Source organism: Oncorhynchus gorbuscha, linkage group LG24 (assembly GCF_021184085.1).
Source record: "Oncorhynchus gorbuscha isolate QuinsamMale2020 ecotype Even-year linkage group LG24, OgorEven_v1.0, whole genome shotgun sequence".
Taxonomy (NCBI): Eukaryota; Metazoa; Chordata; class Actinopteri; order Salmoniformes; family Salmonidae; genus Oncorhynchus; species Oncorhynchus gorbuscha.
The window spans coordinates 18915526-19059704 of record NC_060196.1 but is presented as its reverse complement, the minus strand read 5'-3'; the positions used below and the strand labels follow the sequence as shown (position 1 = coordinate 19059704).

Here is a 144179-nt window from a genome sequence, read left to right as displayed (position 1 = left end):
CCTGCTCCGCATCGCAACCATCTCCCTCCTCTGGCTTTGAGACTGAGCCCATGCAGCTGGGAGGGATTCGCATCTCGACTAAGGAGAGGGAACGGAGGATCACCAACCGCCTGTGCCTCTATTGCGGAGTTGCTGGACATTTTGTTAATTCATGTCCAGTAAAAGCCAGAGCTCATCTGTAAGCGGAGGGCTACAGGTGAGCGCAACTACTCAAGTCTCTCCATCAAAATCCTGTACTACTTTGTCGGTCCATCTACGCTGGACCGGTTCGGGTGCTACATGTAGTGCCTTGATAGACTCTGGGGCTGAGGGTTGTTTCATGGACGAAGCATGGGTTCGGAAACATGACATTCCTTTCAGAGAGTTAGAGAAGCCTACGCCCATGTTCGCCTTAGATGGTAGTCATCTTCCCAGTATCAGATTTGAGACACTACCTTTAACCCTCACAGTATCTGGTAACCACAGTGAGACTATTTCTTTTTTGATTTTCCGTTCACCGTTTACACCTGTTGTTTTGGGTCATCCCTGGCTAGTATGTCATAATCCTTCTATTAATTGGTCTAGTAATTCTATCCTATCCTGGAACGTTTCGTGTCATGTGAAGTGTTTAATGTCTGCCATCCCTCCCGTTTCTTCTGTCCCTACTTCTCAGGAGGAACCTGGCGATTTGACAGGAGTGCCGGAGGAATATCATGATCTGCGCACGGTCTTCAGTCGGTCCCGAGCCAACTCCCTTCCTCCTCACCGGTCGTATGATTGTAGTATTGATCTCCTTCCGGGGACCACTCCTCCTCGAGGTAGACTATACTCTCTGTCGGCTCCCGAACGTAAGGCTCTCGAGGATTATTTGTCTGTGTCTCTTGACGCCGGTACCATAGTGCCTTCTTCCTCTCCGGCCGGGGCGGGGTTCTTTTTGTTAAGAAGAAGGACGGTACTCTGCGCCCTGCGTGGATTATCGAGGGCTGAATGACATAACGGTTAAGAATCGTTATCCGCTTCCCCTTATGTCATCAGCCTTCGAGATTCTGCAGGGAGCCAGGTGCTTTACTAAGTTGGACCTTCGTAACGCTTACCATCTCGTGCGCATCAGAGAGGGGGACGAGTGGAAAACGGCGTTTAACACTCCGTTAGGGCATTTTGAGTACCGGGTTCTGCCGTTCGGTCTCGCCAATGCGCCAGCTGTTTTTCAGGCATTAGTTAATGATGTTCTGAGAGACATGCTGAACATCTTTGTTTTTGTCTATCTTGACGATATCCTGATTTTTTCTCCGTCACTCGAGATTCATGTTCAGCACGTTCGACGTGTTCTACAGCGCCTTTTAGAGAATTGTCTCTACGTAAAGGCTGAGAAGTGCTCTTTTCATGTCTCCTCCGTTACTTTTCTCGGTTCCGTTATTTCCGCTGAAGGCATTCAGATGGATTCCGCTAAGGTCCAAGCTGTCAGTGATTGGCCCGTTCCAAGGTCACGTGTCGAGTTGCAGCGCTTTTTAGGTTTCGCTAATTTCTATCGGCGTTTCATTCGTAATTTCGGTCAAGTTGCTGCCCCTCTCACAGCTCTTACTTCTGTCAAGACGTGTTTTAAGTGGTCCGGTTCCGCCCAGGGAGCTTTTGATCTTCTAAAAGAACGTTTTACGTCCGCTCCTATCCTCGTTACTCCTGACGTCACTAGACAATTCATTGTCGAGGTTGACGCTTCAGAGGTAGGCGTGGGAGCCATTCTATCCCAGCGCTTCCAGTCTGACGATAAGGTTCATCCTTGCGCTTATTTTTCTCATCGCCTGTCGCCATCTGAGCGCAACTATGATGTGGGTAACCGTGAACTGCTCGCCATCCGCTTAGCCCTAGGCGAATGGCGACAGTGGTTGGAGGGGGCGACCGTTCCTTTTGTCGTTTGGACAGACCATAAGAACCTTGAGTACATCCGTTCTGCCAAACGACTTAATGCCCGTCAAGCTCGTTGGGCGTTGTTTTTCGCTCGTTTCGAGTTTGTGATTTCTTACCGTCCGGGTAGCAAGAACACCAAGCCTGATGCCTTATCCCGTCTGTTTAGTTCTTCTGTGGCTTCTACTGATCCCGAGGGGATTCTTCCTTATGGGCGTGTTGTCGGGTTAACAGTCTGGGGAATTGAAAGACAGGTTAAGCAAGCACTCACGCACACTGCGTCGCCGCTCGCTTGTCCTAGTAACCTCCTTTTCGTTCCTGTTTCCACTCGTCTGGCTGTTCTTCAGTGGGCTCACTCTGCCAAGTTAGCTGGTCATCCCGGTGTTCGAGGCACTCTTGCGTCTATTCGCCAGCGCTTTTGGTGGCCGACTCAGGAGCGTGACACGCGCCGTTTCGTGGCTGCTTGTTCGGACTACGCGCAGACTAAGTCGGGTAACTCTCCTCCTGCCGGTCGTCTCAGACCGCTCCCCATTCCTTCTCGACCATGGTCTCACATCGCCTTAGACTTCATTACCGGTCTGCCTTTGTCTGCGGGGAAGACTGTGATTCTTACGGTTGTCGATAGGTTCTCTAAGGCGGCACATTTCATTCCCCTCGCTAAACTTCCTTCCGCTAAGGAGACGGCACAAATCATTATTGAGAATGTATTCAGAATTCATGGCCTCCCGTTAGACGCCGTTTCAGACAGAGGCCCGCAATTCACGTCACAGTTTTGGAGGGAGTTCTGTCGTTTGATTGGTGCGTCCGTCAGTCTCTCTTCCGGGTTTCATCCCCAGTCTAACGGTCAAGCAGAGAGGGCCAATCAGACGATTGGTCGCATACTACGCAGCCTTTCTTTCAGAAACCCTGCGTCTTGGGCAGAACAGCTCCCCTGGGCAGAATACGCTCACAATTCGCTTCCTTCGTCTGCTACCGGGTTATCTCCGTTTCAGAGTAGTCTGGGTTACCAGCCTCCTCTGTTCTCATCCCAGCTTGCCGAGTCCAGCGTTCCCTCCGCTCAAGCGTTTGTCCAACGTTGTGAGCGCACCTGGAGGAGGGTGAGGTCTGCACTTTGCCGTTACAGGGCACAGACGGTGAGAGCCGCCAATAAACGCAGGATTAAGAGTCCAAGGTATTGTTGCGGCCAGAGAGTGTGGCTTTCCACTCGCAACCTTCCTCTTACGACAGCTTCTCGTAAGTTGACTCCGCGGTTCATTGGTCCGTTCCGTGTCTCCCAGGTCGTCAATCCTGTCGCTGTGCGACTGCTTCTTCCGCGACATCTTCGTCGCGTCCATCCTGTCTTCCATGTCTCCTGTGTTAAGCCCTTTCTTCGCACCCCCGTTCGGCTTCCCTCCCCCTCCCGTCCTTGTCGAGCGCACCTATTTACAAGGTACATAAGATCATGGACATGCGTTCTCGGGGACGGGGTCACCAATACTTAGTGGATTGGGAGGGTTACGGTCCTGAGGAGAGGAGTTGGGTTCCGTCTCGGGACGTGCTGGACCGTTCACTCATCGATGATTTCCTCCGTTGCCGCCAGGATTCCTCCTCGAGTGCGCCAGGAGGCGCTCGGTGAGTGGGGGGTACTGTCATGTTTGTCATTTATTATCATGTCTTGTCCCTGTGCTCCCCATTCTATTCGTTTCCCTCTGCTGGTCTTATTAGGTTCTTTCCCTCTTTCTATCCCTCTCTCTCCCCTCCCTCTCTCACTCTCTCGCTCTCTCTTCTCTCTATCGTTCCGTTCCTGCTCCCAGCTGTTCCTATTCCCCTAATCATCATTTAGTCTTCCCACACCTGTTCCCGATCCTTTCCCCTGATTGGAGTCCCTATTTATTCCTTTGTGTTCCGTTCCTGGCCCGTCGGTTCCTTGTTTAGTATTCACCATGCTGTGATTGCGTATCGCCCTGTCCTGTCGTGTTTTTGCTGTGATTGTGTATCGCCCTGTCCTGTCGTGTTTTTTGCCTTCATCAGATGCTGCGTGTGAGCAGGTGTCTCTGTCGACTACGGCCTGCGCCTACCCGAAGCGACCTGCAGTCTGTGGCCGCTTCTCCTGTTATTCCCCTCTACAGACTAGAGGATTTCTGTTATTCCCTGTTTGGACTTGAATAAACTCTGTTTCTGTTAAGTCGCTTTTGGGTCCTCTTTCACCTGCATGACACTGGGATGCTTCCGATGGCATTGAAGAGTACACTACATCAGTCACTGGCTTTATCAATAAGAGCATGGAGGATGTCGCCCCCACATTGACTGTACGTACATACCCCAACCAGAAGCCATTGTTTACTGGCAACATTAACACTGAGCTAAAGGGTAGAGCTGCCACTTTCAAGGAGAGGGACTCTAACCTGGAAGCTTATAAGAAACCCTGCTATGCCGTCTGATGAACCATCAAACAGGCAAAGCATCAATACAGGACTAAGATCGAATCGTACTACACTGGCTCCATCGCTCGTCGGATGTGGCAGGGCGTGCCAACTATTAGAGACTACAAAGGGAAGCACAGCCAAGGGCTGCCCAGTGACACAAGGCTACCAGATGAGCTAAATTACTTCTATGCTCACTTCGAGGCAAATAACACTGAAACATGCATGAGAGCATCAGCTGTTCTGGACGACTGCGTGATCACGTTCTCCGCAGTCGATGTGAGTAAGACCTTTAAACAGGTCATTATTCACAAAGACGCAGGGCCAGACGGATAATCAGGATGTGTACTCTGAGCATGCGCTGACCAACTGGCAAGATTCTTCACTGACATTTTCATCCTTTCCCTGTCTGCGTCTGTAATACCAACATGGTTCAAGCAGACCACCATAGTTCCTGTGCCCAAGAACACTAAGGTAACCTGCCTAAATGACTACCGACCCGTAGCACTCATGTCTGTAGCCATGAAATGCTTTGAAAGGCTGGTTAAGGCTCACATCAACATCATTATCCCAGAAATCCTAGACCCACTCCAATTTGCAAACTGCAACAACAGATCCACAGATGATGCAATCTCTATTGCACTCCACACTGCCCTTCACACTTGGACAAAAGGAACACCTATGTGAGAATGATATTCATTGACTAAAGCTCAGCGTTCAACACCATAGTGCCCTCAAAGCTCATCACTAAGCTAAGGACCCTGGGACTAAACACCTCCCTCTGCAACTCGATCCTGGACTTCCTGACGGGCTACCCCCAGGTAGTGAGGGTAGGTAACAACACATCCACCATGCTGATCCTCAACACGGGGGCCCCTAAGGGGTGCGTGCTCAGTCCCCTCCTGTATTCCTTGTTCACTCATGACTACACGACTTCAACACCATCATTAAGTTTGTTGATGACACAACAGTGTCAACAGCCTGATCACTGACAATGATGAGACAGTCTATAGGGAGGTCAGAGACCTGGCCATGTGGTGCAAGGACAACAACCTCTCCTCAACGTGATCAAGACAAAGAAGATGATTGTGGAGTACAGGAAAAGGAGGACAGAGCACGCCCCCATTCTCATCGACGAGGCTGTAGTGGAGCAGGTTGAGAGCTTCAAGTTCCTTGGCGTCCACATCAACAACAAACTAACATGGACCAAGCACACCACGACAGTCGTGAAACCTATTCCCCCTCAGTAGACTGAAAACATTTGGCATGGGTCCTCAGATCCTCAAAAGGTTTTACAGCTTCACCATCGATAGTATCCTGAGTGTTTACATCACTGCTTGGTATGGCAACTGCTCGGCCTCCGACAGCAAGGCACTACAGAGGGTAGTGCGTACGGCCCAGTGCATCACAGGTACCAAGCTTCCTGCCAACCAGGACCTCTATACTAGCCGGTGTCAGAGGAAGGCCCTAAAAATGGTCAAAGACTCCAGTCACCCTAGTCATAGACTGTTCTCTCTGCTACCACACAGCAAGCGGTACCGGAGCACCAGGTCAGGGTCCAAGAGGCTCCTAAATAGCTTCTACCCCCAAGCCATAAGACTCCTGAACAGCTAATCAAATGGCTACCCAGACTATATGCACCCCCCCCCCTCTCCACCTTAAGTATTTTAATAATTCTGCATTGTTGTTTAAGGGATTGTAAGTAAGCATTTCACTGTAAGGTCTACTACACCTGTTGTATTCGGCACATGTTACAAATAAAATTTGATTTGATTTGATTGAACTGAAATTGCAACCAGCATTCTATGGCTTGTTTTAAAAATAGGGATATTTTGGGGATTATTTAATTTACAAAAACCAAAAGCGAGGGGTTCTAATCTGAATGAATGACTAGTCTGCTCGAGAACCAGCTCGGATTTACATATAGTTTTTGTATGACTAAAGCCTTAAGGGACAGGTATAAAGTTTTAATATTTAATCATTTCTGCCCTCTGAATTCATATGAATGATATAAATAGGCCCATTTAATTTTGTCTGGCTTGCCGTTCCAAATTAAGTGGAATATTTTTTTGTCATTAGGGGTAGGCAGGGCCATAAGTAAATAGGTAAACTGGGATATGACTAAAGAATGAATTAATGGGATTTCTACACAAAAAACAAGACCTTATCTAATTTGGCTAACTTTCTATTAAAATGTATTGCAGTGAGATGATTCATTTATTTTGGGACATGAATACAGAGCATGTCCACTTCACCATCAGACCACTGTATTGGTAAACTAAACGGTAATGTAAAAGTTGTATTTTGGCATCAAAACACTGAAGTGTAAGTGGTCTCCAGTTTTTTAGGTGGACTGGATCTTTATATTTACCACCTGGGTCCTGCTTCAATAATAGTGAAACCAGACCTTCTTGCTGATTACCTGATAATTTACATTTTTTTATAGGAAAGGTTAAAACATGTTTATAATGGACCTTTGAGTACATTGAAAATTGCCATCCAGACCTGGAGTTTTCCTGGACTTTAATTGCATCTAGAAGTTCCTCCTCTGTAATTATTTGTTATTATCTGCAAAGCTATTACAATCATAACTAGGTATACCTATTTCTCCACTTACCTTAATGAGATACACATTTTGATTATAGTTACTATAATATATGTTTGTAAATTTAAAACCTAAAACCTCCCCCCATTCCATGTTGGGTTGCTGTCCCCGTGACTGGCTGACCACCCCTGTACACATGGATCCTAGGACCTTTGAGAGATAGGAGCCCACATCCTTTAAAAAGAGCACATGGTGCCACCTACAGTACAGAACCAGTTTTGCAGCCAAAAGCATTTATAATACATTCACCGAGGTTGTACTGCACCTAATTATTAAAAACATCTTGCATATTTTCATATATTCCAACAATTGACGAATAATATGCATAATAATACAAGCACTTCTACAAAGGATTGTTAACTATAAGAATGACTGGCAGTAGAAAATCTACATTGTTGTCTATTCAACCTCAGGAGGCTGAAGAAATTCGGCTTGTCACCAAAAGCACTAACAAACTTTTACAGATGCACAATCGAGAGCATCCTGGCGGGCTGTATCACCGCCTGGTACGGCAACTGCTCCGCCCTCAACCGTAAGGCTCTCCAGAGGGTAGTGAGGACTGCACAACGCATCACCGGGGGCATCAACCACCCGAACCACTGCCTGTTCACCCCGCTATCATCCAGAAGGCGAGGTCAGTACAGGTGCATCAAAGCTGGGACCGAGAGACTGAAAAACAGCTTCTATCTCAAGCCCATCAGACTGTTAAACAGCCACCACTAACATTGAGTGGCTGCTGCCAACACACTGTCATTGACACTGACCCAACTCCAGCCATTTTAATAATGGGAATTGATGGGAAATGATGTAAATATATCACTAGCCACTTTAAACAATGCTACCTTATATAATGTTACTTACCCTACATTATTCATCTCATATGTATATGTATATACTGTACTCTACATCATCGACTGCATCCTTATGTAACACATGTATCACTAGCCACTTTAACTATGCCACTTTGTTTACTTTGTCTACACACTCATCTCATATGTATATACTGTACTCGATACCATCTACTGTATGCTGCTCTGTACCATCACTCATTCATATATCCTTATGTACATGTTCCTTATCCCCTTACACTGTGTATAAGACAGTAGTTTTGGAATTGTTAGTTAGATTACTTGTTGGTTATCACTGCATTGTCGGAACTAGAAGCACAAGCATTTCGCTACACTCGCATTTAACATCTGCTAACCATGTGTATGTGACAAATAAAATTGGATTTGATTTGATTTGGAAACATAAACTCACTCACCCCAGTACTCCCACGCACATGCACTCTCACACAACCAGAAACTCAAATGTTCAACAGTTGTCCATCCCCAAGCCCAATTCAAGAGAAGACTTGATGTGTGAACGTCAATCAAGTTTGGCTGTTTAAGAAGACATGCCAAACTGAGCAGGAATGGGAAGATTTGATTAACCAATATCTTGTCCGAGTTGATGGAGCTCGAATACCTCCCTTTCCCCCAGCACACACACACTTGTCTCCCGTTGTAACCCATCTTCCGAAGCACCTCTGTGCAGTCAAACCTGTTGATTATTCTGTGTTGCCAGGGCCACAATAATATGCCCTCTCTGTATGGCTAGTGTGACTCCCACCCCATGTGTTACTGCAGCCAGTGTTGACAACATTGCCACTACCTGGGTGGTGGTGCTCCAATGGAATTCCCATCAGCTAGGTACGAGGTTATCAAGGTTCTCATTAGTAGCTTTGAGAAAATACTTGTATATTATGCTCACCCATCCGGGGATTTGGCTTTTGGACCAACCCTGCCAGGCAGGCACAGACTCTTGAGGCATTGCTGCATTAGTGGGTCTCTGACCGCGTTCACCTTTCTGTCTTGTCTGCTTAGGCTACTTGCATGGTTCTTATCTGCAGTATGAATTGGGTGATGGTCAGTTGTGAGGCTGTCCAAGAATTCAATCCAGTCCTCTTAGAATACAGAAAGTTGTGCCGTGTCACTATAGGCTACACCCACTTAGCTTTGTTAAGTTTTTGGAAGCGGTGAGCTGAATAATTATAGATGGCTAATTAGCATGAATATCCGAAAAGGGCTGGGCACTGCCAAGAGCAAAACAAATAAATGGTGTTGGCACTGAAACATGGATTAACATTTGAGACATACAGTGCATTTGGAAAGTATTCAGACCTCTTGACATTTTACACATTTCGTTACCTTACAGCATTATTCTAAAATGGATTCAATTGATATTTTTCCTCATTAATCTACACACAATTCCCCATAATGACAAAGCAAAACCTTTTTTTTAAATACATTTTAGCAAATGTATAAAAAAACTGGAAATATCACAATTACATAAGTATTCAGACCCTTTACTAAGTACTTTGTTGATGCACCTTTGGCAGTGATTACAGGCACGACACTTCTTGGGTATGACGCTATAAGCTTGGCACACCTGTATTTGGGGAGTTTCTCTCATTCTTCCCTGCAGATCATCTCAAGCTCTGTTAGGTTGGATAGGGAGAGTCGCTGCAAGGCTATTTTCAGGTCTCCCCGGAGACGTTCGATCAGTCCTGGCTCTGGCTGGGCCACCAAAGGACAATCACAGACTTGTCCCAAAGCCATTCCTGCCTTGTCTTGGATGTGTGCTTAGGGCTGTTGTCCTGTTGGAAGGTGAACCTTCACCCCAGTCTGAGCGCTCTGGAGCAGTTTTCCTCAAGGATCTCTCTGTACTTTGCTGCGTTCATCTTTCCCACGATCCTGACTAGTCTCCCAGTCCCTGGTGCTGAAAAACAAGCTGCCACCATCATGCTTCACCTATAGGGATGGCGTCACGTTTCCTCCATAATTTGTAAATAAATTCATAAAAAATCCTACAATGTGATTTTCTGGATTTTTTTTCTCATTTTGTCTGTCATAGTTGAAGTGTACCTATCATGAAAATTACAGGCCTCTCATCTTTTTAAGTGGGAGAACTTGCACAATTGGTGGCTGACTAAATACTTTTTTGCCCCACTGTAGCTTTGCGTTATTTTTGGGGACAATGACCAATGCAGGCTATTGGTTGTGCTCTGAGGCAACGCTGAAATTGGCAGTGCTGAAAGTATGCAAACTTTCACTTTGTAATCATTCATTTGCATTACACAGTCATTGTGTGACAGGCTACAATAAATGTGATGTCAATCCTAAACGACACACAGACTACTTTTTCGCCCCCTCCCTGTTCTCTTGCTATAGTGTGTATACGTGTGCTGCTCTCGGAAAGGGCATTTTCTCTTATTCATGGCAGATTCAAATTAGCTACTGATATTTAGGACATTTCACATCAACTATGACTATAGAATATGCACTCAGTTTGATTTAGTTTGCTTTTCTGAAGCTCTCCCACACAGAAAATATTGAACACCTGGAGAAGTGCCGCAGCCTCTGCTAAGACACGGGGTGGGGGCCTACGCATTTATGTAAACAACAGCTGGTGCACGAAATCTAAGGAAGTCTTGAGGTTTTGCTCGCCTGAGTTAGAGTAGCCTGAGGTATGGTATCTCATGATAAGTTGTAGACCACACTATCTACCTAGAGATAATTTCTATCAGCATGTTAAATGTGCAACCAGAGGGGAAAACATTCTACAACACCTTTACTCCACACACAGAGAGGCATACAAATGCTCCCTCGCACTCCATTTGACAAATCTGACCATAATTCTATCCTCCTAATTCCTGCTTACAAGCAAAAAATTCAAGCAGGAAGCATCAGTGACTCGGTCTATAAAGAAGTGGTCAGATGAAGCAGATGCTGAACTACTGTTTCGCTAGCACAGACTGGAATATGTTCTGGGATGCTTCCGATGGCATTGAAGAGTACACTACATCAGTCACTGGCTTTATCAATAAGAGCATGGAGGATGTCGCCCCCACATTGACTGTACGTACATACCCCAACCAGAAGCCATTGTTTACTGGCAACATTAACACTGAGCTAAAGGGTAGAGCTGCCACTTTCAAGGAGAGGGACTCTAACCTGGAAGCTTATAAGAAACCCTGCTATGCCGTCTGATGAACCATCAAACAGGCAAAGCATCAATACAGGACTAAGATCGAATCGTACTACACTGGCTCCATCGCTCGTCGGATGTGGCAGGGCGTGCCAACTATTAGAGACTACAAAGGGAAGCACAGCCAAGGGCTGCCCAGTGACACAAGGCTACCAGATGACTATGCTCACTTCGAGGCAAATAACACTGAAACATGCATGAGAGCATCAGCTGTTCTGGACGACTGCGTGATCACGTTCTCCGCAGTCGATGTGAGTAAGACCTTTAAACAGGTCATTATTCACAAAGACGCAGGGCCAGACGGATAATCAGGATGTGTACTCTGAGCATGCGCTGACCAACTGGCAAGATTCTTCACTGACATTTTCATCCTTTCCCTGTCTGCGTCTGTAATACCAACATGGTTCAAGCAGACCACCATAGTTCCTGTGCCCAAGAACACTAAGGTAACCTGCCTAAATGACTACCGACCCGTAGCACTCATGTCTGTAGCCATGAAATGCTTTGAAAGGCTGGTTAAGGCTCACATCAACATCATTATCCCAGAAATCCTAGACCCACTCCAATTTGCAAACTGCAACAACAGATCCACAGATGATGCAATCTCTATTGCACTCCACACTGCCCTTCACACTTGGACAAAAGGAACACCTATGTGAGAATGATATTCATTGACTAAAGCTCAGCGTTCAACACCATAGTGCCCTCAAAGCTCATCACTAAGCTAAGGACCCTGGGACTAAACACCTCCCTCTGCAACTCGATCCTGGACTTCCTGACGGGCTACCCCCAGGTAGTGAGGGTAGGTAACAACACATCCACCATGCTGATCCTCAACACGGGGGCCCCTAAGGGGTGCGTGCTCAGTCCCCTCCTGTATTCCTTGTTCACTCATGACTACACGACTTCAACACCATCATTAAGTTTGTTGATGACACAACAGTGTCAACAGCCTGATCACTGACAATGATGAGACAGTCTATAGGGAGGTCAGAGACCTGGCCATGTGGTGCAAGGACAACAACCTCTCCCTCAACGTGATCAAGACAAAGAAGATGATTGTGGAGTACAGGAAAAGGAGGACTGAGCACGCCCCCATTCTCATCGACGAGGCTGTAGTGGAGCAGGTTGAGAGCTTCAAGTTCCTTGGCGTCCACATCAACAACAAACTAACATGGACCAAGCACACCACGACAGTCGTGAAACCTATTCCCCCTCAGTAGACTGAAAACATTTGGCATGGGTCCTCAGATCCTCAAAAGGTTTTACAGCTTCACCATCGATAGTATCCTGAGTGTTTACATCACTGCTTGGTATGGCAACTGCTCGGCCTCCGACAGCAAGGCACTACAGAGGGTAGTGCGTACGGCCCAGTGCATCACAGGTACCAAGCTTCCTGCCAACCAGGACCTCTATACTAGCCGGTGTCAGTGTCATGTTTTGTCATTTATTATCTTGTCTTGTCCCTGTGCTTCCCATTCTATTCGTTTCCCTCTGCTGGTCTTATTAGGTTCTTTCCCTCTTTCTATCCCTCTCTCTCCCCCTCCCTCTCTCACTCTCTCGCTCTCTCTTCTCTCTATCGTTCCGTTCCTGCTCCCAGCTGTTCCTATTCCCCTAATCAATCATTTAGTCTTCCCACACCTGTTCCCGATCCTTTCCCCTGATTAGAGTCCCTATTTCTTCCTTTGTGTTCCGTTCCTGTCCTGTCGGTTCCTTGTCTAGAATTCACCGTGCTGTGTTTGTGTATCGCCCTGTCGTGTCGTGTTTTCCTCAGATGCTGCGTGGTGAGCAGGTGTCTGAGTCTGTCTGGTTCAAGTGCCTTCCCGAGGCAACCTGCTGTTCACCTGCTGTTCAAGATCTAGTCTCCAGTTTGTCCTCGTCATTTCGAGTGAAAGTTGTGTTTTTTGTTTGTATTTACTTTACTGGATTAAAGACTCTGTTTTCGCCAAGTCGCTTTTGGGTCCTCTTTCACCTGCATGACAGAAGGAACCGACCAAGGAATGGACCCAGCGACTTCAGACGCTCGTTACACTGCCGTCGAGATCCAAGGAGCCATGCTCGGCAGACACGAGCAGGAATTGTCTGCTGCTCGCCATGCCGTGGAGAACCTGGCCGCTCAGGTTTCCGACCTCTCTGGACAGTTCCAGAGTCTACGTCTCGTGCCACCTGTTACTTCCTGGCCTGCCGAGCCTCCAGAACCTAGGGTTAATAACCCACCTTGCTACTCCGGGCAGCCCACTGAGTGCCGCTCCTTTCTCACGCAGTGTGAGATTGTGTTCTCTCTCCAACCCAACACATACTCTAGAGAGAGAGCTCGGGTTGCTTACGTCATTTCACTCCTTACTGGCCGGGCTCGAGAATGGGGCACAGCTATCTGGGAGGCAAGGGCTGATTGCTCTAACAAGTTCCAGAACTTTAAAGAGGAGATGATTCGGGTTTTTGACCGTTCAGTTTTTGGTAGGGAGGCTTCTAGGGCCCTGGCTTCCTTATGCCAAGGTGAACGGTCCATAACGGATTATTCTATTGAGTTTCGCACTCTTGCTGCCTCTAGTGAGTGGAACGAGCCGGCGCTGCTCGCTCGTTTTCTGGAAGGACTCCACGCAGTGGTTAAGGATGAGATTCTCTCCCGGGAGGTTCCTTCAGATGTGGACTCTTTGATTGCTCTCACCATCCGCATAGAACGACGGGTAGATCTTCGTCACCGGGCTCGTGGAAGAGAGCTCGCATCAACGGTGTTTCCCTGCTCCGCATCGCAACCATCTCCCTCCTCTGGCTCAGAGTCTGAGCCCATGCAGCTGGGAGGGATTCGCATCTCGACTAAGGAGAGGGAACGGAGGATCACCAACCGCCTGTGCCTCTATTGCGGAGTTGCTGGACATTTTGTTAATTCATGTCCAGTAAAAGCCAGAGCTCATCTGTAAGCGGAGGGCTACAGGTGAGCGCAACTACTCAAGTCTCTCCATCAAGATCCTGTACTACTTTGTCGGTCCATCTACGCTGGACCGGTTCGGGTGCTACATGTAGTGCCTTGATAGACTCTGGGGCTGAGGGTTGTTTCATGGACGAAGCATGGGTTCGGAAACATGACATTCCTTTCAGAGAGTTAGAGAAGCCTACGCCCATGTTCGCCTTAGATGGTAGTCATCTTCCCAGTATCAGATTTGAGACACTACCTTTAACCCTCACAGTATCTGGTAACCACAGTGAGACTATTTCTTTTTTGATTTTTCGTTCACCGTTTACACCTGTTGTTTTGGGTCATCCCTGGCTAGTATGTCATAATCCTTCTATTAATTGGTCTAGTAATTCTATCCTATCCTGGAACGTTTCTTGTCATGTGAAGTGTTTAATGTCTGCCATCCCTCCCGTTTCTTCTGTCCCTACTTCTCAGGAGGAACCTGGCGATTTGACAGGAGTGCCGGAGGAATATCATGATCTGCGCACGGTCTTCAGTCGGTCCCGAGCCAACTCCCTTCCTCCTCACCGGTCGTATGATTGTAGTATTGATCTCCTTCCGGGGACCACTCCTCCTCGGGGTAGACTATACTCTCTGTCGGCTCCCGAACGTAAGGCTCTCGAGGATTATTTGTCTGTGTCTCTTGACGCCGGTACCATAGTGCCTTCTTCCTCTCCGGCCGGGGCGGGGTTCTTTTTGTTAAGAAGAAGGACGGTACTCTGCGCCCCTGCGTGGATTATCGAGGGCTGAATGACATAACGGTTAAGAATCGTTATCCGCTTCCCCTTATGTCATCAGCCTTCGAGATTCTGCAGGGAGCCAGGTGCTTTACTAAGTTGGACCTTCGTAACGCTTACCATCTCGTGCGCATCAGAGAGGGGGACGAGTGGAAAACGGCGTTTAACACTCCGTTAGGGCATTTTGAGTACCGGGTTCTGCCGTTTGGTCTCGCCAATGCGCCAGCTGTTTTTCAGGCATTAGTTAATGATGTTCTGAGAGACATGCTGAACATCTTTGTTTTTGTCTATCTTGACGATATCCTGATTTTTTCTCCGTCACTCGAGATTCATGTTCAGCACGTTCGACGTGTTCTACAGCGCCTTTTAGAGAATTGTCTCTACGTAAAGTCTGAGAAGTGCTCTTTTCATGTCTCCTCCGTTACTTTTCTCGGTTCCGTTATTTCCGCTGAAGGCATTCAGATGGATTCCGCTAAGGTCCAAGCTGTCAGTGATTGGCCCGTTCCAAGGTCACGTGTCGAGTTGCAGCGCTTTTTAGGTTTCGCTAATTTCTATCGGCGTTTCATTCGTAATTTCGGTCAAGTTGCTGCCCCTCTCACAGCTCTTACTTCTGTCAAGACGTGTTTTAAGTGGTCCGGTTCCGCCCAGGGAGCTTTTGATCTTCTAAAAGAACGTTTTACGTCCGCTCCTATCCTCGTTACTCCTGACGTCACTAGACAATTCATTGTCGAGGTTGACGCTTCAGAGGTAGGCGTGGGAGCCATTCTATCCCAGCGCTTCCAGTCTGACGATAAGGTTCATCCTTGCGCTTATTTTTCTCATCGCCTGTCGCCATCTGAGCGCAACTATGATGTGGGTAACCGTGAACTGCTCGCCATCCGCTTAGCCCTAGGCGAATGGCGACAGTGGTTGGAGGGGGCGACCGTTCCTTTTGTCGTTTGGACAGACCATAAGAACCTTGAGTACATCCGTTCTGCCAAACGACTTAATGCCCGTCAAGCTCGTTGGGCGTTGTTTTTCGCTCGTTTCGAGTTTGTGATTTCTTACCGTCCGGGTAGCAAGAACACCAAGCCTGATGCCTTATCCCGTCTGTTTAGTTCTTCTGTGGCTTCTACTGATCCCGAGGGGATTCTTCCTTATGGGCGTGTTGTCGGGTTAACAGTCTGGGGAATTGAAAGACAGGTTAAGCAAGCACTCACGCACACTGCGTCGCCGCGCGCTTGTCCTAGTAACCTCCTTTTCGTTCCTGTTTCCACTCGTCTGGCTGTTCTTCAGTGGGCTCACTCTGCCAAGTTAGCTGGTCATCCCGGTGTTCGAGGCACTCTTGCGTCTATTCGCCAGCGCTTTTGGTGGCCGACTCAGGAGCGTGACACGCGCCGTTTCGTGGCTGCTTGTTCGGACTGCGCGCAGACTAAGTCGGGTAACTCTCCTCCTGCCGGTCGTCTCAGACCGCTCCCCATTCCTTCTCGACCATGGTCTCACATCGCCCTAGACTTCATTACCGGTCTGCCTTTGTCTGCGGGGAAGACTGTGATTCTTACGGTTGTCGATAGGTTCTCTAAGGCGGCACATTTCATTCCCCTCGCTAAACTTCCTTCCGCTAAGGAGACGGCACAAATCATTATCGAGAATGTATTCAGAATTCATGGCCTCCCGTTAGACGCCGTTTCAGACAGAGGCCCGCAATTCACGTCACAGTTTTGGAGGGAGTTCTGTCGTTTGATTGGTGCGTCCGTCAGTCTCTCTTCCGGGTTTCATCCCCAGTCTAACGGTCAAGCAGAGAGGGCCAATCAGACGATTGGTCGCATACTACGCAGCCTTTCTTTCAGAAACCCTGCGTCTTGGGCAGAACAGCTCCCCTGGGCAGAATACGCTCACAATTCGCTTCCTTCGTCTGCTACCGGGTTATCTCCGTTTCAGAGTAGTCTGGGTTACCAGCCTCCTCTGTTCTCATCCCAGCTTGCCGAGTCCAGCGTTCCCTCCGCTCAAGCGTTTGTCCAACGTTGTGAGCGCACCTGGAGGAGGGTGAGGTCTGCACTTTGCCGTTACAGGGCACAGACTGTGAGAGCCGCCAATAAACGCAGGATTAAGAGTCCAAGGTATTGTTGCGGCCAGAGAGTGTGGCTTTCCACTCGCAACCTTCCTCTTACGACAGCTTCTCGTAAGTTGACTCCGCGGTTCATTGGTCCGTTCCGTGTCTCCCAGGTCGTCAATCCTGTCGCTGTGCGACTGCTTCTTCCGCGACATCTTCGTCGCGTCCATCCTGTCTTCCATGTCTCCTGTGTTAAGCCCTTTCTTCGCACCCCCGTTCGTCTTCCCTCCCCCCTCCCGTCCTTGTCGAGAGCGCACCTATTTACAAGGTACATAAGATCATGGACATGCGTTCTCGGGGACGGGGTCACCAATACTTAGTGGATTGGGAGGGTTACGGTCCTGAGGAGAGGAGTTGGGTTCCGTCTCGGGACGTGCTGGACCGTTCACTCATTGATGATTTCCTCCGTTGCCGCCAGGATTCCTCCTCGAGTGCGCCAGGAGGCGCTCGGTGAGTGGGGGTACTGTCATGTTTTGTCATTTATTATCTTGTCTTGTCCCTGTGCTTCCCATTCTATTCGTTTCCCTCTGCTGGTCTTATTAGGTTCTTTCCCTCTTTCTATCCCTCTCTCTCCCCTCCCTCTCTCACTCTCTCGCTCTCTCTTCTCTCTATCGTTCCGTTCCTGCTCCCAGCTGTTCCTATTCCCCTAATCAATCATTTAGTCTTCCCACACCTGTTCCCGATCCTTTCCCCTGATTAGAGTCCCTATTTCTTCCTTTGTGTTCCGTTCCTGTCCTGTCGGTTCCTTGTCTAGAATTCACCGTGCTGTGTTTGTGTATCGCCCTGTCGTGTCGTGTTTTCCTCAGATGCTGCGTGGTGAGCAGGTGTCTGAGTCTGTCTGGTTCAAGTGCCTTCCCGAGGCAACCTGCTGTTCACCTGCTGTTCAAGATCGAGTCTCCAGTTTGTCCTCGTCATTTCGAGTGAAAGTTGTGTTTTTTGTTTGTATTTACTTTACTGGATTAAAGACTCTGTTTTCGCCAAGTCGCTTTTGGGTCCTCTTTCACCTGCATGACAGTCAGAGGAAGGCCCTAAAAATGGTCAAAGACTCCAGTCACCCTAGTCATAGACTGTTCTCTCTGCTACCACACAGCAAGCGGTACCGGAGCACCAGGTCAGGGTCCAAGAGGCTCCTAAATAGCTTCTACCCCCAAGCCATAAGACTCCTGAACAGCTAATCAAATGGCTACCCAGACTATTTGCACCCCCCCCCCCTCTCCACCTTAAGTATTTTAATAATTCTGCATTGTTGTTTAAGGGATTGTAAGTAAGCATTTCACTGTAAGGTCTACTACACCTGTTGTATTCGGCACATGTTACAAATAAAGTTTGATTTGATTTGATTGAACTGAAATTGCAACCAGCATTCTATGGCTTGTTTTAAAAATAGGGATATTTTGGGGATTATTTCATTTACAAAAACCAAAAGTGAGGGGTTCTAATCTGAATGAATGACTAGTCTGCTCGAGAACCAGCTCGGATTTACATATAGTTTTTGTATGACTAAAGTCTTAAGGGACAGGTATAAAGTTTTAATATTTAATCATTTCTGCCCTCCGAATTCATATGAATTATATAAATAGGCCCATTTAATTTTGTCTGGCTTGCCGTTCCAAATTAGGTGGAATATTTTTTTGTCATTAGGGGTAGGCAGGGCCATAAGTAAATAGGTAAACTGGGATATGACTAAAGAATGAATTAATGGGATTTCTACACAAAAAACAAGACCTTATCTAATTTGGCTAACTTTCTATTAAAATGTATTGCAGTGAGATGATTCATTTATTTTGGGACATGAATACAGAGCATGTCCACTTCACCATCAGACCACTGTATTGGTAAACTAAACGGTAATGTAAAAGTTGTATTTTGGCATCAAAACACTGAAGTGTAAGTGGTCTCCAGTTTTTTAGGTGGACTGGATCTTTATATTTACCACCTGGGTCCTGCTTCAATAATAGTGAAAGCAGACCTTCTTGCTGATTACCTGATAATTTACATTTTTTTATAAGAAAGGTTAAAACATGTTTATAATGGACCTTTGAGTACATTGAAAATTGCCATCCAGACCTGGAGTTTTCCTGGACTTTAATTGCATCTAGAAGTTCCTCCTCTGTAATTATTTGTTATTATCTGCAAAGCTATTACAATCATAACTAGGTATACCTATTTCTCCACTTACCTTAATGAGATACACATTTTGATTATAGTTACTATAATATATGTTTGTAAATTTAAAACCTAAAACCTCCCCCCATTCCATGTTGGGTTGCTGTCCCCGTGACTGGCTGACCACCCCTGTACACATGGATCCTAGGACCTTTGAGAGATAGGAGCCCACATCCTTTAAAAAGAGCACATGGTGCCACCTACAGTACAGAACCAGTTTTGCAGCCAAAAGCATTTATAATACATTCACCGAGGTTGTACTGCACCTAATTATTAAAAACATCTTGCATATTTTCATATATTCCAACAATTGACGAATAATATGCATAATAATACAAGCACTTCTACAAAGGATTGTTAACTATAAGAATGACTGGCAGTAGAAAATCTACATTGTTGTCTATTCAACCTCAGGAGGCTGAAGAAATTCGGCTTGTCACCAAAAGCACTAACAAACTTTTACAGATGCACAATCGAGAGCATCCTGGCGGGCTGTATCACCGCCTGGTACGGCAACTGCTCCGCCCTCAACCGTAAGGCTCTCCAGAGGGTAGTGAGGACTGCACAACGCATCACCGGGGGCATCAACCACCCGAACCACTGCCTGTTCACCCCGCTATCATCCAGAAGGCGAGGTCAGTACAGGTGCATCAAAGCTGGGACCGAGAGACTGAAAAACAGCTTCTATCTCAAGCCCATCAGACTGTTAAACAGCCACCACTAACATTGAGTGGCTGCTGCCAACACACTGTCATTGACACTGACCCAACTCCAGCCATTTTAATAATGGGAATTGATGGGAAATTATGTAAATATATCACTAGCCACTTTAAACAATGCTACCTTATATAATGTTACTTACCCTACATTATTCATCTCATATGCATATGTATATACTGTACTCTACATCATCGACTGCATCCTTATGTAACACATGTATCACTAGCCACTTTAACTATGCCACTTTGTTTACTTTGTCTACACACTCATCTCATATGTATATACTGTACTCGATACCATCTACTGTATGCTGCTCTGTACCATCACTCATTCATATATCCTTATGTACATGTTCCTTATCCCCTTACACTGTGTATAAGACAGTAGTTTTGGAATTGTTAGTTAGATTACTTGTTGGTTATCACTGCATTGTCGGAACTAGAAGCACAAGCATTTCGCTACACTCGCATTTAACATCTGCTAACCATGTGTATGTGACAAATAAAATTGGATTTGATTTGATTTGGAAACATAAACTCACTCACCCCAGTACTCCCACGCACATGCACTCTCACACAACCAGAAACTCAAATGTTCAACAGTTGTCCATCCCCAAGCCCAATTCAAGAGAAGACTTGATGTGTGAACGTCAATCAAGTTTGGCTGTTTAAGAAGACATGCCAAACTGAGCAGGAATGGGAAGATTTGATTAACCAATATCTTGTCCGAGTTGATGGAGCTCGAATACCTCCCTTTCCCCCAGCACACACACACTTGTCTCCCGTTGTAACCCATCTTCCGAAGCACCTCTGTGCAGTCAAACCTGTTGATTATTCTGTGTCGCCAGGGCCACAATAATATGCCCTCTCTCTGTATGGCTAGTGTGACTCCCACCCCATGTGTTACTGCAGCCAGTGTTGACAACATTGCCACTACCTGGGTGGTGGTGCTCCAATGGAATTCCCATCAGCTAGGTACGAGGTTATCAAGGTTCTCATTAGTAGCTTTGAGAAAATACTTGTATATTATGCTCACCCATCCGGGGGATTTGGCTTTTGGACCAACCCTGCCAGGCAGGCACAGACTCTTGAGGCATTGCTGCATTAGTGGGTCTCTGACCGCGTTCACCTTTCTGTCTTGTCTGCTTAGGCTACTTGCATGGTTCTTATCTGCAGTATGAATTGGGTGATGGTCAGTTGTGAGGCTGTCCAAGAATTCAATCCAGTCCTCTTAGAATACAGAAAGTTGTGCCGTGTCACTATAGGCTACACCCACTTAGCTTTGTTAAGTTTTTGGAAGCGGTGAGCTGAATAATTATAGATGGCTAATTAGCATGAATATCCGAAAAGGGCTGGGCACTGCCAAGAGCAAAACAAATAAATGGTGTTGGCACTGAAACATGGATTAACATTTGAGACATACAGTGCATTTGAAAAGTATTCAGACCTCTTGACATTTTACACATTTCGTTACCTTACAGCATTATTCTAAAATGGATTCAATTGATATTTTTCCTCATTAATCTACACACAATTCCCCATAATGACAAAGCAAAACCTTTTTTTTAAATACATTTTAGCAAATGTATAAAAAAACTGGAAATATCACAATTACATAAGTATTCAGACCCTTTACTAAGTACTTTGTTGATGCACCTTTGGCAGTGATTACAGGCACGACACTTCTTGGGTATGACGCTATAAGCTTGGCACACCTGTATTTGGGGAGTTTCTCTCATTCTTCCCTGCAGATCATCTCAAGCTCTGTTAGGTTGGATAGGGAGAGTCGCTGCAAGGCTATTTTCAGGTCTCCCCGGAGACGTTCGATCAGTCCTGGCTCTGGCTGGGCCACCAAAGGACAATCACAGACTTGTCCCAAAGCCATTCCTGCCTTGTCTTGGATGTGTGCTTAGGGCTGTTGTCCTGTTGGAAGGTGAACCTTCACCCCAGTCTGAGCGCTCTGGAGCAGTTTTCCTCAAGGATCTCTCTGTACTTTGCTGCGTTCATCTTTCCCACGATCCTGACTAGTCTCCCAGTCCCTGGTGCTGAAAAACAAGCTGCCACCATCATGCTTCACCTATAGGGATGGCGTCACGTTTCCTCCATAATTTGTAAATAAATTCATAAAAAATCCTACAATGTGATTTTCTGGATTTTTTTCTCATTTTGTCTGTCATAGTTGAAGTGTACCTATCATGAAAATTACAGGCCTCTCATCTTTTTAAGTGGGAGAACTTGCACAATTGGTGGCTGACTAAATACTTTTTGCCCCACTGTAGCTTTGCGTTATTTTTGGGGACAATGACCAATGCAGGCTATTGGTTGTGCTCTGAGGAAACGCTGAAATTGGCAGTGCTGAAAGTATGCAAACTTTCACTTTGTAATCATTCATTTGCATTACACAGTCATTGTGTGACAGGCTACAATAAATGTGATGTCAATCCTAAACGACACACAGACTACTTTTTCGCCCCCTCCCTGTTCTCTTGCTATAGTGTGTATACGTGTGCTGCTCTCGGAAAGGGCATTTTCTCTTATTCATGGCAGATTCAAATTAGCTACTGATATTTAGGACATTTCACATCAACTATGACTATAGAATATGCACTCAGTTTGATTTAGTTTGCTTTTCTGAAGCTCTCCCACACAGAAAATATTGAACACCTGGAGAAGTGCCGCAGCCTCTGCTAAGACACGGGGTGGGGGCCTACGCATTTATGTAAACAACAGCTGGTGCACGAAATCTAAGGAAGTCTTGAGGTTTTGCTCGCCTGAGTTAGAGTAGCCTGAGGTATGGTATCTCATGATAAGTTGTAGACCACACTATCTACCTAGAGATAATTTCTATCAGCATGTTAAATGTGCAACCAGAGGGGAAAACATTCTACAACACCTTTACTCCACACACAGAGAGGCATACAAATGCTCCCTCGCACTCCATTTGACAAATCTGACCATAATTCTATCCTCCTAATTCCTGCTTACAAGCAAAAAATTCAAGCAGGAAGCATCAGTGACTCGGTCTATAAAGAAGTGGTCAGATGAAGCAGATGCTGAACTACTGTTTCGCTAGCACAGACTGGAATATGTTCTGGGATGCTTCCGATGGCATTGAAGAGTACACTACATCAGTCACTGGCTTTATCAATAAGAGCATGGAGGATGTCGCCCCACATTGACTGTACGTACATACCCCAACCAGAAGCCATTGTTTACTGGCAACATTAACACTGAGCTAAAGGGTAGAGCTGCCACTTTCAAGGAGAGGGACTCTAACCTGGAAGCTTATAAGAAACCCTGCTATGCCGTCTGATGAACCATCAAACAGGCAAAGCATCAATACAGGACTAAGATCGAATCGTACTACACTGGCTCCATCGCTCGTCGGATGTGGCAGGGCCTGCCAACTATTAGAGACTACAAAGGGAAGCACAGCCAAGGGCTGCCCAGTGACACAAGGCTACCAGATGAGCTAAATTACTTCTATGCTCACTTCGAGGCAAATAACACTGAAACATGCATGAGAGCATCAGCTGTTCTGGACGACTGCGTGATCACGTTCTCCGCAGTCGATGTGAGTAAGACCTTTAAACAGGTCATTATTCACAAAGCCGCAGGGCCAGACGGATAATCAGGATGTGTACTCTGAGCATGCGCTGACCAACTGGCAAGATTCTTCACTGACATTTTCATCCTTTCCCTGTCTGCGTCTGTAATACCAACATGTTTCAAGCAGACCACCATAGTTCCTGTGCCCAAGAACACTAAGGTAACCTGCCTAAATGACTACCGACCCGTAGCACTCATGTCTGTAGCCATGAAATGCTTTGAAAGGCTGGTTAAGGCTCACATCAACATCATTATCCCAGAAATCCTAGACCCACTCCAATTTGCAAACTGCAACAACAGATCCACAGATGATGCAATCTCTATTGCACTCCACACTGCCCTTCACACTTGGACAAAAGGAACACCTATGTGAGAATGATATTCATTGACTAAAGCTCAGCGTTCAACACCATAGTGCCCTCAAAGCTCATCACTAAGCTAAGGACCCTGGGACTAAACACCTCCCTCTGCAACTCGATCCTGGACTTCCTGACGGGCTACCCCCAGGTAGTGAGGGTAGGTAACAACACATCCACCATGCTGATCCTCAACACGGGGCCCCTAAGGGGTGCGTGCTCAGTCCCCTCCTGTATTCCTTGTTCACTCATGACTACACGACTTCAACACCATCATTAAGTTTGTTGATGACACAACAGTGTCAACAGCCTGATCACTGACAATGATGAGACAGTCTATAGGGAGGTCAGAGACCTGGCCATGTGGTGCAAGGACAACAACCTCTCCCTCAACGTGATCAAGACAAAGAAGATGATTGTGGAGTACAGGAAAAGGAGGACTGAGCACGCCCCCATTCTCATCGACGAGGCTGTAGTGGAGCAGGTTGAGAGCTTCAAGTTCCTTGGCGTCCACATCAACAACAAACTAACATGGACCAAGCACACCACGACAGTCGTGAAACCTATTCCCCCTCAGTAGACTGAAAACATTTGGCATGGGTCCTCAGATCCTCAAAAGGTTTTACAGCTTCACCATCGATAGTATCCTGAGTGTTTACATCACTGCTTGGTATGGCAACTGCTCGGCCTCCGACAGCAAGGCACTACAGAGGGTAGTGCGTACGGCCCAGTGCATCACAGGTACCAAGCTTCCTGCCAACCAGGACCTCTATACTAGCCGGTGTCAGAGGAAGGCCCTAAAAATGGTCAAAGACTCCAGTCACCCTAGTCATAGACTGTTCTCTCTGCTACCACACAGCAAGCGGTACCGGAGCACCAGGTCAGGGTCCAAGAGGCTCCTAAATAGCTTCTACCCCCAAGCCATAAGACTCCTGAACAGCTAATCAAATGGCTACCCAGACTATATGCACCCCCCCCCCTCTCCACCTTAAGTATTTGAATAATTCTGCATTGTTGTTTAAGGGATTGTAAGTAAGCATTTCACTGTAAGGTCTACTACACCTGTTGTATTCGGCACATGTTACAAATAAAGTTTGATTTGATTTGATTGAACTGAAATTGCAACCAGCATTCTATGGCTTGTTTTAAAAATAGGGATATTTTGGGGATTATTTAATTTACAAAAACCAAAAGTGAGGGGTTCTAATCTGAATGAATGACTAGTCTGCTCGAGAACCAGCTCGGATTTACATATAGTTTTTGTATGACTAAAGCCTTAAGGGACAGGTATAAAGTTTTAATATTTAATCATTTCTGCCCTCCGAATTCATATGAATTATATAAATAGGCCCATTTAATTTTGTCTGGCTTGCCGTTCCAAATTAGGTGGAATATTTTTTTGTCATTAGGGGTAGGCAGGGCCATAAGTAAATAGGTAAACTGGGATATGACTAAAGAATGAATTAATGGGATTTCTACACAAAAAACAAGACCTTATCTAATTTGGCTAACTTTCTATTAAAATGTATTGCAGTGAGATGATTCATTTATTTTGGGACATGAATACAGAGCATGTCCACTTCACCATCAGACCACTGTATTGGTAAACTAAACGGTAATGTAAAAGTTGTATTTTGGCATCAAAACACTGAAGTGTAAGTGGTCTCCAGTTTTTAGGTGGACTGGATCTTTATATTTACCACCTGGGTCCTGCTTCAATAATAGTGAAAGCAGACCTTCTTGCTGATTACCTGATAATTTACATTTTTTTATAAGAAAGGTTAAAACATGTTTATAATGGACCTTTGAGTACATTGAAAATTGCCATCCAGACCTGGAGTTTTCCTGGACTTTAATTGCATCTAGAAGTTCCTCCTCTGTAATTATTTGTTATTATCTGCAAAGCTATTACAATCATAACTAGGTATACCTATTTCTCCACTTACCTTAATGAGATACACATTTTGATTATAGTTACTATAATATATGTTTGTAAATTTAAAACCTAAAACCTCCCCCCATTCCATGTTGGGTTGCTGTCCCCGTGACTGGCTGACCACCCCTGTACACATGGATCCTAGGACCTTTGAGAGATAGGAGCCCACATCCTTTAAAAAGAGCACATGGTGCCACCTACAGTACAGAACCAGTTTTGCAGCCAAAAGCATTTATAATACATTCACCGAGGTTGTACTGCACCTAATTATTAAAAACATCTTGCATATTTTCATATATTCCAACAATTGACGAATAATATGCATAATAATACAAGCACTTCTACAAAGGATTGTTAACTATAAGAATGACTGGCAGTAGAAAATCTACATTGTTGTCTATTCAACCTCAGGAGGCTGAAGAAATTCGGCTTGTCACCAAAAGCACTAACAAACTTTTACAGATGCACAATCGAGAGCATCCTGGCGGGCTGTATCACCGCCTGGTACGGCAACTGCTCCGCCCTCAACCGTAAGGCTCTCCAGAGGGTAGTGAGGACTGCACAACGCATCACCGGGGGCATCAACCACCCGAACCACTGCCTGTTCACCCCGCTATCATCCAGAAGGCGAGGTCAGTACAGGTGCATCAAAGCTGGGACCGAGAGACTGAAAAACAGCTTCTATCTCAAGCCCATCAGACTGTTAAACAGCCACCACTAACATTGAGTGGCTGCTGCCAACACACTGTCATTGACACTGACCCAACTCCAGCCATTTTAATAATGGGAATTGATGGGAAATGATGTAAATATATCACTAGCCACTTTAAACAATGCTACCTTATATAATGTTACTTACCCTACATTATTCATCTCATATGCATATGTATATACTGTACTCTACATCATCGACTGCATCCTTATGTAACACATGTATCACTAGCCACTTTAACTATGCCACTTTGTTTACTTTGTCTACACACTCATCTCATATGTATATACTGTACTCGATACCATCTACTGTATGCTGCTCTGTACCATCACTCATTCATATATCCTTATGTACATGTTCCTTATCCCCTTACACTGTGTATAAGACAGTAGTTTTGGAATTGTTAGTTAGATTACTTGTTGGTTATCACTGCATTGTCGGAACTAGAAGCACAAGCATTTCGCTACACTCGCATTTAACATCTGCTAACCATGTGTATGTGACAAATAAAATTGGATTTGATTTGATTTGGAAACATAAACTCACTCACCCCAGTACTCCCACGCACATGCACTCTCACACAACCAGAAACTCAAATGTTCAACAGTTGTCCATCCCCAAGCCCAATTCAAGAGAAGACTTGATGTGTGAACGTCAATCAAGTTTGGCTGTTTAAGAAGACATGCCAAACTGAGCAGGAATGGGAAGATTTGATTAACCAATATCTTGTCCGAGTTGATGGAGCTCGAATACCTCCCTTTCCCCCAGCACACACACACTTGTCTCCCGTTGTAACCCATCTTCCGAAGCACCTCTGTGCAGTCAAACCTGTTGATTATTCTGTGTTGCCAGGGCCACAATAATATGCCCTCTCTCTGTATGGCTAGTGTGACTCCCACCCCATGTGTTACTGCAGCCAGTGTTGACAACATTGCCACTACCTGGGTGGTGGTGCTCCAATGGAATTCCCATCAGCTAGGTACGAGGTTATCAAGGTTCTCATTAGTAGCTTTGAGAAAATACTTGTATATTATGCTCACCCATCCGGGGGATTTGGCTTTTGTGTCATGTTTTGTCATTTATTATCATGTCTTGTCCCTGTGCTTCCCATTCTATTCGTTTCCCTCTGCTGGTCTTATCAGGTTCTTTCCCTCTTTCTATCCCTCTCTCTCCCCCTCCCTCTCTCACTCTCTCGCTCTCTCTTCTCTCTATCGTTCCGTTCCTGCTCCCAGCTGTTCCTATTCCCCTAATCATCATTTAGTCTTCCCACACCTGTTCCCAATCCTTTTCCCTGATTAGAGTCCCTATTTCTCCCCTTGTTATTCGTTTCTGCCCTGTCGGTTCCTTGTCTAGAATTCACCGTGCTGTGTTTGTGTATCGCCCTGTCGTGTCGTGTTTTCCTCAGATGCTGCGTGGTGAGCAGGTGTCTGAGTCTGTCTGGTTCAAGTGCCTTCCCGAGGCAACCTGCTGTTCACCTGCTGTTCAAGATCGAGTCTCCAGTTTGTCCTCGTCATTTCGAGTGAAAGTTGTGTTTTTTTGATTGTATTTACTTTACTGGATTAAAGACTCTGTTTTCGCCAAGTCGCTTTTGGGTCCTCTTTCACCTGCATGACAGAAAGAACCGACCAAGGAATGGACCCAGCGACTTCAGACGCTCGTTACACTGCCGTCGAGATCCAAGGAGCCATGCTCGGCAGACACGAGCAGGAATTGTCTGCTGCTCGCCATGCCGTGGAGAACCTGGCCGCTCAGGTTTCCGACCTCTCTGGACAGTTCCAGAGTCTACGTCTCGTGCCACCTGTTACTTCCTGGCCTGCCGAGCCTCCAGAACCTAGGGTTAATAACCCACCTTGCTACTCCGGGCAGCCCACTGAGTGCCGCTCCTTTCTCACGCAGTGTGAGATTGTGTTCTCTCTCCAACCCAACACATACTCTAGAGAGAGAGCTCGGGTTGCTTACGTCATTTCACTCCTTACTGGCCGGGCTCGAGAATGGGGCACAGCTATCTGGGAGGCAAGGGCTGATTGCTCTAACAAGTTCCAGAACTTTAAAGAGGAGATGATTCGGGTTTTTGACCGTTCAGTTTTTGGTAGGGAGGCTTCTAGGGCCCTGGCTTCCTTATGCCAAGGTGAACGGTCCATAACGGATTATTCTATTGAGTTTCGCACTCTTGCTGCCTCTAGTGAGTGGAACGAGCCGGCGCTGCTCGCTCGTTTTCTGGAGGGACTCCACGCAGTGGTTAAGGATGAGATTCTCTCCCGGGAGGTTCCTTCAGATGTGGACTCTTTGATTGCTCTCGCCATCCGCATAGAACGACGGGTAGATCTTCGTCACCGGGCTCGTGGAAGAGAGCTCGCATCAACGGTGTTTCCCTGCTCCGCATCGCAACCATCTCCCTCCTCTGGCTCAGAGACTGAGCCCATGCAGCTGGGAGGGATTCACATCTCGACTAAGGAGAGGGAACGGAGGATCACCAACCGCCTGTGCCTCTATTGCGGAGTTGCTGGACATTTTGTTAATTCATGTCCAGTAAAAGCCAGAGCTCATCTGTAAGCGGAGGGCTACAGGTGAGCGCAACTACTCAAGTCTCTCCATCAAAATCCTGTACTACTTTGTCGGTCCATCTACGCTGGACCGGTTCAGGTGCTTTACTAAGTTGGACCTTCGTAACGCTTACCATCTCGTGCGCATCAGAGAGGGGGACGAGTGGAAAACGGCGTTTAACACTCCGTTAGGGCATTTTGAGTACCGGGTTCTGCCGTTCGGTCTCGCCAATGCGCCAGCTGTTTTTCAGGCATTAGTTAATGATGTTCTGAGAGACATGCTGAACATCTTTGTTTTTGTCTATCTTGACGATATCCTGATTTTTTCTCCGTCACTCGAGATTCATGTTCAGCACGTTCGACGTGTTCTACAGCGCCTTTTAGAGAATTGTCTCTACGTAAAGGCTGAGAAGTGCTCTTTTCATGTCTCCTCCGTTACTTTTCTCGGTTCCGTTATTTCCGCTGAAGGCATTCAGATGGATTCCGCTAAGGTCCAAGCTGTCAGTGATTGGCCCGTTCCAAGGTCACGTGTCGAGTTGCAGCGCTTTTTAGGTTTCGCTAATTTCTATCGGCGTTTCATTCGTAATTTCGGTCAAGTTGCTGCCCCTCTCACAGCTCTTACTTCTGTCAAGACGTGTTTTAAGTGGTCCGGTTCCGCCCAGGGAGCTTTTGATCTTCTAAAAGAACGTTTTACGTCCGCTCCTATCCTCGTTACTCCTGACGTCACTAGACAATTCATTGTCGAGGTTGACGCTTCAGAGGTAGGCGTGGGAGCCATTCTATCCCAGCGCTTCCAGTCTGACGATAAGGTTCATCCTTGCGCTTATTTTTCTCATCGCCTGTCGCCATCTGAGCGCAACTATGATGTGGGTAACCGTGAACTGCTCGCCATCCGCTTAGCCCTAGGCGAATGGCGACAGTGGTTGGAGGGGCGACCGTTCCTTTTGTCGTTTGGACAGACCATAAGAACCTTGAGTACATCCGTTCTGCCAAACGACTTAATGCCCGTCAAGCTCGTTGGGCGTTGTTTTTCGCTCGTTTCGAGTTTGTGATTTCTTACCGTCCGGGTAGCAAGAACACCAAGCCTGATGCCTTATCCCGTCTGTTTAGTTCTTCTGTGGCTTCTACTGATCCCGAGGGATTCTTCCTTATGGGCGTGTTGTCGGGTTAACAGTCTGGGGAATTGAAAGACAGGTTAAGCAAGCACTCACGCACACTGCGTCGCCGCGCGCTTGTCCTAGTAACCTCCTTTTCGTTCCTGTTTCCACTCGTCTGGCTGTTCTTCAGTGGGCTCACTCTGCCAAGTTAGCTGGTCATCCCGGTGTTCGAGGCACTCTTGCGTCTATTCGCCAGCGCTTTTGGTGGCCGACTCAGGAGCGTGACACGCGCCGTTTCGTGGCTGCTTGTTCGGACTGCGCGCAGACTAAGTCGGGTAACTCTCCTCCTGCCGGTGTCTCAGACCGCTCCCCATTCCTTCTCGACCATGGTCTCACATCGCCCTAGACTTCATTACCGGTCTGCCTTTGTCTGCGGGGAAGACTGTGATTCTTACGGTTGTCGATAGGTTCTCTAAGGCGGCACATTTTATTCCCCTCGCTAAACTTCCTTCCGCTAAGGAGACGGCACAAATCATTATCGAGAATGTATTCAGAATTCATGGCCTCCCGTTAGACGCCGTTTCAGACAGAGGCCCGCAATTCACGTCACAGTTTTGGAGGGAGTTCTGTCGTTTGATTGGTGCGTCCGTCAGTCTCTCTTCCGGGTTTCATCCCCAGTCTAACGGTCAAGCAGAGAGGGCCAATCAGACGATTGGTCGCATACTACGCAGCCTTTCTTTCAGAAACCCTGCGTCTTGGGCAGAACAGCTCCCCTGGGCAGAATACGCTCACAATTCGCTTCCTTCGTCTGCTACCGGGTTATCTCCGTTTCAGAGTAGTCTGGGTTACCAGCCTCCTCTGTTCTCATCCCAGCTTGCCGAGTCCAGCGTTCCCTCCGCTCAAGCGTTTGTCCAACGTTGTGAGCGCACCTGGAGGAGGGTGAGGTCTGCACTTTGCCGTTACAGGGCACAGACTGTGAGAGCCGCCAATAAACGCAGGATTAAGAGTCCAAGGTATTGTTGCGGCCAGAGAGTGTGGCTTTCCACTCGCAACCTTCCTCTTACGACAGCTTCTCGTAAGTTGACTCCGCGGTTCATTGGTCCGTTCCGTGTCTCCCAGGTCGTCAATCCTGTCGCTGTGCGACTGCTTCTTCCGCGACATCTTCGTCGCGTCCATCCTGTCTTCCATGTCTCCTGTGTCAAGCCCTTTCTTCGCACCCCCGTTCGTCTTCCCTCCCCCCCCCTCCCGTCCTTGTCGAGAGCGCACCTATTTACAAGGTACATAAGATCATGGACATGCGTTCTCGGGGACAGGGTCACCAATACTTAGTGGATTGGGAGGGTTACGGTCCTGAGGAGAGGAGTTGGGTTCCGTCTCGGGACGTGCTGGACCGTTCACTCATTGATGATTTCCTCCGTTGCCGCCAGGATTCCTCCTCGAGTGCGCCAGGAGGCGCTCGGTGAGTGGGGGGGTACTGTCATGTTTTGTCATTTATTATCATGTCTTGTCCCTGTGCTTCCCATTCTATTCGTTTCCCTCTGCTGGTCTTATCAGGTTCTTTCCCTCTTTCTATCCCTCTCTCTCCCCCCTCCCTCTCTCACTCTCTCGCTCTCTCTTCTCTCTATCGTTCCGTTCCTGCTCCCAGCTGTTCCTATTCCCCTAATCATCATTTAGTCTTCCCACACCTGTTCCCGATCCTTTTCCCTGATTAGAGTCCCTATTTCTCCCCTTGTTATTCGTTTCTGCCCTGTCGGTTCCTTGTCTAGAATTCACCGTGCTGTGTTTGTGTATCGCCCTGTCGTGTCGTGTTTTCCTCAGATGCTGCGTGGTGAGCAGGTGTCTGAGTCTGTCTGGTTCAAGTGCCTTCCCGAGGCAACCTGCTGTTCACCTGCTGTTCAAGATCGAGTCTCCAGTTTGTCCTCGTCATTTCGAGTGAAAGTTGTGTTTTTTTGATTGTATTTACTTTACTGGATTAAAGACTCTGTTTTCGCCAAGTCGCTTTTGGGTCCTCTTTCACCTGCATGACATTTTGGACCAACCCTGCCAGGCAGGCACAGACTCTTGAGGCATTGCTGCATTAGTGGGTCTCTGACCGCGTTCACCTTTCTGTCTTGTCTGCTTAGGCTACTTGCAGTAAGCCTAGGAAATGGACAAGGACTTCTCCTTAGTGGGTGGATTGCTCAGGTGGCTGTCTAGGATATAGGTTTGGCATCATTCCATCATTATAGGACAATAGATAAAACCATATATTTGTCATTTTAGGGTGCCCGTGTTTACAGATGTAGGGTTGTACGTGGTAGGTTCCTTGATCATTTGTGTGAGATTGAGGGCATCTAACTTAGATTGTAGGATGGCATATTGTTAAGCATATCCCAGTTTAGGTCACTTAACAGTACAAACTCTGAAGATAAATGGGGGGCAATCCATTCACATATGGGGTCCAGGGCACAGCTGGGAGCTGAGGGGGGCCTATAACAAGTGGCAACAGTGAGAGACTTATTTCTGGAAAGGTGGATTTTTAAAAGTAGAAGCTCCAACTGTTTTGGGCACAGACCTGGACAGCATAACATAACTCTGCAGACTAACTCCACCCCCTGTGGCAGTTCTATCTTGGTGGAAAGTGTTATAGTTAGCAATGGAGATTGCAAGGTTTTTGGTGGTTTTCCTAAGCCAGGATTCAGACACGGCTAAGACATCCGGGTTAGCAGAGTGTGCTAAAGCAGTGAGTAAAACAAACTTAGGGAGTAGGCGTCTAATGTTAACAAGGTAACCAAGGTATTTACGGTTACAGAAGTTAACAAATGAGAGCACCTGGGGAGTGGGAGTGTAGCTAGGCACTGCAGGGCCTGGATTAACCTCTACATCACCAGAGGAACAGAGGAGAAGTATGATAAGGGTACGGCTAAAGGCTATATGAACTGGCCGTCTAGCACGTTCGGAACAGAGAGTAAAAGGAGTAGTTTTCTGGGCACGATAGCATAGATTCAAGGCATAGTTTAAGGACAAAGGTAAGGTAGGATGTGAGTACATTGGAAGTAAACCTAGGCATTGAGTAATGATGAGAGCGATATAGTCTCTAGAGACGTTTAAACCAGGTGATGTCATCGCATATGTAGGAGGTGGGATAACATGGTTGTTTAAGGCATATTGAGCAGGGTGTCACGGATATCGTCCTCTTCGTCTGAAGAGGAGTAGCAAGGATCGGACCAATACGCAGTGTGGTAAGTGTCCATGTTTAAATAGTATAAATGATAGGTTGAGTATAAATAAAGGTATAAATAGTATAAATAAAGGTTGAGACCGAGTTTGCGTCTCTCACATGGGTAAGGCAGACCATTCCATAAAAATTGTGCTCTATAGGAGAAAACCCTGCCTCCAGCTGTTTGCTTAGAAATTCTAGGGACAATTAAGAGACCTGCGTCTTGTGACCGTAGCGTACGTGTAGGTATGTACGGCAGGACCAAATCAGAGAGATAGGTAGGAGCAAGCCCATGAAATGCTTTGTAGGTTAGCAGTAAAACCTTGGAATCAGCCCTTGCCTTGACAGGACGCCAGTGTAGGGAGGCTAGCACTGGAGTAATATGATCAAATTTTTTGGTTCTAGTCAGGATTCTAGCAGCCGTATTTAGCACTAACTGAAGTTGATTTCGTGCTTTATCCGGGTAGCCGGAAAGTAGAGCATTGCAGTAGTCTAACCTAGAAGTGACAAAAGCATGGATACATTTTTCTGCATCATTTTTGGACAGAAAGTTTCTGATTTTTGCAATGTTACGTAGATGGGGAAAAAGCTGCCCTTGAAATGGTCTTGATATGTTCTTCAAAAGAGAGATCAGGGTCCAGAGAAACGCCGAGGTCCTTCACCGTTTTATATGAGACGACTGTACAACCATTAAGCTTAATTGTCAGATTCAACAGATGATCTCTTTGTTTCTTGGGACCCAGAACAAGCATTTCTGTTTTGTCCGAGTTTAAAAGTAGAAAGTTTGCAGCCATCCACTTCCTTATGTCTGAAACACATGCTTCTAGCGATGGCAATTTTGGGGCTTCACCATGTTTCATTGAAATGTACAGCTGTGTGTCATCTGCATAGCAGTGAAAGTTAACATTATGTTTTCGAATGACATCCCCAAGAGGTAAAATATATAGTGAAAACAATAGTGGTCCTAAAACGGAACCTTGAGAAACACCGAAATTTACAGTTGATTTGTCAGAGGACAAACCATTCACAGAGACAAACTGATATCTTTCCGACAGATAAGATCTTAACCAGGTCAGAACTTGTCCGTGTAGACCAATTTGGGTTTCCAATCTCTCCAAAAGAATGTGGTGATCGATGGTATCAAAACCAGCACTAAGGTCTAGGAGCACGAGGACAGATGCAGAGCCTCGGTCTGATGCCATTAAAAGGTCATTTACCACCTTCACAAGTGCAGTCTCAGTGCCTTGATGGGGTCTAAAACCAGACTGAAGCATTTCATATACATTGTTTGTCTTCAGGAAGGCAGTGAATCGGGAGTTACAGACCGAACTGGCCTGCAGAGGAGATTTAACTAATACATCCGGATGTCGATATCCATTGGCAACCTACTGGTGGACCGCAGACATATACAGTCGCCCATGGCCTGCGTGTCTTCCATGCCCTTCTCTCGTTCCCCATGGTCTAATAGCCCCGAACCCATGCAACTCGGCTGCACACCCCTCAAGCCTGCCGAGAGACATCGGAGGTTATGTGAATACCTGTGCATTTATTGTGGAGAGAGTAACCACCTACTCAATAGCTGTCCGATTCACCCCCCCCCCCTCCACAAAGGGATGACCACAACACCTCCACTTCTGCCCGGGTAAGCACCACTACATTTTAAAATATTACTAGAAGGCAGTTCGGTATCCCGGCTCTTCTACTAATGGGGTCACTCAGTTTGTGGAGGGACTAGTGGACTCGGCGGGGGCACAGATAATTTCATTGATGAACAATTGGCACAACAGTTAACACCTGCTGCGCCCTGCGCTTGAAACCAGTGCTTTCGGGAAAGTATTCAGATCCCTTGGCTTTTCTATATTTTGTTACGTCTATACACAATATCACATTTTTAAATGTATTTATAAAGCCCAAATTCTATTTGTCACATGTGCCGACTTGCAAGCCCTTAACCAACAATGCAGTTAAAAAAATACCTATAAAAAGGAAAACAAAGAGCAGCAGTAAAATAACAATAATGGGGCTATATACAGAGGGTACCGGTACAAAGTCAATGTGCGGGGGCACCGGTGTCGAGGTAATATGTATGTAGATATATATTTTTAAAGTGGCTATGCATAGATAAGTGGCTATGCATAGTGGCTATGCATAGAGTAACAGCAGCGTAGAAGGGGGGACCATTGCAAATATTCTGGGTAGCCATTTGATTAGATGTTCAGGAGTCTTATGGCTTGGGGGTAGAAGTGGTTTTGAAGCCACTTGGACCTAGACTTCGCACTCTGGTACCGCTTTCCGTGCGGTACTACAGGAACAAGATCATCCACATGTATTTATAACATTTTTACTAATACTGTAGAACTTTGTTCTAAAGCTGAATCCGTACCCATTGGATGCAGTGATCACAATATAATGGCTATATTCAGGAAAGCCAAAGTTCCAAAATCTGGGCCTAAAATAGTGGATAAGAGATCTTACAAAATATTTTGCTGTGACTCTCACGTGGATGATGTTAAAAATGTGTTGGTCTGATGTGATTAAGAAAGATCCCGATGATGCACTTGAATTCATGAAATTGATTCTTCTAATTATTGATAAACATGCACCTGTTATGAAAATGACTGTTAGAACTGTTGAGGCTCCATGGATTGATAAGGAATTAAAAAACTGTATGTTTGAAAGAGATGGGGCATAAAAGTGGCTAATAAGCCTGGATGCACATCTGACTGGCTGATTTACTGCAAATTGAGAATTTATGTGACCAAACTCAACAAAAAGAAGAATAAACTAATTATTAAGCCAAGATCAATGATGTAAAGAACGATGAAAAAAAACTTTTGAGAACTTCAAATGAAATGATGGGCATAAAGACAGATTCAACTCCATCATTTATCGAATCAGATGGCTTATTCATCACAAAACCATTTGATGTTGTCAATTATTTTAATGATTACTAATTAATCAGCTGAGAGAAATTGATGATAAATTATTGTGGGGGCTGTCTTGTTAGACTTCAGTGCAGCTTTTGACGTTATCGATCATAGTCTGCTGCTGGAAAATCTCATGTGTTATGGCTTTACACCCCCTGCTATAATGAATAAAGAGTTACTTGTCTAACAGAACTCGGAGGATGTTCTTTAATGGAAGTCTGTCAAACATAATCCTGGTAATAGCAGGAATTCCCCAGGGTAGCTGTTTAGGCCCCTTGCTCTTTTCAATCTTTACTAACTGTCATGTTTTGTCTTAGATTGTCTTGTCATTTTGCTTTTCCTTCTGTTCGTTTTCCCCCTGCTGGTCTTTTTAGGTTCGTTCCCCTTTTTCTCTCTCCCTTCCTCTCTCTCTTCTCTCTATCGTTCCGTTCCTGCTCCCAGCTGTTCCTATTCCCCTAATCAATCATTTAGTCTTCCCACACCTGTTCCCTATCTTTTTCCCTGATTAGAGTCCCTATTTCTCCCCTTGTTTTCCGTTCCTGCCCTGTCGGATCCTTGTCTATTGTTCACCGTGCTGTGTCTGTGTATCGCCCTGTCGTGTCGTGTTTCCCTCAGATGCTGCGTGGTGAGCAGGTGTCTGAGTCTGCTACGTTCAAGTGCCTTCCCGAGGCAACCTGCAGTTCATGATCGAGTCTCCAGTCTGTTCTCGTAATTACGAGTGGAATTATGCTTTATGATTGTAGATTTACTTTACTGGATTAAAGACTCTGTTTTCGCCAAGTTGCTTTTGGGTCCTCATTCACCTGCATAACAGAAGGATCCGACCAAGAATGGACCCAGCGACTATGGATTCTCTCTACTCTACTCTCGAGTTCCAGGGAGCGATGCTCGGCAGACACGAGCAGGAATTGTCTGCTGCTCGGCATGCCGTTGAGACCCTGGCCGCTCAGGTCTCCGACCTCTCAGGACAGTATCAGAATCTTCGTCTCGTGCCACCAGCTACTTCCGGGTCTTCCGAGCCTCCGGAACCTAGGGTTAATAACCCACCATGTTATTCTGGGCAGCCCACTGAGTGCCGCTCCTTTCTCACCCAGTGTGATATAGTGTTCTCTCTCCAACCCAACACATACTCAAGAGAGAGAGCTCGGATTGCCTACGTCATATCACTCCTTACTGGTCGGGCTCGGCAGTGGGGCACAGCTATCTGGGAGGCAAGCGCTGAGTGTACTAACAATTATCTGAACTTTAAAGAGGAGATGATAAGGGTTTTTGATCGTTCAGTTTTTGGGAAAGAAGCTTCCTGGTCCCTGTCTTCCCTATGTCAAGGTAATCGATCCATAACGGATTACTCTATAGAGTTTCGCACTCTTGCTGCCTCCAGTAACTGGAACGAGCAGGCGTTGCTCGCTCGTTTTCTGGAGGGACTCCACGCTAAGGTTAAGGATGAGATTCTCTCTCGGGAGGTTCCATCCAGCGTGGATTCTTTGATTGAACTCGCTATTCGCATTGAACGACGGGTAGATCTTCGTCACCGAGCTCATAGCAGAGAGCTCGCGTTAACTGTGTCTCCCCTCTCTCCGACACTACCATCTTTCCCCACTGACTCAGGTGTTGAGCCCATGCAGCTGGGGGGTATTCGCATTTCGACTAAGGAGAGGGAACGGAGAATCACCAACCGCCTCTGTCTCTATTGCGGTTCCGCTGGTCATTTTGTCATTTCATGTCCAGTTAAAGGCCAGAGCTCATCAGTAAGCGGAGGGCGACTGATAAGCGCTACTAGACGGTCCTCTCCGTCAAGTACCTGTACTACCTTACCGGTCCATCTACGCTGGACCGGATCGGCAGCTTCCTGCAGTGCATTAATAGACTCTGGGGCGGAGGGCTGTTTTATGGACGAAGCCTGGGCTCGGGAACATGACATTCCTCTCAGACAGTTAGGGGGAGCCCACGGTCATGTTTGCCTTGGATGGTAGTCCTCTCCCCAGTATATTATATGAAACACTACCTTTAACCCTCACTGTATCTGGTAACCATAGTGAGACCATTTATTTTTTGATTTTTTGTTCACCTTTTACACCTGTTGTTTTGGGTCATCCCTGGCTAGTGTGTCATAATCCTTCTTTTGATTGGTCTAGTAATTCTATCCTTTCCTGGAACGTTTCTTGTCATGTGAAGTGTTTAATGTCTGCTATTTCTCCTGTTTGTTCTGTCCCCTCTTCTCAGGAGGAACCTGGTGATTTGACAGGAGTGCCGGAGGAGTATCATGGTCTGCGCACGGTCTTCAGTCGGTCCAGAACCAACTCCCTTCCTCCTCACCGGTCGTATGATTGTTGTCCTGATCTCTTCAAGAAGCGTTTTGCATCCGCTCCTATCCTTGTTGCACCTGACGTCACTAAACCGTTTATTGTTGAGGTTGACGCGTCGGGGGTGGGCGTGGGAGCCATTCTGTCCCAGCGCTCCGATACTGACGATGGGGTCCACCCTTGTGCGTATTTTTCTCATCGCCTGTCACCGTCGGAACGTAACTATGATGTGGCTAACCGCGAACTGCTCGCCATCCGTTTAGCCCTAGGCAAATGGCGACAGTGGTTGGAGGGGGCGACCGTTCCTTTTGTCGTTTGGACTGACCAAAAGAACCTTGAGTACATCCGTTCCGCCAAACGACTGAATGCGCGTCATGCTCGTTGGGCGTTGTTTTTCGCTCGTTTCGAATTCGTTATTTCTTATTGCCCGGGTACTAAGAACACCAAGCCTCATGCTTTATCCCGTCTCTTTAGTTCTTCTGTGGCTTCTACCGATCCCGAGGGGATCCTTCCTGTTGGGCGTGTTGTCGGGTTGACTGTCTGGGGAATTGAGAGACAGGTTAAGCAAGCACTCACGCACACTGCGTCGCGCGCGCTTGCCCTAGTAACCTTCTTTTCGTTCCTGTTTCTACTCGTCTGGCTGTTCTTCAGTGGGCTCACTCTGCCAAGTTAGCTGGCCATCCCGGCGTTCGGGGTACGCTTGCTTCTATTCGCCAGCGGTTTTGGTGGCCTACTCAGGAGCGTGACACGCGCCGTTTCGTGGCTGCGTGTTCGGACTGCGCGCAGAAGAAGTCTGGTAATTTTTTTCTGCTTCTGCTCCTGGTCTTGCTGGGTCTCAGTCTGTTCCCTGCCATCGCATCTCTCCTGTTCTTGTTCCTGCCCTTGCTGTGTCTCAGTCTGTCCCTAGTTGTTACTCTCCTGGCCTGTTTGGTCCTGTTTGCTCTAAAGCTTTCAGTTCTCTACCCGTGTCTCATTTTTTTTTTTAGAGTAGTACCCTAGTTTCCCTTTTTTCGTTTTTCCGTTACGGTCCTGAGGAGAGGAGTTGGGTTCTTTCTCGGGACGTGCTGGACCGTTTGTGATCTATGATTTCCTCCGTTGCCGCCAGTGTTCCTCCTCGAGAGCGCCAGGAGGCGCTCGGTGAGTGGGGGGGTACTGTCATGTTTTGTCTTAGATTGTCTTGTCATTTTGCTTTTCCTTCTGTTCGTTTTCCCCCTGCTGGTCTTTTTAGGTTCGTTTCCCTTTTTCTCTCTCCCTTCCTCTCTCTCTTCTCTCTATCGTTCCGTTCCTGCTCCCAGCTGTTCCTATTCCCCTAATCAATCATTTAGTCTTCCCACACCTGTTCCCTATCTTTTTCCCTGATTAGAGTCCCTATTTCTCCCCTTGTTTTCCGTTCCTGCCCTGTCGGATCCTTGTCTATTGTTCACCGTGCTGTGTCTGTGTATCGCCCTGTCGTGTCGTGTTTCCCTCAGATGCTGCGTGGTGAGCAGGTGTCTGAGTCTGCTACGTTCAAGTGCCTTCCCGAGGCAACCTGCAGTTCATGATCGAGTCTCCAGTCTGTTCTCGTCATTACGAGTGGAATTATGCTTTATGATTGTAGATTTACTTTACTGGATTAAAGACTCTGTTTTCGCCAAGTTGCTTTTGGGTCCTCATTCACCTGCATAACACTAACGACATGCCACTGGCTTTGAGTAAGGCCAGTGTGTCTATGTATGCGGATGACTCAACACTTCTGTATACATTTCAGCTACTAAAGCGACTGAAATGACTGCAACACTTAACAAAGAGCTGCAGTTAGTTTCAGAATGGGTAGCAAGGAATGTTAGTCCTAAATATCTCCAAAACTAAAAGCACTGTATTTTGGACGAATCATTCACTAAACCCTAAACCTCAACTCCATCTCGTAATGAATAATGTGGAAATTGATGATTGACTGATGCAAGCTGTAGAATCAGATTTAGAAAGCAGGTAAAAATACATGTTATGGAACAGCAGGGACTGTGAAGTAACACAAACATAGGCACAGACACATGCATATACACACATGATAACATACGCATTATACATACAGGTACATGTGGATTTTGTGTTGTAGATATGTGGTAGTGTTGTATGGGCCTGAGTGCACGCACCTAGTGTGTTGTGAATTATGTAGTGAATGTATTGTAATGTTTTAAAAATTGCATAACTGCCTTAATTCTGCTGAACCCCAGGAAGAGTAGATAATGGGGGATCCATAATCAATAAAAATGCAAATACTTAATTGACAAAATGGGCAAACTTAGGGTCATGTTAAAAAAATTGAATAATGAATGAAAAGCATTGCAAATTTGAGGTGGAAACGTTATTGTCAAACTAATCAAATCAACAACAGGCTTATAGAGAAGGACACTCAACATGTACTGCACCATCAGAAATGACTGATGATTGGTTGAAAGAAATTGATAATAAGATTGTGAGAGCTGTTATATTTCAGTGTAGCCTTTGATATTATTTTGACCATAACCTGTTGTTGAGAACTTATGTGTTGGGGCTTTTCATCCTCTGCCATATCGTTATTTATTTATTTACTTAATTTATCATTTATTTATTAACTAGGCAAGTCAGTTAAGAACAAATTATTATTTACTATGACAGCCTAACAAAAGGCAAAAGGCCTCCCGTTGGGAAGGGGGCCTGGGATTAAAAATAAAAATGACATGCAATATAAATATAGGATACAAAATACGTCACAACAAGAAAGACAACACAACACCACATAAAGAGAGACCTAAGACAACAACATAGCAAGACAGCAACACATGACAACACAGCATTGTAGCAACACAACATGGCAACAGCACAACATGGTAGCAGCTCAAAACAGGGTAAACATTATTGGGCAGAAACAACAGCACAAAGGGCAAAGAAGATAGAGAACAATGCATCACGCAAAGCAGCCACAACTGTCAGAGTGTCCATGATTTGAGTCTTTGAATGAAGAGAATGAGACAAAACTGCCCAGTTTGGGTGTTTTTTTCAGCTCGTTCCAGTCGCTAGCTGCAGCGAACTGAAAAGATGTCTGTGCATTGGGGACCTTTAACAGAATGTGACTGGCAGAACGGGGAGGATGATGGCTGCAGTAGATATCTCAGAAATGGGAGAGTGAGGCCTAAAAGGGTTTTATAAATTAGCATCAACCAGTGGGTCTCGCGACAGGTATACAGCGATGATCCAGTTACAGAGTATGGAGTGCAGTGATGTGTCCTATAAAGAGCTCTGGTCGCAAGTCTGGTGTTTCTATGTCAATCGGTGTTGTTATGTTTATCTTCTGTGATGTATATAAAGTGTAATATTGGGATGCAAACTCAAAATGTAATACTTTTCAACTCTATATCTGACATGGTACACATATTCTTTTCTTTTGCCCATAACCATGTGAGTGAGGTGTATACTTTTGTTTCAAAGTAGATTTGTTTAAGACTACCAAGAAACACTGTGTGACCCTGATTTAGTAAAAGGTTAAACACCACTACAAAGTACCCTACAAAGTATGTATAAAAACACACACTGTTGGAGGTGACCGGAAAACCCAAGGCAGAGGTTCTGCCAGGAGCACCACAGAGTTTTAGTGGTGTTCTGCAGAACAGAACAGACACTTATCTGCAGACTGTGCCTAGTAACAAAGCACAATGAACATGATACTGTCTATGATGAGATAAAAACAAGCTGGAAGAGAGGTTTGTTTTTTACTATTTCTTAACTGGATGATCTATGCTCCTCACAGACTGAGGGTTTAAAGTGATAGTTCACCCAAAATACAAAATGAGATATTAGTGTTCTTACCATGTAGTTTACAGAAAGTGTAAGATAGCAATCCATGCGTTGTTTACATTCATCTGGCTATTGTCTACAAATGCTAGTCAATATCCACAATATTAGCATATTTTGTCCAAATCATCTTATCTTGTTACCTTCCCTTGTATTTTCTGTGAACTATCACTTTAAGTAAGATATGGATATGTGCTAATTGACACATTGTCAAGCCCCACCCCAGAATTTGATGCATTTAATTACCTCGCATTTAATTGACTGGCTGAGTCAATCGTAGTTAATCAAGTTCAAAGTCAAGGCCAAAATATATTTTCAAATGCATTCAATCCAGATGTTTTGTTTTCTATAGATCATCGGAAGGAGCAAAATCTAAAGTTTCTAACACCTACATTTTGTCACAACTTCCACCTAAGTCGCCTCCTTTCCTTGTTCGGGCGGCGTTATATATTCATTATACTCTGCTCTCCTGCACCTGACTTCCCCTCCAATACACCATTGACACATTTTCCAAAACAACATTTGCCAAACAAATCTTTGGTATTTTTCCTATTTTGTTGCCATACAACCTGGAAATAAAGTGTATTTTGGGTGGTTTTGTATCATTTGATTTAAACAACGTGCCTACCAGTTTGAAGATGCAAAATATTTTTATTTGTGAAACAAACAGGAAATAAGACAACAACAAAAAACACTTGAGCGTGCATAACTATTCCACCCCCCCTTTGCAGCAATTACAGCTGGAAGTATGTCTCTATAAGCTTGGCACATCTAGCCAATGGGATTTTTGCCCATTCTTCAAGGCAAAACTGCTCCAGCAGTACAGCAATCTTTATGTCATCCCACAGATTCTCAGTTAGATTGAGGTCTGGGCTTTGACTAGGCCATACCAAGAAATGTAAATGTTTCCCCTTAAAACACACGAGTGTTGCTTTAGCAGTATGCTTAGGGTCATTCTCCTGCTGAAAGGTGAACCTCCGTCCAAGTCTCAAATCTCTGGAAGACTGAAACAGGTTTCCCTCAAGAATTTCCCTGTATTGAGCACCATCCATCATTCCTTCAATTCTGACCGGTTTCCCAGTCCCTGCTGATGAAAAACATCTCCACAGCATGATGCTGCTACCACCATGCTTCACTGTGGGGATGTACTCTCGGGGTGATGTGAGGTGTTGGGTTTGCGGCAGACATAGCGTTTTCCTTGATGGCCATATAGCTCAATTTTAGTCTCATATGACCAGAGTACCTTCTTCTATGTGGTTGGGGAGTCTCCCACATGCCTTTTGGGGAACAGCAAATGCGCTTGCTTATTTCTATCTTCAAGCAATGGCTTTTTTTCTGGCTACTTTTCTGTAAAGCTCAGCTCCGTAGAGTGTACGACTTAAAGTGTTCCTATGGACAGATACTCCAATCTCCGCTGTGGAGCTTTGCAGCTCCTTCAGGGTTATCTTTGGTCTCTTTGTTGCCTCTCTGATTAATGACCTCCTTGCCTGGTCCATGAGTTTTGGTGGGCAGCCCTCTCTTGGCAGGTTTGTTGTGGTGCCATATTCTTTCCTTTTTTAAATAGTGGATTTAATGGTGCTCCTTGGGATGTTCAAAGTTTCCGATATTCTTTTATAACCCACCCTGATCTGTACTTCTCCACAACATTGTCCCTGACCTGTTTGGAGAGCTCCCTGGTCTTCATGGTGCCGCTTGGTGGTGCCCCTTGCTTATTGGTGTTGCAGACTCTGGGGCCTTTCAGAACAGGTGTATATATATATTGAGATCATGTGACCGATCATGTGACACTTAATTAAATGAAGTCCACCTGTGTGCAATCTAACTAATTATGTGACTTCTGAAGGTAATTGGTTGCACAAGATCTTATTTAGAAGCTTCATAGCAAAGGGGGTGAATACATATGAACACACCACTTTTCATTTCTTAAATTTTGTTAACATTTTTATTTCACTTCCCCAATTTGGACTAATTTGTGCATGTCCATTACATGAAATTTAATTTTAATTTACATCAATTTAAATTCCAAGTTGTAATGCAACAAAATAGGATAATCGCCAAGGGGGATGAATACTTTTGCACGGCACTGCATGTTCTTTTGAAATACTTTATTTTAGTATGATAGTGTTTTTTAAAGACCTGCCTGAATGAAATAATTAATTTCTCTGTGATGGTCTATACTAAACTGGATTTATGAGACTGCAAAACGTTATTTATCTAAGGAGTATGTGGCTTGACAGTGGGACAATTGAAATGGGGAAAATGGGGTACACATCTTGTCTCTTGTTCCAAAGTAATGTGAAGTATCACATCATAAAACATGAATTCTTCTGCTGATAAAAAAGAGCATCAAGTGCAGTATCTCAACAGGCATTTTTATTTAAAGAATGAAAAAAGCACAAAGAGAAAAGACTGAATCATCATATTTTTTTGTGACTGCACAATGACAGTACAGGCTCATTCACACATGGAGGTTCACAGAGATTTGCCAAATTCCATTTCAGTCCCTATTCAAGTAGCCATAACATAGACCTCGCCGCTCCTACCCTGCCTTTTTCCCATCACTGTTGTTTCTGCTTTGTGTTACTATGACTATGACAGGGAATGTCTCCCTGGCTTAACACAAGAGCAGGCTGGCAACCATTGCTGTGGTGCCTACATAACAGGGAGGGTGGGGTCTAAAGGCCCAGCCACCACGATGGTGTCGATTGGCGCTATGAGAGCAGGATCGACGACAATGATGTCAGTGGCAACGGTGGCAGGGATGTCGACTTCAGCGGGTATAACAACATCGATAGGTACATCCACGGCTGGGTCGACAGGGGCTGCATCAGCTGGGTCTACTGGGGCGGCGGTATCCACAACTGCTGGTTCCTCAGTTGCGTGGTCCACTGCTGGCTCAGCCTCGGCTTCAGTGGCAGCCTCGTCCTCTCCAACCTCATCAGAGTTCAGAGGGACGGCAGGGGCAGCAGGGGCAGCCAGGCCAGGATAGGGATAATATCTACCATAGCCGCCATAGCGGGGCTGAAAGAGGGATAGTGAGCATGAGAAGGGGTTGAGCACACGCTCACATCACAATGAACACATTTGTAAGCATTATATTACAGTAATTCGTATCTCTTCTCTTAGAGAGATGGAGAGGAAACCCACTGATGCTTTTTAACAATTTAGCAGATTAATTCAAACTGATTTAAAGGACCATGAGCTCACCACTGGGGCCTCTTCATCTGAGTTCATTGGTGGTGGTGGGTAGAAGAATTTGGGTTCTTGAGCTGGGGCAGCAGGGGCTGCAGCAGGCGCATTCAACTGTTCACACCACAAATGGTTCAGTCCATAAGAGTTTTCAGACAACATTATGGTGTCACCATCAGCTCTAAAACAGGGTATTACAGCATGCATCTACAGTTTTTTAAAGAGTTTCTAAAAGCAACATTTACCATTGGGGGCTGAGCTGGTACAGCCTTCGGAGGAAAGAAAATAATTAAATTGATTAGACGAACACTGATATGGTTGATATACAGAGTTAATTATTCCATTATGTTTCTTTATTTATGGGATTGTTGAGTGGGGGTGTTTGTGGAGTTGGTAAATGGAAATGGCCTAAATACGAAGGAGAGCGAAACACTACAGCATTGGAGAGATGGATAATGTAGATATTGCATATGTACACTGAGTCCCAAACACTAGTAACACCTTCCTAATATTGAGTGCACCCAATTTTTCCTCAAAACAATCTCAATTAGTCGGGGCATGGACTCTACAAGTTGTCAAAAGTGTTCCACAGGGATGCTGGCACATGTTGACTCAAAGGCTTCCCAGTTATGTCAAGTTGGCTGGATGTCCTTTGGGTGGTGGACCATTCTTGATACACAGGAAGCTGTTGAGCATGAAAAACCAAGAGGTTATAAGAGGTTATAGCAGAGGGCAGCTGCCGTGCAGTGCCCAATTAGCAGTTTAGGGGGGTTAAGTTCCTTGCTAAATGGCACGTGAGATAATGATGCCAGCATCATTACCCCCCCCCCCCCTCCCCGTCAGCAATAGGATTCGAACTGGTAACCCTCCTTGTTGCTGGTTTGTCTCTCTAAACCAGAGGCTACTGTCACCGTCTTTTTGTTCCACTGAAAGTTGTTATATGTCTAACATGTTGTGCAAGTTAAATCCAAAACAAAATGGCTGCCCTCTAACCAGTTGTCCGAGGGAACCATACATTCTGTAGAGCTCCATCCATCTCAGGGCCTCGTTGGCATGTGTTGCAACCTGCTGGGAAATACCAGATGTGGAACCAAACATGTCATTAAGGTAGTAGTTAAGGTAATTGAAACCCCTTTCCCATGTCCATGACATGACGTGACATGATGATTGCATGCTGTTGTTAAGAGATGTCGAAACTGAAATCCACCTACCTCATCGCTTCCACTATCAGGAGTCTGCAAGGCACAACACAGCATTTTGATAATCATCATCCAGTCAACACACAGACTTATATCAACATCAAGAGAACACCAGCGTACAATTGAAGCTCAAGCATAAAACGATTCAATTAGAATGTAAAAAACAATGGTCTGGGTTTGGAGACTTACTGGAGCAGCAAGGGAGAAGCCCAGCAGGCACATCAATAGCACCACAGATATCATCTTGATCCTTAAACAGAGAAAGAGGATATACGGTCAGGTCCAAAATGATTGGCACCCTTGATAAAAATGAGCAGAAAAGACTGTGTAAAATGAATACAAATATTGTATGCTCCAAAACCAAAAAACTGGGAAATTATATTCTTTCATACTCATACAATTGCTCAGAGTTAACAAGCAATATTGTTTTCTTGCAAAAAAGTAGCCCCATAATTAAGTGGTAATGCCCTCGAAACCGGTGCAACAAAATCGAGGGGAAATTAATGATCTGGAAAGATTATGTATGGAGAAATTGTAAAAAGATCCCTACCAATGTGTTCTCCAATCTCAACATTTTTTTTTTAGAAAAAGGCGCCCTCATCCTCACAAGGTGAGGCATTGAAAGGTATTGAAACAAGGGTGCATTTTATTTTGAGAAAAATATTACTTGCTGAACAACATTCATTTTCAGCAGCAGTTTCTTAAATATATGCTTAAAAGTAGTCAATAATGTAACGTATGTAGTCTGTGATATAATAATACAGCAAAACAAAAGCTTTCTCCCAAACTGTAAACGGTATACTTTTTTGTATACTGTGAAATGGAAATCTAGAATCTCACCTTTGTCTTGGTATCAGGAGCAAGTGAAGCAGTGGTCTTGATGTGGGAAAGAATGAACTACATCATTTATACTCTGGAACCACCTGTGACAACCAATCAGGTCTTTGCATCCCGACAAAAATGTGCATGCCACTGTTGTTTGATGAAATCTCCTTTCTCTTCAAAACTCAAGTAAGACGTGGAGTCTTAATGCCCCTATTATCTTTAATTACACACCGTGCAATTATGCTTACCACACCACACATCCCCCCCCCTCCCAAGTAAACCCCAAACTTGAAAAGATTCTCAAACTAAAGTAGAGGGCATCAATCGAGTGTATCTCTCATGGTTACATTAATAAAATATCTCTTTTGGGACTTAAAAGTTCTCACAGTCTGTTAGCAATAGGGCAATTATCTCCATAAAGGCATAAGGGGTAGTGCCAAGTCAATCAAACTCAGAACAAAGGCCTTGATAGATATTGGAGCTCAAAAGCGAACACTCCTTGAACATTTTTAATTAACAGTCTGTCAACACACTGACTCGAACACACTGATGGTGCAGAGAGATATTAAACATCAATCCTTCTCTTTTGTCGTTGTTGTGAACACAGTGCTGTTTTTAACAGGTTTTTCCCCTCTTCGTTGGTTAGGGCATGTCTGATTCACAGCACAGATGCACAAGGGTATTTTGAATGTTGGATGTAAAGGTTAGGTTATCCGTGATGGTGGTGTGGACCAAATCAGATAAGAGGAGTTACATCAATGTGTGATAATCAGGTACAGTATTCTAAACATTCCACAATCCAGAACATACACACATGCCACTTAAAGAATATGCTGAGCTGTGTGACTTCATGGAGATACGATAAGAATCTTGGCAACTTGTTGCTTTCTGCTTTGTCTAGAGCTGAAAAATGCTATTGTGCTGAAGGAAGAGGGAGGTTGTGAAAGTGGGTGCCTTGTAGTCAAATTAAGAGGACTGCCACAGCATATCTATGACTTTGTATCTTACTAAACATAACAGTTCTCTTCCACTTCACTGTATTTTCACACCTGGTCATAATACTCTATTTGTGGTAGGTTTTATTGGTTTCTTGCAGTCATAGACTGAATTGTACACCAATTTACAACCATATCATTAATGATAAATAATTATCAAATAGTAAAATCCTAAAATAGCAAAACACTTATAATATAATACAGTGTTAAAATACGCAATATATATAACAAATACTACAAAGCCAAGGTTTGGGGTGGCAGCTTTAGAAAATACATTGTTGAAGTTCTTACGTAGACATTTCTAAGGCCCCTGGGCTATAGAGTATGGGGTGTGCATTGATCAGTTTTGTGAAGTATGGAACGGGAGAGTTCTGATATCAATCAATCATTCAAATGTATTTATAAAGCCCTTTTTACATCAGCCGATTTCACACAGTGCTATACAGAAACCCAACCTAAAACCCTAAACAGCAAGCAATGCAGATGTTGAAGCATAGTGGCTAGGAAAAACTCCCCCTTCAGCCTGTGCAGGGTTGAGATTATAACAGTACATGGCCAAGATGTTCAAATGTTTATAGATGACTAGCAGTGTCAAATAATAATAATCACAGTAGTTGTAGAGGGTGCAACAGGTAAGCACCTCATGAGTAAATGTCAGTTGACTTTCACAGTCGAGCATTCAGAGTTAGAGACAGCAGGTGCGGTAGAAAGAGAGAATCAAAAACAGCAGGTCCAGGACAAGGTAGCACATCCGGTGAACAGGTTAGGGTTCCATAGCCGCAGGCAGAACAGTTGAAACGGGAGCAGCAGCATGACCAGGTGGACTGGGCAAGGAGTCATCAGGCCAGGTAGTCATATGGCAAGGTCCCAGGGCTCAGGTCCTCCTGGAGGGGAGGGAGAGGGAGCGGGAGGGAGAGAGAGAGAATTTAGAGGGAGCATACTTAAGTTCACACAGGTGAAATACTCCAGATATAACAGATTGACTAGCCCCCGACACATAAACTGTTGCAGCATGGCCAACCAGGCAGGATATGACCCCACCCACTTTGCCAAAGCACAGCCTCCACACCACTAGAGGGATATCTTCAACTACCAACTTACTACCCTGAGACAAAGCCGAGTATAGCCCACACAGATCTCCCCCACAGCATGAACCCGAGAGAGCGCCAAACCTGGACAGGAAGATCACGTCAGTGACTCAACCTTTCTCAAGTGACGCACCCCTCCTAGGGACGGGATGGAAGAGCACCAGTAAGCCAGTGACTCAGCCCCCATAATAAGGTTAGAGGCAGAGAATCCCGGTGGAGAGAGGGGAGCCAGCCAGGCAGAGAGAGCAAGGGTGGTTCGTCGCTCCAGTGCCTTTCCATTCACCTTCACACCCCTGGGCCAGACTACACTCAATAATAGGAACGACTGAAGAGATGATTCTTCAATAAAGACTTAAAGGTCAAGACAGAGTCTGCGTCTCTCACATGGATAGGCAGACCATTCCATAAAAATTATAGGCAGACCATTCCATAAAAATTGAGCTCTATAGGAGAAAGCCCTTCCTCCAGCTGTTTGCTTGAAATTCTAGAGACAATAAGGAAGCCTGCATCTTGGGACTGTAATTGTGTGTATGGCAGGACCAAATTGGAGAGATAGGTAGGAGCAAGACCATGTAATGCTTTGTAGGTTAGCAGAAAAACCTTGCAATCAGCCCTAGCCTTAACAGGGGGACACTATTGATGAAGAAGGATGGTGCAGGGAGTGGGGTTTTAGAGGTGACATGCATCACTACACATTTCTTCTCCTTGAGGAGCATGTCATTGGAAGCGGTCCAGGTAATGTGCTCATCCAGTGCATTTGCCTTGATGCTGGTTTCCTGGTTTCAAGAAGATTCATGTCATCAAGATATTTCCACACATGTGCAGCATTATTGATGAGGGCAAGGAAAAGGATTGGGCCAAGGGTGATCCCATGTGCGACCCCACATGTGAGGGACTCTCATTCAGATAGGGCAGCACGATTGCACACCTGTTGTCTCCTATCAGATAAAGTCACAAATCCATGGGGCTATTTCAGGCCTCACCCCCATTGACAGGATCTTTTTGATGACAATAGTGTAGTTAACCCTGTCAAATCAAATCAAAGTTTATTTGTCACGTGCGCCAAAAATGGTATTAGGTGAACAATAGGTAGGTAAAGAAATAAAACAACAGTAAAAAGACAGGCTATATACAGTAGAGAGGCTATATACAGTAGTGAGGCTATAAAAGTAGTGAGGCTACATACAGACACTGGTTAGGCAGGCTGATTGATGTAGTATGTACAGTACATGTGGATATGTTTAAACTATGTGACTATGCATATATGATGAACAGAGAGTAGCAGTAGCGTAAAATAGGGGATTGGCAGGTGGTGGGTGAGACACAATGCAGATAGCCCGGTTAGCCAATGTGCGGGAGCACTGGTTGGTTGGCCCAATTGAGTTAGTATGTACATGAATGTATAGTTAAAGTGACTATGCATATATGATAAACATAGAGTAGCAGCAGTGTAAAAAATAATGGTTGGGAGGAGGCACACAATGCAAGTAGGCATTTGATTCAATGCTTTTCTGTCAAATGCTTTGCTGAAATCTGTGGTTTTCAATAAGCAGGGCATGGGTGGTTGACTTAGGGCTTAGGGTCCTTTTTTCTCAATTTCTGCCTGACTGACATGCCCAAAGTATAATGTCTGTTGCTCAGGCCCTGAAGCCAGGATATGAATATAAGTAATATATAATATAATATATGCCATTTAGCAGACGCTTTTATCCAAAGCGACTTACAGTCATGTGTGCATACATTCTACGTGATACCATTGGAACGAAAACACTTTGAAGTTCATAGAAATGTTAAAAATAGTGTAGGAGCCTATAACACAATAGATATGGTAGGAGAAAATCCAAAGAAAAACCTACCAGAATTTTTTTATTTTGAGAGCCCATGCTCTTACAATGGAACGTATAGGGAAATAATGAAATCTGGCTCCCAGTATGCAATTCCTATGGCTTCCACAGGGTGTCTGCACTCTATGTTCAAGGTTTCAGGCTTGTTTCTTCCAAAACGAATGAGAAAGAACAGTTTTAGTACAAGGACAGTCTTGGAAATTCGTGTTTGGGCGCGTGATTAAGACAAGATGCACCTGCTAATATCGGTTCCTATTGAACATACTTCTTTCCGTATAAAATATTATAGTTTGATTACATTTTAGGGTGTCTGAGGGTTCAATCGAAACATATTTTGACTTGTTTGAACAAAGTTTAGCGGTAAATTCTTGGATTCCTTTCTATGCATGTTGAACGAGTGGATTACTCAAATCGATGGCGCCAACAAAACAGACTTTTTGGGATATAAAGAAGGGTTTTATCTAACAAAATGACACTACATGTTATGGCTGGGACCCTTTGGATGACAAATCAGAGGAAGATATTTTTTTTAAGTAAGTGAATATTTAATCACTATTTGTGAATTTATGAAACGTGTGCCGGTGGAAAAATATTTTAATGTGGGGTGCCATCCTCAAACAATCGCATGGCAGATCATGTAATGGCTACTGTAAATCGGACAGTGCAGTAAGATTAATAGGAATTTAAGCTTTCAACTGATATAAGACACTTCTATCTACCTAAATGTTTAATATCCATAATTTTAATGATTTTTTTATTTGAATTGCGCGCTCTCCAGCTTCACCGGAAGTTGTCCCATTAGCAGGACGCCCTAAGATTAAGACTTCCAAACTGTCTGTGGTCAATGTCGTTGAGTATCAGATGTTGTTGAGTATCCATTGTAGAGCAAAGCCTTCATCAATCTTTGCAAACTGGGATGTCAGAGAGATTTGTCTTAGTTGTTTTACATGGGCAGGGGTGAACACTACTTCTTTCTAATGCTTACGAACTAGGCCCTCCTTGAAGAGTAGTTGTGTGACATAGGGGAGTACTGATCTCGCAGGCAAAATCTTAAAACAGTTTCTGGGGGTATTAGGTCTGGGATGGGTGCTTTGCAGACCTTGATTGCTTGAAGACTTTTGTAGATATCCCACCATAATTTGCAAATAAATTTATAAAAATCATACAATGTGATTTTCTGGATTTTTTCCCCCTCATTTTGTCTGTCATAGTTGAAGTGTACCTATGATGAAAATTACAGGCCTCTCTCATCTTTTTAAGTTGGAGAACTTGCACAATTGGTGGCTGACAATACTTTTTTGCCCCACTGTAAACACTTTGCAGATAATAAGATGCTATGTATCGCATAACATTTTTATATAAAAGTTGATAGAAGCATATTCTCTGAACGTTATAATTAATCGAAATCAAACCTTTGATTTGTCAATCGTGATGATCACTATAAAACTGTTGTACAAAAATGAAATTGTATTATGACACAACAGTGGTAGGCCTGATCACCGACAACAATGAGACAGCCTATAGGGAGAAGGTCAGAGATCTGGCCGTGTGGTGCCATGACAACAACCTCTCCCTCAACGTGATCAAGACAAAGAGATGATTGTGGACCGTCATCGACGGGGCTGTAGTGGAGCCCATTGAGAGCTTCAAGTTCCTTGGTGTCCACATCACCAACAAACTAACATGTTCCAAGCACACCAAGACAGTTGTGAAAAGGGCACGACTCAACCTATTCCCCCTCAGGAGAAATTTGGCATGGGTCCTCAGATCCTCAAAAGGTTCTACAGCAGCACCATCGAGAGAATCCTGACTGGCTGCGTCACTGCCTGGTATGGCAACTGCTCAGCCTCCGGCCACAAGGCACTACAGAGGGTAGTGTGTACGGCCCAGTACGTCATTGGGGCCAAGCATCAGAGGAAGAACCTAAAAATTGTCAAAGACTCCAGCCACCCGAGTCATAGACTGTTCTCTCTGCTGACGCACTGCAAGTGGTACCGGAGCGCCAAGTCTAGGTCCGAGAGGCTTCTAAAATCAAATGAAATCAAATGTATTTATTTATTTATTTTTTATTTATATAGCCCTTCGAACATCAGCTGAAATCTCAAAGTGCTGTACAGAAACCCAGCCTAAAACCCCAAACAGCAAGCAATGCAGGTGTAGAAGCACGGTGGCTAGGAAAAACTCCCTAGAAAGGCCAAAACCTAGGAAGAAACATAGAGAGGAACCAGGCTATGTGGGGTGGCCTGTCCTCTACTGGCTGTGCCGGGTGGAGATTATAACAGAACATGGCCAAGATGTTCAAATGTTCATAAATGACCAGCATGGTCGAATAATAAGAAGGCAGAACAGTTGAAACTGGAGCAGCAGCACAGTCAGGTGGACTGGGGACAGCAAGGAGTCATCATGTCAGGTAGTCCTGGGGCACGGTCCTAGGGCTCAGGTCCTCCGAGAGAGAGAAAGAAAGAGAGAATTAGAGAGAGCATATGTGGGGTGGCCAAAAAACAGCTTCTACCCCCAAGCCTCAAGACTCCTGAACATCTAATCAAATGGCTACCCAGTTTATTTGCATTACCCCCCCCCACCTCTTTTATGCCGCTGCTACTCTATGTTATTATCTATGCATTGTCACTTTAATAACTCTAACTACATGTACATATTACCTCAATTTCCTTGACTAACCGGTACACCCTGTATGTAGTCTTGCTATTGTTATTTTACTGCTGCCCTTTATCTACGTGTTACTTTTATTTCTTATTCTTATTTTTTAAACTGCATTGTTGGTTAGAGGCTTGTAAGTAAGCATTTTACTGTAAGGTCTACATGCATGTGACGAATACAATTTGATTTGATTTGATTAGACTCAATTTCCCCACAGAGAAGAGAGAGAACCCAAGCGAGGCATGTCTCTCTTTAAGTTAGTTACCTTGACGCTGTTCTTCCTTGGGTTTCAGAAAATCCCTCTAGGAGCCCAGCAGAAGCCTGGAATGTTAAGTCGTTTTATTCAGAAATCTTATTCAGTTAATTAAGGAAAATGTTTAATAGAGATGTCATTGAGACACATTTGATAATTTTCAGTCAACAGCACTTACCATCGTCTAGTAAGTAGCCAGGCAGTGCCAGCCAACAAAAAAACCCTGTAAGTAGCGAATGTTGAATGCTACATAATGCAATAGTTTAAACCTACAGTGGGAAAATGGGAACCTGTGGATATTATGGACGTTTAGAATGTGGTCTCAGCTGCGGAACACCAGCCTCTGTTATGTTTACTCTATCTACATACTGTATGAGCAATTCTACACACATTAACAAAGTCTCAATAGATATAAATGGAATGTAAAGATTGATGTGTTCCTGTTCTGTCCCACAGCTCTTCCCATCTTAAGGCTTCATCAAGCGTGACATCCCTCAGGGTCCTGGTAAAGCTAGTCTCAAGGTGGTGAGTAAACACTGAACTCTGACCCTTCTCGGAACATGCTGTATCAACCTTTGACTTCTCCATGAGTAGGTTTTCCTCAGAAGGGATGGAAATAGAGATGGGCTTTCCTAAACATTACCTTCTGTCTTGTTCTCCAGTTCTACCCATTCAGTTTTGAACAGGCAGCCCCTGCCGCAAGTCCGATAAGATACCATGTGATAAAAATGGTAAAACTAGGCTTATCTGTTTTTTTTGGTACATAGAGGGCAGAATTGTAGAAACTGTAGACACGCTGTTTCTTTAACTGCTTGAGCATTCAATGAATTATGTCTGATTTTTATCAGTTTGTGATAGTATCGAGTTGGTATGTAGGGAGTTTTTACCATTCAATGTGAACTCTGATAGGCTGAACAGTTGGTGGCCTGCCTGAAAGAAAGTTTTAAGTGATTGTAGTATAGTGGGTGCTGTAAACAATCCAAGACTGTAGGCAACGACTTGTGAGGTTAACAGCCATAAAGGAGTTCAAAAGATGATGCCTGTCTCTCCTTCTATTTTGAGGAGTGGAGTGTGTTCTCACAATATACCTGTTCTTACTTGTAAGGCCCCTGGAGGGGAGGATGAGGAGAAGGATGACTAGACCAGAAAGACAATAATTATTTGTCTGCTGAGGTAAAGGGAAGGGAATTCTTAACGCTACAGTATACATTCTAGACGATTCTGTGCTTCCAACTTTGTGACAACAGTTTGTGGAAGGCCCTTTCCTGTTTCAGCATGACAATCTCCTTGTGCAGAAAGCGAGGTCCAGAAGAGCAGGTGTCCACATACTTTTGGTCATGTAGTGCATTTGTTGGTAATGTTTCTCTTATTTGTTTATTTTGCACGATCATCTGATTGAACATGGCTGGTAGGACCCAGAAGACCTACTTATAGTTTGCTTTTCATACTCTACAATACACCATACATTTATGTTGATTTGGAGGACTATGCAGTGAAATGTATTTTGGAGTGACATTCTTTGCTTATTCTACAGTCAAAAAAGGCTATTATAAAGCTTAGCCCCCGCAAAATAAAAATGCTGTGAAATAGAATTCATTCCCTGTGATATGACTGTTCAAATTCAAAACTTTATTATATATTTTAGACTTTTATGGCCATGAAGAATTACAGTTACTGGTAACTCCCTTGCAGTAAAGTAAGCGGGAACTATAAACAAATGGACATTGATTGTTATTATCAACAGATGTCCATCGATCGATACTGTTCAACTGAAATGAACATGTATAAAATGAACTGTTTAATCAAATAACTTATTCTACTCTTCAAATTCACACAATGACATTTAACAGGGAAACAACTCAATAATTGCTTGTAAAACATACTTTAATTGCCATTACTAAAATACATGGCTTAAATTAAATGTAGCAAAGAAAAGATTGTAAGCCAGATAATGTCCACCCATACTCTCTTTTGCCCACTGTAATATCAATGATGCATGCTTATTATACTCGTTACAATAGCCTCCGCTAGAAACTTCAAGGGGAAAAACACTAAAGGACAGTAGTTTAACACTCTACATTGATACTCATAACCATACTACTGTAAATACCCCAATTAATATCAATAGGCCCATATTGAAGCAGCAAATCATCTGGTCTTCTCTGGGTCGGCAGACTTTGTACTTCCTTCAAGCTGGTAACTAAGGGAACAGCAGGAATAATGTAATGAACAAAATATATTGTGTCTTCATTTTGTTGTCAAAGGACTTTACAGCATAATTAAGACTTACATTCAGTTTCCATTCTATGGTTGCACATGAGGTACCTGTGGACAAAGAAAAATGTCACTGTCATTCTTGGATTCCCGCTAAGCTATAGATGACATCTTCTAAATGAGTAGGTAGAAAAAACATAAATCACTTGAACACTATGTTCAGGAAAGGAGTTGTATTTCAGTCAAAAGTTCACTGTCATTGTTGTATTTCTTAAACCACAGATGACATATAGTAAAAGAGTATGTGAAAAGAAGGTAAATCATTTCCAAATGATGTTCAGTGAAGAAGTTGTACATATAGTTATGATAGATAAAGTTCTAGCTTTCCAACCTGGCCTGTCTGCATTGGCTGCTCCTGCTCAGCTGGCTGCAAAGGATCCTGGGAATGAGGAAGTTGAGAGTTGTATGGTGGGAATGGGATCTGCAGAAAAAAGAGCACCTGTTGTCTTGGACACCAAAGCAGGGGTTTCCAAACTTTGTGTCTGGGACACCTTTTGTGATAACAAATTCATGAGGGACCCTCTCATAACATCAGAACACAACTCTTACTTTAGAGTTCAATAAAAATAGCATACCATCAGTTGTATTATGACTTCTGTAGTGCATGGCCAGACTAATCAAGTCTCAGGACCCTGGAAATAACATTTTAAAATCCCCCACTTTGCATGTTGCAGTTTTAAAGTTAATTTCCTGCAATTCTGAAAATGTTGCCTTGGAGCAGAAATAACATTTAGCAGTTTTAAAGCTTAAATTATAGTGAATTATGTTCAAAACAAACATTTAGGGGAATACAATAATTGATCACTACTGTGGATATCAATATCCCTGTGAGCCTCCCAGGCCCATATTGTGCATATAAGGCCCAATAACATAAATTGTAGTGTAATAATATTACATTGCATTGTATTGCACCCTCTAAACTCTTTCCATTGAGAACTTGTCCAAAATGTGTTTAATCCGTTTTTGCGAGCAATATTCATTAAAAGAAAATGTACTAAATAAACATCGTATATATTTTGAGATTTGGCAGACCCCCTGCAATACCCCACTTTGCCCCCTGTTCAAAACCATCTGTCGTCAAGGAAACGCGTACATCTTTGCACCCATTACAATAACTACAGGTCAAGAAAGGGATGTCCTACATTGGGTCTTTGCTGTGGCACAGTTTGTGGTTGGTATTCATTCGGGAACAGCTGTGAAAGATAAAACAAAATTATTGCAAAAATAAAGCAATTAAATACATACGTTCTAAAATCATTCCAAAAATTCATAAAACGTTTCATGACAGTTTTTTGATTGATAAATCTTTGGAATCTTTGGTTCATTAAATACGTCTAAAACTTTGGCGATGCACTGCTGCCATCTAGTGGCCAAAATCTAAATTGCGCCTGCAATGGAATAATACATTATGGTATTATATTTTACTAGATCTAATGTGTTATATTCTCCTACGTTAATTTCACATTTCCACAAACTTCAAAGGGTTTCCTTTCAAATGATATCGAGAAAATGCATATACTTGCTTCAGGTCCTGAGCTACAGGCAGACAGATTGTCATTTTAGATGAAAAGAAAAGGGTCAGATTCTTTAAAATGACATGTAGCCTGCTTGAAATGATGTGCACGTCTTACATTCACCTTTTCATGTTTATTCAAATACTATTCATTAAAATCGTTTGGTAAGTTTCAATACTTCAAAACCAAATGGCAGGTCCAGGAAGTCACAAAAATAGATGGGTGTTGGTTAAATTATTATTTTAATGATTAGAGTGAATTTGGAGTATAATGTTTTTCCCCCTGTGAGTGCAGAGCGGGTTTTAGCAGAGAGAGCGCTCCATGAGCAATGAGCTGGATTTCAAACCACTCAATTCTGCTCACCTACTCTGAACCAGGTCCCACTGAAATAAAATGATTGGTTGTAAACAAGTAAATGATATCAGGATTTACCTTTTGCTGCACAAAGTCATAGGGGTAGTACTTTAATATGGGGGGAAAAGAAACAGAGAAACAATCATTAAACTACTGCAGTATATAGATAAAATACATTCAATGTGATCTGTGCTTGAGTAAGACATTCAATGGATGGGTTCTCTTACAAAACAAATACAGTATAACAACACTCATTTCCTGCTGTGCAACTTGGAATGTACCATAACTTTACCCATTTAAAGTTATGAGTCACCTGAACTTAAATAGTGCCTATCAAATTTCATTTAGCTGTAATTGAAGAGAGATTTCTTCACATACTACAACACCTATAATTCTTAGGAGGGATAAGTAACTCAACTTGAGACAACACTTACAATTTCTACACTCTTTCTTCCTGGGGCCTTAGGTAGGGAATATTTGATGAAGGCTTGAGAGGGATAGGACTGCTGAAAGAAAAGAAAGGGGAAAGTTAAAAGGAATGTTCAATGTGGAGGATGGTTGATATATTAAAGAAGGTGATGTATGTTTTAGTAGTATCTATAGTAGTTACTGGTCCATTGATCTGGCCACCAGTAGACCATCCAGGGAATCTCTGTGGAAACACCTGTAATATAAAGTAAAACGAACAAAACACATTAGAAATAAATAAAAATGACTCTACTATGTAATTAAGACAAAACTCCAGTGTAAACTGCTAAAGTTCAAGATGATTACTCATCACAGTCTGAATTAAAATAGACAAGTGATAAGTCAAGAGAAAGTAAATAATGAAGTTAGTAATAACTTAAGTAATTGCTAAGTAGGTCATTAAGTCACTAGAGAGACAATTCTTTGATCATATTATTTTAGAGAGGTCTAATAGAGGTCTCATAGTGAAGATGATGTAAGAGCGTACTATTTCCATGCTGACAGGGCCGTTAAGTCCAGGCTGAGGGTAAGGATAGCCTGCTGGGTAGAGGCCTTCATTCACCTGGAGATGAAACACTTGGGTCAAAGGTCAAACAAACAAAAGTGTCCTCATAATTTCATTTCAGTACTTAATCTTCTCATGTTATGTATTGTTTCATACTATGTTGAACCACACCTAAGAAAGAAGGTGACCAACAGAATGCAGTAGAATATTACAATATGCATTTGTTCTTACTTGTGTGGGTGGTCCTGATTGCCTTGGATCCCCATAGTGGGGCAAGTAATTGAAGAAAGGTTGGCGCTGTGAATATTGAACAAATACTAAATAATCACAATTTTGACGAAGCCATAGTCAATTTAAAGACATGACAGACTGTTGACAGACACTCAGTGGAAGATGAGACGTGAATATACGCTTGGAAAGTGAAGATGTCATAGAATATCAAAAGGTAATTAAATAATAGGCTAAGTTAATTGTGGAAAGACGATTAGCTAGCCAGTTCAAAGTCTTAACAGGTAGTTAACAATTGCTTATAAACTAGCTACCGTAGCGATGCCATGTCAATAACCTGTCTCCGAAAATGAAGAGGGTGTCTCCTGTTGCGTTTAAATTTGTTTCCATTGTAACGCGCACCCTTGCGTGTCCACTTTCTATGCGTATTCAAATTCCTACTCTTAAGAAATACAGTAGTAAAGTTTTCCTTGCCTGTTTTTTCAAACTTACTGGAGCAGCAGATATTGAGCTGACCAAACAAAGGCACATAATGGTGATCTTCATTTTCAAAGTAGAACCTTGCGCATGAAAGAGAGGTATAATTTTAAGTTAACACCCTCCAGTGTCAAAAAGTAGTCATCTCTATTACATTAGACACATTTTAACACTGAACACCAGTGTTGAATGACTGCAACAATAACCAGTGATGGTCTGTGTTCATTTTTAACATATTGCTTACAGAAATTCTGTGAAAGTCTTAAAAGCCTAACACTTATAAAAGTCTAACAATAACTCTATAGGGACACTTTGATTGTTTCATTTATCTCTATTAAAGTTCACACTTGCAATTTTGTTGTGAGACTCCTTAGGCACCCAAAGCATTCTGTAAATTCATAAGAATAAAGAATCCCATACCATTACTTTCTACAACATCAAGAGAAAATGCATTTTGTATAAACAAGTTCTAGCCACATTACCTTTGGTGATACCAGTACAGATGAGGAATATGGAGGGTCATACAGTGCAGAGATCTATCTCTGCTTTTAAACCGTGTCAGTTGAGATTTCAGCCAACCAACATTGACCTGCTGTGACACTACATAGCGAATGAGAATGTGGCTGTCTAGTCGTGAGCTTTGGTAAATGACAGTGGTCAGATATAGTATAGTAATCATAATAGCAGAGCATGGACAATTACACTGTCTGCAATAGTGCAGACTTCAGCACATTTACTTGAAAGCACATCATATCTTATCGCAAACAGAGAATATTATTTGGTACGTTTGAATTCAATCCAAATGCTGTCAGTGAATTTGATGTATCCAATGATATTGTATGATGATATTGCTATATCCAATGATATTGTATGATATTGTATAGTCTTTAAGTGTAATCTGCTTTGTTGCTGTAATCTTTGACCTTCTTTCAAAGCGTCAACTGTAGTGTTTTAATACTTTGAGTGTGTATGTAACAAGCTTTTTCATTTCCCTGTGTGAAAGTATAGTAAACAAACCATATTCAACAACAATGAATCAAAGATTTTCTGAAACAACAACACAATGCATCATCAAGTGTACTGTAAATTGATCATGTTTATTACCAATCCAATTGATAACACCATGGTGTTCGTTAGAGTCTCATCTTTGCATAGAGTGGTCATAATAGTTTTTAGGCCAAACCTTGTCTCATGGACTGACAAGCACCGCTCTAGCTCTGTCACCTTTCACATCAGAAGCAGAAGTGTGACACCGGTGGATGCAGTTGACTGAGACGCATCCAAATCTGATATCTCTAGCTTAAACGGACAGATTTGTACATAACCATGTTTTGTATGGCAAGTTTGTTCTCTGTTTTGCTTTCCCGCAAGCGTCTTGTGGCTTGTCTGAAGTCGGTACAGCCGATCTGCCAACTTCTGTCTGCAGCGACCGAATAATTTGGGCTACACACCTCTGTGGAAGGGTGAGACTCTCACAAACACGTACATGTGGGTTGTTTTGCTCTAGAACTCCCACAGGCCTCACAAGACTAGTCGGAAGGTCCCCCAGTAGCAGTTGAGAAAATGAATGGAAGCACACTGTACATTAAGACTGTTGAGTGCCAAAAATAAGGGGTCAAATACAAATATAAAATTGGGCCGACACTTCAGAACTAACTTCTTTTCGATTATTTGGGAGGGACTATCTGTTGTTCAATGTATTGAATCTGTTATGCGTTTGTATGGGCTAATAGCAGTTGGGCCAAAAATAATCATAGTAGTGGCTGGAACGGAATCAATGGAATGGTAGCGAACACATCAAACACGTTTTCCACTCCATTCTAGCCATTATTAAGAACCATCCTCCCCTCAGCAGCCTGAGAAGCCTCCTGAGCTGTGAATGTTCAAGTGTATACTGTGGAGAAGTTTAACCTTGTGTAAGATGATCCGATACTGCTGTTTAATTAATATATAGTTGAGTCTACCTAAAGTGAAGGATGTATGTTATTTCTTCACAAAACTAACAACACAGAGTCATAGTATTACACCTAATTGCCTTATCCTCACTATATGATAACATTTGAAATCTGACTTTTGTTGATTTGTTTTATTTTTCTAAAATGACTTTATGATGATGATCTTACAGGCAACATATTCTCATAATTTATGTGGCCCTTAAGAATGTAGCATAAGCTCAACCCACAGCTAGCTTGAAATGTCACGGGTGGAGCCATCCAATTGGTACATTTTTGGTTGGCTCGAACACTTAGAATGTTGTCAAGGAGGGTGGTCACTTGTGTAGCAAAGCAGAGGTCCCGAGTTCGAGCCAAGTGTGAGCTGAATCGGGGGGAAGTGGTACCCACTTAGCCAGCAGTGTGATGTCCGTAAAACATGGGTGTCACAGTAAACTTTTTTATTGATTTGTTATTTATTATTGTTATTCATTTTTTTTACTACATTTTACTCCAGAATTTTGTGATATCCAATTAGTAGTTACAGTCTTGTCCCATCGCAGCAACTCCTGTGTGGACTCGGGAGCGGTGAAGGTCGAGAGCTATGCATCATCCAAAACACAAACCCCGCCAAACTTCAATGGGACAAGATAACCCAGCCGGCCAAACCCTCTTTTTCCCGGGACAACGCTTGGCCAATTGTGAGCTGCCTCATAGGGCTCCCGGTCGTGGACTGCTGCGACACAGGCTGGGATTGAACCCAGATCTGTAGTAATGCAGCTAGCACTGTGATACATTGCCTTAGACCGCTGCACCACTCGGGAGGCCCAGGTCTCACAGACACAAAATCATAGTTTTAGTACATTCTCTACATGTCTGTCATTTCTAACCCAGGTTCTAACCCAGGTTCTAATCCAGGTTCTACCCAGAGGCTTCATCGGGCCCCTGTGCTTCCGGCGCCGACAAAGATGGCTGCCTCGCTTCGCGTTCCTAGGAAACTATGTAGTATTTTGTTTTTTTAAGTGTTATTTCTTACATTGGTACCCCAGGTAATCTTAGGTTTCATTACATACAATCGGGAGGAACTACTAAATATAAGAGCAACGTCAACTCACCATCATTACGACCAGGAATATGACTTTCCCGAAGCGGATCCTGGGTTTTGGCTTCCACCCAGGACAATGGATCAGATCCCAGCCGGCGACCCAAAACAACGACACCGTAAAAGGGGTAAACTAAGCGGCCTTCTGGTCAGGCCCCGGAGATGGGTACATCGCGCACCACTCCCTAACATATTACTCGCCAATGTCCAGTCTCTTGACAACAAGGTTGATGAAATCTGAGCAAGGGCAGCATTCCAGAGAGACATCAGAGACTGTAACGTTATTTGCTTCAAGTAAACATGGCTCACTCGAGAGACTGGTTTCTTCACGCATCACACAGACAGAAACAAGCATCTTTCTGGTAAGAAGAGGGGCGGGGGGGGGTATGCCTTATGATTAATGAGACGTGGTGTGATCATAACAACATACAGGAACTTAAGTCCTTCTGTTCACCTGACTTAGAATTCCTCACAATCAAATCTCGACCGCATTATCTACCAAGGGAATTATCTTCAATTAGAATCACAGCCGTGTTGTTATGATCAAACCTTAGGAGGCTGAAGAAATTCGGCTCGTCACCAAAAGCACTCACAAACTTCTACAGATGCACAATCGAGAGCATCCTGTCGGGCTGTATCACCGCCTGGTACGGCAACTGCTCCGCCCACAACCGTAAGGCTCTCCAGAGGGTAGTGAGGTCTGTACAACGCATCACCGGGGGCAAACTACCTGCCCTCTAGGACACCTACACCACCCGATGTCACAGGAAGGCCATAAAGTTCAAGGACAACCACCCGAGCCACTGCCTGTTCACCCCGCTATCATCCAGAAGGCGAGGTCAGTACAGGTGCATCAAAGCAGGGACTGAGAGACTGAAAAACAGCTTCTATCTCAAGACCATCAGACTGTTAAACAGCCACCACTAACATTGAGTGGCTGCTGCCAACATACTGACTCAAATCTCTAGCCACTTTAATAATGATGGGAATGGATGTAAAAAAAAGTATCACTAGCCACTTTAAACAATGCCACTTAATATAATGTTTACATACCCTACATTACTCTCATCTCATCTCATATGTATATGTATATACTGTACTCTATATCTACTGCATCTTTATGTAATACATATACAGTGGGGCAAAGAAGTATTTTGTCATGTTTTGTCTTATATTGTCTTGTCATTTTGCTTTTCCCTCTGTTCGTGTTCCCCCTGCTGGTCTTTTTAGGTTCGTTCCCCTTTTTCTCTCTCCCTTCCTCTCTCTCTTCTCTCTATCGTTCCGTTCCTGCTCCCAGCTGTTCCTATTCCCCTAATCAATCATTTAGTCTTCCCACACCTGTTCCCTATCTTTTTCCCTGATTAGAGTCCCTATTTCTCCCCTTGTTTTCCGTTTCTGCCCTGTCGGATCCTTGTCTATTGTTCACCGTGCTGTGTCTGTGTATCGCCCTGTCGTGTCGTGTTTCCCTCAGATGCTGCGTGGTGAGCAGGTGTCTGAGTCTGCTACGTTCAAGTGCCTTCCCGAGGCAACCTGCAGTTCATGATCGAGTCTCCAGTCTGTTCTCGTCATTACGAGTGGAATTGTGCTTTATGATTGTATATTTACTTTACTGGATTAAAGACTCTGTTTTCGCCAAGTCGCTTTTGGGTCCTCATTCACCTGCATAACAGAAGGATCCGACCAAAGAATGGACCCAGCGACTACAGACGCTCGTAACACTGCCGTCGAGATCCAAGGAGCCATGCTCGGCAGACACGAGCAGGAATTGTCTGCTGCTCGCCATGCCGTGGAGAACCTGGCCGCTCAGGTTTCCGACCTCTCTGGACAGTTCCAGAGTCTTCGTCTCGTGCCACCTGTTACTTCCTGGCCTGCCGAGCCTCCGGAACCTAGGGTTAATAACCCACCTTGCTACTCCGGGCAGCCCACGGAGTGCCGCTCCTTTCTCACCCAGTGTGATATTGTGTTCTCTCTCCAACCCAACACATACTCTAGAGAGAGAGCTCGGGTTGCTTACGTCATTTCACTCCTTACTGGCCGGGCTCGAGAGTGGGGCACAGCTATCTGGGAGGCAAGGGCTGATTGCTCTAACAATTACCAGAACTTTAAAGAGGAGATGATTCGGGTTTTTGACCGTTCAGTTTTTGGTAGGGAGGCTTCTAGGGCCCTGGCTTCCCTATGCCAAGGTGATCGATCCATAACGGATTACTCTATTGAGTTTCGCACTCTTGCTGCCTCTAGTGAGTGGAACGAGCCGGCGCTGCTCGCTCGTTTTCTGGAGGGACTCCACGCAGTGGTTAAAGATGAGATTCTCTCCCGGGAGGTTCCTTCAAGTGTGGACTCTTTGATTGCTCTCGCCATCCGCATAGAACGACGGGTAGATCTTCGTCACCAGGCTCGTGGAAGAGAGCTCGCGTCAACGGTGTTTCCCTGCTCCGCATCGCAACCATCTCCCACCTCTGGCTCAGAGACTGAGCCCATGCAGCTGGGAGGTATTCGCATCTCGACTAAGGAGAGGGAACGGAGGATCACCAACCGCCTGTGCCTCTATTGCGGATTTGATGGACATTTTGTCAATTCATGTCCAGTAAAGCCAGAGCTCATCAGTAAGCGGAGGGCTACTGGTGAGCGCTACTACTCAGGTCTCTCCATCTAGATCCTGTACTACTATGTCGGTCCATCTACGCTGGACCGGTTCGGGTGCTACATGCAGTGCCTTGATAGACTCTGGGGCTGAGGGTTGTTTCATGGACGAAGCATGGGCTCGGAAACATGACATTCCTTTCAGACAGTTAGACAAGCCTACGCCCATGTTCGCCTTAGATGGTAGTCATCTTCCCAGTATCAGATTTGAGACACTACCTTTAACCCTCACAGTATCTGGTAACCACAGTGAGACTATTTCTTTTTTGATTTTTCGTTCACCTTTTACACCTGTTGTTTTGGGTCATCCCTGGCTAGTATGTCATAATCCTTCTATTAATTGGTCTCGTAATTCTATCCTATCCTGGAACGTTTCTTGTCATGTGAAGTGTTTAATGTCTGCCATCCCTCCCATTTCTTCTGTCCCCACTTCTCAGGAGGAACCTGGCGATTTGACAGGAGTGCCGGAGGAATATCATGATCTGCGCACGGTCTTCAGTCGGTCCCGAGCCAACTCCCTTCCTCCTCACCGGTCGTATGATTGTAGTATTGATCTCCTTCCGGGGACCACTCCTCCTCGGGGTAGACTATACTCTCTGTCGGCTCCCGAACGTAAGGCTCTCGAGGATTATTTGTCTGTGTCTCTTGACGCCGGTACCATAGTGCCTTCTTCCTCTCCGGCCGGGGCGGGGTTTTTTTTGTTAAGAAAAAGGACGGTACTCTGCGCCCCTGCATGGATTATCGAGGGCTGAATGACATAACGGTTAAGAATCGTTATCCGCTTCCCCTTATGTCATCAGCCTTCGAGATTCTGCAGGGAGCCAGGTGCTTTACTAAGTTGGACCTTCGTAACGCTTACCATCTCGTGCGCATCAGAGAGGGGGACGAGTGGAAAACGGCGTTTAACACTCCGTTAGGGCATTTTGAGTACCGGGTTCTGCCGTTTGGTCTCGCCAATGCGCCAGCTGTTTTTCAGGCATTAGTTAATGATGTTCTGAGAGACATGCTGAACATCTTTGTTTTTGTCTATCTTGACGATATCCTGATTTTTTCACCGTCACTCGAGATTCATGTTCAGCACGTTCGACGTGTTCTACAGCGCCTTTTAGAGAATTGTCTCTACGTGAAGGCTGAGAAGTGCTCTTTTCATGTCTCCTCCGTTACTTTTCTCGGTTCCGTTATTTCCGCTGAAGGCATTCAGATGGATTCCGCTAAGGTCCAAGCTGTCAGTGATTGGCCCGTTCCAAGGTCACGTGTCGAGTTGCAGCGCTTTCTAGGTTTCGCTAATTTCTATCGGCGTTTCATTCGTAATTTCGGTCAAGTTGCTGCCCCTCTCACAGCTCTTACTTCTGTCAAGACGTGTTTTAAGTGGTCCGGTTCCGCCCAGGGAGCTTTTGATCTTCTAAAAGAACGTTTTACGTCCGCTCCTATCCTCGTTACTCCTGACGTCACTAGACAATTCATTGTCGAGGTTGACGCTTCAGAGGTAGGCGTGGGAGCCATTCTATCCCAGCGCTTCCAGTCTGACGATAAGGTTCATCCTTGCGCTTATTTTTCTCATCGCCTGTCGCCATCTGAACGCAACTATGATGTGGGTAACCGCGAACTGCTCGCCATCCGCTTAGCCCTAGGCGAATGGTGACAGTGGTTGGAGGGGGCGACCGTTCTTTTGTCGTTTGGACAGACCATAAGAACCTTGAGTACATCCGTTCTGCCAAACGACTTAATGCTCGTCAAGCTCGTTGGGCGTTGTTTTTCGCTCGTTTCGAGTTTGTGATTTCTTACCGTCCGGGTAGCAAGAACACCAAGCCTGATGCCTTATCCCGTCTTTTTAGTTCTTCTGTGGCTTCGACTGATCCCGAGGGGATTCTTCCTTATGGGCGTGTTGTCGGGTTGACAGTCTGGGGAATTGAAAGACAGGTTAAGCAAGCACTCACGCACACTGCGTCGCCGCGCGCTTGTCCTAGTAACCTTCTTTTCGTTCCTGTTTCCACTCGTCTGGCTGTTCTTCAGTGGGCTCACTCTGCCAAGTTAGCTGGTCATCCCGGTGTTCGAGGCACTCTTGCGTCTATTCGCCAGCGCTTTTGGTGGCCGACTCAGGAGCGTGACACGCGCCGTTTCGTGGCTGCTTGTTCGGACTGCGCGCAGACTAAGTCAGGTAACTCTCCTCCTGCCGGTCGTCTCAGACCGCTCCCCATTCCTTCTCGACCATGGTCTCACATCGCCCTAGACTTCATTACCGGTCTGCCTTTGTCTGCGGGGAAGACTGTGATTCTTACGGTTGTCGATAGGTTCTCTAAGGCGGCACATTTCATTCCCCTCGCTAAACTTCCTTCCGCTAAGGAGACGGCACAAATCATCATCGAGAATGTGTTCAGAATTCATGGTCTCCCGTTAGACGCCGTTTCAGACAGAGGCCCGCAATTCACGTCACAGTTTTGGAGGGAGTTCTGTCGTTTGATTGGTGCGTCCGTCAGTCTCTCTTCCGGGTTTCATCCCCAGTCTAACGGTCAAGCAGAGAGGGCCAATCAGACGATTGGTCGCATACTACGCAGCCTTTCTTTCAGAAACCCTGCGTCTTGGGCAGAACAGCTCCCGTGGGCAGAATACGCTCACAACTCGCTTCCTTCGTCTGCTACCGGGTTATCTCCGTTTCAGAGTAGTCTGGGTTACCAGCCTCCTCTGTTCTCATCCCAGCTTGCCGAGTCCAGCGTTCCCTCCGCTCAAGCGTTTGTCCAACGTTGTGAGCACACCTGGAGGAGGGTGAGGTCTGCACTTTGCCGTTACAGGGCACAGACTGTGAGAGCCGCCAATAAACGTAGGATTAAGAGTCCAAGGTATTGTTGCGGCCAGAGAGTGTGGCTTTCCACTCGCAACCTTCCTCTTACGACAGCTTCTCGTAAGTTGACTCCGCGGTTCATTGGTCCGTTCCGTGTCTCCCAGGTCGTCAATCCTGTCGCTGTGCGACTGCTTCTTCCGCGACATCTTCGTCGCGTCCATCCTGTCTTCCATGTCTCCTGTGTCAAGCCCTTTCTTCACACCCCCGTTCGTCTTCCCTCCCCCCCTCCCGTCCATGTCGAGAGCGCACCTATTTACAAGGTACGTAGGATCATGGACATGCGTTCTCGGGGACGGGGTCACCAATACTTAGTGGATTGGGAGGGTTACGGTCCTGAGGAGAGGAGTTGGGTTCCGTCTCGGGACGTGCTGGACCGTTCACTTATTGATGATTTCCTCCGTTGCCGCCAGGATTCCTCTCGAGTGCGCCAGGAGGCGCTCGGTGAGTGGGGGGTACTGTCATGTTTTGTCTTATATTGTCTTGTCATTTTGCTTTTCCCTCTGTTCGTTTTCCCCCTGCTGGTCTTTTTAGGTTCGTTCCCCTTTTTCTCTCTCCCTTCCTCTCTCTCTTCTCTCTATCGTTCCGTTCCTGCTCCCAGCTGTTCCTATTCCCCTAATCAATCATTTAGTCTTCCTACACCTGTTCCCTATCTTTTTCCCTGATTAGAGTCCCTATTTCTCCCCTTGTTTTCCGTTTCTGCCCTGTCGGATCCTTGTCTATTGTTCACCGTGCTGTGTCTGTGTATCGCCCTGTCGTGTCGTGTTTCCCTCAGATGCTGCGTGGTGAGCAGGTGTCTGAGTCTGCTACGTTCAAGTGCCTTCCCGAGGCAACCTGCAGTTCATGATCGAGTCTCCAGTCTGTTCTCGTCATTACGAGTGGAATTGTGCTTTATGATTGTATATTTACTTTACTGGATTAAAGACTCTGTTTTCGCCAAGTCGCTTTTGGGTCCTCATTCACCTGCATAACATATTTACTCAGGCACCAATTGTGCACGTTCTCCCACTTAAAAGGATGAGACCTGTAATTTTCATCATTTGTGTGTCATAGGTTTCATCATATGACACACAAAATTAGAAAAGAAATCCAGAAAATCACATTGTAGGATTTTTAAATAATGTATTTGCAAATTATGGTGGAAAATAAGTATTTGGTCTATAACAAAAGTTTATCTCAATACTTTATTATATACCCTTTGTTGGCATGACAGAGGTCAAACGTCTTCTGTAAGTCTTCACAAGGTTTTCACACACTGTTGCTGGTATTTTGGCCCATTCCTCCATGCAGATCTCCTCTAGAGCAGTGATGTTTTGGGGCGGTTGCCCCCCCCCCCCAAAATATCCTCTGTGTACAATGTAGAACACCAAATAATGCATGCAGCGCAGAATTAGGCCGATACCCACTAAAGATCAAAATCCAGAAAAGAGCTGTTAAATTCTATAACCACCTAAAAGGACGCGATTCCCAAACCTTCCATAACAAAGCCATCACCTACAGAGAACCTGGAGAAGAGTCCCTTAAGCAAGCTGATCCTGGGGCTCTGTTCACATACACAAACACACCCCACAGAGCCCCAGAACAACAGCACAATTAGACCCAACCAAATCACGAGAAAACCAAAAGATAATTACTTGACACATTGGAAAGAATTAAGAAAAAACAGAGCAAGCTAGAATGCTATTTGGCTTAAATAGAGAATACACAGTGTCAGAATACCCAACCACTGTGACTGACCCAAACTTAAGGAAAGCTTTGACTATGTACAGACTCAGTGAGCATAGCCTTGCTATTGAGAAAGGCCGCTGTAGGCAGACATGGCTCTCAAGAGAAGACAGGCTATGTGCTCACTGCCCACAAAATGAGGTGGAAACTGAGCTGCACTTCCTAACCTCCCGCCCAATGTATGACCATATTAGAGAGACATATTTCCCTCAGATAACACAGATCCACAAAGAATTCGAAAATAAATCCAATTTTGATAAACTCCCATATCTACTGGTTGAAATTCCACAGTGTGCCATCACAGCAGCAAGATTTGTGACCTGTTGCCACAAGAAAGAAAAGGGCAACCAGTGAATGAACAAACACCATTGTAAATACAACCCATATTTATGCTTATTTTTTTCCCTTGTGTAATTTAAACATTTGTACATTGTTACAACACTGTATATTTTTTTTTAAAGAATAATGCGCAAATATTGTACAACCCATGTGCTTAAAGCTCTTAGAGACTTACCCAGAAAGACTCACAGTTGTAATCACTGCAAAAGGTGATTCTAACATGTATTGACTCAGGAGTGTAAATACTTATGTTAACGAGATATTTCTGAATTTCATTTTCAATACATTTGCAAACATTTCTAAAAACATAATTTCACTTTGTCATTATGAGATATTCTATGTGAACATATACAATAAAAATATATATTTAATCCATTTTGAATTCAGGCTGTAAAATGTGGGTGTCACGGTTTTTGAAATGAGTGGACCAAGGCGCAGCGTGCGTAGAGTTCCACATTATATTTAATAGTGGAACTTACAACAAAACACAAAGAATAACAAACGTGCTGTCACGGCACCCACAAAGCACTAACCAAAACAATATCCCACAAAGCAGGTAGGAGAAAGGGCTCCCTAAATATGATCCGCAATTAGAGGCAACGATTACCAGCTAGGTCCTCTAATTGGGAACCATACAAATCAGCCACTTAGAAAATAAATGACTAGAACACCCCCCCTAGTCACACTCTGACCAAAACACCATAGAGAGCCGAGGGCCAGGGCGTGACAGTGGTGTGTGACTACTTTCTGAAGGCACTGTATTAGGCCTGGTTTTAATACTTGTATCCTTTCTGATTCCCTTGAGTTAATCACTGATCTGCAATTACTTGATAGGAAGCCTAAAAGCAAGAGCTCAGTGACTTTCAACTTGGCACCGTCATAGGATGCCACCTTTCCAACAAGTGAGTTAGTCAAATTTCTGCACAGTAAAAGCTGCACCGGCCAACTGTTCACGCTGTTATTGTGAAGTGGAAACCTCTAGGATTAGCAACGGCTCAGCCACGAAGTGGTAGGCCACACAAGCTCACAGAAAGGGACCACCGAGTGCTGAGGTGCGTAGAGAGTAAAAATCGTCTGTCCTCGGTTGCAAAACTCATTACTGAATTCCAAACTGCCTCCGGAAGCAACATCAGAATGGGTTTCCATGGCCAAAAACATGCACACAAGCCTAAGATCACCATATGCAATGCCAAGTGTCGTTTTGAGTTTTGTATAGCTCGTCGCCATTGTATAGCTCGTCGCCACACGCTTCCCCATCTGGCAGTCTGACGGACTAATCTGGGTTTGGCGAATGCCAGTACAACGTTACCTGCCCCAAAGCTAGGTCCAGATGAGCAGGTGTCCACATACCTGTGGTCATGTAGTGTACTTACTGGTAATGTTTCTCTTATTTGTTTATTTTGTAGGATCATCCCATTGAACCTGGCTGCTACTGTAGGACCCAGAAGACTTTATTTTGGTTTGCAATTAATTTACTCTACAAGACACAATATACATTTATGTCGATTTGGAGGCCTAAGCAGTGAAATGTATTTTGGAGTGACATTCAATGCTTATTCTATAGTCAAAATTGACCAATATAAGGCTTAGCGAAAGAACTGTGATATGACTGTTTAAATTCAAAACTTTATTATACATTTTATGGCCATGAAGCATTACAGTTACTGGTAACTCCTTTTGCAGTAAAGTAAGAGGGAACTATAAACTAATGGACGTTGATATTTATTATCAACAGATGTCCATCGATCGATACTGTTCAACTGAAATGAACATGAATAAAATGAACTGTTTAATCAAATAACTTATTCTACTCTTCAAATTCACACAAAGACATTATACAGGGAAAACACTCAATGATTTCTTGTAAAACATACTTTAATTGCCTTTACTAAAATACATGGCTTAAATTAAAATAGTAAGGCAGATAATGTCCACCCATACTCTCTATTGCCTACTGTAATATCAATGATGCAAGCTTATTATACTAATTACAATAGCCTCCGCTAGAAACTTCAAGGGGAAAAACTCTAAAGGACAGTAGATTAACACTCTACATTGATACTCATAACCATACTACTGTAAATACCCCAATTAATATCAATAGGCCATATTGAAGCAGCAAATCATCTGGTCTTCTCTGGATCGGCAGACTTTGTACTTCCTTCAAGCTGGTAACTAAGGGAACAGCAGGAATAATGTAATGAACAAAATATTGTCATGTTTTGTCTTATATTGTCTTGTCATTATGCTTTCCCTTCTGTTCGTTTCCCCCTGCTGGTCTTATTAGGTTCGTTCCCTTTTTCTATCCCTCTCTCTCCCCCTCCCTCTCTCTCCTCTCTCTATCGTTCCATTCCTGCTCCCAGCTGTTCCTATTCCCCTAATCAATCTTTTAGTCTTTCCACACCTGTTCCCTATCTTTTCCCCTGATTAGAGTCCCTATTTCTCCCCTTGTTTTCCGTTTCTGTCCTGTCGGATCCTTGTATATTGTTCACCGTGCTGTGTCTTTGTCTCGCCCTGTCGTGTCGTGTTTCCCTCAGATGCTGCGTGGTGAGCACGTGTCTGAGTCTGCTACGGTCAGTGCCTTCCCGAGGCAACCTACAGTTTATGGTCGAGTCTCCAGTCTGTCCTCGTCATTACGAGTGGAATTGTTTTTTATGCTTTGTTTACCGCTCCGATTTGTCTAGGAGTATTGCATATTTCCTTTACTGGAATAAAGACTCTGTTTTCGCCAAGTCGCTTTTGGGTCCTCATTCACTTGCATAACAGAAGGATCCGACCAAGAATGGACCCAGCGACTATGGATTCTCTCTACTCTACTCTCGAGTTCCAGGGAGCGATGCTCGGCAGACACGAGCAGGAATTGTCTGCTGCTCGGCATGCCGTTGAGACCCTGGCCGCTCAGGTCTCCGACCTCTCAGGACAGTATCAGAGTCTTCGTCTCGTGCCACCAGCTACTTCCGGGTCTTCCGAGCCTCCGGAACCTAGGGTTAATAACCCACCATGTTATTCTGGGCAGCCCACTGAGTGCCGCTCCTTTCTCACCCAGTGTGATATAGTGTTCTCTCTCCAACCCAACACATACTCAAGAGAGAGAGCTCGGATTGCCTACGTCATATCACTCCTTACTGGTCGGGCTCGGCAGTGGGGCACAGCTATCTGGGAGGCAAGCGCTGAGTGTACTAACAATTATCTGAACTTTAAAGAGGAGATGATAAGGGTTTTTGATCGTTCAGTTTTTGGGAAAGAAGCTTCCTGGTCCCTGTCTTCCCTATGTCAAGGTAATCGATCCATAACGGATTACTCTATAGAGTTTCGCACTCTTGCTGCCTCCAGTAACTGGAACGAGCAGGCGTTGCTCGCTCGTTTTCTGGAGGGACTCCACGCTAAGGTTAAGGATGAGATTCTCTCTCGGGAGGTTCCATCCAGCGTGGATTCTTTGATTGAACTCGCTATTCGCATTGAACGACGGGTAGATCTTCGTCACCGAGCTCATAGAAGAGAGCTCGCGTTAACTGTGTCTCCCCTCTCTCCGACACTACCATCTTTCCCCACTGACTCAGGTGTTGAGCCCATGCAGCTGGGGGTATTCGCATTTCGACTAAGGAGAGGGAACGGAGAATCACCAACCGCCTCTGTCTCTATTGCGGTTCCGCTGGTCATTTTGTCATTTCATGTCCAGTTAAAGGCCAGAGCTCATCAGTAAGCGGAGGGCGACTGATAAGCGCTACTAGACGGTCCTCTCCGTCAAGTACCTGTACTACCTTACCGGTCCATCTACGCTGGACCGGATCGGCAGCTTCCTGCAGTGCATTAATAGACTCTGGGGCGGAGGGCTGTTTTATGGACGAAGCCTGGGCTCGGGAACATGACATTCCTCTCAGACAGTTAGGGAGCCCACGGTCATGTTTGCCTTGGATGGTAGTCCTCTCCCCAGTATATTATGTGAAACACTACCTTTAACCCTCACTGTATCTGGTAACCATAGTGAGACCATTTCTTTTTTGATTTTTTGTTCACCTTTTACACCTGTTGTTTTGGGTCATCCCTGGCTTGTGTGTCATAATCCTTCTTTTGATTGGTCTAGTAATTCTATCCTTTCCTGGAACGTTTCTTGTCATGTGAAGTGTTTAATGTCTGCAATTTCTCCTGTTTGTTCTGCTCCCTCTTCACAGGAGGAACCTGGTGATTTGACAGGAGTGCCGGAGGAATATCATGGTCTGCGCACGGTCTTCAGTCGGTCCAGAACCAACTCCCTTCCTCCTCACCGGTCGTATGATTGTTGTTCTGATCTCCTCAAGAAGCGTTTTGCATCCGCTCCTATCCTTGTTGCACCTGACGTCACTAAACAGTTTATTGTCGAGGTTGACGCGTCGGGGGTGGGCGTGGGAGCCATTCTGTCCCAGTGCTCCGAGACTGACGATGGGGTCCACCCTTGCGCGTATTTTTCTCATCGCCTGTCACCGTCGGAACGTAACTATGATGTGGCTAACCGTGAACTGCTCGCCATCCGTTTAGCCCTAGGCAAATGGCGACAGTGGTTGGAGGGGCGACCGTTCCTTTTGTCGTTTGGACTGACCAAAGGAACCTTGAGTACATCCGTTCTGCCAAACGACTGAATGCGCGTCATGCTCGTTGGGCGTTGTTTTTCGCTCGTTTCGAGTTCGTTATTTCTTATTGCCCGGGTACTAAGAACACCAAGCCTCATGCTTTATCCCGTCTCTTTAGTTCTTCTGTGGCTTCTACTGTTCCCGAGGGGATCCTTCCTGTTGGGCGTGTTGTCGGGTTGACTGTCTGGGGAATTGAGAGACAGGTTAAGCAAGCACTCACGCACACTGCGTCGCCGCGCGCTTGTCCTAGTAACCTTCTTTTCGTTCCTGTTTCTACTCGTCTGGCTGTTCTTCAGTGGGCTCACTCTGCCAAGTTAGCTGGCCATCCCGGCGTTCGAGGTACTCTTGCTTCTATTCGCCAGCGCTTTTGGTGGCCTACTCAGGAGCGTGACACGCGCCGTTTCGTGGCTGCGTGTTCGGACTGCGCGCAGAATAAGTCTGGTATTTTTTTTTCTGCTTCTGCTCCTGGTCTTGCTGGGTCTCAGTCTGTTCCCTGCCATCGCATCTCTCCTGTTCTTGTTCCTGCCCTTGCTGTGTCTCAGTCTGTCCCTAGTTGTTACTCTCCTGGCCTGTTTGGTCCTGTTTGCTCTAAGCTTTCAGTTCTCTACCCGTGTCTCATTTTTTTAGAGTAGTACCCTAGTTTCCCTTTTTATCGTTTTCCGTTACGGTCCTGAGGAGAGGAGTTGGGTTCTTTCTCGGGACCTGCTGGACCGTTTGTGATCTATGATTTCCTCCGTTGCCGCCAGTGTGCCTCCTCGAGAGCGCCAGGAGGCGCTCGGTGAGTGGGGGGGGTACTGTCATGTTTTGTCTTATATTGTCTTGTCATTATGCTTTCCCTTCTGTTCGTTTCCCCCTGCTGGTCTTATTAGGTTCGTTCCCTTTTTCTATCCCTCTCTCTCCCCCTCCCTCTCTCTCCTCTCTCTATCATTCCATTCCTGCTCCCAGCTGTTCCTATTCCCCTAATCAATCTTTTAGTCTTTCCACACCTGTTCCCTATCTTTTCCCCTGATTAGAGTCCCTATTTCTCCCCTTGTTTTCCGTTTCTGTCCTGTCGGATCCTTGTATATTGTTCACCGTGCTGTGTCTTTGTCTCGCCCTGTCGTGTCGTGTTTCCCTCAGATGCTGCGTGGTGAGCAGGTGTCTGAGTCTGCTACGGTCAGTGCCTTCCCGAGGCAACCTACAGTTTATGGTCGAGTCTCCAGTCTGTCCTCGTCATTACGAGTGGAATTGTTTTTTATGCTTTGTTTACCGCTCCGATTTGTCTAGGAGTATTGCATATTTCCTTTACTGGAATAAAGACTCTGTTTTCGCCAAGTCGCTTTTGGGTCCTCATTCACCTGCATAACAAATATATTGTGTCTTCATTTTGTTGTCAAAGGACTTTACAGCATAATTAAGACTTACATTCAGTTTCCATTCTATGGTTGCACATGAGGTACCTGTGGACAAAGAAAAATGTCACTGTCATTCTTGGATTCCCGCTAAGCTATAGATGACATCTTCTAAATGAGTAGGTAGAAAAAACATAAATCACTTGAACACTATGTTCAGGAAAGGAGTTGTATTTCAGTCAAAAGTTCACTGTCATTGTTGTATTTCTTAAACCACAGATGACATATAGTAAAAGAGTATGTGAAAAGAAGGTAAATCATTTCCAAATGATGTTCAGTGAAGAAGTTGTACATATAGTTATGATAGATAGAGTTCTAGCTTTCCAACCTGGCCTGTCTGCATTGGCTGCTCCTGCTCAGCTGGCTGCAAAGGATCCTGGGAATGAGGAAGTTGAGAGTTGTATGGTGGGAATGGGATCTGCAGAAAAAAAGAGCACCTGTTGTCTTGGACACCAAAGCAGGGGTTTCCAAACTTTGTGTCTGGGACACCTTTTGTGATAACAAATTCATGAGGGACCCTCTCATAACATCTGAACACAACTCTTACTTTAGAGTTCAATAAAAATAGCATACAAGCAGTTTTAGTCTTTGACACTGGAAATAACATTTTAAAGGCCTCCACTTTGCATGTTGCAGTTTTAAGTTAATTCCCAGCAACTAACAAAAAATGTTTATTTGGGTCAGGGATAACAATTAGCAATTGTAAAGCTTAAATTACAGTAAATTGTGTTCAAAACATTTAGGCGAATACAAGAAGATTTTAGTTGAACATTTTTATAATTGATGACCACTGTGGATACCAATATCCCTGTGAGCCTCCCAGGCCCATGTTTGGCGTATAAGCCCCAAGAACATCAATTGTGGCGTAATATTATTACATTGCATTGTATTTCACCCTCTAAACCCTTTCAACTGATCCCTTCTCCAAAATCAGTTAAATTTGTTGTTGCTAGCAATATTCATAAAAATAAAAAATGTATTAAAATTGTATATATTTTGAGATTTGGCCGTAATACTCCACTTTGCCCTCTGCTCTATAGCATCTGTAGTCAAGGAAACATGTACATCTTTGCACCCATTACAATAACTAAAGGTCAAGAAAGGGATGTCCTACATTGGGTCTTTGCTGTGGCACAGTTTGTGGTTGATATTCATTCGGGAAAAGCTGCGAAAAGATAAAACAAAAATAAAACAAAAAGATACAGAAATTCCAACATCAAGCCGAAAATGAATGAAATGATTTATTACATTTTTTTGACTGATTAAACGTTGTACTCACGTTTGGAATCTGTGGCATCTGAGGGTTATTTGGCATCATCTAAAACAAAAAATATAGCTCAAACTTCCTTTAAAGATAGAATGGATTAACTAAGATACAAATGTTTAAAACAGATTAAACACATTATTGATATTTAATCGTGATATATCCATTTCAGAGTATATGTATGTGTTTATATGTATATGAGTGTTTACTTACTACGTGCACATGCTCAAAGTAAGGTAGGAGGTGGGTAGAAAACGAAGTGTATCATTGCAGCAAAGTATTTTTAAACTACAAATCAGATCTCTTAAACGTTCAAGAAACGTTCAAGGAGCTTTTTCATTTTGATTGGGTTTTTCCTAAAAACCTTTAGGATGACCTAAAGAAAAAGTGTGCAAGTTTAGAGAGGATATTCTCTGCTACTGGCCTGCTCTCCGTGCACCATTGCATGAGCCTGAAGCCACAGACTGGCCAAACTTGTGTTTCTGGCTTTTGACCTATTTACAGTGTTTATATGCTGTTTAATATGACATGTGGCCTATTTTAAAGGATGTGCACTTCTTACATTCACCTTTTCATGTTAATTCAAATTGTTTTTATTAAAATCATTTGATTGTGTTTCAATACAAATGGTAGGTCCAGGTAGTCACAAAAATGAATGCGTTTTGGTTAAAATTGGAGCAGCATTTTTTTTTGTGAGTGCAGAGTGGATTTTAGCAGAGAGAGTGTTGGAAAGGACGTGGAGAGCAGTGGTTGAGCGCGAGCACCGCTCCATGAGCTATGCCCTGGATTTCAAATGGTTAAATTCTGCTCACCTACTCTGAACCAGGTCCCACTGAAATAAAATGATTGGTTGTAAAACAAGTAAATGATATCAGGATTTACCTTTTGCTGCACAAAGTCATAGGGGTAGTACTTTAATATGGGAAAAGAAACAGAGAAACAATCATTAAACTACAGCAGTATATAGATAAAATACATTCAATGTGATCTGTGCTTGAGTAAGACATTCAATGGATGGGTTCTCTTACAAAACAAATACAGTATAACAACCCTCATTTCCTGCTGTGCAATTTGGAATGTACCATGTCCTAACTTTAGCCACTTAATAAAGTCATGAGTCAACTGATCTTAAATAGTGCCTATCAAATTTCATATAGCTGTAATTGAAGAGAGATTTCTTCACATACTACAACACCTATAATTCTGAGGAGGGATAAGTAACTCAACTTGAGACAACACTTACAATTTCTACACTCTTTCTTCCTGGGGCCTTAGGTAGGGAATATTTGATGAAGGCTTGAGAGGGATAGGACTGCTGAAAGAAAAGAAAGGGGAAAGTTAAAAGGAATGTTCAATGTGGAGGATGGTTGATATATTAAAGAAAGTGATGTATGTTTTAGTAGTATCTATAGTATTTACTGGTCCATTGATCTGGCCACCAGTAGACCATCCAGGGAATCTCTGTGGAAACACCTGTAATATAAAGTAAAACGAACAAAACACATTACAAATAAATAAAATGACTCTACTATGTAATTAAGACAAAACTCCAGTGTAAACTGCTAAAGTTCAAGATGATTTACTCATCATAGTCTGAATTAAATAGACAAGTGATAAGTCTAGTGAAAGTAAATAATGAAGTAAGTAATAACTTAAAGTATTGCTAAGTAGGTCATTAAGGCACTAAAGAGACAATTCTTTGATCATATCATTTTAGAGAGGTCTAATAGAGGTCTCATAGTGAAGATGATGTAAGAGCGTACTATTTCCATGCTGACAGGGCCGTTGAGCCCAGGCTGAGGGTAGTAAGGCTGGCCTGCTGGGTAGAGGCCTTCATTCACCTGGGGATTAAACACATGGGTCAAAGGTCAAACAAACGTGTCCTCATAAATTAATTTCAGTACTTAATCTTCTCATGTTATGTATTGTTTCATACTATGTTGAACCACACCTAAGAAAGAAGGTGACCAACAGAATGCAGTAGAATATTACAATATGCATTTGTTCTTACTTGTGTGGGTGGTCCTGATTGCCTTGGATCCCCATAGTGGGGCATGTAATTGAAGTAATGTTGACGCTGTGAATATTGAACAAATACTAAACAATCACAATTTTGACAAAGCCATAGTCAATTTAAAAAAATTACAGACTGTTGACAGACACTCAGTGGAAAATGAGATGTGAATAATGTGCTCTGGACTCTTAACACCCAACTAAGTTCATTTAATTCTAGATTCTGGAAATAGATCATGATACGCTTGGAAAGTGAAGACGTCATAGAATATCAAAAGGTAATTAACTAATAGGCTAAGTGAACTGTTTTGCCCCACAGTTAGTCAAGACGATTAGCTAGCCAGTTCAAAGGATTAACAGGTAGTTAACAATTGCTTATAAACTTGATACCGTAGCAATGCCATGTCAATAACCTGTCTCCAAAAACGACGAGGGAGTCTCCAGTTGTGTTTACATTTTTTCCATTGTAACGCGCACCCTTGCGTGTCCACTTTCAATGCGTATTCAAATTCTTATTCTTAAGAAATACAGTAGTAAAGTTTTCCTTGCCCGTTTTTTCAAACTTACTGGAGCAGCAGATATTGAGCTGACCAAACAAAGGCACATAATGGTGATCTTCATTTTCAAAGTAGAACCTTGCACATGAAAGAGAGGTATAATGTTAAGTTAACACCCTCCAGTGTCAAAAAGTAGTCATCTCTATTACATTAGACACATTTTAACACTGAACACCAGTGTTGAATGACTGCAACAACAACCAGTGTTGGTCTGTGTTCATTTTTAACATATTGCTTACAGAAATTATGTGAAAGTCTTAAAAGCCTAACACTTATAAAAGTCTAACAATAACTCTGTGTAGTGTGGGACACTATAGAGACACTTTGATTGTTAAAATTAACTCTATTAAAGATATTAACACTTGCAATGTTGTTGTGAGACTCCTTAGGCACTCAAATCATTCTGTAAATTCATAAGAATAAAGAATCCCATACCATTGCGTTGTACAACATCCAGATAAAATGCATTTTAAATAGACAAGTTCTAGCCACATTACCTTTGGTGATACCAGTATAGATGAGGAATATGGAGGGTCATACAGTGCAGAGATCTATCTCTGCTTTTAAACCGTGTCAGTTGAGATTTCAGCCAACCAACATTGACCTGCTGTGACATCACTTAGTGAATGAGAATGTGGCTGTCTAGTCGTGAGCTTTGGTAAATGACAGTGGTCAAAAAAGTATAGCAATCATAATAGCAGAGCATGGCTGATTACACTGTCTGCAATAGTGCAGACTTCAGCACATTTATTGGAAAACACATATCTTATCACAAACCTGTGTGAATTTATAGTAAACAAACCATATTCAACAACAATTAATTGAATATTTTCTTAAACAATAACACAATGCAACATCAAGCGTACTGTAAATTGGTCAAGTATATTAGCAATCCAATTGATCACACCGTCGTGTTCGTGAGAGTCTCATCTTTGCATAGAGTGGTCATAATAGTTTTTAGGCCAAACCTTGTCTCATGGACTGACAAGCACCGCTCTAGCGCTGTCACCTTTCACCGCAGATGCAGAAGTGTGACTGGATTGAGACGCATCCAATGCAAGAATATATATCTCTAGCTTAAACTGACAGAATTTTATATAACCATGTTTTGTATGGCAAGTTTGTTCTCTGATTTGCCCCCCACAAGCGTTTTGGGACTCGTCTGCAGCGTCGGAACATTTTGGCCTACATACCCCTGTGGAAAGGTGAGACTCTCACAAATACGTACATGTCGGTTGTTTTGCTCAAGAACGCCCACAGGCCTCACAAGACTCACCCGGTACAAGTTGAAATAATTTGTGCAAGTATACTGTATTTTGAGACCATTTAGTATCAAATATATGGGGTTAAATACATGTTAAAAAATTGATGAAAAATGTTCCGACACTTCAGAACAATCTTCCTTTCATTTTTTGGGGGGCGAGGACTAGCCATGAAGTCTGTAGCCATGAAGTGCTTTGAAATGCTGGTAGTGGCTCACTTCAACACCATTATCCCAGAAACCCTAAACGCACTCCAATTTGCATACCGCCCAAACAGATCCGCAGATTATGCTATTTCTATTGCACTCCACACTGCGCTTTCCCACCTGGACAATAGGAACACCTATGTGAGAATGCTATTCATTGACTACAGCTCGTGTTCAACACCATAGTACCTTCAAAGCTCATCAATAAGCTAAGGATCCTGGGACTAAACACATCCCTCTGCAACTGGATCCTGGACTTCCTGACGGGCCAACCCCAGGTGGTGAGGGTAGGTAGCAACACATCTGCCACGCTGATCTTCAACACTGGAGACCCTCAGGGGTGCGTGCTCAGTCTCCTCCTGTACTCCCTGTTCACCCACGACTGCGTGGCCAGGCACGACTCCAACACCATCATTATGTTTGCAGATGACACAACAGTGGTAGGCCTGATAGCCTATAGGGAGGAGGTCAGAGACCTGGCTGGGTGATGCCAGAATAACAACCTCTCCCTCAACGTAACCAAGACTAAGGAGATGATTGTGGACTGCAGGAAAATGAGGACAGAGCATGCCCCCATTCTCATCAACGGGGCTGTAGTGGAGCAGAATGGCAGAATGAGAGCTTTACGTTCCTTGGTGTCCACATCTCCAACAAACTAGAATGGTCCAAACACACCAAGACAGTCGTGAAGAGGGCACGACAAAGCCTATTCCCATTCAGGAAACTAAAAATATTTGGCATGTGTCCTCAGACCCTCAAAAGGTTCTACAGTTCCAACATCGTGGTTGCATCACTGCCTGGTATGGCAACTGCTCGGCCTCCGACCGCATGGCACTACAGAGGGTAGTACGTACGGCCCAGTACATCACTGGGGCTAAGCTGCCGGCCATCCAGGACCTCAATACCAGGCGGTGTCAAAGGAAGGCCTTAAAGATTGTCAAAGACCCCAGCCACCCCAGTCATAGACTGTTCTCTCTACTCTACCGCATGGCAAGCAGTACAGAAGTGCCAAGTCTAGGACAAAAAGGCTTCTCAACAGTTTTTACCCCCAAGCCATAAGACTATTGAACAGGTAATCAAATGGCTACCCAGACTATTTGCATTGTTTGCCCCACCAACCTCTCTTTTACGCTGCTGCTATTCTCTGTTTATTAAATATTCCGTCTTACGCATGGGACGTTAAACGGGTGTCCTGACTCTCTGAGGTCATTAAAGATCCCATGGCACTTATCGTAAGAGTAGGGGTGTTAATCCCGGTGTCCTGGCTAAATTCCCAAGCTGGTCCTCAAACCATCACGGTCACCTAATAATCCCCAGTTTACAATTGGATCATTCACCCCGCTTTTCTCCCCTGTAACTATTCCCCAGGTCGTTGCTGCAAATGAGAACGTGTTCTCAGTCAATTTACCTGGTAAAATAACGGATAAATAAAAAAATAAAAAATAAATGCATAGTCACTTTAACAATATATTCATGTACATACTACCTCAATTAGCCCGACCAACTGGTGCTCCCGCACATTGGCTATCTGCATTGTGTCCCGCCACCCGCCACCCGCCACCCGCCACCCGCCACCCGCCACCCACCACCCACCTCCACCTGCCAACCCCTCTTTTACTCTACTGCTGCTCTCTGTTTATCATATATGCATAGTCACTTTAACCATATCTACATGTACATACTACCTCAATCAGCCCAACTAACCGGTGCCTGTATATAGCCTCGATACTGTTATAGCCTCGCCACTGTTATAGCCTCGCCACTGTATATAGCCTCGCTACTGTTATTTTCACTATCTTTTTACTGTTGTTTTTATTTCTTCACTTACCTAGCTCACCAAAAAACTTTTTTTATTTTTTATTTTTAGAAATTGCACTGTTGGTTAGAGCCTGTAAGTAAGCATTTCACTGTAAGGTCAACACTTGTTGTACTCGGCGCACGAGACAAATTAACTCTGATGTGATTGGTTGCGCAAGTGGCTCCGATACTGTTGTTTACTTTGTATATAGATGAGTCTACCTTTAATTTGAAGGATGTATGTTATTTCTTCGCAAAACTAACAACAGAGTCATAGTGTTCCAGCTGATAGTCTTAACCTCACTATATGATAACATTTGAAAACTGACTTTAGTTGGATTTTATTTGTTTGTTGGTATTGTTTTAAAAAAAACAATGACTTGAAAATGAACTCCCTCCACAGCTGCAGAATCACTCATTGAATATCTATTGCTAAATGTGTTTTGTAGGACAAGGACTAACTTTTTGTGGATTCATTTCATCGTTGGTAGTAAGATCGGCCTGCTTATTTTTACATTGTACTGGCAATCTTATTCAGTTGGCAATGCTATTTTCTTGCTTAGCATGCTTGCAACGCTATCCATCTATATTGCTACGTTGACTTGTTTGCTGTCTATTGTCCACAAAATGACTTTATGATGATAGATTATATAGGCAACATATTCTCATCATTTATGTGGCCCTTATTTATTGTCAATTGTTGTTTTGTATTGCAGTTTTAAAATCTGAATGTGTAGCTACTTAGCTAGGCTGGCTAGCTAGCCTTCACACTGGCAATCCCAAAGTAATTTGCTAGTAGTACATTGGACAAGGCCTGACAATATATAGATCATATTTCTGTATTGACTATCAATTTGTTTGGTACCTGGGGAAGGCTAGAAGCACTCCACTAGACACCCTAAAGGGCTTGCTTTGCAAGGTAATATGTTAGAAACATTTATTAAATTATGGCTAAACAAGGAAAGTGAGAGAGAACTTGGTACTGGGATTTTGTTTACAAATTATTTTATATTTTTTACTAGGCAAGTCAGTTAAGAACAAATTCTTATTTTCAATGACAGCCTAGGAACAGTGGGTTAACTGCCTGTTCAGGGGCAGAACGACAGATTTGTACCTTGTCAGCTCAGGGATTCGAACTTTCAACCTTTCGGTTACTAGTCCAACGCTCTAACCACTAGGCTACCCTGCTGCCCCAATTATCAGTGTTATATAATTTTGAGAGTATTTAAATGTATATACTACCTCAATCAATCAATCAATCAATATATATATATATATATATATATATATATATATATATATATATATATATATATATATATATATATATATATATATTACAAACTTAAAATACATATATATATATATATATATATATTGATTGATTGATTGATTGATTGATTGATTGATTGATTGACTATATATATAGTGTATTTGAAGTTTGTATTGTAATTTTTGGGATCGTCTTGAGGGTTGTTTCTGTGTTACGTAAAATTCTATGCTTTAGTTTGTGTGTTGCTTTTGTTTTTGATTACATTTCTTGGTGAATACTGTCATGTTTGTCATTCATTGTCATGTCTTGTCCCTGTGCTCCCCATGCTATTCGTTTCCCTCTGCTGGTCTTGTTTGGTTCTATCCTTCTCTCTCCCCCTCCCTCTCTCACTCTCTCGCTCTCTCTTCTCTCTGTCGTTCCGTTCCTGCTCCCAGCTGTTCCTATTCCCCTAATCATCATTTAGTCTTTCCACACCTGTTCCCGATCCTTTCCCCTGATTAGACTCCCTATTTATTCCTTTGTGATCCGTTCCTGTTCCGTCGGTTCCTTGTTTTGTATTCCATGCTGTGATTGCGTTTCGCCCTGTCCTGTCGTGTTTTTTGCCGTGATTGTGTATCACCCTGTCCTGTCGTGTTTTGTGCCTTCTTCAGACGCTGCGTGTGAGCAGGTGTCTCAGTTGACTACGGCCTGCGCCTACCCGAAGCGACCTGCAGTCTGTGGCCGCTTCTCCAGTTGTTTTCCCCTCTACTAATCTAGAGGATTTCAGTTATTCGGTTTTGAACATTAATAAACTCTGTTTCTGTTAAGTCGCGTTTGGGTCCTCCTTCACCTGCATGACAGAAGGAACCGATCAAAGAATGGACCCAGCGACTTCAGACGCTCGTTACACTGCCGTCGAGATCCAAGGAGCCATGCTCGGCAGACACGAGCAGGAATTGTCTGCTGCTCGCCATGCCGTGGAGAACCTGGCCGCTCAGGTTTCCGACCTCTCTGGACAGTTCCAGAGTCTACGTCTCGTGCCACCTGTTACTCCCTGGCCTGCCGAGCCTCCTGAACCCAGGGTTAATAACCCACCTTGCTACTCCGGGCAGCCCACTGAGTGCCGCTCCTTTCTCACGCAGTGTGAGATTGTGTTCTCTCTCCAACCCCACACATACTCTAGAGAGAGAGCTCGGGTTGCTTTCGTCATTTCACTCCTTACTGGCCGGGCTCGAGAATGGGGCACAGCTATCTGGGAGGCAAGGGCTGATTGCTCTAACAGATTCCAGAACTTTAAAGAGGAGATGATTCGGGTTTTTGACCGTTCAGTTTTTGGTGAGGAGGCTTCTAGGGCCCTGGCTTCCTTATGCCAAGGTGAACGGTCCATAACGGATTATTCCATTGAGTTTCGCACTCTTGCTGCCTCTAGTGAGTGGAACGAGCCGGCGCTGCTCGCTCGTTTTCTGGAGGGACTCCACGCAGTGGTTAAGGATGAGATTCTCTCCCGGGAGGTTCCTTCAGATGTGGACTCCTTGATTGCTCTCGCCATCCGCATAGAACGACGGGTAGATCTTCGTCACCGGGCTCGTGGAAGAGAGCTCGCATCAACGGTGTTTCCCTGCTCCGCATCGCAACCATCTCCCTCTGGCCTTGAGACTGAGCCCATGCAGCTGGGAGGGATTCGCATCTCGAATAAGGAGAGGGAACAGAGGATCACCAACCGCCTGTGCCTCTATTGCGGAGTTGCTGGACATTTTGTTATTTCATGTCCAGTAAGAGGCCAGAGCCCATCAGTAAGCGGAGGGCTACTGGTGAGCGCTACTACTCAGGTCCCTTCATCTAGATCTTGTACTACTATGTCGGTCCATCTACGCTGGACCGGTTCGGGTGCTACATGCAGTGCTTTGATTGACTCTGGGGCTGAGGGTTGTTTCATGGACGAAGCATGGGCTCGGAAACATAACATTCCTTTCAGACCGTTAGACAGGCCTACGCCCATGTTTGCCTTAGATGGTAGTCATCTTCCCAGTATCAAATTTGAGACACTACCTTTAACTCTCACAGTATCTGGTAACCACAGTGAGACTATGTCTTTTTTGATTTTCCGTTCACCGTTTACACCTGTTGTTTTGGGTCACCCCTGGCTTGTATGTCATAATCCTTCTATTAATTGGTCTAGTAATTCTATCCTATCCTGGAACGTTTCTTGTCATGTGAAGTGTTTAATGTCTGCCATCCCTCCCATTTCTTCTGTCCCTACTTCTCAGGAGGAACCTGGCGATTTGACAGGAGTGCCGGAGGAATATCATGATCTGCGCACGGTCTTCAGTCGGTCCCGAGCCAACTCCCTTCCTCCTCACCGGTCGTATGATTGTAGTATTGATCTCCTTCCGGGGACCACTCCTCCTCGAGGTAGACTATACTCTCTGTCGGCTCCCGAACGTAAGGCTCTCGAGGATTATTTGTCTGTGTCTCTTGACGCCGGTACCATAGTGCCTTCTTCCTCTCCGGCCGGGGCGGGGTTCTTTTTGTTAAGAAGAAGGACGGTACTCTGCGCCCCTGCGTGGATTATCGAGGGCTGAATGACATAACGGTTAAGAATCGTTATCCGCTTCCCCTTATGTCATCAGCCTTCGAGATTCTGCAGGGAGCCAGGTGCTTTACTAAGTTGGACCTTCGTAACGCTTACCATCTCGTGCGCATCAGAGAGGGGGACGAGTGGAAAACGGCGTTTAATACTCCGTTAGGGCATTTTGAGTACCGGGTTCTGCCGTTCGGTCTCGCCAATGCGCCAGCTGTTTTTCAGGCATTAGTTAATGATGTTCTGAGAGACATGCTGAACATTTTTGTTTTTGTCTATCTTGACGATATCCTGATTTTTTCTCCGTCACTCGAGATTCATGTTCAGCACGTTCGACGTGTTCTACAGCGCCTTTTAGAGAATTGTCTCTACGTAAAGGCTGAGAAGTGCTCTTTTCATGTCTCCTCCGTTACTTTTCTCGGTTCCGTTATTTCCGCTGAAGGCATTCAGATGGATTCCGCTAAGGTCCAAGCTGTCAGTGATTGGCCCGTTCCAAGGTCACGTGTCGAGTTGCAGCGCTTCTTAGGTTTCGCTAATTTCTATCGGCGTTTCATTCGTAATTTCGGTCAAGTTGCTGCCCCTCTCACAGCTCTTACTTCTGTCAAGACGTGTTTTAAGTGGTCCGGTTCCGCCCAGGGAGCTTTTGATCTTCTAAAAGAACGTTTTACGTCCGCTCCTATCCTCGTTACTCCTGACGTCACTAGACAATTCATTGTCGAGGTTGACGCTTCAGAGGTAGGCGTGGGAGCCATTCTATCCCAGCGCTCCCAGTCTGACGATAAGGTTCATCCTTGCGCTTATTTTTCTCATCGCCTGTCGCCATCTGAGCGCAACTATGATGTGGGTAACCGTGAACTGCTCGCCATCCGCTTAGCCCTAGGCGAATGGCGACAGTGGTTGGAGGGGGCGACCGTTCCTTTTGTCGTTTGGACAGACCATAAGAACCTTGAGTACATCCGTTCTGCCAAACGACTTAATGCCCGTCAAGCTCGTTGGGCGTTGTTTTTCGCTCGTTTCGAGTTTGTGATTTCTTACCGTCCGGGTAGCAAGAACACCAAGCCTGATGCCTTATCCCGTCTGTTTAGTTCTTCTGTGGCTTCTACTGATCCCGAGGGGATTCTTCCTTATGGGCGTGTTGTCGGGTTAACAGTCTGGGGAATTGAAAGACAGGTTAAGCAAGCACTCACGCACACTGCGTCGCCGCGCGCTTGTCCTAGTAACCTCCTTTTCGTTCCTGTTTCCACTCGTCTGGCTGTTCTTCAGTGGGCTCACTCTGCCAAGTTAGCGGGTCATCCCGGTGTTCGAGGCACTCTTGCGTCTATTCGCCAGCGCTTTTGGTGGCCGACTCAGGAGCGTGACACGCGCCGTTTCGTGGCTGCCTGTTCGGACTGCGCGCAGACTAAGTCGGGTAACTCTCCTCCTGCCGGTCGTCTCAGACCGCTCCCCATTCCTTCTCGACCATGGTCTCACATTGCCTTAGACTTCATTACCGGTCTGCCTTTGTCTGCGGGGAAGACTGTGATTCTGACGGTTGTCGATAGGTTCTCTAAGGCGGCACATTTCATTCCCCTCGCTAAACTTCCTTCCGCTAAGGAGACGGCACAAATCATTATTGAGAATGTATTCAGAATTCATGGCCTCCCGTTAGACGCCGTTTCAGACAGAGGTCCGCAATTCACGTCACAGTTTTGGAGGGAGTTCTGTCGTTTGATTGGTGCGTCCGTCAGTCTCTCTTCCGGGTTTCATCCCCAGTCTAACGGTCAAGCAGAGAGGGCCAATCAGACGATTGGTCGCATACTACGCAGCCTTTCTTTCAGGAACCCTGCGTCTTGGGCAGAACAGCTCCCCTGGGCAGAATACGCTCACAATTCGCTTCCTTCGTCTGCTACCGGGTTATCTCCGTTTCAGAGTAGTCTGGGTTACCAGCCTCCTCTGTTCTCATCCCAGCTTGCCGAGTCCAGCGTTCCCTCCGCTCAAGCGTTTGTCCAACGTTGTGAGCGCACCTGGAGGAGGGTGAGGTCTGCACTTTGCCGTTACAGGGCACAGACGGTGAGAGCCGCCAATAAACGCAGGATTAAGAGTCCAAGGTATTGTTGCGGCCAGAGAGTGTGGCTTTCCACTCGCAACCTTCCTCTTACGACAGCTTCTCGTAAGTTGACTCCGCGGTTCATTGGTCCGTTCCGTGTCTCCCAGGTCGTCAATCCTGTCGCTGTGCGACTGCTTCTTCCGCGACATCTTCGTCGCGTCCATCCTGTCTTCCATGTCTCCTGTGTTAAGCCCTTTCTTCGCACCCCCGTTCGTCTTCCCTCCCCCTCCCGTCCTTGTCGAGAGCGCACCTATTTACAAGGTACATAAAATTATGGACATGCGTTCTCGGGGACGGGGTCACCAATACCTAGTGGATTGGGAGGGTTACGGTCCTGAGGAGAGGAGTTGGGTTCCGTCTCGGGACGTGCTGGACCGTTCGCTCATCGATGATTTCCTCCGTTGCCGCCAGGATTCCTCCTCGAGTGCGCCAGGAGGCGCTCGGTGAGTGGGGGGGGTACTGTCATGTTTGTCATTCATTGTCATGTCTTGTCCCTGTGCTCCCCATGCTATTCGTTTCCCTCTGCTGGTCTTGTTTGGTTCTATCCTTCTCTCTCCCCCTCCCTCTCTCACTCTCTCGCTCTCTCTTCTCTCTGTCGTTCCGTTCCTGCTCCCAGCTGTTCCTATTCCCCTAATCATCATTTAGTCTTTCCACACCTGTTCCCGATCCTTTCCCCTGATTAGACTCCCTATTTATTCCTTTGTGATCCGTTCCTGTTCCGTCGGTTCCTTGTTTTGTATTCCATGCTGTGATTGCGTTTCGCCCTGTCCTGTCGTGTTTTTTGCCGTGATTGTGTATCACCCTGTCCTGTCGTGTTTTGTGCCTTCTTCAGACGCTGCGTGTGAGCAGGTGTCTCAGTTGACTACGGCCTGCGCCTACCCGAAGCGACCTGCAGTCTGTGGCCGCTTCTCCAGTTGTTTTCCCCTCTACTAATCTAGAGGATTTCAGTTATTCGGTTTTGAACATTAATAAACTCTGTTTCTGTTAAGTCGCGTTTGGGTCCTCCTTCACCTGCATGACAAATACTCATGAATTTCAGTTTTAACAACTGCCTGTGGGTGTAACGGAGTTAAGAACATAGCTTAAGCTCATTCCATAGCTAACTTGAAATGTCACGGATGGAGCCATCCAATTCGTACCTTTTGGTTGGCTCAAACCGTTGGAATGTTGCCAAGGAGGGCGGTCACGCGTGTGTGTTAGAAAAGTTTGAGCCAAGTATGAGACCCGAATAGGGGGGGGGGGGGGGGGGTGTGGTACTCGCTTAGCAAGCAGAGTGATGTCTGTAACATGGGTGTACATGTAAACTTTTTGACATTTTTGTATTTGTATTTTTTTTGTATTCTGGAGTTGCATTAAGTGATGGGACAAGGATAACCCGGCCAAACCTTCCATATCCCGGACGACGCTGGGCCAATTGTACACCGCCTCATAGGTCTCCCGGTTGTGGCATTTCTGTGTGAACTTGCTTCAATTCAGCCACAAGACCGTTAGTGAGGTCAGGCACTGATGTTGGGCCACTAGGCCTGGCTTGCAGTCCATGTTCCAATTAATCCCAAAGGTGTTAGATGGTGAAGTCAGGGGGTTGAGGTCAGGGATCTGTGCAGGCCATTCAAGATCTTCCACACTGATCTTGACAAACAATGTCTGTATGGACCTCGCTTTGAGTACGGGGTCATTGTCATTCTAAAACAGGAAAGGGCTGTCATGTTTTGTCATTGATTATCATGTCTTGTCTCTGTGCTTCCCTTCTATTCGTTTCCCTCTGCTGGTCTTATTAGGTTCTTTCCCTCTTTCTATTCCTCTCTCTCCCCCTCCCTCTCTCCCTCTCTCGCTCTCTCTCTCTCTATCGTTCCGTTCCTGCTCCCAGCTGTTCCTCATTCTCCTAACTACCTCATTTACTCTTTTCACACCTGTCCCCTATTTTGCCCTCTGATTAGAGTCCCTATTTCTCCCTCTGTTTTCCGCTTCTGTCCTTGTCGGATCCTTGTATGATGTTCGCTGTCCTGTGTCCTTGTTCCGCCCTGTCGTGTTTTACCTTCTTCAGATGCTGCGTGTGAGCAGGTGTCAATGTCAGCTACGGCCGGTGCCTTCCCGAAGCGACCTGCAGTCTGTGGTCGCGTCTCCAGTCATTCCTCTCTACTGACGAGTGGATTTCAGTTTTCTTGTTTTTTCTTTCACCTAGATAATATCCAGAATTATCGCTTTTGTCTAAGACTGGAATAAAGACTCTGTTTTCGTTAAGTCGCTTTTGGGTCCTCATTCACCTGCATAACAAGGGCAAACTGTTGCCACAAGGTTGAAAGCACAGAATCTAATGTCCGGTTCTGTAAGCTTGTGTGGCCTACCGCTTCGTGGCTGAGCCGTTGTTGCTCCAAGATGTTTCCACTTCACAATAATAGCACTCACAGTTGACCAGAGCAGCTCTAGCAGGGCAGATATTTGAGAAACTGATTTGTTTGACAGGTGGAATCCTTTCAACGATGCTACGTTGAAAGTCACTGAGCTCTTCAGTAAGGCCATTTTACTGCCAATGTTTGTTTATGGAGATTGCATGGCTGTGTGCTCAATTTGACACCTGTCAGCAGTGGTTGCGCATGAAAAAAACAAATCCTCTCATTTGAAGGGGTGTCCACAGACTTTTGTATATATAGTGTATATATGGTTGTGTTCATGTTTTGCAGGCTGTGTTGTTTTTTTAATGGATGTATTTGCAGTTTTGAGGGTGTCCTATAGTTTTTATAGTATCTTATAGTTTTTTTTATAGTGTGCTGTTTTGAGAAGGTAACAACATTTGGAAAATTTACTACACAGAGTTGTGTGTCTTGTGTACTATCTAGAAAAATGACATTGTTACAAAAATGCGCACGCGATTGAGAAGAACTTAAATCATTTGAATTCAGAATGTCAACAACGCCACAGACTAACAAGCAGAGACAAGAAAGAAAATGGAGGCATGGTATGGAGAAGGTTGGCAAAACATTCTGTTTTTTTTTAATTAACATTCTTCTGCCAAGTACAAACAATTACACACAGCTTTCATGCATCAAGCCATCGGTTAAGCACCATGTTACGCTATGTTTATTGCTGGGTTAAGCATTGCATTTACTGAATCAATCTAGGACACTAAAAGCAGCTGTGGAGTTGAAGGACATCGTTGTTCATCAAAGGGTATTGTAGATCTCCAAGTATTGGTAATCTGAAAAGAGTCAAAAAATACGGGATTGAAAAACAGATATACAGGTAAGTGCAAAGTCAACCGTCTTCTTACAAAGCAGACTTCTCTGAGTCTCTAAGATTTAACCAAAGGAGGTATGATAATGTAGGTATTATGAATTTAGAATGTACTGTATATTTTACAGAATAATATAAAAAACTGACCACAATCAAACATAGGTACTGTAGCACCAAACAACATTATCAAGCCTGTTGCATTGCTCTGTGACAGAACGGTTATTAAGGAATTCAGGAATTCATGAGCTTAAATATGGCAATACATGTTTGTGTCATATGGTAGAGCAAAGGTCTTACTCACATCTCTAATCGTCTTCCTCATCGGATGTATGAGTCTGCAATGACAGTGGTTGCTAATTAACCAATCAGCATCCCTATTCGAACAGTTGTTTCATTTCACATCACAATGGCTAAATGAATGGTTGAAGACACCGTTCACAGATTTTTGGACAGTATCTTTAAAGTAACCCACTATAACATATTGGAAATCAGTACATTTTCATTTCAAAATGACATGGACTTACTAGCGAAAGTCCATGATCAACAACCACCTCTGTATTATGTTATATATAGAATTTAAAAAGTAGCTCCTATATGAGCGTAGGAACGGTGTCCATGTTAGTACAGCCTAAGTCTCATCAGCACTCCCTTCAAATATGTTCAAAATGCCACCTGATGTATGTTGTGGACATAACGGCATTAGGTCTTACATGGGCAGGTGCAGCAGGCGGAGGTGGGGCAACCTGGATGCTGAAGGGGTGGTACTAGAGGAGAGGAGAGAGTCATATATATATATATATATATTTGAACCTTTATTTAACTAGGCAAGTCAGTTAAGCACAAATTCTGATTTACAATGAGTATTGGGGAACAGTGGGTTAATTGCCTTGTTCAGTGGCAGAACAACAAATTTTGACCTTGTCAGCTTGGGGATTCAATCCAGCAACCATTCAGTTATATGCCCACCGCTCTAACCACTAGGCTACCTGCCACCCCAGATGCATTCAAGCAGACACACAATACATGTGGCATGCTGTGTACATGTACTGTATATTAATAGGGGTCATGATCACTCACGATCTCAACGCTCTCCTGGCCGAGTGGCTGGGGGATCTCCTGTTTGATGAAACCACCTGACTATGTTTTGACACACACACACACACACACACACACACACACACACACACACACACACACACACACACACACACACACACACACACACACACACACACACACACACACACACACACACACACACACACACACACACACACACACACACACACTTTCATCATGACTTTCTGAATTCTGATAAGTTAACACCTGTGATATTGACTGGATTGAACATTCACTCTATTAGTGTGAGATGCACTGGTGTAGCATCACTAACACGACAGCACAGTGTATTTAACTATGTTGCTATGGTTACTTACAGGTACTCCACCACCAACAGGAAGGATCTGTAACATTGGAACACTCTGGTTACTATAGTAAAAGTAGAAGGTTGACTTCAATCTAGAATGGGAAATGTATTGTAATTAATTTGAACTATTTATTTTGTCAAACACCTACAATCTCTAGATCAGGTCTGGCTTGTCCAGCTTGGAGAGCCTACAAATAATTGGAAAACAAACATTTGTATTATGGAAAATTCAGTTCTTCAGTGTTCTATTCCCTTTTCAGGCACTTTGTTCCTCATTTTATGAATTTGCAACTATTCATATTGTAACTATTATTCTTATTTTTTCATCAAATTACATCAGTTATGGTGCCCATATTGGGACAGCATCACATGTCCGTGGAAGAACACCCTCGAGTTACGTATGTCCTAATATGGACACCGTAACTATGTATCAAATCAAATGCATCGTAAACAACAGGTGTAGACTAGCAGTGTTTCTTACCTGAGCGTTGGCAGCCTGGAAGTCAAACTCCATGACCAGCCTTTGCTGTGAAGTACAGATGAATGTTAGATGAATGTTAGGTTCAGCACTTATAAAGACACTATAATCACAGTAAATAATGACTAAATATATGAATACTGTTTGTAAATGTTTCCAATCCATTTATTTGTAAATTAATGAAAAATATATATATAATTTTAGAATGTACTTCATTTAATTAGGCAAGTCAGTTAAAAACAAATTCTTATTTTCAATGACAGCAGGTTAACTGCCTTGTTCAGGTGAAGAACAACAGAGTTTTACTTTGTCAGCTTGGGGACTTGATCTTAAAACCTTTCTTTTAGTAGTCCAATGCTCTAACCACTAGGGTACCTACCACCATAGGTATTTTGTACAGAATAACAGAGAGACATAAAATCGGAAAGACAACACAGTACGCTTATAAATAATACAACGGAGAATTTCAACTCACAGGGCGGCCGAGAGCAGTCCCCAGGATGCAGGCGATCAGAATGAAGGTTTTCATCTTGAAGGATTCTGTTGACGAAAAATATTTGACATTTTGAAAAATCCTTCATCACTTTCTGAAGAAGTTTCCTCAAGTTTATTTTCCCTTTTGCGTTGACAAATACTGAAGCTAAAGGTTGAATCAGAGTTGATCTCTAATAAATTACCTTTAGTAGTGCAGCACCACAAGAGAATCAAAGGATTGCTGAAGAAGGATATGATGTCTGAGGGAGAGATCAGCTCCTTTTTATTCTCCCCAAAAGCAAAAGGAGGTCCAACTTCTGATGATGACTTGGTGATTAGCCAAGTCATTCTTTGATCATTAAAAAATATGCTTTGGCAGCTATTGTTTATCTATATGAACAATCTCCAAATATCTTTTTTTTTGCTTTGATTGTAATTACAGATGCCCACCCCCATCCTGTATTTGATTGGCAGCCTTTAAGGATAAACATTAAGATATCATCCTATGATGTATATTAATATGACATAAGACGTTTTGCACACCTGGCTTCACCTCAATGTTTATAGATTTCAATCTAGGCCTCCCAAGTGGCGCATTGGTCTAAGGCACTGCATTGTAGTTGTCAACTCTTCTGCTAGAGATCCTGGTTCAAGTCCAAGCTCTGTTGCAGCCAGTTGTGACTGGGAGACCCATGGGGTGGTACATAATTGGCACAGCATTGTCTGATTTAGTGGAGGGTTTGACTGGCAGTGATGTCCTTGTCCCATTGTGCTCCAGCAACTCCTGTGGCAGGCTGGGTGCTGACATGGTTGCCAGACATATGATTGTTTCCTCTGACACATTGGTGTGGTTGGCTTCGGTGTGAAGCAAGCATTGTGTCAAGAAGCAGTGCAGCTTGGTTGGTTAGTGTTTTGGAGGACGCATATGGCTCTTGACATTTGCCTCTCCCGAGTCTGTATGGGAGTTGCAGCAATGAGAGAAGACCAGTTGGATCCCATAAAACCAAAATAAATATTTAAATCTATTGGTATCTAGCTACCAATGCATTGCTTTGTTATTGAATCAAAACATTTTGGTCTGTGACCTGTTTCAAGTAATTCACATTTTCTTGTGATCATCCATATAGTAAAAACAGTATTCCCAGTAGCAGGCCAGTCTTAACCCTAAAAGCACCAAAAGGGGTCAATTTTATCCTTCTGAAATTGTAGGACTTTGTCAAGAAACAATCTGTGTTAATATGGTTACATGAAAAATTGTCTCTCTTTTGTATACAAGTGATGCGATGCTAAGCTGAAAATGTGAACTCAAATCGAATCATATTGTATTTAGCAGATGTTATTGCGGGTGTAGTGAAATGCTTGTGTTCCAAGCTCCAACAGTGCAGTAGTATCTAACAATTCACATCAATGCACACAGATCTAAAAGTAGTAAACATTTTGATAAAGCACCAAATCTGGCATAGAGGAAGATTTGTTTTTGTCTACTTACATTATTACCAAACTTTTCAAATGAAGCCCTCAATAAAATATGGATTTAGTGAAATGTGTGATGTTATTAAAATGAAGGTCAACTAAAGCTAGGCCTACTGAAACTAAGACTTTGACATGCACAGCATGATGAACCCATTTTCTTCCAGATAAGCCCAATGTAAGATGATGCACGTACAGAGTATCAATCTGTGCATGTCCATTGGTACACATCACTCTGCAGCAACATAGCTGCGAGACAACCACTGTGGAGAAGTTTAGCCTCGTGCTTCACTGTTGTCAGCTTGCTGCTGTTTGCTTTGAGAATTGCAGAGAATACCTATGATATCAATCCTAACACCATTCAAACTACCTTCAAACAACATTGGCACTCACTTTTTGAAATGCAAGAATTTAATTTTTTTCTGTGTTTTTAGCACCCTGTTCAGTGTGCTTTTTTGAATACATATTTACTTACATCCCCTATGCTTTAGTATCTGCATTGCTTTTACCTTTGATTCTGTTCCCTGGTGAATAGACATGTATTTTACCTCTATCACCTAGACCTGTCACGGGGGTAAACATGACAAAAAACTGATGAATAGTTCGAGCCTCACTACCTGTCTATCATTTCAGTAACACTTCAATTGGATAGCCCATCTGTAGATGGTCTACAGACTATCAGTAACATTTCAAAAAAAGATCTACTAACCCTAGCCGTAGCCCTAACCCTAACCCTTATTCAAACCTAACCTTAACCGTAACCTGAGCAAGAATTTTCTTATCAAAAGGTACTGTAGTTGGCTAGTATGACCGTCTGTAGAGCATTTACAGATGTACAATCTGGACTATCCAAATAATGTGTGACCATAATTTCTAATCCAAGTCCTATCTTGATGCTTCACATGAGCCCTCCTGTGTTTAGATACATCTTGGCTGCCTTACAAAATGTCACCCTAATGGGCCCTGGTCAAAAGTAGTCCACTACAGCGTGCCATTTGTGTTGCAACCTAGGTTCAAGTGGAAAATGTGGGGGTTTCTCTATGTTTTCTGTCTGTCTTCGTCTCTGAGTGGGTAATTAAGGCACATAGGTGAGGTGAAGGGAGTTAGTGCTGATTATCTGAATGATATGTATTTATATATTTGGGAGATAATGAATATGTCAACGGCCTGCAACATGAAGGTTTGTGATGTAAAGCTCTCAGCTACCTTGGCAGCAGTTGTGTTTGGGTTTAATTAGATGTAGCCAATTAGATGTAGCCAATGCCACAGACAAACTGGTGGGGACAAGAAAGGAAATTGGGGCAACATATATAGACAAGTGTTGCATCAAGATTGAAGATGACACCAGAGGTTGTCAAAATGCTGGTGTGGGGTTTTATTAGCATTTCATGAATTACTTTTTATACACAGAAACTCACAACACAGTCAAGAATTAACTTGCAACCCTGTTCATTCTAAATACATAGTAAAACACTGAAATATTATAGAACAAATACAACACATATAAATATAACTCCTACTCGCCAGTTCTACCTACGTTTTGCACCAACCCAGGATAGATGGCCTGTCTGCTGTGGAAACCCCCAGGAGAGAACCCCATGGTGGGTAGGAGGTCAGGTGAGGACAGACTGAAGGAGGGAAGCTCTGGATTTTGGACCACAGTGCCGATGGGCAGACTGGCTGCGGGCATGCTTCCCCCTAGACCGGGCAAGTACTTCCCCAATGCGACCGATTCTACCTGCCATTTGTCAGACAAAGAGAGAGAGAGCGAGAGAGAGAGAGAGAGAGAGAGAGAGAGAGAGAGAGAGAGAGAGAGAGAGAGAGAGAGAGAGAGAGAGAGAGAGAGAGAGAGAGAGAAATAAAGAGGAATGTGCAAAATTAATGCATTCTTTATACTGTATCAGATACATAATTTTCACTGAGTTTGATAAGGATCTTTCTTACATTACCTCAAGCTCTTCAGAGCTTAGACCTCCAAATGGAGCATTCTAGAACAGAATTGGCACACTGTATAATGAGACAATTACCGAAAGTACAATAAAATTATTTATTTAAAAAATAATGACAATTGTATTACTGAATGTTTACCATTGGTTGTTGAAAAATGTAGAAGAATTGGGGACTCTGTGGGCAATACACATTTTAAAAAAACTGGTATTTCTGAACAAAACACAAAATGAAGCCATACTACACCTTTTCAGAAAAAAAAGACACAAGCATGTTGCTATTTTATATAAAATAGGTTTATTTAGACATGATTGTCATTTATTTTTATCTACCTGCTGTTGCTGCTGCTGCTGTTGGTCAGACTGTGGTACCTGTGCTGGTTGCACTGGTTGTGATGGTGGGGTGACTGCTGCCGCTGGGTTTACTGGGGAAGCCTTTGCCGGGAATTGTGGAAAATGTGGAACATGTGGGACTGCTGCTTGAAAAAACCATGGGTATTCATATTGGGAGAACTGTAAAGAGATTACATATTTACACAATACTTAAAACCTGTTTTGGAGACTGGTTTTTGTTCGGAATTTCAGATGACTAACGTGCCCAAAGTAAACTGCCTGTTACTCAGGCCCAGAAGCTAGGATACACATATACTTGGTAGCATTGGATAGGAAACACTCTGATGTTCCTGAAACCGTTACAATAATGTCTGTGAGTATAACAGAACTGATATGGCAGGCAATAACCCAAGGAAAATCCATCCAGAAATTATTTTTTTGAGGTCACAGGTCATTTCAGTGCTAGCCTATGGGAAATACAAATAGATAGGACCCAGATTGCAGTTCCTATGGCTTCCACTAGATGTAAACAGTCTTTAGAAAGGGTTTCAGGCTTGTTTTCGAAAAATTAGCAAGTAGTTGGAAGAACTAACTACAAGATATCTCTCATTAGAAAAGTAGTCTTGTTGGCACGTGAATGAGGTGCACGCTCTTCGTTATTTAAATATGATAGTTTATTTAGATATTAGAGTACCCGAGGATTAATTAGAAACATCGTTTGATTTGTTTTGACAAACTTTACTGGTAACTTTTTGGATTTGTTTGTATGCATGTTTAATGAGTGGATTATTGAGATCATTGGCGCCAACTAAAAATACTTTTTTGGATATAAAGAAGGACTTCATCGAACAAAACGACCATTCAATGTGCATCTGGGACCCTTGGGATTGCAAACAGAGGAAGATCTTCAAAGGTAAGTGATTTATTTAATTGCTATTTGTGATTTTGTGACGCCTGTGCTGGTTAAAAAAGTATTTTGGTGTGGGGCTCTGTCCTCAGATAATCTAATGGTATGCTTACGCCTTAAAGCCATTATGAAATCTGACAATGCGGTTGGATTAAGAAGAAGTTAAGCTTTTAAATTATCTATGACACTGGTATTTTCATGAATGTTTATTATTACGATTTTTGTATTTTGAATTTCGCACTGCAAATTCACAAGATGTTGTCGTAGGTGTCCCGCTAGCGGTTCATGCGCCAAAAGAGGTAAACATTTTAGTGTTCATTTACCAGGTAAGTGCTTCGGTTTCCTTTAGCCTCTAGAGACAGATTAAAAGAGATCTAAACTACACTCCATGTCCTTACATGAACTGTATGTTGTACAAAGGCAGGCAACAAAATCCCATATTTTGTTGATAGTGTGTCAAACATCTACAATAAATCATTATTATTACCACCACTCTGCAGTGTAGTCATGAAGAGTCACCACTCTTCTGGAGTCATGAATTAAATATTGGTTAGATAGCGTGAGAGGGCAGTTGTCTGGGCCTGGGCAGCAGACCCCTGCAGGGTCCAGGTCTGGGGCTGAGATCCAGCCTGGGGCCCCACTGCTCAGGGACACTGGGTTGGGGTTGCTTCACACTGGACTGGGTCTGAAGCTGAGGCCTCCGCTGATGGGCCTCTCTGCACTAGGTCTCCTCTTAGCTCTGCTTGTGGTAGAGCTGTGTCAGGATTTATATGGTGAAATATAGTCAAATGCTTTATAAGCTCTCACATCCATTACAGGTGTAGTATTTTATACCCTGTTGTCGCTGAGAATGTTCCTGCACTTGTGGTGGTTAATATCTGTATTACTAAATGAGGAGAGTATAACTTCACAAACCAGTCAGTTATACTTAAACTACATCTTTAATAATAAGAGCTTTGCATTAGCAGTGACTTTCAACGATTCACCATTTCTAATGAACCGTTGAGAGTGCCAACATAATGGAAAATTAATCCATGCTTTTGTCACTTCTAGGTTAGACTACTGCACTTTCCGGCTACCCGGATAAAGCACTAAATAAACTTCAGTTAGTGCTAAACATGGCTGCAAGAATCTTGACTAAAAACAAAACATTTGATCATATTATTCCAGTCCTAGCCTCTCTACACCGGCTTCCTGTTAAGGCAAGGGCTGATTCCAAGGTTTTACTTCTAACCTATAAAGCATTACATGGGCTGGCTCCTACCTATCTTTCCGATTTGGTCCTGCCGTACATACCTAGACGTACGCTATGATCACAAGATGCAGGCCTCCTAACTGTCCCTAGAATTTCGAAGCAAACAGCTGGAGGCAGGGCTTTCTCCTATAGAGCTACATTTTTATCCAATGGTCTGCCTACCCATGTGAGAGACGCAGACTCGGTCTCAACATTTAAGTCTTCATTGAAGACTTCAGGCCTGTCAGCACTTGTTATTGTAGCATTTTGTTAGTTTGTTAAGTTTTCTTTGTTTAAATTAAAAGAAGAACGTATTCTTATCACGCTACGCCTTGGTCTCCTCATTATGACAGACATGACAATACTGCCCCTGCAGCCATAAGAAGTTAATTAAAAATGTGGACCACACAAAGCTACTCACAACAAACAACTTTGATTACAGGGTACATGTATGATATCATCTAAATGTTATTATTCCACTTGAAGGCAGATTTGCCACAATAAATCCTGACCACAATCTGGGGAAGTGTGTTTGTGTGCGTCTGTGACCAAGAAGTTGAGACAAACAGGGTAGGGCCATGCTAGGATCTAGTCATGAAGAACAGATAAATGTCTTTGTGTCTGACTGGGTTTGAACCCATGTGATCTGCATGGTTTATGGGCAAAATGCTTTAAAACTGCATAAGCTTAGAGAAAGTATAATTGTTTTCAATTAATGTTACATGGTAATATATTTTATTCATTTTTTATGAATTCCTCCTTACTGATGAGATGTATATATAGATTTTGTTTTCATGTTATAATCTTGTGTATATTTAGTTTTCATGTATTTTCATGAAGACCACAATGGAAATATCTATATTTATTCAAAAAAAACTTTTTTTGTGTCATCCTCAATGATTCTAATGGCATTGTACTGTGTCCATATATGTGGTTGTATTGTGTTTTTAAAATTGAAATATATATATATAAAATTACACAGCCAAATCTGTCTGCCTGTAGCTCAGGATCTGAAGCAAGGATATGCATATTCCTGGTTCCATTTGAATTGAAACATGTTGAAATTTGTGGAAATGTGAAATTAATATAGGGGAATATAACACATTAGATCTGGTAAAAGATCATACAAAAGAAAAAGGCCTTTTCTTTGTTTTTGTTCCATCGTCTTTGAAATGCAAGAGAAAGGCCATACAATAAGGTAGGTGTCATTTAGTTTTTGTCCACAAGATTTATACATTTTCAATTACATAAATATAGAAAACATACAATAATGCTATGGTAATAAAACATTTACCGTTTACCTTTTTACCACGTTACCTTTCCCTCCCAATCCTTTTCCCCAATGCTACAGTACACATTTTTTCCAGAGGAAACACTGGTCCAGTTTGTAACATTCTCTATGAAATGGGCTTTGAAATGATATCTAATTCAAATCAAATTATTTATGTAAAAAAAAATCAAGTGGCAAAAATTATAAAAACGTTGATGACGGGAGTACATTAAACTAAAGAAGATATACATTTTCATCAAGTTTTTGACACTTTTATATTTACTTTTCAGACCCCAAAAAACCCATCTAGGTAAATGCAAAAATGTAATTTCAGCCTGTGGTGCCTGGCCTTAATAAGACATAAAGTCACTATATTGTCAGTTTCTGAACATGGTATTGATTACACTTGATCATATTTTGATTTAACATACGGACATCACTGAAAGTCATGAGCAAGAAAGAGGGTAGTCTGCACTCCTTACATAGTTTTAGGTGCATGGAGGAAAAACGTACAGTATATACAGTAGTTGAAAAGCAACTCTAGGACACTGGTATTTCTAGAATTGTCTAAAAGCAATTCATTAGATCTTATCACGTTTCTGTCAAGATGTTCATCAGGGTTAAGCAGAGTTATGAGTCTATTTAAGATCCTTTAGCCTAAATTGATTGTGGAGTATTTTAAACGTCCAATGCAGGCATTGTTATCTCAATATCAAATAATTTATGGATAACAATTAAGGACTTTACTGTGATTTCTTTCAATAAAAATTGCTTCCTCGCAAAGAGCAATTTCTCCAGAAAGAATTTAGCTAGGTCTGTCTTGGAGTGGTCGGAACGGGGAGGAGAACCTGAAAACGAGCTGTTATTGGCAGAGACATATGGAACTCTCTTTCTTATTTTCTATTAAGTAATTTACCACCTGCTGATGTAACCAGGCAGGACAAACCTTTATCCCACCAAAACAGGCTTAAATTTCAGGTGGTCTTTTCAAACAGCTCTTTCACTAAAAGGGCATCGTCATCATTTTCACAATTTCACAGTATTATTCCAAAGTCATAGTGTGGAAATATAAAACACAGTAAAATTGAGTTTTTGACTGCACTGCGCCTTTAAGATTGTTGTTGTTGATATTCTAGAATACCAGTGTGCTTGAGTTTACTGTAAGAAGAATGATTAGCATTTAATGCTGACTAAGGTGTAGGCTATCTTGCTTCTGCCATCAGCCATTGCAGAACGAGACATCTGAGTCATGACAAGAAGGTATTACAGCATCAACAGTGAGTTTAGACCTAATCTCTGTTAATCCTATGATATTGGTGTGTGTCCATGCTGTAGGTCTAATCCAGGGGTGTTGCCAACACACAGGTGTATAATCCTGTGTGAGATCAGACAAAACACCAGACCCACCCAGTAGCCTTTAAGCTTATGATTACCTTGTCTCATATAGTCCACACCTTTATGGCTGTCACAAAATAAAATGTTGATGTCAAATTGAAATGATTGTAGGAAAATATAAAAATGATACAGTGTATAACAAGATACCATTATATACATTGAGATGTACACATATTAAGAAAAGCAGATCTTCAACATGAATCCACACAAAGACAATAAGATGCACCAGAAAATCATATTCCAGTGAACAAAATAGCAAATATATAGAAATGCACAAATAATAAAGTATGATTAATACAGCTGAATGAAATTCAATAAACAACAATGAACATTAAACAAAACACGAAACAAAATGATACACCATTTCACCCAGAATCTTTTATGAATAAAGTATAATACGTTGTTATTGAATGTACCATTGTGATTTTAGAATAAAAAGATATAGTCTAAAAGAAGATCCATTAGGTTGGTATTGGTCCGGTTCTGAGATGGGTCCTGTTTATCCGTTATCTCCCCTTTTACTAGTTGTGGCAGGGGCAGTGGTGGTCTGGCCCGGACTTGGTCCAGGCCTTGGTGCTGGGATAGGAGCAGGGGCCGGCTGGGGCAGTAACCCAGGGAAGAAGGGCCAGAGAGGGAACTGAAGTCGGGGTGGCACTGGCCTCGGTTGATACCAGTGAAATGTTGGGATCTGGGCAAGATAGAACCTCTAACAAAAACACAAGACAGAGTTACTGTATCACCATATAACAAAAAAAATATATACAAATTTGATCACACAAAAAAACACAACATACAGGAAATACTAAAATAGCTATGTTTAAGACATGTAAATAAACCCTTACCTCATCACTGTCAGAGTAGCTTCCATGATAGTGACGGCCAGAGTGCTGTAAAAAGGATTCAAACTCATCAAACATATCAATGTATCAATTTATTTTTCATGTTGAAACTCACATTTGTAATTGCTTAAATTGATCATACCACTGAAAGGGTTCTGAACAAAATGTTGGTGTACTTTGAAATTACAAAAATATACTTGGATATTATGATGAGTTAATTTTGCACTTACAGTTTCAGGCACAGTAACCAAAAGCATTACGGCAAGTACAGCAAATGTCATCACGAAAGCAGACTTCCAGACCTACAAATGAATAAATGAATCAATGTCCTTATTTCTTAGTGTATCGTTAACATATAACCATACACTTTTGTATAATTTTATACAATGTATTCTTTATATTTTCACATGATAATTTCAATTTGACATTAAAAAAAGAACCAACACTCGCACTTAACTCCCCCCCCCCTTGCTAACTCTGACTCTGAATGCACTAACTGTACGTAGCTCTGTATAAGAGCATCTGTTAAATTACTCAAATGTCAATCTAAATAAGCTTTCCATGAACAGTTATGGAATTGAATTCACCTTTACAATTGAATTGACTTTACCTTGACTCCTCGAAACAGGTACTTTAGGGAAATTCCATTAGCGATAGAACAGGCATGTCTTCATTATTAATTGTTGTGTTCCTGTACCTTCACTCTTGGCTCATTTCGGATGTAGTTAGTCTCATGGCAACCTCTACATAAATACGCAGATTAGCAATGAAAACAATCATGATCTACTTATTAGACTCATTAATCAACATTAGCCTTTTGTTGATCTTGATGAGACTGAGAGGGTTAATACTGTGTCTGGATGTCATACAAATGATTTCCCAATATCACTGTCTCAATATTATTACTCTGGCATTATATGCTTAATCCATTGTAATGGGCTCTGAATTAAGAAAGAACGAATAGATGACACACAGGGTCATACTCTGTCAAAAGTTTCACACACACACACACACACACACACACACACACACACACACACACACACACACACACACACACACACACACACACACACACACACACACACACACACACACACACACACACACACACACACACACACACACACACACACACACCAGGTGAGGTATTACCTTCAACCACATGGGTCACTCATGGCTTGAAATTTAAATTCATTCAATACCTATTCATCACACAGTAGTGGCTTGATTTAGTGCTCAAGTACAGTATCAGCTGCATAGTTAGACTACCACTTACCTGTGGTGGAACAGACATATTGGACCCTTTGATTTTCTTATATTGTTCTTTAAATCTATCTTTTATTTGTCTCTATGTTTTCTTCGTCGACGTGCTGGTAACTTTGAGGGTAAAATCTCCTGAAGAAGAACAATCTTACTTTCAGTATAACCAAGCAGTGCAGAACGAGTGTTAACTTGATGAAGACACTGACTGTGAGTCTGTGTCTTCATTGAGAGATTATGGCAACACTCACGTGGGCCACTTGCAACACTTCAGTATCCATGTACAGACTGAAACAGACATATGTTTTTAGTCTTGCCTTGATGCAATCCTTGCCTTGTCCTTGTATGAATATGTCTTGTTCTGTATCCAGGTACAGTAACTGTAACCCAGTGACTTATTTACTTGCTCATAATAAGCTACCCAGTAAAATAAGCAGTGGAGTAACATTATACTATATTATGTTAAAGCTTTTATTGATTTCAACCATTGAATGATTTTAATGTTTGACCATTGAATTTGGCCTTTGGATCTTTATCCTACTTTACTCATCACAATGTGACTGTGATTTCAAACATGTTTAAATGTTTAAAACAACTTGAATATTGTTCACAAGTATTGTTCACAGTCACCAAATATATTGAGAAACATCAACAGACAAAACAAGACGCTCATCCTCAGATTTAAACCATTTGTTACTCATTTTCTCTCAAGCCCCACCCCTTTCTCTCTCACACACACTGCCCCTCTTTTTATCTCCTCCATTTAGCTAGACGTCCAGTGATGCATATATATTCAGGGGTGAACGTAAGGATGTACGGCCCAGTAATACGTACCGGCAAAATAAGTCATGAGGGTACTTCATACTGGTAAAACTTAAGCCTAGAAAAAGGAGCCCTTTGGAGTGATTGTTTGACAGCACAGGTGGCAGCTTAATTGGAGAGAACGGGCTCATGGTAATGACTGGGGTGGAATTTGTGGAACGGTAAATACATCAAACACATGGTTTCCTGGTGTTTGATGCCATTCCGTTTGCCCCGTTCCAGACATTATTTGAAGCCGTTCTCCCCTCAGCAGCCTCCTGTGTTTGACAGTCAGATGAAAACATAATGTTCGTTTGCGTTTACGCCACAATTAAAGTTAATACATTTAAAAAGAAAAATGGCTAATCTTTATGACTAGGTCCACAGAGATGCTATTGAATTAATAGGAATTATAAATATAATTCTATGATTAGGCCCCACAGCCGGCCCGCAAATTAAGCAGGATTAGCCAGCTGCCTAGAGCGGTAGTTTGATGAGAGCAGCATTTTCCAAGGTAAACTGACCAAGATGCACCTCCAACAATACATAACACCACATTATTTTGCTCCAAAACAATGATAACTTCTCTCACTCGGGGGCATGGGGGATATTTAGGTGAGCGACGATGCCGCCCCATGATAAGCAGTGTCAACTTTGCCAAAGGCTTGTCCATGCCCAGCACGCCTCTCCAGGGTGCTGTTGGAGAGACACAGTGCAGCTGCGCTCCACCAACACTCCATCAAATTAATTTCACATAAATGATGTAGCCTACGGTAGAAAGAGTAGTAGCGCATGTGGTTTTCTGTAGCCCATAGACTGGAGACCAAATGTATTACAATGTCAGGAGACAGACATTTTTTTAAATCATTAACTTATTAATGAGGAGAGAGAGTGAAGGAGAAAGTCAACTAAAAAGGCAAGTGGGCAGACATCAGCTTTGGAGCTGCTGCAGCATAATCAAAGCAGAGGTTTTTTAGTATTGTAACCTTTATTTATGAAGGCAAGTCAATTAAGAACATATTCTTGTTTGTAAAAGTAAAAAACACACCACATATCTTCAAACAACCAGCTCTGACTGAACAAATTCCCTAACTGCATTATGTTTTGTATTCAAAATCAAATTTCTCAGGCAAAAGAAAGTGTGCAGGAGGGGACATATGCCATTTCAAATCCTCTTTATTGCATTGCAGATAGACATACAGCAAATACATTAAAGGGAAACTCAAGCAAAATATGGAAGACAGCTATTACATTACTTATTGTCAGTTAATGTTCTGGTCATTTCATCAACCATAGCTTGCTCTTGTTGAGTTGAAGTTTCTGATTCATGTCCTTTCTCAGCGACCAGCTGGAGCTGGAGCTGGGGCTGGAGCTGGGACTGGTGCTGCAGATACCGGTGCTACAGGGGCCAGTGCTGCAGGTACCGGTGATACAGGGGCCAGTGCTGCAGATACCGGTGCTACAGGGGCCGGTGCTGGAGGGACTGGTGCTGCAGGTACCGGTGCTGCAGGGACCGGAGCTGCAGGGACCGGTGCTACAGAGCCAGTGCTGCAGGGGCTGGGTCCCGACCAAGTCTTTGCAGAAGCAGAAGGTGCAGGTACAGAAGCATAACTGTACATTGTTTATAACTGTACATATATAACTGTATATAACAAGGACCATGCAGATAGTGATACTATAGGTAATTTCTTTGAATGTCGAGTTATTTGAAGGAAAAATCGTTAAACCATTTAAAGTGACGTTTCTGTCCGTGTTGATACTGACTTTGGCAACTTTTTATGTGTAAACGTGGGCTGAGGTGCTCTAGTGATTAAGGCTGCTAACTTTAGCGCACACATATACCGTGTCAGAGTGGGTTTGAATGTTAGCCCATGCTCTTCTTAAACAAACTGCCTTTCCTGTCATTTTCTCAATGTCTCTATCCCCCAATAAAGAAACAAATATTCAAAGATATGTGTCATGCATACTCCTCATCTCCTCACTTGAAGAGCGCTTCTCAATGACATGCTGATGGCCATGCTCATGCTCAGCCTTCAAAAGTAAACAATAAGAAAATAAAGTACATATGGATGAAATACACTAACTTTAAGTATATTCTACATCTAAAATAATAACATTTGTACCAGCATTTCATGTACATACTATATGCATGACTTACCAAAGCAATAGAGAGAAGCATCACAAATCCAAGTAGAACAACAATCTTCATGCTGAAAGTCTTCATCTAAATAGAGTATAAACATAAACATCATCACTTTATTAATCCATCTATTCCCTACAAGTTACAGATTATATTACATGTATAATCTACTACATAGTTAATGAGCATTTAAGAATGATTTTAATCTGAACGTGTTAGAGTTATTAGAATGTCCATACCTTAACGTATCTCAGGGTTAAAATAATTCTCAGTGCCTCTGTATGCACTAGCACACTCATCAATACACAGACAATATATAGTGTTTCTCAGCCAATCGCAAAGCCCTGATGAAGCCTACATGTGTTACAATGAAGGATGTTATATGTTGTCTGGGTGTTCCTTGCAATGTTGGGCAAACAAATTAGCGTCTTGCCACTGCTATTTATCAAATGCGTAAATTCTGGGTCGTCTGCTGTTAATCCTAGAACAATATCTATTATTCCACATGTATATTTATTGCAATAACAATCTCTGTGTGTAACCTTATTACCTTATGACCTCTGACCGGGTAGTGTCAGTGAGTCACAGACCAGCAATAGGAGTCTCCCTCACAAAGGGGCCTTTGAGCCAAACTATACAGTGCATCAGGAAAGTATTCAGACCCCTTCATCATCAATCTACACACAGTACCCCATTATAACAAAGTAAAACCGTTTTTTAGACATTTTTGCAAACTTATTACGAATAAAAAACATGAATAGCTTATTCACATAAGTATTCAGACCCTTTGCTATGAGACTCAAAATTGAGCTCAGGTGCATCCTGTTTCCATTGATCATCCTTGAGATGTTTCTTCAACTTGATTGGAGTCCACCTGTGGTAAATCAAATTGATTGGATATGATTTGGAGAGACACACACCGGTCTATATAAGGTCCTACAGTTGACAGTGTATGCCAGAGTAAAAACCAAGCCTTGAGGTTGAAGGAATTGTCCGTGGAGTTCAAAGACAGGATTGTGTTGAGGCACAGATCGGGGGTAGGGTACCAACACATTGCTGCAGTACTGAAGGTCCTCAAGAACACTGTGGACTATCATTATTAAATGGAAGAAGTTTGGAACCACCAAGACTCTTTCAAGAGCTGGCCGCCCGGCAAAACTGGGCAATCGTGGAGAAGGGCCTTGGTCAAAGAGGTGACCAGGAACCCGATGGTCACTCTGACACAGCTCCTGAATTCCTCTGTGGAGATGGGAGAACCTTCCAGAAGGACAACCATCTCTTCAGCAATCCACCAATCAGGCCTTTATGGTAGTGGCCAGACGGAAGCCACTCCTCAGTAAAAGGCACATGACAGCCCACTTGGAGTTTGCCAAAAAGCACCTAAATGACTCTCAGACCATGAGAAACAATGTCCTCTGGTCTGATGAAACCAAGATTGAACTCTTTGCACCATCTCTAAGGTGAAGCATGGTAGTGGCATGCTTTTCAGCGGAAGGGACTGGGAGACTAGTCAGGATCAAGCGAAACATGAACGGAGTACAGTACAGAGAGATCCTTGATGAAAACCTGCTCCAGAGCGGTCAGGACATCAGACTGGGGGCGAAGGTTCATCTTCCAGCAGGACAACGATCCTAAGCACACAGCCAAGACAACTCAGGAGTGGCTCGGGACAATGAATGTCTCTGAATATCTGTGAGTGGCCCAGCCAGAGCCCGAACTTGAACCCTATCAAACAAATCTGAAGAGACCTGAAAATAGCTGTGCAGTGACGCTCCCCATCCAACCTGACATAACTTGAGCGGATCTGCAGAGAAGAATGGGAGAAACCCCCCAAATACAAGTGTGCCAAGCTTGTAGCGTCATACCCAAGAAGACTCAAGGCTGTAATCACTGCCAAAGGTGCTTCAACAAGGTACTGAACAAATTGATATTTCACTTCTTGTTTTATAAATTTGCAAAATATTCTATAAACTGGTGTTTGCTTTGTCATATGGGGTGTTGTGTGTAGATTTTATCTTATTTTTGAATCCATTTTAGAATAAAGGCTGTAATTTAACAAAATGTGGAAAAATTCAGGGCTTCTGAATACTTTCCGAATGCTCTGTAATATACAGTCCAATGGCATAAAAAGTGTTTATTGCAACTGTCAGAAAGCATGCAACCAAGTTAGATTTTAGTCTAGCATTGCAAGACATTTGAGTGGGTTTTTATATCAAATCACAATATTTTAGGGATTTACTGTAGAACGTCGGATATTGATTGAATTCAAATCAGAAACGATACAAAAATCAACATGTTAAAGGCTTGTTAAAAACAGGGAAATTGTATACTAGGCTAATATTAAATGTTTTTACTTTCTCAGTGCTAGAGAAAGATATCTACAGTACCTGACTTCATACTGAAGTTAAAGAGTTGAGGTTCACAAACGTTTTTTGTTGTAACCCATTTTCAAAGTGTCTTTCAAAATGGTATTGTTATTAGCTACCAAATAGACAACAACATATTTTGTTATCTGCAATGCAAGACAATTTGGTGGTGGGTTTTGACCCCTTTTTGGAAACACCAAATACCCTGCAATTGATAATGACTTCAGGCATTTTGGGGATTTCATCCTTGTATTTGGACTTGTAGAGCCTTCCACCTTATGTTACATTTACATTACATTTAAGTCATTTAGCAGACGCTCTTATCCAGAGCGACTTACAAATTAGTGCATTCACCTTATGACATCCAGTGGAACAGTCACTTTACAATAGTGCATCTAAAGCTTAAGGGGGGTGAGAGGGATTACTTATCCTATCCTAGGTATTCCTTAAAGAGGTGGGGTTTCAGGTGTCTCCGGAAGGTGGTGATTGACTCCGCTGTCCTGGCGTCGTGAGGGAGTTTGTTCCACCATTGGGGGGCCAGGGCAGCGAACAGTTTTGACTGGGCTGAGCGGGAGCTGTACTTCCTCAGTGGTAGGGAGGCGAGCAGGCCAGAGGTGGATGAACGCAGTGCCCTTGTTTGGGTGTAGGGCCTGATCAGAGCCTGGAGGTACTGAGGTGTCAGAGTAGTTTCACTCCTGTTTTGAAAGCATCACAAATAGAATTGCCCCTTTCTGTAAACTAAACAGAACACAACAGACAAACATATACATAATGACGGATCTTAAAACGTAATTAATTTATTGATAATGTAATAATCAGCTTTGAACAGCAGCTAATATCAACATAATTTAAGTAAACAAGGTGGAGACATGGGAGTCAGAGTTCTCTCTCTTGTTCCTCTGGCGACGCCCATCTCATTTCCCTCCCGCTGCTGGGGCCGGTGTGGCGGAGGCAGCAGGGGCGGGAGCTGCAGCAGGAGTTGCTACAGGAGTGGCAGCGAGTCTGGGCATAAGGGAAGTATGATGGGTACTGTGGTGGCTGATAGTGGTAAAACCCTCCCAAACCACGCCCATTACCCCTGAACATCTGTAGAGAGAGAGTGAGAGAGAGAGAGAGAGAGAGAGAGAGAGAGAGAGAGAGAGAGAGAGAGAGAGAGAGAGAGAGAGAGAGAGAGAGAGAGAGAGAGAGAGAGAGAGAGAGAGAGAGAGAGAGAGAGAGAGAGAGAGAGAGAGAGATGGATGGATGGATGGATGGATGGATGGATGGATGGATGGATGGATGGATGGATGGATGGATGGATAGTCAGTGTTACAGGGATGTTCTGGATTCAAATATACTAGTAATCATATTCAAATAGTAGCCCATACTATAGTACTCTAATAGATAGAATACCTAATAGATACCAATAGATGGTGCTAAATATTACCATACCTCATCACTAGCTGAGCGCTCCTCTCGATCATGTTCCTCAGACACCTGCACACACAAACAAAATCACAGGGTGAATGATATTATGGTATAAAGTGATCATCACTCAAAGTGTGAACTTTCTGTGGAAGGAGCAATCTCTTGATGTATTGATGTGTAAATTGAAGGCTTGATGTTGTATTTCAAGAATTCTTACAAGAATGGAAGAACAAAGTCCAATCAGGCACATCACTAGGAATAGTAGTTTCATGGTCACCATGGAATTCTTGAAATGAAAAAGATGTACAGTGAATTCAAAGCTAGACACGCATGACTAAACTCCACAACAGTATTCTTTGAAGCTCTTACCTGTTCAAGTGATGTAAAAGGGTTAGAAAGTTGGTATTAAAGATGAGACACTGATGCTGTATTGCAACTGAACAGCTAGAATGTGCTTTTTATAGACCGTTTTAGTTCATAGTCAACCACTGAGCATTCAGTCAACCAATGAGCTTTAAGGGATAGTATTGTCATCCAATGCGTGTCCTAAAGATGTCAAATGTGATGAAAATAGGCATTTGGTGGGTAATCCTAAAAATACATATATCCACAGTCCCCACAAACAACAATGTCTCAACAGTATTAAGAAACTGCTGTTCAAAAGTTTTGAAACTGTAAATGATTAATTCACCTGGTTTTTGGGGATTGCGGAGGCTAAATTAACACATCATGCAACGTACGTTGTGTATTCACTAGGTTTAACAAATGTTACATTTATTGATAACATATTGTTTCAAATTGTAATGTACAACTTGATTTTATGCAATATAGCTAACGTACCACACTTCATTTACATTTCTCAGTTATGCAATGCAATGTACACAACACTTAATTTTAATTTCCACAAACATTATTAGCATTCTTCAGAGGAATGGAGGGACATACAATTGAGCTTGAAATAATAATTTGTTGATTGAACAGAAATGCATAAAGGAATTACAAATCATCGTGTAAAGTGTAGATTTCCACAGAGTGCTGAATGGTGGCGTGGGTGAACATTCTGTGTGATGCAGGATATCAAGCAACGTACTTTTTCTGATAGACAGAAAAGTACATTAATTAATATAAAGATCCATTTTATCTTATGTAAGTGGGAGTTTAATATACAATACATTCGAAAAGTACTCAGACCCTTAACTTTTTCCACATTTGTTTTTATGTTACAGCCTTATTCTAAACATGTTTTTTTGTTTATCCTTCATCAGTCTGCACACATTACCCCATAATGACAAAGCAAAAACTTTTTTTCAACATTTTTCATTGGACATGATTTTGAAAGGCACACACCTGTCTATAAGGTCACATAGGCTGGATTTGAACCCAATCAAACATCTCTGGAGAGACCTGAAAATAGCTACAGTGGGGCAAAAAAGTATTTAGTCAGCCACCAATTGTGCAAGTTATCCCACTTAAAAAGATGAGAGAGGCTTGTAATTTTCATCATAGGTACACTTCAACTATGATCCAGAAAATCACATAGTATGATTTTTAATGAATTTATTTACAAATTATGGTGGAAAATAAGTATTTGGTCAATAACAAAAGTTTTATCTAAATACTTTGTTATATACCCTTTGTTGGCAATGACAGAGGTCAAACGTTTTCTGTAAGTCTTCACAAGTTTTTCACACACTGTTGCTGGTATTTTGGTCCATTCCTCCATGCAGATCTCCTCTAGAGCAGTGATGTTTTGGGGCTCTTGCTGGGCAACATGGACTTTCAACTCCCTCCAAAGATTTTCCATGGGGTTGAGATCTGGAGACTGGCTAAGCCACTCCAGGACCTTGAAATGCTTCTTACGAAGCCACTCCTTCGTTGCCCGGGCGGTGTGTTTGGGATCATTGTCATGCTGAAAGACCCAGCCACGTTTCATCTTCAATGCCCTTGCTGATGGAAGGAGATTTTGAGTGAAAACCTCACGATACATGGCCCCATTCATTCTTTCCTTTACACGGATCAGTCGTCCTGGTCCCTTTGCAGAAAAACAGCCCCAAAGCATGATGTTTCCACCCCCATGCTTCACAGTAGGTATGGTGTTCTTTGGATGCAACTCAGCATTATTTGTCCTCCAAACACAACGAGTTGAGTTTTTACCAAAAAGTTATATTTTGGTTTCATCTGACCATATGACATTCTCCCAATCTTCTTCTGGATCATCCAAATGCTCTCTAGCAAACTTCAGACGGGCCTGGACATGTACTGGCTTAAGCAGGGGGACGCGTCTGGCACTGCAGGATTTGAATCCCTGGCGGCGTAGTGTGTTACTGATGGTAGGCTTTGTTAGTTTGGTCCCAGCTCTCTGCAGGTCATTCACTAGGTCCCCCCGTGTGGTTCTGGGATTTTTGCTCACTGCTCTTGTGTTCATTTTGACCCCACGGGGTGAGATCTTGCGTGGAACCCCAGATCGAGGGAGATTATCAGTGGTCTTGTATATCTTCCATTTCCTAATAATTGCTCCCACAGTTGATTTCTTCAAACCAAGCTGCTTACCTATTGCAGATTCAGTCTTCCCAGCCTGGTGCAGCTCTACAATTTTGTTTCTGGTGTCCTTTGACAGTTCTTTGGTCTTGGCCATAGTGGAGTTTGGAGTGTGACTGTTTGAGGTTGTGGACAGGTGTCTTTCATACTGATAACAAGTTCGAACAGGTGACATTAATACAGGTAACGAGTGGAGGACAGAGGAGCCTATTAAAGAAGAGGTTACGGGTCTGTGAGAGCCAGAAATCTTGCTTGTTTGTAGGTGACCAAATACTTATTTTCCACCATAATTTGCAAATAAATTCATTAAAAATCCTACAATGTGATTTTCTGGATTTCCCCCCCCCCCCCCCCTCATTTTGTCTGTCATAGTTGAAGTGTACCTATGATGAAAATTACAGGCCTCTCTCATCTTTTTAAGTGGGAGAACTTGCACAATTGGTGGCTGACTAAAAACTTTTTTTGCCCCACTGTAAGTGCAGCAGAGAAAAGCAGAAAGACAGAGAGGAGTGACTGCATCAATAACCCTTGCTCTGACCCAACTGCATCCCTTCCTTATGCATATTATATTAGGAAGCTATAATTTAAGAGCATTTAAGATCAATCACAATCAGTAAAAAATAATCATGCTAGCTAAATAGCAGATTTACATCAATCATCAACATCAATGTTCAACTGATAGCCCAACCTCTTTTCCCAATGTCAATCATGTCTTAAGGAGGCAATTACCCTTGATCATTACTCAGTGCCATTACATTATGCATAAGAGTCATTGGACAAAGGTGTCTTCTGTATGTGGGAGTTTTGTTGAAAGCCCCAACGCTCAACCTGAACGTTAACACGAGTCGCTTGCTGTATGATTTTGGAAGCATATGAGTGATATGCTTTTTTTTAAACACAAGGTTAGATTTATACACACCTAGATAGGGTTAGAGTTAGTGTCCTCGTGTTACAGCGCTTGTTTACAGAAAACAGACGGAAGACAAAAGTCGACCGAGCACCTGTGCTAATATCAAGCATGCGCCAAACGACTTTGTGTAACTGTAACTCGGAAGTGTATCAGAAGTGTGGTTTCGTCGGATGGAGGCCCCGTAGCTTTATGGATCTGGGCAAAACTGCTAAAGTAAGTGTATATTTTTTACTTTTTCACCGCTCTGTCTATCCCCGTAGCGTTGAACGCAAGGGAAGCCAGTGAGCATTTGGCCTCCCTTGATAAAAAAATATAAAAAAATAATTGCCAATCAGTGTTGACTGAAACTGAGTGAGTTTAGCTGTGAATAGTCCTGGCGCACCAACAAAAAAAACTGTCAAAGGATTTGGCTTCAGATTTAAAAAAAACTTGGATTGTTGCATCTCGTTTTGTTGTTGTCTTCCTGTGGCTAGTTAGTTAGCTAAAGTTGTCGTTTTCCTAAATTAGTCATCGATGGAGATAGGGATATGGACTTGTGGTTTTACTTAATTCTCCGGACTGGCCAATGATTATAACGAAGATTCTGATCCAACCATAAATTCATACATTGTGCCCCTGGCCTAAGAGGATAGAAGTTCAACATGTACAGTACAAGACAAAAGTTTGGACAAACCTACTCAAGGGTTTTTCTTAATTTTTGCTATTATCTACATAGAATAGATTATAGAATAATAGTGAAGACGTCAAAACTATGAAATAACACCTATGGAATCAAGTATTAACCAAAAAAGTGTTAAACTAATCAAAATATATTTTATATTTGAGATTCTTCAAAGTAGCCACCCTTTGCCTTGATGACAGCTTTGCACACTCTTGGAATGCATTTCAATTAACAGATGTGCCTTGCTAAAAATGTATTTGGGGAATTTATTTCCTGCTTTTGAGCCAATCAGTTGTGTTGTGACATGGTAGTTTTGAACAAACACCCACTTCGCTCCCCACCTTTGAATGTTGCCAAACCATCATGGGACGTACAGTACATGATTATAGAATTAAGTAGGCTTATGACTACAAGTTAAACTGAGTCACCAGCTTAAAAGGTGTAATATGTAACATAATCCCCACCTTGCCACAACAAATGTTTTTTTTCTCTTTCTTGAATGTATATTTTGCCCCAAGCAAAACGTTTCATTACAGATCAATTTTAGAAGTTCCCACTTTTTAAAGGTGTCTGTTTTAGTAGAGAAGTAATATACATGATAAAATATAAAATTCCACATCTTTAGTACACTCATCCAAGCTACTGTCAAACTGCCACAGAATAGTATTGCAATCACAGTGCTCTTTCTTTTGGCAAACTGGCATTGTGGGATCCAAGGTCAATTAATGCATTACATACAGTCAAACCCTACTGAAGCCAGGGGAGTGGAGGGGTACCTACTAAAATATTCAAGTGTAGCATATTTCCTCACAATATTGTTTTTGAAATACATTTTGGACTGATGCCCAACTGAGCATTCTAGTCAATGCATCGAAAATGAGTGCTGTGGTGGAATATTCTATTCAAGTGAGAGAGACAGTCATTTCTTCAAACAATCATATTTTTTCAATATCAATTAATTACTGCAATAATGAAACCGTCGACTCAACAGTCTTGACTGTTGAGCCGAGAGCCTACACTTTACAGACCATGCTGTTCCTTATATACCTGATACCAGGATTGCGCAGTCTTAAAGTAGCTGGTTCAACCCCCCCCCCATCTGCCTCTGGTGTTGTCTCCCAGATGCCAGGATAATTAGGAAAACTGAGGCATTTGTTCTGTTCCTCCAGACTCTCTCTCTCTCTCTCTCTCTCTCTCTCTCTCTCTCTCTCTCTCTCTCTCTCTCTCTCTCTCTCTCTCTCTCTCTCTCTCTCGGTGACACCTATCACATCTGAACTATGGAATGCCAGCTGTAGGTTGTTTTATCACCAAGCCATCACTTAATCAGTTGCAAGCCCAAGTTCCATAAAGACTACTCTCAGTTAACTCAGAAGGGGGCGAGAGAGTCCTAAGAACCATACTATATTAAATAAAACAACCATTCGGTGAATAAATATAACCATCTTGTAATCCTGCTACCACAGCGTTGATGAAGATTTCAACAAAAAATGCATTACAGTGGCTTGGAAATACAATGACATTCAATAGTAGGCAAATAACTAGTAGGAAATCCTTTTCTCTTCATTTTTATGTCACCAGTTTGACTTTAGATGCAGTTTAAGGTTAGCAAGCTAGCTAAGATTTATGGGCGGCAACCATATTTTAGCTAGCTAATGTTTGTATTTGTATTTATTATGGATCCCCATCTTCCTGGGGTCCAGCAAAATTAAGACAGTTTATACAATCTTAAAAACATTACAATACATTCACAGATTTCACAACACACTGTGTGCCCTCAGGCCCCTACTCCACCACTACCACATATCTACAGTACTAAATCCATGTGAATGTATAGTTCATTGCTAGCTACTTTTGTTGAACTTTGCGAGCTAATGACAACGTTGCCATCTGTCTAAAGTAAATATGACGAGATGATAATACTGGCAAAGTTGTTTCCTACTAAATATTTGACTACTTTAGCAATGTCATCATATTTCCAGGCACTATAGTGTAATTTAGACTGAACAGTATTTAGCCTCCATCCGGAATGACTGTGCTTATCACCACTTTGGGGCACTTTTGTGGCCATGCCGATAGAGGGCAGCTTGAGAACTTGTATAACAATATCATGACGTGACGGAGTGATGGTGCAATCTATGAATATGGATTAAAAAATATATAACAAAACATTGTTTGATCAAAAAATGTAATTGGCCTCACTGCTATTAGCCCATACAAACGCATTGAATAACAGATTCCCTACATGGAAAAACAGATAGTCCCCCCAAAAATGTTTGTTCTAAAGTGCCTGTCCTATATCTGAGTGATATAAGAAATATCAGGAAACATTTGTATTTAATTGTATTTATGTATTTAAATCATTCTATTTGGCAATAAACGGTCTCCATGCAGTACATTTAGTTCTTCCATACATTTTTGCAACTGGTACCGGGTGGCATTCATACAAGTCTTGTGAGGCCTGTGGGTGTCATAGAGCAAACCAACATGTGTTCGTGAGCATCTCAACTTTCCACAGAGGTGCCATATTAGCGTGTAGCCCAAACTGTTTGGATGCTACAATTTATAAATCGTCAACACTGACTTCAGAAGAGTCCAAAGACGCTTGTGGGGGTCATGGAGCAAAACGGAGAACACCGTCATGTCCATTGCAGTCTTTCCATAGCGGGGTCATGCAGGCCAATCTGTTCGAACGCTACAGATGATTTTGTGAAAATACAGTTTTTTTTGGGGGGGGGGGGGGGGTGTATTATGGTTGGACAAACATCGGTCTAGGTCTGTCACCTTTAACCGAAGATGTCGAAGTGGAACCTCGGAGGAAGCGGTGGGTTGAGACGCTTCCAATGCAAAACCCCCCAGATATCTCTAGCTTGAATTGACATATTTTATAGGGAATGTTGTATTATGCTAATTAGATTTCCTCGAGATCTCGGACTTCGGCTCTAGGGGTTACACCAATTAGCAAAGCCTGAGGGATAATTGCACTCTTGCACACAGAGGCTGTGTTTTCTCAAACGGTATAGAGATTGCACAACACTTAATGTCTAATATGAGTCAGTATGAGCAACAGTTATCATTAGAACACTGAGTCAGTATGAACGACAGTTATCATTAGAACACTGAGTCAGTATGAACAACAGTTATCATTAGAACACTGAGTCAGTATGAACAACATTTATCATTAGAACACTGAGTCAGTATGATAACTGTTGTTCATACTGACTCAGTGTTCTAATGATAACTGTTGTTCATACTGACTCAGTGTTCTAATGATAACTGTTGTTCGTACTGACTCAGTGTTCTAATGATAACTGTTGTTCGTACTGACTCAGTGTTCTAATGATAACTGTTGTTCATACTGACTCAGTGTTCTAATGATAACTGTTGTTCGTACTGACTCAGTGTTCTAATGATAACTGTTGTTCGTACTGACTCAGTGTTCTAATGATAACTGTTGTTCGTACTGACTCAATGTTCTAATGATAACTGTTGTTCGTACTGACTCAGTGTTCTAATGATAACTGTTGTTCATACTGACTGTGTTCTAATGATAACTGTTCGTACTGACTCAGTGTTCTACTGATAACTGTTCGTACTGACTGTGTTCTAATAACTGTTCATACTGACTCAGTGTTCTAATGATAACTGTCGTTCATACTGACTCAGTGTTCTAATGATAACTGTTCATACTGACTCAGTGTTCTAATGATAACTGTCGTTCATACTGACTCAGTGTTCTAATGATAACTGTCGTTCATACTGACTCAGTGTTCTAATGATAACTGTTGTTCATACTGACTCAGTGTTCTAATGATAACTGTTGTTCATACTGACTCAGTGTTCTAATGATAACTGTTGTTCATACTGACTCAGTGTTCTAATGATAACTGTTGTTCATACTGACTCAGTGTTCTGATGATAACTGTTGTTCATACTGACTTAGTGTTCTAATGATAACTGTTGTTCATACTGACTCAGTGTTCTAATGATAACAGTTCCACTGGATGTCATAAGGTGAATGCACCAATTTGTAAGTCGCTCTGGATAAGAGCGTCTGCTAAATGACTTAAATGTAAAATGTAAATGTAAAATAAGTGTCTTTAGGAAGAGGCTTAGAGCACAAAGATTCTGGCCAGGTAAGAGACTGGCGAGACTAATTTCGAATGTGATTTGTCTCATAGCAACCTCTAAATAAATATGTTGATTAGCAATGAACACATTTATTATCTACTTGTTAGACTCATTTATCAATATCAACTTTTTGTTAATCTAGCAGAGACTGAGAGGGTTAATACTGTGTCTAGATTGTCATACAAATTGTTCCCCAATATCACGGAATATTATTATTCCGGCATGATATGCTGATTCCATTATAATAGGCTCTGAATGAATAAATAATGAATCAATGAAACAATTCTCTGTCAAAAAGTCTTCACACTCACTCACACACACACACACTGGGAAAAACACACACACACACACATCAGGTGAGGTATCACCTTTAACCACATGATGTCACTCATGGCATGATATTGAAATAGCTTCCATAATGATTCATCACTACAGTAGTGCCTTGATTATTTTCTTGTTTTCTTTGTTGATGTGATGGTAACTTCCAGAGTAAGTCTCCCGAAAGTACAACAATCTTACTCTCAGTATAGTCAAGAACCTCCTGCGACAATAAGTCCAGACCTAGCATTGCCACTCATTCTGCACTTTCCTTGTCCTTTTATGAATATGTACTGTACTGTATCCAGGTACAGTAACTGTAACCCAGTGATTTATTTACTTGCTCATCATAAGCATCCTGGTGAAATCAGCAGTGGACTGGGAATAGGTTGAATGATTAAATGTATGTAACACAGTGGCGGTCAGTGCCATTTATGATGAGGGAGGACAAAAAATGTTTTCAATAGCATGGCCTTATTTCTATTACAGCATGTTGGATGGCTGTCATTCATATTCCATTCACCCAGCTCAATGTAACATCGATAGGTTTAGGCCACTACATGATACTAAAATGTTCACTATACCCATCAATAGGTTGCTACAACCTAGCCTATGAATTCAAGTTTACACCTTAGGTACACACAGGTCGAGAGAAAAATTTGAGATGACAGTGACACATGGACAGACAGCGACACGTTCAATACAGCGACACATTGCATACTCTTGCCTGCATCTAGCTTATCTAGGGTGTAATCATTAGTCCAACAGTTGCAAACGAGAGTTTCTATTGGACAAATTCTGGTATTTTTATCCCTGTTTCGTTTGCTTCCGTTTGAAAAATGTTTTTCAACAGAATCGGCGGAATGAATACACTGCTGATCACGTATAAACACAGTTCACTTTCATAGCAGCCACGTTGTATTCCTTCTTGCCTTTATGCACTTTCCACCTCTCACGTTTTTCCTTCGTTTATGGACTTCAATGAACAACACATCAGCTGTATTTGACCAGGCGAAAAAACCTTCCAAGCCAAACTATGTCATAAGCGCTACACACAGCCTACATCATTGTCCACATATTAACTAATGTAACATCCTAGTCAACATAGCTAATATAACTAATGTGTTAGTAAACCTGCTACAATTATGCAGTAACGTTACAGTGTATAGTTAGTAAGCAGTTACACCGGGGGCCCCAGTGGCAGTAAATTAATAAAACCAAAAGCTTACCTGGACTTGGAAGAGTTCCAGTGTTGTGTTGGATAGTCATAGCCAGCATCCCTCTGTTTGAGCCGGGTGTTTGAGTAACTAAACTATCCAGCTGCATTTGCTAGCTAAGTAAAGTGAAACTGAGAGTGGAAGAAAATGATGAAATCTCTCTCTCTCTCTTGCTTCTCCTTTACTTATTTTTTAAGAAATGAATTTGTTGGAAACTGTTCAACTATTGTCTTTCTCTCTTTGAGTCAACTACTCACCACATTTGATGCACTGCTGTGCTAGCTAGCTGTATCTTATGCTTTCAGAACTAGATTAATTATTTGATCCTTTGATTGGTTGGACAACATGTCAGTTCATGCTGCAAGAGCACTGATAGGTTGTAGGATGTCCTCCGGAGTTGTCATAATTACTGTGCAAGTTTATGGAAGGGGGTGAGAACAAAGAGCCTCCTAGGTTTTGTATTAAAATCAATGTACCAAGAGGAGGACTGATGCTAGCTGTTCACCGGCTACACAATGGTATTACCCTACCGAGTGCTGTTGAGGCTATTATAGACCTTCATTGCAAAACATTGTGTTTTAATCATTTATTTAGTGACGTGAAAATATTTAGTATAAGTTTTATCTAAAAAGGATACCTTTTTCAATGTTCTGCAATTTTTTTAACCAAATGGTCCTCCCCTTCCTCCTCTGAGGAGCCTCCACTGATGTAACATTATACTATATTATGTCAAGGCATTCATTGAGTTCAACCATCAAATTATTTAAATGCTTGACCATGGAATTTTGCTTTATCATACTTTACTTATCATAATTGTAACGACTCTCCTCTTCTTCTGACGAGGAGTAAGAGATGTCAGACCAATGTGCAGCGTTGTAAGTGTCCATTTTAATATATAAAACTGAACACTACAAAAATAGAAAATAACAACGTGAATGAACAAACGAAAATCGAAACAGTCCCGTATGGTACAGACCCAGGAAACAATCACCCACAACTCAAAAGTGAAACCAGGCTACCTAAGTATGGTTCTCAATCAGGGACAACGATTGAAAGCTGCCTCTGATTGAGAACCACACCAGGCCAAACACAGAAATCCCAAAACATAGAAAAAAGAACTTAGACAACCCACCCAACTCACGCCCTGACCATACTAAAACAAAGACACAACAACAGAACTAAGGTCAGAACGTGACAATAATGTGAATACGTTTTAAAACATGTTTAAATGTTTAAAACATAACTCCAATATTGTTCACAAAACCAATATAGCCTCACTGAATATATTAAGACATATCAGCGGACAAAACAAGATGCTAATCCTCAGATTTAAGTCATGTGTTAACCATTTTGTCTCAAGCCCCACCCCTTTCCCTCTCATGCACACTACCCCTCTTTTTTTCTCCTCCATGTAGCTAGATGTCCAGTCATGCATATATTTGTATGAATAGGTCATTTTATTAATGTAAGCTTCATTTAGAAAGGTAAATCAATTTAGACCAATCTTATTTGCAAAAGGTTACAACATTGTTTCACACATCCAACTCTGACTAACAAATGCACAAACAGTTTGACATGTTTGAATTCAAAATCATATTTCTCAGGCAAATGAAAGTGTGCAGGAGGGGACATATGTCATTTCAAATCCTCTTTATTGCATTGCAGAGAGAAATACGCAAGTACATTAAAGGGAAACTCAAGCACAATATGGAAGAGAGCTATTACAGTACTTATTGTCAGTTAATGTTCTGGTCATTTCATCAACCATAGCTTGCTCTTGTTGAGTTGAAGTTTCTGATTCATGTCCTTTCTCAGTGACCAGCTGGAGCTGGAGCTGGGGATGGAGCTGGAGCTGGGGCTGGAGCTGGGGCTGGAGCTGGAGCTGGAGCTGGTGCTGGGGCTGGGGCTGGAGCTGGGGCTGGTGCTGCAGGGGCTGGGACAAGACCAAGTCTTTGCAGAAGCAGAAGGTAGTTGTACTGCTGGAGAAAGTTTGGAAAGCCACGGCCAGGGCCAGGGCCACGGACACCCTAAACGGAGTGATGAAGGAGGATAATCTAAACGAATGTAGTCGCTGGAGTCTCAGTTGTGTTCACTGTAGATAGTGTATTTTAGCAGAAAATCATACTTTTTTACAGCTGTATCTAGCAAGGTCCATACAGATTCTGATACTACTATGAACATAATTGGTTTCTATGTCAAGTTGTTTGAAGGAAAAATCATTAAACCATGGGGTGGTCTAGTAGTTAAGGCAGCTGCATTTAGCGTACACATACAGTGCCTTCAGAAAGTATTCACACCCCTTGACTTTTTCCACATGTTGTTTTGTTCCAGCCTGAATTTAAAATGGATTACATTGAGACTTTGTGTTACTGGACTACACATAATACCCCATACCCCATAATGTCAAAGTGAATTTGTTTATAGAAACATTTGTTTTCATCACCTTTGTTATGGCAAGCCTAAATAAGTCCAGTAGCAAATATGGGCTTAACAAATCACGTCATGAGTTGCATGGACTCACTCGCAACTTTTTTTATGACTACCCCACACATATAATTATCTGTAAATTCCCTCAGTCAAGCTGTGAATTTCAAACTGGAGAGAAAGGAAACCGCTCAAGGATTTTAACATGAGGCCAATGGTGACTTTTAAACAGTTACAGAATTTTAATGGCTGTGATAGGAGAAAACTGAGGATGGATGAGTAACATTGTAGTTACTCCACAATAATAATTTAAATGACAAAGTGAAAAGAAGGAAGCCTCTACAGAATAGAAAATCTCTGAATAGAATGCGTTATGTTCGGGGCAAATCCAACACAACACATCACTATGTATCTCTCTTCCTATTTTCAAGCATGGTGGTGGCTGCATCATGTTATGTGTATGTGTCAGGTATTGCATAAATGGCTGCAAGGAAGTCAGGCGCAGGAGAGCAGATATTGGGTAGCAAATGGAGCCTTTTATTTAGGTGAACCAAAAGCACACGGCACAATGAACACGAAATACAATACAGGTTGACATAACCCAGCGCAACCAGACTAACGTGCGCATACATGAAACAGGTCAACAATACCACACAAAGACATGTGGGAAAATGGGGTAAATGGCACCACAAACCACGGACCCAGCTTCCGGCAGGGCAGGTGGAGGGTGAGGTTTCTGGTTGAGAGCCAAACCCGGTCCCCCAGTGCGAACACCGGGGACTCACTATGGTGATGGTCTGCGCCCACTTTCTGGCACAGCACGGCAAACTGAAGGTGGACATGGGCGGCATCCCAGTCGTCCACCACAGGAGCCTCGGGCTGACTCTAATGCCAAGGAGCCAGAACCTGGTGATACCCCAATACACACTAGAAGGGGGTGAGGTTAGTGGAGGAGTGGCGGTGTGAGTTCTGGGCCATCTCTGCCCAGGGCACGAACGCTGCCCACTCCCCCGGGCCGGTCCTGGCAATAAGACCTCAGAAACCTACCCACATCGTGGTTTACTCTCTCCACCTGCCCGTTACTCTCGGGGTGAAAACCTGAGGTAAGGCTGACCGAGACCCCCAGACGTTCCATGAACGCCTTCCAGACCCTTGAAGTGAACTGGGAACCAGGCTCCAGTATTTATGCTGCATTAGTTTATGTGACATGGGGCTAGGGTCAGTTTGTTATATCTGGAGTACTTCTCCTGACTTATCCGGTGTCCTGTATGAATTTAAGTACGCTCTCTCTTAATTCTCTCTTTCTCTCTTTCTTTCTCTCTCTTGGAGGACCTGAGCCCTTGGACCATGCCTAAGGACTACCTGGCATGATGACTCCTTGCTGTCCCCAGTCCACCTGGCCGTGCTGCTGCTCCAGTTTCAACTGTTCTGCCTGCGGCCATGGAATCCTGACCTGTTCACTGGACGTGCTACCTGTCCCAGATCTATTATTTGACCATGCTGGTCATTTATGAACATTTGAACATCTTGGCCATGTTCTGTTATAATCTCCACCCGGCACAGCCAGAAGAGGACTGGCCTTTCTAGGGAGTTTTTCCTAGCCAACATGCTTCAACACCTGCATTGCTTGCTGTTTAGGGTTTTAGGCTGGGTTTCTGTTCAGCACTTTGAGATATAAGCTGATGTACGAAGGGCTATATAAATACATTTGATTTGATTTGACCTCGATCAGACACTATATCCTCAGGCACCCCGCAGTGCCGGAAGACCTGTGTAAACAAGGCCTCCGTAGTCTGTAGGGAGACCGGGCAGAGGGAGGAGACGGCAGGACATAGAGAAATTATCCACAACGACCAGGATCATGGTATTTCCCTGTGATGGGGGAAGATTGGTCAGGAAATCTATCGACAGGTGTGACCATGGCCGCTGTGGAACGGGTAAGGGGTGTAACTTACCTCTGGGCATGTGCCTAGGAGCATTACACTGGGCACACACCGAGCAGGAGGAAACATAAACCCTCACGTCCTTAGCCAAGGTAGGCCACCAGTACCTCCCGCTCAAACTGCGCACTGTCCGACCACTGCCTGGATGACCAGAGGAGGGTGACGTGTGGGCCCAATAGATCAACCGGTCATGAACAGCAGACGGGACGTACAGACGCCCAGCAGGACAATGGACGGGAGTGGGCTCTGTACATAACGCCTGCTCAATGTCCGTGTTCAGCTCCCACACTACCGGCGCCACCAGGCAGGAGGCGGGGAGTATGGGAGTGAGATCCATGGGCTGCTCCTTTGTGTCATACAGCTGGGACAATGCCTTAACATTCTGGGAGCCTGGTCTGTAGGAAAGGGTAAACACAAAACGGGTGAAAAACATGGCCCACCTGGCGAGGGTTCAGTCTCCTCGCTGCCCGGATGTACTCCAGATTGTGGTTGTCAGTCCAGATGAGAAAGGGGTGTCTAGCCCCCTCAAGCCAATGTCTCCACGCCTTCAAGACCTTGACTACAGCCAACAGCTCTCCGTCCCCCACATCATAGTTTCCCTCCGCCGGGCTGAGCTTCTTCGAGAAGAAGGCACAGGGGCGGAGCTTCGGTGGCGTACCCGAGCGCTGAGAGAGCACACCTCCTATATGTTTAGGGATTTTTTTAAATCAATAATGACTAATTATGTATACATTTCAATCAGGACTAACTAATCAGACTACTATTATGTTACTGTATAGATGTATGAATTTCCTTTTTACCCTAGTACTGAATATAATGTGTGTAAATATAATCAAGAAGTAGAACAATGACTGTCTGTTCCTTGGTAGAAATGAATGAACTTATAGCCAGACTGGCTAGAATGCTTATCTACACAGGCAGACCTTGGCTTGCCTCGTAAATTATCTTAGTAGGGAGAGACGATGTGGGAAGGCTTGAGAACTATACAGCCATTGTACTGCTGGTTGATGAGACGGTTAATGATGGTTGTAGGTTCATGCTCTACAACATCCGCAGAGTACGACCCTGCCTCACACAGGAAGCGGCGCAGGTCCTAATCCAGGCACTTGTCATCTCCCGTCTGGATTACTGCAACTCGCTGTTGGCTGGGCTCCCTGCCTGTGCCATTAAACCCCTACAACTCATCCAGAACGCCGCAGCCCGTCTGGTGTTCAACCTTCCCAAGTTCTCTCACGTCACCCCGCTCCCCCGCTCCTCCGCTCCTCCGCTCTCTCCACTGGCTTCCAGTTGAAGCTCGCATCCGCTACAAGACCATGGTGCTTGCCTACGGAGCTGTGAGGGGAACGGCACCTCAGTACCTCCAGGCTCTGATCAGGCCCTACACCCAAACAAGGGCACTGCGTTCATCCACCTCTGGCCTGCTCGCCTCCCTACCACTGAGGAAGTACAGTTCCCGCTCAGCCCAGTCAAAACTGTTCGCTGCTCTGGCCCCCCAATGGTGGAACAAACTCCCTCACGACGCCAGGACAGCGGAGTCAATCACCACCTTTCGGAGACACCTGAAACCCCACCTCTTTAAGGAATACCTAGGATAGGATAAGTAATCCTTCTCACCCCCCCCTTTAAGATTTAGATGCACTATTGTAAAGTGACTGTTCCACTGGATGTCATAAGGTGAATGCACCAATTTGTAAGTCGCTCTGGATAAGAGCGTCTGCTAAATGACTTAAATGTAAATGTAAATGTCATTTTCAGTTTATAACCTGTGGTAAAATGTATCATGAGCAGTACTCTCGAGAATAAACGCTGCTGGTTGATTTTTAAGACTGGTCTCTGTCCATTTTATACAAATAAGAGTCTTACAAATTCTTATGAATTGACAGAGTGTTTAATTTTAATTGCGTATTAAAACATAGAGGAATATCATTCCTGTAACACTATCCCAGCCTCAGACGTGTCCACCTCTACTATGAATGCCAAAGAGGGATCCGGATGGGCCAGCACGGGAGCTGAGGTAAACAGAGCCCTCAGGTGACTAAAGGCCCTGTCTGCCACAGCTGACCGCTGCAAGCATACCGGGCCCCCCTTCATGTGAGGTAATGGGAGCCGCTACCTGACCAAAACCCTGGATAAACCTCCGGTAGTAGTTGGCAAACCCTAAGAACCGGTGCACCTCCTTTACCGTGGTGGGAGTCGGCTGATTACGCACCACTGAAATGCGATCACTCTCCATCTCCACCCATGAGGTGAAAATGCGATACCCTAGGAAGGAGACGGACTGTTGGAAGAACAAGCACTTCTCAGCCTTGACTTACAGGTTATGGTCAAACAGGCGACCAAGTGCCCTGCGCATCAGGGACACATGCTCGGCGCATGTAGCAGAGTATATCAAAATGTCATCAATATACACCACCACACCCTGCCCGTGCAGGTCCCTGAAAATCTAATCTACAAAAGCTTAGAAGACTGATGGCACATTCATCAACCCGTACGGCATGACGAGGTACTCATAGTGCCCTGAGGTGGTACTGAAAGCCGTCTTCCACTCGTCTCCCTCCCGGATACGCACCAGGTTGTATGCGCTCCTGAGATCTAGTTTGGTGAAGAAGAGTGCCCCCTGCATTTACTCAATCGCTGTGGCTATAAGCGGTAGCAGGTATACCTCACAGTGATCTGATTCAGACCCCAATAGTCAATACACAGGCGCAGACCTCCCTCCTTATTCTTCACAAAACAGAAACACGAGGAGGCGGATGAAGTGGAGGACGACTGTACCCCTGACGCAGGCATTCGGAGACATAGAGTTTCCATAGCCTCCGTCTCCGCCTGTGAGAAGGGATACATGTGACTCTGGGGAAGTGCAGCGTATACCAGGAGATTTATCGCACAAGCGCCCGTCGATGAGTGGTAATTGAGTCGCCTTCTTTTTAGAGAGGGCGAGAGCGAAATCGGCATATTCAGGTGGAATGCGCACGGTGAAAACCTGGTCTGGACTCTCCATCCTAGTGGCACCAATGGAAACCCCTAAACACCTACCTGAGCACTCTCGCGACCACCCCATGAGAGCTCTCTGTGGCCAAGAAACAGTGGGGTTATGACAAGCTAACCAGGGTAGGCCTAGCACCACAGAATACGCAGGAGAGTCAATAAGGAAGAGACTAATTCTCTCCTTGTGACCCCTGCATCACCATGCGCAAATGAGTGGTGACCTCCCTAATCAACCCTGACCCTAATGGTCGACTATCTAATGCGTGAATGGGGAAAAGCACAGCCACGGGAACTATGGGGAGCCCTAAACTATAGGCTATCGCTCTATCAAAAAAATACCTAGCCGCGCCTGAATCGACGAGCGCCTTATGCTGGGAATGCAGGAAAAACTCAGGGAAAGTGACATACACAAATATATGTGCAGCAGAGGGCTCTGGGTGAGAATGGTGCCAGCTCATCTGGGGTGATGCCAGAGCGCCCTGCCTGCTGCCTCAATCCCCAGAGGAACCAACCCGGCACCGACCAGCAGTGTGACCTCTGCAGCCACAGATGGTGCATGAGCTGGAACCCCCTCCGGTCTCCCTGCGCACCGCATCTCCCAGCTCCATGGGGAACAGGGAGCGGGTGCTGGAGGATGGAACCACCAGACCCCGATCAGAACGTCAGCGGGTAGCCAGCAGGTTGTCCAGCCGGATGGACAAGTCCACCAGCTGGTCGAACGTGAGGGTGGTGTTTCTGCAGGCCAACTCCCGATGGATGTCCTCGCGTAGGCTGCAGCGGTAATGGTCGATCAGGGCCCTGCTGCTACATCCGGCAGCCAGGGTCCAAAACTCCAGGGCCAACTCCTGGGCGCTCCTCGTCTCCTGCCTCAAATGGAAGAAGCGCTCACCTGTCATCTACCCTCGGGCGGGTGGTCAAAGACTGCCCGGAAACAGTGAACTCCTCAAACTGGTCCAACGCCGCATCTCCCTCTCCCCACACGGTGTTAGCCCACTCCAGAGCTTTCCCGGTGAGGCACGAGACAAGGGCGGAACCCTCTCACGGCCCGATGGAGCCAGGTGGACGGTGGTCAGGTATAGGTCCAGTTGAAGAAGGAACCCCTGGCAGTTCGCAGCCTTTCCGTCGTCTTCCTAGGGCAGGGAGAGACGAATCCCACTGGGACCAGGAGGATAAGGGGTACTCAGAGGAGACCCTGGTTGTGCTGGTGGAGGCGCTGGAAGAACTCCCTGTTCCAGCGGTCCATAGTCCGGACAAAACGGTCCATGGCGATGCCAAGATGGTGGAGCATTGCTGTGGACCCTGAATTTAAAATGGGTTAAATTGAGATTTTGTGTCACTGGCCTACACACAGTATGCCATAATGTCAAAGTGGAATTATGTTTGTAAAAAATTGAAAATCTGAAATGTCTTGAGTCAATAACTATTCAACCCCTTTGTTATGGCAAGCTTAAATAAGTTCAGGAGTAAAAATATGCTTAACCTCTAGCGACGAGCAATCCTGTATCCGGGAGTGTAATCATAGCCTCAAGCTCATTACCATTACACAACGTTTCCAGTTCATGAAAATCGCAATTTAAATTAAATAAATATATTCAAAGACAAGCTTTGCCTTTTGTTAACAACACTGTCATCTCAGATTTTCAAAATATGCTTTACCCAAAGCTACACAAGCATTTGTGTAAGAGTATTGATAGCCTAGCATAGCATTAAGCCTGGCATTCAGCAGGCAACATTTTCACAAAAACAAGAAAAGCATTCAAATAAAATCATTTACCTTTGAAGAACTTCGGATGTTTTCAATGACGAGACTCTTAGTTAGATAGCAAATGTTCATTTTTTCCAAAAATATTATTTGTGTAGACGAAATAGCTCCGTTTTGTTCATCACGTTTGGCTAAGAAAAAGACCGGAAAATGCAGTCACTTACAACGGCAAACTTTTTTCCAAATTATCTCCATAATATCGACAGAAACATGGCAAACGTTGTTTAGAATCAATCCTCAAGGTGTTTTTCACATATCTATTCGATAATCTATCAGTGGTGGCAGTTGGCTTCTCATCAGAAGCAAACGGAAAAATACTGAAGCTGGAGATTACGCAATAATTGCGACGGAGGATCTACCTGGTAGATGTAGTCTCTTATGGTCAATCTTCCAATGATATGCCTACAAATACGTCACAATGCTGTCGACACCTTGGGCAAGCGACAGAAAGCCTAAGCTCATTCGTGGCCCATTCACAGCCATATAAGGAGTCATTGGCATGAGGCGGTTTCAAAAAATGTGGCACTTCCTGATTGGATTTTTATCTGTTTTTTTCTGTAACATCAGTTCTGTGGCACTCACAGACAATATCTTGCAGTTTTGGAAACGTCAGAGTGTTTTCTTTCCAAAGCTGTCAATTATATGCATAGTTGAGCATCTTTTCATGACAAAATATCTTGTTTAAAACGGGAACTTTTTTCATCCAAAAATTAAAATAGCGCCCCCTATATCCAAGAAGTTAACATCATGAGTTGCATGGACTGCAAAAATAGTGTTTAATGTGATTTTTTAATGATTACCTCATCTCTGTACCCAACACATACACTTTTCTGTAAGGTCCCTCAGTTGAGCAGTCAATTTCAAACCGGAGAGGAAGGAGACCACTCAGCGATTTTTCCACGAGTCCAATGATGTAACGCCTGTCATCGGAATGAGTGGACCAAAGCGCAGCGTGAAAAGTGTTCATGATTTTATTGATTAAAAAAACACCCGAAAAAAGTAACAAAACAAAAGCAAACAGTTCTGTCAGGTAACAGAGACTAAACAGAAAATAACTACCCACAAACACAGGTGGAAAAAAGGCTACCTAAGTATGATTCCCAATCAGAGACAACAATAGACTCTGATTGGAAACCACACTCAGGCCAAAAACAAAGAAATAGAAAACATAGAATGCCCACCCCAAATCACAGGGCGTGACAAATGGTGACTTAAAAACAGTTACGGGGTTTAATGGTTCTGATGGGAGAAAACTGAGGATGTATCAGCGACATTGTAGTTACTCCACAATACTAACCTAAATGACAGAGTGAAAAGAAGTAAACCTGTACAGAACAGACATTCCCTGAATACGTTATGTTCGGAGCAAGACCAACACAACACATCATTGCATACCACTCTTCATATTTTCAAGCATGGTGGTGGCTGCAACATGTTATGGGTATGCTTGTCATCGGCAATGAATAATACATTTTTTAGGATGAAAAGAAATGGAGCTGGAAATGGAAAAGCACAGGCAAAGTCCTAGATGAAAATCTGGTTCAGTCTGGGAGTTAAATTCACCTTTCAGCAGGACCATAATCTAAAACACAAAGCCAAATATACATTGGAGTCACTTACAAAGACTACATTGAATGTTCCAGAGTGGCCTAGTTACAGTTTTGACATAAATCCGCTTGAAAATCCATGACAAGACAAGAAAATGGATGTCTAGCAATGATCAACTACCAACTTGACAGAGCTTGAATATTTTTTAAGAATAATGTGCTAATATTGTGCAAACCAGGTATGCAAAGTGCTTACTGACTTACCAAGAAAGACTCACAGCTGTCTATTTGAAAACTTATGTAATCAAGATGTATTTGTTTTCTTTTTCATATTTTCTTTACAAATGTTAGAATTTTTCTTCCACTTTGACGATAAAGACTATTGTGTTTCGATCGTGACAAAAAATAGTGGAATAAAATGACAGAAAATGTAAATGTAATCAATTTTATTCCCACCTTGTAACACAACAACATGTGGAAAAAGTCAAGGGGTGTGAATACTTTCGGCACTGTAATAAAGTGTCAGTTTTGGGTTGATCGCAGCCCACACCCGCCTTTAAAAATTCATACTACTCACCTCTTCACTTGAAGAGCGCTTCTCAATGACATGCTGATGGCCATGCTCATGCTCAGCCTTCAAAAGCAAACAATAAGACAATTAATTAATATGCATATGGATGTAATATACTAACTTTAAGATTATTCTAAGTCTAACATGACATTGTCACCAGCATTTCATGTACATACTATATGCATGACTTACCAAAGCAATAGAGAGAAGCATCACAAATCATCTATATAGAGTACAGTATAAACATAAACTTCATCACTTTATCAATCCATCTATTCCCAACAAACAACATATTATTTGATATGTATAAATCTACTACATGGTTAAACAGAACACAACAGAGAAAGACATTCACAATGACAGATCTTAACTTATTGAATTTATTAATGATGGAATAATCAGCTCTGAACAGCAGCTAATGTCAACATATTTCATGTAAAACCATTTTTTCTCCTTTCTCTAGCGACGCCAATCTCATTTTCCACCCGCTGCCGCTGCTGGGGCTGGGCCTGGAGCTGCAGCAGGAGTTGCAGCAGAGGCAAGACTGACCAATTGGAAGGGCAGGAGGGCCATCAGAGCAGAGTTATCTTGAGATGGCTGTGCATCAGGGAAGTAGGATGGGTACCGAGGCTGCTGATAGGGGTAAAACCCTCCTAAACCTTGCCCATAACCTCTGAACATCTGTGGAGAGAGAGAAAGAGAGATGGATAAATTGTTCTGAACTCAAACAAACTAGTAATCCTATTCAAATAGTTTCCCATACTATAGTACTCTAATATACAGAATACCTAATAGATACCAATAGATTGTACTAAATATTACTGCACCTCATTGCTAGCTGAGCGCTCCTCTCGATCATGTTTCTCAGACACCTGCACACACAAACAAAATCACAGGATGAATTATATTATGGTATAAAGTAATCAACACTCAAAGTGTGAACTTTAGTCCATCATATTGTAATGATTCAGATATTATCATATTCCAATGCAATGCAATCTGAGGAAACAGCAATCTCTTGATGTATTGATGCGTAAATTGCAGTGTTTGATGTTGAATTTCAAGAATTCTTACAGGAATGGAAGAACAAAGTCAAATCAGGCACATCACTAGGACTAGTAGTTTCATGGTCACCATGGAATTCTTGAAATGAAAAAGACGTACAGTGAATTCAAAGCTAGACACGCCTGACTAAACTCCACTACAGTATTCTTTGAAACTCTTACCTGTTCAAGTGAAGATGTCAAATGCTTGAAATGTTGCTACTAAACTGTTAACACTGTTGCCGTATTGTAACTTAACTGCAAAAATATGCTTTTTATTTCATTTCATTCCACAGTCACACCAATGTGCCTTCAGTGCACCAATGAGCTTTAGTCCCATGAACAAATGTGTGTCCTGTGTCCTGGAGATGTGAAAATGTGATGAAATTAGGCATTTGGTGGGTAATCCTACAAACTTTATATAAAAATAAAAAAATCAGTTAAGAACACATTCTTATTTTCAATGACAGCCTGGGAACAGTGGGTTAACTGCCTGTTCAGGGGCAGAATGACAGATTTGTACCTTGTCAGCTCAGGGGTTTGAACTCGCAACCTTCCGGTTACTAGTCCAACACTTTAACCACAAGGCTACCCTGCCACCCCCATACCCCACAGTGCCCACAAAGAACAATGTCTCATCGGTATTAGGAAACTTTAGCTAAGTTGAGAGGTTTTGAAACTGTCAATGATTCGTCCACCTGTTTTTTGGGGTATTGCAGATGCTAAATGAACACATTTAATTGTAATGTTTAACTTTAATTTCTTAATTTACACAACATAACTCAATTACCAGACTTTATTTAGATTTCTCCTATCACACAATGTAATGTACAACACTTTGTATAGATTTCTCACAATTTCCATAAACTTAATGAGCATTCATCAGAGGACTGGATAGACATACAATTGAGCTTAAAATATGAATGTGTTTATTAAACAGAAATGCATAAAGGAATCACACTTCATAGTCAATGTCTGGGAGTTCCATGAAATACCTGATAGACAGAAAAGTGAATTAATGAATTTATAGGATATACATTGTACTTATGATGTTTGGGGAATCCAGTGTTGGGAAAGCTACCCAATTGTCATACTTGACAAAGATACCTTAATAGAAATGAAAGTTACACAGTTAAATACAATTTGAGTAAAAGTCTAAAAGTATTTGGTTTTAAATATACTTAAGGAACAAAAATATATGTAATTGCTCAAATATACTTAAGTATCAAATGTAAAAGTAAAAGTATGAATCATTTCAAAAACCTTATATTAAACAAACCAGACGACACCATTTTCTTGTTTACTTTATTTACAGATAGCCAGGGGTACACTCCAACACTCAGACATCTTTATAAACTAAGCATTTGTGTTTTGTGAGTCCACCAGTTCAGAGGCAGTAGGGATGACCAGGGATGTTCTCTTGATAAGCGTATGAATTTGTTCCTGTCCTGCAAAGCATTCAAAAAATAATTTTGGAGGTGAAGGAATATGTGTGGGGTAAAATGTGCATTTTTTTCTTTAGGAATTTTGTGAAGTGAAAGTTGTCCGAAATATATATAGTAAAGTAAAGTACAGAAAACTATTTAAGTAGTACTTTAAAGTAGGTTTTACTTAAGTACTTTACACCACTGGGGGAAACTAATATACATGTTGAAATATGAAATGAATAATGGCTGGGTTACTGTAACATGACTTCACCTGTTTAACGTCCACCTGGGGCAGGAGCTGGGGCTGGTGTAGGAGCAGGGGATGGTGCTGGAGCAGGGGCTGGGGCAGGGGCGGGGGCAGGGGCAGGGGCAGGGGCTGGGGCAGGGGCAGGGGCAGGTGAAGGGGCTGGAGAAGGTGCAGGAGCTGGGGCAGGGGCTGGGGCAGAGGCAGCAAACCATTTAAGTAGAAGTTGAAGTAGCTGATTTGAATTCAACTGTGGCAGGGAGGGCAGAAAGTAATCAGCCTAAATAGGAAAAGAAAACAGCAGTTTTTTTCTCATTCAATGTCCTTTTGATATACACACCACACATGGAATCATATCTCAGAATATTCACATATGTTTCATAATATATTGATCTTCACTACTATATGTTAAATAATTTCTGCTCATAATCTGTGGAGCTATGGAACTTACCTCCCTGGAGTTTGAGTTAGAGTTGGAGTCAGAGCTGGAACGTGCAACTCTCAAGTGATCCACATCAGCCTGAAAAATAATCAATTTAAAATATTTAAATATGCATATATATTTATATATATACTCAAATAAATATAAATCAAATGTGGTGTAAAGAAGAATATTACATTATTTGGGGAATATATGTTGTATGTTATGCATTTTTGTTAAACTCACAGGAAGAGCCAATGACAGGCCCAGGATGCATCCCAAAAAGATTACAGTCTTCATCATCATCTTGGTGGTCAGTTCTAAAAACATAAAAATGAAACTAAAACAGTTTAGATTACCTTTTTATGTTCCGAATGTTGAAGTAGAAGGTGAACACTACAGCGTAAGTACATGTATCACTATTCAAAACCCCTGCTTTACGACCAATTCCCTTACCTTTGAGTCACAGATAATTTCAGCAGTTGATCAGGTGTAATGATGCGAAGACAATGAGCTATACCCAGTCGGTGGGTTCTCTTTAAATAGAGTTAAGAGCACTGATGTCACAACCCCTAATACTAAGCTGTATTATTGTGAAAATAATCATGATGTTTAATATTCTGAAATCTTTAATCTCTCTGTTGAAGGATAGGTGTGGGTAATACTAAGGGATTAACATTATAACTGTACAGATGAGTCACACATGAAATGTATGATATACAGTACCAGTCAAACGTTAAGACACACCTACTCATTCAAGTTTTTTTTAAACATTTTTTATTTTCTACACTGTATAACAACAGGGAAGACATCAGAGCTATGAAATAACACACATAGAATCATCTAGAAAGCAAAAAAGTGTTAATCAAATCAAAATATATTTTACATTTGAGATTCGTCAAGAGAATGCCAAGTGTGTGCGAAGCTGTCAAGTCAAAAGGTGGTTACATTGAAGAATCTGAACACTTTAAAAAAATGACTGCATGATTCCATGTGTGTTATTTCATATTTTTGATGTCTTCACTATTATTCTACAATGTAGAAAACAATAAAAATGTACAAAAATAACCTTGAATGAGTAGGTGGGTCCAAACTTTTGACTGGTACTGTATGCATAAAGAAACTGGTAACTCTTCACAATAATTTGTTTATTATTAGTTATTTACAACAGTATTATAAGCATACAAGGTGTAATCCTTTAAAATCTTTATTATAATATATAAAAGCTTTTTAAGCATTTCTGAATATTTATTAGAATTTGTAATAGCTTCGACATAAATGTTACTATAAAGACAAAATATCAACTACATCCAGCTAATAGGTGAATTTTCAGGGGATTGCGTGATATAAATGGATATCAATAATTTTGTAAACACATGCATTACCAGTGATTTGCAAACAAACACCCATTTCGCTCCCCACCTTTGAACGTTGCCAAATCGTCATGGGAAGGACTTGATTGTAGAATTAAGTAGGCTTATAAACAAGAAACTGAGTCACCAGCTAAGAAAGTATAATATGCAACTCAATCCCCACCTTGCCACGACAAATGTCCAGATTCACTACAGACAGTCCTCCCCCAAAAATCTAAAAGAAGTGTGTTCTAAAGTGTCTGTCCTAAAGGAACCCATTTTACATGTGTTCAAACCATTATTTTTTAGCAATAAACAGTACTTCCATAATTTGTTTAACTGGTATCGGTTGACATTCAGACAAGACATGTGAGGCCTGTGGGCACCCTAGAGCAAATCAACCAACATGTACAATACCAGTCAAAAGTTTGGACAAACATACTCATTCAAGGGTTTTTCTTTATTTGTATTATTTTCTGCTTTGCAGAATAATAGTGAAGACATCAAAACTATGAAATAACATACAGTGGGGAGAACAAGTATTTGGTACACTGCCGATTTTGCAGGTTTTCCTACTTACAAAGCATGTAGAGGTCTGTAGTTTTTATCATAGGTACACTTCAACTGTGAGAGACGGAATCTAAAACAAAAATCCAGAAAATCACATTGTATGATTTTTAAGTAACTAATTTGCATTTCATTGCATGACATAAGTATTTGATACATCAGAAAAGCAGAACTTAATATTTGGTACAGAAACCTTCGTTTTCAATTACAGAGATCATACATTTCCTGTAGTTCTTGACCAGGTTTGCACACACTGCAGCAGGGATTTTGGACCACTCCTCCATACAGACCTTCTCCAGATCCTTCAGGTTTCGGGGCTGTCGCTGGGCAATACAGACTTTCAGCTCCCTCCAACGATGTTCTATTGGGTTCAGGTCTGGAGACTGAATAGGCCACTCCAGGACCTTGAGATGCTTCTTACGGAGCCACTGCTTAGTTGCCCTGGCTGTGAGTTTCGGGTCGTTGTCATGCTGGAAGACCCAGCCACGACCCATCTTCAATGCTTTTACTGAGGGAAGGAGGTTGTTGGCCAAGATCTCGCGATACATGGCCCCATCCATCCATCCTGCAGTCGTCCTGTCCCCTTTGCATAAAAGCATCCCCAAAGAATGATGTTTCCACCTCCATGCTTCACGGTTGGAATGGTATTCTTGGGGTTGTACTCATCCTTCTTCTTCCTCCAAACTCGGCGAGGGGAGTTTAGACCAAAAAGCTCTATTTTTGTCTCATCAGACCACATGACCTTCTCCCATTCTTCCTCTGGATCATCCAGATGGTCATTGGCAAACTTCAGACGGGCCTGGATATGTGCTGGCTTGATCAGGGGGACCTTGCGTGCGCTGCAGGATTTTAATCCATGAAGGCGTAATGTGTTACTAATGATTTTCTTTGAGACTGTGGTCCCAGCTCTCTTCAGGTCATTGACCAGGTCCTGCCGTGTAGTTCTGGACTGATCCCTCACCTTTCTCATGATCATTGATGCCCCACGAGCTGAGATCTTGCATGGAGCCCCAGACCGAGGGTGATTGACTGTCATCTTGAACTTCTTCCATTTTCTAATAATTGCGCCAACAGTTGTTGCCTTCTCACCAAGCTGCTTGCCTATTGTCCTGTGGCCCATCTCAGCCTTGTGCAGGTCTACAATTTTACCCTGATGTCCTTACACAACTCTCTGGTCTTGGCCATTGTGGAGAGGTTGGAGTCTGTTTGATTAAGTGTGTGGACAGGTGTATTTTATACAGGTAACGAGTTCAAACAGGTGCAGTTAATACAGGTAATGAGTGGAGAACAGGAGGGCTTTTTAAAGAAAAACTAACAGGTCTGTGAGAGCCAGAATTAATAAATTACAGACCTCTACATGCTTTGTAAGTAGAAAAAACCTGCATAATCGTCAGTGTATCAAATACTTGTCCTCCCCACTGTATGGAATCATGTAGTAACCAAAAAAGTGTTAAACATGCTTCTTCAAAGTTTTGACAGGAGAACGCATCCGAACGAGCGAAACTGCGCCCCTCTGTACTGTTCTACAGTTCTTTCTGTAGGCCATGTATCTGATGCTGTCTGGTCTTAGTGCCAGCATCAGTTTGTGGTAGTGCGCTACTTACCAGGCAGCTTGTTTGCTTGTTTGTTTGATTCGTTTTGGGATATCAACCGACAGCCTGTAAGGTCTGGAATGATATATCAATATTTTGTTTTGTTGTGTTTTGACACTCGGCTGGGAAGCTTTGATTGCTGGAGAACACTGAGTCCAGCAAATACAGTGGCAAGAAAAAGTTTGTGAACCCTTTAGAATTACCTGGATTTCTGCATAAAGTCGTCATAAAATCTTCTAAGTCACAACAGTAGACAAACACAGTCTGCTTAAACCAATAATAAACAAACAATTATATGTTTTCAAGTCTTTATTGAACACACTGTGTAAACATTCACAGTGCAGGGTGGAAAAAGTATGTGAACCCTTGGATTTCATAACTGGCTGACCCTCCTTTGGCAGCAATAAACTCAACCAAACGTTTTCTGCACCACGGTCAGGAAGAATGTTGGACCATTCATCTTTACAAAACTGTTTCAGTTCAGCAATATTCTTAGGATCTGTCCACAGAATAATTTGCCAAATGCGCAGTGGAACATCCAGGTTCTCTTTTGCAGACTTCAGACGTGCAGCAATGATTTTTTTCAGACAGGAGTGGCTTCTTCCATGGTTTCCTCCCATGAACACTATTCTTGTTTAGTACCTCTGTACCACTGCGATACGCATGTTCCATTTTAGCGTCGCTGAGCCGGAGGTCTCAAAATGGACCCGGAGAATCCTCAGGGCCCCCTCACAGAGAGATAACCCCCCGGGCACATCCGTTCTACCGCTCCATCTTCCGAAAAACTTGACGGAAGACTTTGCATGGTTCAGAACCGCTCCGGGTGAAATCCCCAAAGATGGCAAGGGACCTTGTCAGGCACGAGTCCTTGCACAGCAGCAAGGAAGTGTTGTCGGCGTACTGTGTCATCTTAACATGCAGCCCACCACTTCCAGGGATCAACAAGCCTTCCACCCCTGTGTCTGCCCTAATGGCAGCCCCCAGAGGCTCCATGTACAGAACGAAGAGGAGAGCCGAGAGTGGGCACCCCTGCCTGACCCCAGACGAGAGGTCAAAAATGTTACCCAAGTGACTATTTACACTAACTCGTCACCCCGCTCCGACGTATAATGTACGAATCCATCCTATGAACTAATCGACCTAACACTCTGAATAAAAAGGATCTATTCACGAGATCGAAGGCTTTCGCCTGATTTAGCGCTGCTACCATTAAAGGCAATCCTCTATCTTCAACCCAAGCGATGGAGTCCCTGATTAACTGTAGGTTCCATCTAATAGAGCGGCCCTCTACCCCACACGTCTGATCCTCATGGACGACGTAGGGAAGGGCTAAAACCTTTGCAGGTAGCTTGTAATCTACACACAGCATGGTCAACGGCCGCCAGTTGCCAAGGTCAGTTACTTCCCCCTTCTTATATAAAAGTGACAGCACACCAACAGCCATTGATCCCCCCGGGACCCTCATCTCAAGGATGGCCTTCAAGACTTCGAGGACCACTGGTCCAAGTATACCCCAAAACTTGAGGTAAAACTCAGCCGGCAGCCCATCCATCCCAGGCACCTTCCCTTTTCCCATCCTCCTAAGAGCGCTCTCAACCTCTTCTAGTGAGTTCTGGGCCTCCATCACTTCTCTAATGTCCTCCGGCAACCACCTGGACAAGTGTTCTAAAACACATTTCCCTGCTCTACATCTATTTCCCTTTCCTTAAATAAACCTTGGAAATGATCAGTTGTCACCCTGACCATATCCTCTGGTTCTCTAACTATACTACCATTTTCTTCCCTAACGCCATGCATTACCTTCCTACTCTGTCTGGCCCTAACTGACTTAAAGAACATAGCAGAACAAGTCTCATTGTGTTCTAGAAAGCCACTATGCGCACGCTCCAGGAAAGCTCGAGACTTCCGCTCCTGCAACTGCCTGAGCTGTGCCTTTAGGGTTGCGGATCACTAACCAGTCAAACGACCCGCCGAGGTTGCTTGCCTCGTACTCGAGTTCAATTAACCTTTGGATACGATCCACCTCTCTCCTCTCCTCCTTTTTTCCCCTCTTGCAATACCCTATTATAAAAGCCCTAATCCTCACCTTAACTAATTCCCATCACTCTAACACCCCCTCACACATGGACCGGAGGCCTTCAAGCCTCCAAAAGAAACCAAAAAACCTGTCAACAAAAGCCTGCTCCTCCAGCACATCCAGATCTAGCTTCCAGTACCCCCTACCAAAGAGGCAGACTGGCGACCCCACCTGCAGGAGCACCCCGTCGTGATCCGAAAAGAAAACAGGCAACAGCCGCCCAGACAACTTACCCAAAGACCTGGGTACAAAAATATAGTCGAGCCTCCGCACAACCCCCTTGGAGTTGCGCCATGTAGGAACGGCCATTTTCGGAGTAGTGTGCAGGCCACCATCAACCAGACCATGGCAAGCCATTAGCTCGGTGATGGAGCCTGCACTGCTATCCCCCCCTATTCCTAAATCTGTATTAAAATCCCCCCTATCATTAATTTCCTATTTGTGACACACATGGGTGCCAGAGAGTCCACCATCTCCCTCCTGTCTGCCACCACCTGTGGCCCATACACCACCACTAATCTAAATTTACAATTTACAATGTCACATCCACCCCTATAACCCTCCCCTGCATCACCACAAAAGAACCCTCCACTTTTACGTCCCTGTGCCCAAACAAAATCCCTACCCCCGATGAGTGCACCCCCCAATACCCCAAACCGACTCCCCCTTGTCCCACTCCCTCTTAAACCTACTAACATCCCCTCCATCCCTCAGGTGAACCTCCTGTAAAAAAACAAAAATCAAACCCCACACCCTCCAAATAACTAAAAACCGCCCTCCTCTTAACAAAATCCCTTGAACCCCTTACATTTAAACTAACAAAAGTCAAATCAGACCCCATGAAAGAATAAAATAAAAACATGTAATACACTCAAATTCTAAACCCAGACAGAAAAAAAACAGGAGACTCACCCGATGCTCCCCTGCTCCATATCTACCGGTGAGAACACCATCCGTACTCCCGACATCCCCCCCTCTTCCTCCATCTCACCAACCCAGGATGCAGGAATAGTGTTTGGCTCCCGGGGTGCCCTGCATCCTGGGTCTACCCCCACACTCCTCCCCCTCCCCAGTGCTGCAGCTGGTTTGGAAAAACATAGGGGAGGCTGAGTCCCCAAACAAAAAACTCCCCACCTCCTCCTGTACCCAGTCCTGAGTCTTGTTAGGTGTGATCCCACCCAACAGAAGTTGAGGGCCTGGGGAAACCAGCAGCAACCCAGAGGTTTCTCCCACCCCCATCACTCTCTTGACCATCCCCTCCCTCTCATTGTCGGCCAATCGCACCCTCCTCTTCATTCTCTTCTTTGGTGATGGCGGCAGTGGAGAGATACCACCCCCCCCCCGCCAGCTCCTCCACCATACCCCTCATCTCTTCCACCAGGGCACTTTCCCCCCACTCCACTTGCTCTTCCACCGTTTCCTTCTCCACCACCCCTCCCTCGCTTTCTTCTCTCTCATGCTCCTCCATCCGCCGCTTCTTGCTCCTCCTCCTTCCTTGCGACCCTCCCCTCTGGACCTGTACTCTGGTCATGAGGCATTCTTCCTTCCCCTCCTCTTCTTCCCCCATCCCCCGCTCCTGCTCCCCCCCAGCCACAGACAAGTATGTCCTCTGACGAGCTGGGAACCCCCCGCCACAAGTGTGCTAACGAGCCACACCCGTGGCACGCCTTGTCACAATCCTTCGCCTCGTGCTCCCCAGATCCACAAAATCTGCATGTTCTTGCGCTGCACGAGGCGAAGATATGGCCATAGGCCATACAGCGCCTGCAAAATGGAGGCTGACGTGCATAAAACAACGTCCCCCTGTCAGCCCCCAGGGGAACATAGCAGGAGGATGGAGGTAGCCACCATGTCCCCTTGGGTCCTCTCTGAGGAGGGCCTGGAAGCCTCTCCTCCCATTCCAAAACCCAAGGGAGTCTTTGAGGTGCCT

General features: G+C 43.4%; 4 protein-coding genes and 2 long non-coding RNA genes across 7 annotated transcripts; all 6 read right to left on the bottom strand.

Moving 5' to 3' along the window:
• Positions 1 to 44430: 44430 nt before the first annotated feature.
• enam (enamelin) lies at positions 44431 to 47322 on the bottom strand. The gene is made up of 7 exons (XM_046327121.1): positions 47308 to 47322; positions 46657 to 46717; positions 46480 to 46503; positions 46262 to 46333; positions 45514 to 45537; positions 45287 to 45382; positions 44431 to 45100 (listed from the first exon to the last, which is right to left on the bottom strand). The coding sequence occupies exons 2-7, from the start codon at positions 46708 to 46710 to the stop codon at positions 44732 to 44734; spliced, it is 639 nt and encodes a 212-aa protein (XP_046183077.1). The 5' UTR covers positions 46711 to 46717; positions 47308 to 47322; the 3' UTR covers positions 44431 to 44731.
• A 24813-nt stretch (positions 47323 to 72135) lies between these two features.
• LOC124013331 (AT-rich interactive domain-containing protein 1A-like) lies at positions 72136 to 80889 on the bottom strand. Its single transcript, XM_046327604.1, has 12 exons — positions 80853 to 80889; positions 80366 to 80433; positions 79797 to 79862; positions 79549 to 79626; positions 79205 to 79258; positions 79029 to 79100; positions 78668 to 78697; positions 77801 to 77839; positions 77636 to 77686; positions 76850 to 76939; positions 76535 to 76569; positions 72136 to 72698 (listed from the first exon to the last, which is right to left on the bottom strand). Exons 2-11 carry the CDS (start codon positions 80417 to 80419, stop codon positions 76549 to 76551), a joined length of 555 nt encoding a protein of 184 aa, XP_046183560.1. The 5' UTR covers positions 80420 to 80433; positions 80853 to 80889; the 3' UTR covers positions 72136 to 72698; positions 76535 to 76548.
• An 11607-nt stretch (positions 80890 to 92496) lies between these two features.
• scpp7 (secretory calcium-binding phosphoprotein 7) lies at positions 92497 to 95420 on the bottom strand. Its single transcript, XM_046325289.1, has 9 exons — positions 95352 to 95420; positions 95150 to 95214; positions 94678 to 94722; positions 94346 to 94384; positions 94207 to 94233; positions 93848 to 93907; positions 93481 to 93534; positions 93072 to 93105; positions 92497 to 92735 (listed from the first exon to the last, which is right to left on the bottom strand). Exons 2-8 carry the CDS (start codon positions 95201 to 95203, stop codon positions 93076 to 93078), a joined length of 309 nt encoding a protein of 102 aa, XP_046181245.1. The 5' UTR covers positions 95204 to 95214; positions 95352 to 95420; the 3' UTR covers positions 92497 to 92735; positions 93072 to 93075.
• Positions 95421 to 103794: 8374 nt separating this feature from the next.
• Positions 103795 to 105961, bottom strand: LOC124013422. Its single transcript, XR_006834863.1, has 5 exons — positions 105822 to 105961; positions 105153 to 105285; positions 104773 to 104844; positions 104546 to 104590; positions 103795 to 104409 (listed from the first exon to the last, which is right to left on the bottom strand). It is a non-coding gene; the product is annotated as an uncharacterized LOC124013422 (long non-coding RNA).
• A 6149-nt stretch (positions 105962 to 112110) lies between these two features.
• On the bottom strand, positions 112111 to 112948 carry LOC124012311. Its single transcript, XR_006834701.1, has 4 exons — positions 112889 to 112948; positions 112737 to 112805; positions 112544 to 112588; positions 112111 to 112198 (listed from the first exon to the last, which is right to left on the bottom strand). It is a non-coding gene; the product is annotated as an uncharacterized LOC124012311 (long non-coding RNA).
• A 22925-nt stretch (positions 112949 to 135873) lies between these two features.
• LOC124012064 (protein TsetseEP-like) lies at positions 135874 to 137195 on the bottom strand. 2 transcript variants are annotated; one of them, XR_006834653.1, is made up of 5 exons: positions 137118 to 137195; positions 136908 to 136981; positions 136692 to 136760; positions 136268 to 136520; positions 135874 to 136017 (listed from the first exon to the last, which is right to left on the bottom strand). XR_006834653.1 is itself a non-coding variant. In XM_046325440.1 (4 exons), the coding sequence occupies exons 2-4, from the start codon at positions 136965 to 136967 to the stop codon at positions 136272 to 136274; spliced, it is 378 nt and encodes a 125-aa protein (XP_046181396.1). In that variant the 5' UTR covers positions 136968 to 136981; positions 137118 to 137195; the 3' UTR covers positions 135874 to 136271. The 2 variants fall into 2 exon arrangements, 1 of the variants encoding a protein (XP_046181396.1); XM_046325440.1 differs by having other exon boundaries at positions 135874 to 136520.
• Between the last annotated feature and the right edge of the window lie 6984 nt (positions 137196 to 144179).

Coding starts and splice junctions, on each gene's coding strand:
- enam (XM_046327121.1), bottom strand. CDS start 46,710: ATGATATCTGTGGTGCTATTGATGTGCCTGCTGGGCTTCTCCCTTGCT. Junction 45,538..46,261: donor ATGGTTCCCTCGGACAACTG/GTTAGAGGGCAG, acceptor TTTCCTCCGAAG/GCTGTACCAGCTCAGCCCCC. Junction 45,101..45,286: donor CAGATGAAGAGGCCCCAGTG/GTGAGCTCATGG, acceptor TCCCTCTTTCAG/CCCCGCTATGGCGGCTATGG.
- LOC124013331 (XM_046327604.1), bottom strand. CDS start 80,419: ATGAAGATCACCATTATGTGCCTTTGTTTGGTCAGCTCAATATCTGCT. Junction 77,840..78,667: donor ATGACTTTGTGCAGCAAAAG/GTAAATCCTGAT, acceptor TTTTTGTTTTAG/ATGATGCCAAATAACCCTCA. Junction 77,687..77,800: donor AGATGCCACAGATTCCAAAC/GTGAGTACAACG, acceptor ATCTTTTCGCAG/CTTTTCCCGAATGAATATCA.
- scpp7 (XM_046325289.1), bottom strand. CDS start 95,203: ATGAAAACCTTCATTCTGATCGCCTGCATCCTGGGGACTGCTCTCGGC. Junction 94,723..95,149: donor GGACTGCTCTCGGCCGCCCT/GTGAGTTGAAAT, acceptor TGTACTTCACAG/CAAAGGCTGGTCATGGAGTT. Junction 94,234..94,345: donor CCAGACCTGATCTAGAGATT/GTAGGTGTTTGA, acceptor CCAATGTTACAG/ATCCTTCCTGTTGGTGGTGG.
- LOC124012064 (XM_046325440.1), bottom strand. CDS start 136,967: ATGATGATGAAGACTGTAATCTTTTTGGGATGCATCCTGGGCCTGTCA. Junction 136,761..136,907: donor GCCTGTCATTGGCTCTTCCT/GTGAGTTTAACA, acceptor ATTATTTTTCAG/GCTGATGTGGATCACTTGAG. Junction 136,521..136,691: donor CTAACTCAAACTCCAGGGAG/GTAAGTTCCATA, acceptor TTTCCTATTTAG/GCTGATTACTTTCTGCCCTC.